The sequence below is a fragment of the Acinonyx jubatus genome, chromosome B3, assembly GCF_027475565.1.
Source record: "Acinonyx jubatus isolate Ajub_Pintada_27869175 chromosome B3, VMU_Ajub_asm_v1.0, whole genome shotgun sequence".
NCBI lineage: Eukaryota > Metazoa > Chordata > Mammalia > Carnivora > Felidae > Acinonyx > Acinonyx jubatus.
In genome coordinates, this window is record NC_069386.1 from 69,902,378 (window position 1) to 70,045,086 (window position 142,709).

Below are 142,709 nucleotides of genomic sequence, written 5' to 3' on the forward strand. Positions count from 1 at the left end.
GCAGAGAAAGAGGATCTCTTTTGCATTGCTGGTAGGAATGCAAACTAGTTCAGCCACTCTGGAAAATAGTATGGAGGTTCCTCAAAAAGTTAAAAGTAGAACTACCCTATGACCCACCAATTGCACTACTGGGTATTTATCTAAGGGATACAGGTGTGCTGTTTCAAAAGGGCACATTCATCCCAACGTTTATAGCAGTGCTGTCGACAATAGTCAATGTATGGAAAGAGCCCAAATGTCCATTGATGGATGAATGGATAAAGAAGATGTGGTATACATATACAGTGGAGTATTACTTGGCAATCAAAAAGAATGAAATCTTTCCAATTGCATCTATGTGGATGGAACTGGAGGGTATTACGCTAAGCGAAACTAGTCAGAGAAGGACAAATATCATATGACTTCACTCGTATGAGGACTTTAAGATACTAAACAGATGAACATAAGGAAAGGGAAGCAAAAATAATATACAAACAGGGAGGGGGACAAAACACAAGAGACTCTTAAATATGGAGAACAAACAGAGGGTTACTGGAGGGGTTGTGGGAGGGAGGATGGGCTAAATGGGTAAGGGGCATTAAGAATCTACTCCTGAAATCCTTATTGTGCTATATGCTAACTAACTTGGAAGTAAATTAAATAAATAAATTTTTAAAAAATAAAAATAAACAAAAAAAATTACGTCCCAAGTATGAATAGCCATTCTTATAGCAATTGAGAAGTGGGGAAAACAATATTATAAAGATATAAATAGGGGTGCCTGGATGGCTCAGTTGTTAAGCATCTGACTTTGGCTCAGGTCATGATCTCATGGTTTGTGAGTTCAAGTTCCACATGGGTTGAGCTCAAGCCCCAGCTCAGGTGAGCCCCACTTCTCTCCCTCTCTCTGCGTTTCTCTCTCTCTGCCCCTTGCTCACTTGCACCTTCTCTCTCAAAGACACACAAAAAAGATACAAATAAAAATTAATAAAATGGAAAAAATTTCAAAACATGAGGCTAAACAACATCAAGTTCTTTGAAAACTTACAGGAAACAAACTGCCAAAGGAAAAGACACAAGATACAAATAAAAAATATCAGTACAGAAAAGGAACAAAAATTCTGATACCACAAGTAATAAATAAGGACATATTATAAATAATTTAGTAAATTTGAAAACTTAAATAATATGGATAAATTACTTAAAAATATAAAATACCAAAATTGAATAAAAAGAATAAAAAGAATAAAAGAAGAATAATAATAAATAATAAATAAATAATAAATAATAAATAATAAATAATAATAATATATATAAATATAAAATACATAATATAAATATAAATATAATTTATATATTTTATATATATATATTTTATATATATTATATTTATATATATAATATATATATTATATAATATATAATATATATATTATATAATATATTATATATATTATATATATAATATATAAATATAATATATATATAAATATATATAATATTTTATATATTATTTTATATATATATTATATATAAATATAAATAATAAAAATAAAAATATAAATATAAAATAATAATAATATATATAAATATAAAATAGATAATAAAAATAAATAATAAATAATAATAAATAAATAAATAAATAAGTAATAATAAAAAGAACAAAAGAATAAAAACTTTAAAGAATTCAAATTCAGTAGTTAATCTTTAAAATATTTTTTTAATCACTAAAAAATGTCAGGTGCTAGAAGACATGAATAGACATTCTTCCAAAGAAGTGATACAAATGGCCAGCAGACATATGAAAAAATGTTCAACATCACTCATCATCAGGGAAATGCAAATCAAAAACTACAATGAGTTACCACCTCAAACCTGTCAGAATGGCTAAAATTAACAACATAGGAAACAACAGATGTTGGTGAGGATGCAGAGAAAGAGGAACCCTCTTACACTACTGGTGGCAATGCAAACTGGTGCAGCCACTCTGGAAACACTATGGAGGTTCCTCAACAAGTTAAAAATAAAACTATCCCTACAATCCCACAATTGCAGTACTAGGTATTGACCCAAAGGATACAAGAATACTGATTTGAAGGGGCACATGTACCCTGATGTTTATAGCAGCATTATCAACAATAGCCAAACTATGAAGACAGCCCAAATGTCTATCTACTGATGAATGGATAAAGATGTGGTGTATGTGTGCATATACATACATATGAATATATATGTGTATGTATATATATGTATGCATTTATATGTATGTTTATATGTATGTATTACTCGGCCATAAAAAATAATGCAATCTTGACATTTGCAACAACATGGATGGACCTAGACTATTATGCTAAGTGGAATAATGCAGTCAGAGAAAGGCAAATACCGTATGATTTCACTCATATGTGGAATTTAAGAAACAAAACAGATGAATATAGGGGAAGAAAGGGGAAAAATAAAAGAGGGAGGCAAACCATAAGAGACTCTTAACTATAGAGAACAAATTAAGGGAGGGAAGTTGGGTGGTGGATGAGCTAAATGGGTGATGGGAATTAAAGCGGGCACTTGAGATGAGCAACATATATAGCATGTCAGTGATGAATCACTAAATTCTCCTGAAACCAATATTACACTATACGTTAACCAGAATTTTTTAAAAATTTTTAATGTATATTTATGTCTGAGAGATGAGCAGGGGAGGGGCAGAAAGAAAGAGGGAGACACAGAATCTGAAGCAGGCTCCAGGCTCTGACCTGTCCACACAGAGCCCCACACAGGGCTCAAAATCACAAACGGCAAAATCATGACTTGAGCCGAAGTTGGACGCTCAACTGACTGAGTCGTGCAGGCACCCCCTATGTTAACTAAAATGTAAATAAACACTTGAAACAACAACAAAAGCCGGATGCTGATAACTTTATAAGCAAGTTTTACCAAGAAAAAGATAAACTGATATAAAAAGCTTCAGATAATAATGTAGAAGAATCACTCTTTACTCATTGTATGAGGCTAGCATAACTCATATCAAAACCAGACTAGATTAATAAACTGTTTATTATGTGATTTTTACATACACCTGCTCTTAGATTCCACACTTGTATTGAGTGTTTATCATGAAAAGGTGTTAAATTTTATTTAATGCTTCTTCTGTATTTATTGAGGTGGCAAATAATTTTTCTCCTTTCATCTCCTTTAATCCACCAACTTTAATCAACTTTAATGAGCTTTAATCAACCAGCTGAGCCACGGGGTGCCCCAAAATATTCCCTTCGAGTATCAGAATAAGACAAAGATGCTTGCAATCATCACTTGGAGTCAGCATTCTAGAGGTCCTAACTAGTGCAGAAAAGGTAAAAGGATTGGAAAGGAAGAGATAAAACAGTTAATATTTGTACACAGAAAACCCAACAGAAGCATGAGAGATTATTAGGATGTGAGACTCTAAAAAGGTCACAGCTACAAAAATATATAGAACAGCCAATTGTATTTCTTCTATTCCCAGACATAGCAAAAGTAATTTTTAAAATTACACTATTTACAATAGCATTGAAAACTATGAAGTGCCTAGGAATAAATTTAATAAAAGATATATATAAGACTTTTCTGGAAAAAGTATATAATTATATTGAAAGACACTGAAGAAGTCTTAAATAAATCAAGAAAATTATGGATGAGAAGATTCAAAGTATATAAAGATGTCTAGTCTTCTTAAATCGATCTATAAATGGAATGCAATCCCAATCAAAATCCTAGAGGAGTTTTTTGTGAAAATTTACAAGCTAATTCTAAAATGTAAATGGGCTGCTTGCTCAGAACATTAAGGAGCTTCTCTGATCAGATACTGACTTCTTATAAAGCTATAAGATGATGTAATATGGGCATAGAAATAAACAAGTAGATCAGAAAATATCAGAATAGAGACCTCAGAAACAAATAAAACAAAAAATATATATAATACACATATTACATATATATGTAATATCATGGATACACACACACACACACACACACACACACACACACACATACATACATACTTGGTTTAAGACAGGGCTTTAAAGATCAGTGGTTAAAAGATTCCTTAATAAAAGACGCTGGGCCAATTAATTATTCATTAAGAAAAAAAGTATATACCTACACCACAACATAAAGAAATGTCATGATGAAAGAAAAAGATGAAAGCATAAAACAAGAGAGGGGAAATATCTTTATGACTTCAGGACAGGAAAGGACTTCTTAAAACACAAACAGCACTGACCATAAAAGACTGCTAAATTCAGTAACACTGAAATTAAGATCTGTTAAACAAAAGATCCAGTACAGAGATTACAAAACAAAAGCAACCATTAGATGATGTTTGCAGCACATAAAATGACAAAAGATTAGTATGAAGATAAGTCCTACAAATAAATTTGAAACCCAGTAAAGAAGTGGTCAAAGACACAATAGTCCTTTCACTGTGAGAAATATTAGTAGCTCATAAATACACGAAAATATATTCAAACCCATTTGTAGTGAGAGAAACGCAAGTTAAGGCCACGAGGGATATCCTTCAAACCTCCCAAATCTGTGGTCCCTAAAAAATAAGACAAATACCAAATATAGAAGAGAGTAAGGAGCATTAGGAAGACTCATCCACTGACTGTAGAGACATAAATTGGAACGGCCACTTTGGAAATGTTTGGTATTTCTCAAAAAAGTTGAGCATGTGTATATTCTGAGACCCAGCAATTCTGCCCTCATGCTAATACTCTGAACAGTGCTTCTCACACATTAGTGTGCATCAGAATCCCAGAGAGGGTTTGTTAAACACAGATTACTGGACTCTTCCCTGAGTTTCTAATACATGGAATGGGGCTTAAGACTTTGCATTAAAAGAAGTTCCAGGTGGTCTTGATGCTGCTGGTCTGGGGACCACTCTTCTGAGAATCATTGCTATAAAAGAAACTCTTGGGGTGCCTGGGTGGCTGTCAGTTAAACCTCCGTCTGACTTTGGCTCAAGTCATGATCTCACAGTTCGTGAGTTGGTGCCCCATGTCAAGCTCTGTGCCGACAGCTCAGAGACTTCCCTCCCTGCCCCTCCCCCACTCGCACTCTGTCTCTAGTTCAAAATAAAATAAAAACATTAAAAAAATTTTTTTAAAAAGAAACTCTTGCACTTACTTATCAGGACACATGCAGGATATTAATAATGTACTTCCTTGATACAAACAAACCCAAACATCCTTTAACAGAGTAACTACATTATGGTGTAATCAGTGAGATTATATAACTGTGAAAACAAATGAGATCATAGAGAGAACACAAGGGTTTCTAAGATACAAATTCACGTTCTAGTTTTGAAGCCAGTGGACATTTTCAGATATTCTAATCACTCTTTAAACTGTACATACATGTTTTGCATATTCACTTGTCATGTATTTCATCATAGAATCTTTTCTGCTTCACTCTACCACCTACTGGCCATTTTTCTACTGCCTGGCCCTACACAAAGTATGTCAAACCATACTCAGGACTTGAGTAAAAGGAAAATAGTTACCTGGTCTCATCTGTCTACTGACTCTAATGCACACACATTGCACCAGCCCCACTTTCTCCCCAGTTGCCCTCAACCACTTCTCAAGATATTTTACACCCTTTCAAGTTCCTGACTGCTCTTCCATGACTATAGGTCTCAAAATCAACACCCAGAACTGAACACAAAGCTCCACATGTGGTCTGACACTGTATCAAGACCTCTTCTCCCTGGCTGCTACAGATTCATTGGTACCGCCAAAACAGTGTTTTTGCAACCGTATCATATTGATTACTCATACTAACTTTATCTACTAAAATTCTCAGCAATTTTGGAGCAGCTGGGTGGTTCAGTCCACTAGGTGTTCGGCTCTTGATTTTGGCTGAGGTCATAATCTCACAGTTCATGGGTTTGAGACCCATGTTGGGTTTCATGCTGACAGCACAAAACCTGCTTGGGATTCTCCCTCCGTCTCTCTCTCTCTGCCCCTCCCCGACTCCCCCTCAGCCCACCCCCACCACTACTCGTACATGCATAGACATGCGCTCTCTCAAAACAAAAATATACTTTAAAAAAATTCTCGGTAATTTTTCATACATAATGCTAAAGATACACCTGGAAAGTTGGCCTCTTCAGACCAAAAGAATGGACTTCAAACTTTTATCTTAGATTCAGCCCTTATAACATTCTTAGATAGATGCTGATTTTATTACCCATTCTCTGAGGATTCCTCTATGCTTTAGATTCTTCATAGAATGAATGAGCCACCAATGATATTCAAGTCACTAATAAAGTTCAAAAGGACCGGACAAGTACAAAGACCTGAGCCAGATCACCAGAAGTCTTCCAAATTTATCTGTATCCATTAATGTACTCTCTGGTTACAGCCATCAGTTGGCTATTAATCCTCCTTCACATTTTCCCATTTTTCCTCAAGGGTATTAAGAGAAACGATTACAAAATGTATCACTAGAATCTAAAGAAACTGAGTATCTGGCACTCTCTGGTCTTTCAGCCTAATAACACTATTAGAATAATATTGCTGCCATCTTGCACCACGAGGGCCACCCCCAAGGATGACAGAATGGGAAAATGGTTGGAAGCTGCTTCCCAGTGACTTTTTGTGGAGTTGCCATTCCTGCCTTGGGATACCTGTTGCCAGAAATCTTTTAATTGGAAGAGAAATAAACTATTTAGTGTAAAGAAAAAAAAGGTGGGGGGGGGGGGGATTACAATAATGGATTGAAGTGATCCTAAAACCAAAATCTAAGCTTGAAGAGAATGAAGCCAAACTATACAGTATTTTTTCTCCAAACAAATTTAATTCTGTTCCAGCCCCAAAGAAGGGGAAGGACCTAATGTTTAAAAATAAAATAAAAGTTGCAAAAAAAACAAGCCATTAAAAAATCAAGCCCCCTCCCTTAGCAATAAATACTGCAATGATATATACACGAGGCTCAGGAAGGAGGCAAGAACGAAAACCATGGGGACTCTGTCCCACGGCAAGATGCCAACACTTCTACCAATTCCATGCTCTTTGCCTAAAACACAGAAGAGCGATGAAAGAGGCAGGAGAGATTACACCAGGGAAGTGTGTGGCCACAGAGAACCTGAACATGTGAACAGGAGAGAAAGACGAGACACAAAGTGTCCTACAGGGAAGGGGAAGGGAAAGTCATCATCTACAACATCCCCCTTTCCTGGCTGAGTCACTGGGTGGAGCTGGCCCAGCTGCTGACGGTCTTGAGCTTATCCTCTCGCCTCCGCTCCTTCTTCAGCATGCAAGTCAAGGACGGTCATTCACACTGTGGCCGTGATGCCACTGTGGCAGCGGCCTGACTGCTGGAGCCCTGGGGCTTCCCGTTCACCACCAGCAGGAGGGGTGTCTCCACACGAATACTGCAAAAGGAATAGTCCTAGAAAAGACAGACAGACAGAGGTTCATTACAGATCCTAAGGTGGAAGCACAGGGAAACACATCTGTGACTTTCTCCCTCTTTCTATCCCCTCAGTGTATATGCTCCTTCCCTTCGTCTCACGTCAAATAAATAAAGCTGAGTTTATTTTTATATATCCCCTAACAAAGGGGATATAATTTTCCCCAAGTTTTCAATCTTCAGAAGGACAGTCTGGGGTAGGTAAGATGCCAGTAGTTTCACCACAAGAATGGGGCAAATCTCTGAAAAATGACAGGTGCCACTGCTGCCTAACTAGAGGGTGCCACCAGCCTTCACAGAATCTGTCCGTCCCAGTGTCTTTTGACAATGAAAACCAGACGCACACAGCCACCAGCGAGAAGCCTGAGAAACTCTTAGTCCCAGTGTTTGTAAGGCCCTAAATTAACTTGCCAAAGATAAATTCAAGTCAATTCTCCCTTCTTCCTCCCTATCAGGGGGAAGAAACAGAATGTGTTGTTTAGACATTCCAATAGTAACAGAAAAGACAGTCCACTTTACCAGTTCAAATGTACTTTAGACCATAAAACATGTTGTTAAAACATCTTCATCCAAAAACTATTGTCCCACTCGGAGTTGTGAAGGAGGCGCTTTTAAGTCAAAGTGAAGATGTGAATTAAACAGTTCTCATAAGTCAATTTTTTAAATATCCTAACAGGAATATGGGCAATGACAAAAAAATGCCAATTTATAAAAGGAATATAAACAGCCAATAAACTTGATAAAATATCCAACCTCACCAATAATCAAGAAACCAAAGCAAAACAATACCGATGCTGTATTTCTTCATGTAAAATCAGCATTTAATTTTTCAAAGGTTTCTGCCCAGACTTGAAAAGAAAACTACAAAGAAGCAATTACATCTGCCGTTGGTATTAACTAGTCCCACATTCCAAAAAATAACTTGACAATATGAATCAAAAGTCTTAGAATTCTGCATACCTTCTGGAACCAGAATTCTACCTTAGAAATTCACTTAAGTAAATAATCATGGATACAGGCAGATAGAAAATTTTTTTACTACAGTGCCTTTATAATTGGGAAAAATTAAAAATAATCTAGATCTGAGAGAAGTAAATTTTTTCTGTAGAGAGCCAAATAATAATTAATTTAGGCTTTGTGGGTCATATGGTCTCTGTCACAGAAGAAGTATTCAGCCCTGACCCCATAGTGCAAAAAGCAACCACAGACAAGAGTAAACAAATAAGTGTGGCTCTGTTCCCAAACAAATTAACTTTTTGGACACTGAAATTTGAATTCCCTATAATTTTCATGTATCACCAGTTATTATTCTTCTTTCAATTTTTTCATTTAAAAATATAGAAACTGGGGTGCCTGGGTGCGTCAGTTAGTTAAGCATCTGACTTTGGCTCAGGTCATGATCTTGCAGTTCGTGAGTTCAAGACCCACATCGGGCTCTGTGCTGACAGCTCAGAACCTGGAGCCTGCTTCAGATTCTGTCTCCCTCTCTCTCTGCCCCTGCCCTGCTTGTGCTCTGTCTCTCGCTCTCTCAAAAATAAACAAACATAAAAAAAAAAACAGATAAATAAAAATACAGAAACTATCCTTATATCACAGACTATACAAAACAGTCAGGGAGCCAGATTTGATCAATAGGCCAGTTTGCCAACCCCTGATCTAAATGGTGAAAAAGTGGTGAAACTGCTACTCTTAGAAGATTTCTGTGTTTATTACATGAGCCAGTAAAGGCAATAAACCTCTAAACCCAGCACCTAGCAGTCAGTTAAGGTGTTCAGGAAATGTTAACTGTCATCATCATCTTCATCACCACCTTTGTGTGTCAATTCAAAACAACGCTGTTAGAATATGTTAAACTGCAGGAAATGTTCACAAACATTGCATATAATATTCCACTCATTAAAAATATACATATGGATGTATATATATATGCATACATATATGTATATACTATAAATAATATATATAAATAAATATATAAATATATAATTGTAAATATATGTTTATAAATGTATATATGTATATATACATATTTATGAAAAAAGACTGTAGGTATATATAAGAAACTAATATCTGAGTGATAATATTTCAGTCCATTTTTAAAAAAATTTTTTATAGAAATAATTGACATCTAACATGTATAAGTTTAAGGTGTAAACATGTTTATTTAATACATTTATATATTGGAATATGATGACCACCATGGTGTTAGGTAACACCCATCATGTCATACAGTTACCACTGCTTTTTTGTTGTGGGAGCAATTAAGATTTGTTCTCTTAGCAACTTTGAAGTATACAATACCATACTGTTGTCTGTAATCACTGTGCTGTGCATTAGCTCTCCAAGATTTATTTACCTACTAGTTCCAAGTCTGTACCCTTAAACAACATCACCCCAATTTGCCCACCACAACCCCAGCCACTGGTAACCACTATTCTATTGTTTTTATGAGTTCAGCTTTTTTAGATTCCATATATAAGTGTTATCATACAGTATTTTTCTCTGTCCACTCCATTTTTTAAATTCTTGTTTACCAATAGGTTCCCTTTTTAGTAAAAAAAGTATATACATCATATATGGAAATATGTGTGTATATCACATACACACACACACACATATATATATATGCATTACGTTACGTATTTATTAAAAGAGATAAACTTGGTCCCACTTTCAGAGCCTATAAGCTGGGAAAAAATCCTGGCCATCACTCACTTTTCCTTTGTGCTGAATTCGGTGAAGCCGAAGACTGGGCTCAGGAATGGCTACGGAGTCCCCAATGAGCACTCCCCAACTCTGTACCATATTATACACCATCACTGCACAGCAAGGTCCATCTGAATCTACCAGGCCAAATGTACTGCCAGGTTAAGACAGGTTAAGGGAAGGGTGGGGAGGAAAGCAGGCAGGAAAGAAGAGCAAAAACAGTGGTTTTAGAATACCAGCAAAATTAACAAATGCTTTCTCAGTTAGTTACTTAGAAAACTTAAGACAGGTACCATCATCTACCATCTGAGTCCTCATTTGTCTTACATATGTAATATCTTTAAAGCATATGCACAGGACTCATCAGTCTGTCACTTGACCAAGAACTTGAAACATCTGCACACTGAGACCATTCAACAAATAATAATGAACCAGCTCACAATGCTGCAGCTGTGACATTATTCCTGGTCTATCAATTTAACCATCACAACCTTCCAACTCTCTAACCACCATCACTGTCAATTTAATTCAGTCCCACAAACCTTCCCTGAATGCCTCTTATGCGTCAAGCTTTGTGCTTAGCAATAAGACAATGATCCAGCTATGAGTGAGTTTACAGTCAAGCAGGAGTCAGACAGTTAAACCATCACTTACAGGACAAATGTGACAGGTGCCAGAATAGTTTTTCCCTTGTGATGAGTTCAGTGAGGCCAAAGATTGGACAGTGGGAACCCAGAGGAGAAATGTTCAAAACTAGAAGGCAGGGAAGATTTCCTTGAGGAGGAGACCCTCAAACTGAATTGTAAAGGATGACAAATTATCTGGGTTAAAAAAGGAAAACTACTCCTCAATAGAAATAAAGAACCTCTGAGGGAATGAGAACAGGGACTGACTGGGAGGGAACATGAGAAAACTTTCCGAGGTGCTGGTAATTACTGTTCTCTATCTTGACAGGTGTTTGGGTTACACAGCTATACATGTTAGTCAAAACTCAGCAAATGTACACTAAGATTTGTATACTTCATTCTACGTAAATTTTTACGTAAAAAGAAGAAAACTGTAAAAAAAAAAAAAAAAAAAAAAAACCACCAAACTCTAGTTAATGACTATACGCTGGAGTATTCAGAGGAAAGTATATAGATCTCTACAATTTACTCTGAAATGTACCAAAATAAGATGGATCAATGGATAAATAAGCAGATAGATAGACATGTGATACACCAAGTATAGTAACATAGTAGAAGAATACAGGTGGTTGGGTACACAGATACTCACTGTAAAATTCTTTCAATTTTGCTGTGTTTGAAAATTTTTATAATAAATGTTGGGGGGAAAATGTTATCTATATCAAGAAGCAGTAAAAGGATTACCCAGACAGACACAGGAACAGTGTGTAAAGGCACAGAGGCATAAAAATAGCTGTTCTGAAACCCACAAAATAATCCCATGATAGTAACAAAAGGCACAAGTGGGAAAGTGACAGACAAGGAGTAAATTATGAAGGGTTTTTGCATGCTAAACCAATCTAAGGAGCTCAAACTTCATCCTAAAAGTACCACAGCAGCAGTAAGGGATTTTAGATAAGAAATGGCGATGGTCGGTTTTGCATCTGGGAAATATTTCTCTGCACTGTGGAACACTAGAGGAAAACAAGGAGTCAGAAGATGTGTCTGGAGAAGCAATAAGGAGCTATATTAAGTCAGTAGAGATAGAAAGGTAGGGACCAAAAAACCCAAAACAAATGTATGGACGTGGTGAGCACCACAATGCAGGAGAATGGAGAATTCTAGAACAACTTCTAGAAGTCTTAAGAGACTGAGTAGAAGTGGTACCACCGATTGACAAGGAATGCAGGGAGGAGAAACAGTTTAGAGAGAAAGAGGAAGTGAGTAATTTTGAACCTACTGAGTTAGAGATTTCTGATTGGAGCCCAGAGGCAGTTGGATATAGGAATCCAAAACTTGGAAATGAGGCCTGGGCTGGAGATCCACCTGTGAGCATGGTGAAGGCAGCCAAAGCCTTGGGCTTATATGACATCACCAAAAGAGATGATCTATAATGAGATGGTGAAGAACTGGTACACATGCCATCACTTGACACACCTGAATTCATAGCCAACCTGCAATCAAGCCCAACATTCTCTTGGTGGATCCAATCAAAGCCTCAGAATCCTTCTACACAGTAACTTGGGCAGCTGCTGCCAAGTGATAAAAGTTAGCACCTACTTGCCATCCTGGTAAAGAGAGAAAAGAGAGTCCTCCTGGAACTTAACATTTAGAAGTTAAGAAAAAGAGAAACCAAGGAGTGACAAAATATTGTTCTCAAGGCCCCCTAAAGTCCACCTTTGTCTGAATTTCCTTCTCATTCCTCTTAGCTCTAGGGTCTGCTCTAGTTAACAAAACTTTTCTCAACCACCTTCTTGCTCTTCAACCCATATGTCTCTAGAAAACACCATGGAGAAAGCTCGGGCATATTATGGGAAATGTTTCGGTTTGGATGAAGCAGAAGGGATATGAAAGGGAATAAACAGTGAGAGATAAGACAGTGTTGTGGAAACACATAGTGGAAGCCAATGGACCAGACACTGGTGAGGCTAGAAAAAACAAATCCAGTAGAAAACAGAAAAAGGAAACCAGTCAACAAGGGATTAGGAAGTGAGTGAAGGACCAAGGACTGATGGCACAGACTAAACCCTAATTTTTCAAGGCTTAAAAATCTTCTAAGTAAGGGGTGCCTGGCTGGCTCAGTCAGTAGAGCATGCAACTCATGATCTTAGGGTTGTGAGTTTGAGCCCTGTGCTGTAGTGCAGAGAGAACTTAAAAAAATTAAACCTTTAAGAACATTTTTTTTCTAGGTGAATGTTCTTAACTCATATCCTCTACTAGACTGTAAGCACCTTCACTTGGATCCTTTACATTTCACTCCCCACCACACATATACCAGATGCTCAATAAATATTTGTTAAATAATATCTGAGACAATATCCCCATCAGGCCTTAAAGTCTAACTCAAAGCTAAACCTAAGTCCAAACAGGACTGAAAATTTTTCCTCCTTTAACTTCTATGATCAAGAAAACACAAAGAGGCAGGAGAATTTCAAGGTTTCCTTCTGTCTTCTAAAAACACAGCAGTTCAATTTCAGCTATGGATGTAGGAATCCACAGAGCACCAAGCTCAGAGAAAAAAATGGGTGATGACAAAATCTACAGAGAGACTGTTAGATATCACCTCAACACTCATGAGACAGTCAACAGAGGGAAGCAGAACTCACTAATCTGTGACCACAAACAATGTCCTCAAATGTCAAAGAAAGGCCAAGTGATACCAATTCAAAAGAATGAAAAAAAGGAAAGGGAAAACAAACTCACAAGGGGACTTTCTCCTCTGTGGTGAGGCTGAATACCACCTTTCCTAGGACCACAGCACCACTGTTCACACCGGGTTGTAGTGCACTCAGGGGCTTGAGCTCCAGGGTCAACTTCTGCCCGGAGGCTGACTGGTAGCGCCCATCACCACAAGGGCCTAGATGGGCCGGGCGCAAGCTTCCCAGCATGCTCTGCAACTTTTTGGTCTTCACCTTTCCCTGAAAAAAAAAAAAAAAAAAATCGAAAAGAATGAAATCTTGCCATTTGCAACAACATAGATGGAACTACAGTATATTACGCTAAGCAGAATTAGTCCATCAGAGAAAGACCACATGATTTCACTGATATATGGATTTTAAGAAACAAAACAGATGAACATAGGGGAAGGGAACCAAGAATAAGAAAAACAGAGAGGGAGACAAACCATAAGAGACTCTTAAATACAGAGAACAAACTGAAGGTTGATGGCGGGGAGGTGGGTGATGGGCTAAGTAGGTGATGGGCATCAAGGAGGGCACTTGTTAGGATGAGCACTGGTTGTTGTATGTAAGTGATGAAGCACTAAATCCTATTCCTAAAATCATTATTACACTATATGTTAACTAACTTGGGCTTAAATTAAAAACAAAAAAAAAAAAAGGATGGGGCACCTGGGTGGCTCAGTCAGTTAAACATCCACTTCGGCTCAGGTCAGGATCCCACAGGTTTGTGGGTTCAAGCCCCAAGTCAGCTGCGCTGACAGCTCAAAGCCTGGAACCTGCTTCGGATTCTGTGTCTCCCTCTCTCTCTGCCTCTCCCCTGTTCACACTCTGTCTCTGTCTCTCTCCCTCAAAAATAAACACTTAAAAAAATCTTTTTTTAGAAACTTAAAAAAATTTTTTTTTTAATTTACAAAACAGGAAAAATAGATAAGAAGCTGGAACCTAGTCTGCTCTCTTTGCAAACCTATTCCTACTCCCACCTACCCACTTCTACAGGTAGCGTCACTACTACTGAAGCCTAGTCTTTTCTTATTTTATTTGATCCACAGGGTCAGGAGGATAAAAGTACGATTTGGCCTTCTGACAACTTTACCTTGCTCTCAAGGAGACTGGTTAATCTATTCAGGAATTCCAGAAGTTGTTGCTCTCGTTGCCGGGGCTCTGGCCATGCAGGGTCCAGTGCTGCAGCCCGAGAGAAGCCCTCCAGGGCCTCCCCATAATTCTCTTCGTATTTATGTAACTGCACAAGAAGTAACCAAAAACCTCCCAATTATATGTATATTTAACACAAACTACACCGAGGGGAGTAATGGCACAATGCACTAGCAATCTACGGAAATAAACTGTTTCTGGGGCACCTGGGTGGCTCAGTTGATTAAGCATCCAAATTTGGCTCAGGTCATGATCTCACAGTTCATGGGTTTGAGCCCCACATCGGGCTCTCTGCTGTCAGTGCAGAGCCTGCTTTGGATCCTCTGTCTCCCTCTCTCACTCTCTGCCCCTCCCTGGCTCTCACTCTCTCAAAAATAAATGAAAGAACAAAAGAAAAGAAAAGAAAAGAAAAGAAAAGAAAAGAAAAGAAAAGAAAAGAAAAGAAAAGAAAAGAAAAGAAAAGCAAAGAAAAGAAAAGAAAAGAAAAGAAAGAAAAGAAAAGAAGGAAAGAAAAAGAAAGAAACTGTTTCCCTTCTGCCAGTTGTTCTCCTGCTCTACAATGAACAATCTGAATAAACAGCAATGCTTTACATCCTTTATCCTGGCTAAGGTGATCACGAACCCCAAAGATGTCATCCCTTCAAAGAAGCAAACTTCCAAATTCTAAAACAGCTAAGCTGCAGATGGTGGGTCATTCTATTTGTATACTTATAATGAACATTTCAGAAAAGTCTTCTAAACTGTCCTCCCATCCTCTATGTACCCCTCCCACCACCTCGGACCCTTCTCCTTTCCCACCAGACATTCCATCAGACACTGAAGTCAAACTGAGCCAGCTCTTCCTGGAAACAATTTGGCTCTCTTCTCAAAGTTTGTACTCAACCTTGTCCCTGTGAATATCCAGTTATCCTCCCAGGCTAAGACCCAGATGTCACTGTTTTGACTCAGGTGATCACTACCCCACTCGTCTTACCGTTGCCCTATTCAGATGAAGATCAGGATTGCTGCAAGCCATCCTGTCAACTTTCTCCTACAGTGAGAGAGAAATACAATCAGTGGATCCTATCTCACTCTTAAGGATGGTCAACATGCCCTAGACCTCTTCCTTGTCAAAATGTTACCTACACCCACCTTTTTATAGAGTAACTGCTTGAGTGGTATATTACTCAGTCCCTGACACCTCAATCATGTAATGGTTTTTATGTGTACATGAAATATTAAAATATGATTATAATTTATCCATGCAATAGTATACAGATAAAATAAATGTGTAACAGCATTCTGATAAAAAAATTTTTAATAGTGAGATAATGGTATAAATGAGGAAAGCCTAGAAAAGAAATTTCACTTATTTAAAGCATTTCCTCTGCCCACAAGCCCACCTCCAAATACTGGCAGAATCATGTTTCTACATTCAAGCCCCCTTAAAGCAGCCATTGAAAGTCAAATTCTGGGGGCGCCTGGGTAGCTCAGTCGATTGGGCGTCCAACTTCAGCTCAGGTCTTAATCTCACAATTCATGGGTTTGAGCCCCTGCACTGGGCTATCTGCTGTCACCAGAGAGCTGGTTTTGGATCTTCTGACCCCTTTCTTTGCCCCTCCCTGCTCACACACTCACTCACTCTCTCTCTCTTTCAAAAATAAACATTTTTTTAAAAATTATTAAGAAAAAAAAGAAAGTCAAATTCTGATTCTCTAATTTAAATAGATGGCCAGAAATTATGGAAAGAGCCCAAATGTCCAAATGATTAAGAAGATGTGGTGTATATATACATAATGGGATACTACTCAGTGATCAAAAAGAATGAAATCTTGCCATTTGCAATAATGTGGATAGAACTAGAGTGTATTATGCTAAGTGAAATAAGTCAAAGAAAGATCTCATATGATTTCACTCATGTGGAATTTAAGAAACAAAACAGATGAACATAGGGGAAGGGAACCAAAAACAAGATAAAAATAGAGAGGGAGGCAAACCATAAGAGACCTTTAAATACAGGGAACAAACTTAGGGTTGCTGTAAGGGAGGTGAGTATAGGGATGGGCTAAATGGGTGATGGGCATTAAGGAGGGCACTTGTTGGGATGAGCACTGGGTGTTATATGTAAGTGAAGAATCACTGGGCTCTATTCCTGAAACCAATACTACATTGTATGTTAATTAACTTGAATTTAAAGAAATTAAAAGAAAAAAATGATAAAAAAAAAAAAGAATGAATGAAGAAATGAATACATACATACATACATACGTTGATGGCCAGAAACCACATGCAAGTGCAGACAGATGTGCTGTGAAGAAACTGCTATGTTCCTGGCTATATTCGTTGTATTTTTCTAATTATGTTCATTGCCTAGCACATTACAAAAGTACAAACACATGAATTAAAATTGTTTAAATGGTTGGGTGTGCCTGGGTGGCTCAGTTGGTTAAGTGTGTGACTTCAGCTCAGGTCATGATCTTGCAGTTCGTGAGTTTAAGCCCCACATGGGCTCTGTGCTGACAGCTCAGAGCCTGGAGCCTGCTTCAGATTCTATGTCTCCCTCTCTCTCTGCCCCTCTCCCACTCGTACTCTGTCTCTCTATCTCTCTCAAAAATAAATAAATATTAAAAAAAATTTTTTTTTAGTTGTTTAAATGGTTGGCTCAAATATGTCTATGGTTGGGTAACAACATTAAGAGTTAAAAGCAACAATTTAGCAGAAGCCAAATATAAAATTTTTAACACTATACTATTATTATTTTTTAAAATGTAAACACTCACCAAAGTAAGAAATCAGACTAAAATATAATTCCTCTGCCTTAAAGCTCCCTGATTGAAAAAAGGCCAGTCCCTAAACTACAAACATGAATATAAGGTAGGTGCATTCTTTATTCTGCCACACAGAACAAAGTAAGTAGTGGTAAATTAAAAAGCAAAGGTCTATGTCAAGAGAAGCAAGAAAGCAAAAAAAAGAAAAGTGTATAGGAGGCCTAAATCAAAAGTGCTCAGAAGGCCAATGTGAAGCATCTAATAATAAGTGGCCAGGCTCTCACACCTGAAGGAAACCCCCATGTAAGTGGCTACTGATATAAAAACAGCCTGAAAGCCTATGCAAAGCAGGAGCTCCAGTGGATTAATCCCAAGGAAATGACTGCAGAATGGGGTATATGCTGTTTTCTATTGTAGCCTGTGGGAAATCCAGAGCCACAGTATCTCATGGTTAATCTAGGGAGAGCACTTAATTTATACTTAAGTATTAGTGCTTTCATTTTTCTTTAAAAATGTACACAAATATTAATAAGCCTTATTTTAAATTTTTTTAATGTTTGTTTATTTTTGAGAGAGAAAGAGTGCGAGTGGAGGAAGTGCAGAGAGAGGGAGACACAGAATCTGAAGCAGGCTCCAGGCTCTGAGCTGTCGTTAGGTACAGAGCCCAACACAGGGCTCAAACCCACAAGTGGGGAGATAATGACCTGAGTCAAAGTTGGATGTTTAACCAACTGGGCCCCCCAGGCGCCCCAATAAGCATTATTTTAATATACACTTTTTCCCCACTACAAAAGATGAACATGTTGGGATGGGCTCTGCGATTGGTTATACATGCCTACAGGAAACCTGGATAGTTCAAAGAGCTGTCTAGCAGTGAGGCACCCTTGCAGGCTGTTGCTAATACTCAAGTTATAAGAAGATATAGGGGTGCCTGGGTGGCTCAGTCAGTTGAGTGTCTGACTCTTGATTTTGGTTCAGGTCATGATCTTCTGGTTTGTGAGTTTGAGCCCCACACTGGGGGGCTCTGTGCTGATAGCATGGAGCTTTGCTTGGGATTCTCTCACTCTCCCTCTCTCTCTGCCCCTCCCCTGTTTGCTCTCTATCTCTCTCTCAAAATAAATAAAAACAAACTTAAAAAAAAAAAATTAAGAAGAAATAAGTCACCCCTGCATACACAGCTTTGCAAAACCACACACACTGAACGCCACTAATGACCGCCCATGCTGCTTGCTAAAGAGCCACATGGAAACTGTTCCTACCTCTATTCATCTGGCCGGGGTGACCATAAATACTTACTGCTTGGGCATAGGCACTGAGGGCTTGCTGGGAGATCTTAGGGTTCTGGCCAGTATTGAAGTAAAGAGAAAGATATGCATTCCCCAGAATATCTGAAAGAGAAACAAAGGGTTTCCGGCTCGTTGTGTAAGGGGCTTGGAAGTTACCACTCCATCCTGACAGACTGAAAAATCCTCAACTCTTCTTGGATCCAGAAGACAGGGAACGACACAGGGCAAACCATTGCCCCTAAAACTGGAGAGAGTCAGGCGAACACAGGGAGTGACCAGGGTAGACACTCACGAGCTGCAGGACCCGGTGCTGAGGTAGGCACACCTGAACTGTGACTGACAAAGTGCTGGAGGTTCAGCGTGGACAAGTCTGGGAGCAAGAAACTCCAGGGGTCCCTGTGGGGCAATAAACTTAGAGATTCCCTGGGCTTACACCAATGGGTTAACAAGGCGTAAAGAATTACAAAGCCATAGGATGTTCACACCCAAGTTTCGGTAAACAAGATTAGATAAATAAGTATAGAGAGGGCGGGACAAAGGGCCCAATACAGAACACAGGTATATGAAATAACCAAGATTAGATATTCAGGGCAGAAGCGGCCCCCAATTTAGTACTACAGCAGAAAGCTGCTTTCACAGGAGGGAAGGATCAAGTTAGATAAACAGGTAACTAGAGCTATATAGACTGCTGCCTGCCTGTGGGTGAAGCTGCCCAGAGCGGAGCTGATTAGCAAAAGAAAAAGGTGCCTTGTTAACCCTGAGGTTACTTGCTCTATCTGTCTCATCCCCTAGGCTACCTAAGATAAACAGAGGTGCTGCCTCCCGTCTGCTGTATACAACCTTCCATTCGGTGCCAGGATTTTGTTTTATATTAACCCAAACCCCTAACCCCGAATATCTTCAAGACCCCCTTTCCCTCACGTCCATGAGTTAATGTTCACACACAGACTGTCTCTTTGTGCACGTCCATCACCATGTTTGTAAGCCTTCTGATCCTAATAAAAACGGGGCAAAGACCCTTATACTGGGCTATTGTCTTTTCCCAGACATTAGCCATCTCTCACTTTTAATCCTGCGTCCCATTTTCTCGCCAGACAAAAAAGAATTTCAGACTTAAGAGTCTATGCCAGGTCCAGGTCATAAGGAGGCCCCCACAATACTGTGAGATTTACCTCCAGAAGCTTCAACCAGCCAGATTCCCCCAGCAAGTATCAGAGAAAAATCCCCTCATACTTCCAGCAAGGGGAAGGGGAGAAAGAACTGTTCTGAACTACGCCAGAGATCCCTGTTCTTAACAAGGTCTGCCCTCGGCAGAAACTATCTAACCAGAGCCTAACTGATCTGAGGAAGGAAAATATCCACCTGGCTCTATCCTTGTACCTGGGAGAGGCGAAACACCCACTTCCAGCCCACTCCAGCCATCCTGCCCCTCCTAAGCAGAGAAAAAACTGAGATACATAGTGATGAATCATCTCAGAGCCCAGGTTCAAGATATAACTTATTCTGGTCACCCTCAAGAGTCTATTTGAAAGGTCCCACATCTGACAAAATCCAGTGATAACACTATATTTAGTATACCCCAAATTCCACTGAGATAAAGAGGCAAACATAGACCCAAAGGAGAAACTTGAACAGACTGCACAAAAATCCTGCCTTGCTTATGTGCAAATAAGCGTCCTCTCTTGGATGAAACGATCCAAGAGTTCCTAGAATAGTGGCTCATCAAAATACCTTTCCGGCTTCTTCAAAACAAAGACACTTAGAACCAGACTCAACAGTTGGGCTCCAGATGATTGTGGAGTGTAGCCATACTGAGAACCACTGCTCTAGAAAATTGGAGACCTTTTTCTTTTGAGAGCACTCACACCAGGAACGGCCATCATGGACATCCATCTGCACGGCCAACTTAGCCTGTCGGACACTGTCCATTACATGACGAGAATGTTCATCTCCAGTGTCAGTCCGCAGCTGGCGAAGCACCATGGACAGGTTTTGAAGGGAGACTTTGTTCTTGCACTGCAAATGGAGAAGACATATACTCACCTTCCTGATTCTATTTCCCCTTTCTTATGCATCTTAATCTTCTAAATCTAATTTTTCATCTTAATTCTTACTGCGTCTATATCTTAGACCCCTATCTACAAGGATCAACTTGGTTGTTAATCTTTCTTCACCTCTCATCTATCCCTGAACCTGATCCCATCATCTTCTTCCTTTCTCAGTCCCCTGGCCCTATTTTCCTCATCCAGGTCTGCTCCGACTCTCCCTCCCCTCTGATTTCATTCTCCTAGTTCCAGTATAGTTCTATTCTGGTATTCATATCCTAGGGAAATTCATAGTACCAAAACAATCTCATCTTTCGCATCTGTGTTTTCCAAGAGTATAACAGATGGCTCACATGGGTGAGGGCTCCAGAGAAGCAGGTGTGGGCAGACGCAATATCCCCTTTTTTCCAGTACACCTCACCCAGCTGGTTCCAGGCTTCCACCAGCTTGGGCTCCAGCTTCACAGCCTTGGACAGAAGTTCCTCAGCCTTAGGGCTATAGTCAGGAGTCACATTCAGTGCCTTCCCAGTCAGCATCAGAACCTGGGCCTTGCCCTGGGCAGAACCTAGGTGGAAGGGGAAAAAAAGATAAAGGCAATTGGAAAAACTGAGGCAATCTTACAGATAAGACCAGGACACTTTCTCTCAAGAAATAACCTCAGGTCAGCTCTAGGAATGGAACAGTTGAAGAAAATCTGTATGAACAAACCACTTATTGAAAGCCTACCATATGCAGAGTACTGTGTTAGGTTATGGGGTAACAAAGAAAGCATTATCCCTACCCTGGAGGGGCTTATTGCCCCTCTGGTAGAGAGAGAGAACAAAGCATATTCGTGGAAAATTAAAACAACAATGAAAAGGGGCATATGGCATAGCCCAATGAATAAGCTTTAAAAAGTGAAAAGGAGAAAACTATGTAAACCAAGACAGAGAGGCAGAAACCCCTGTGGCATGTTCAAGGAAGAATTGATAGTCCAACCCAAAAGAAACAGAAAGTTCCTCTGTAAGTAAGTAGGCAGAGAGAAGAGTAGAAGAAAACCAACAGAAATGGTCAGACAATAGAGACTTGAAAACCATTTTAATTCATACCAAATTAAGGTGTTGAGACTTTAACCAGTCAGCAGCAGGAATCTTTGAATACACTTGAGCAAAGAGGCAAACAAAAGGATAAGACTAAATGCAGGAAGAAATATTTAGAAAGATAATGGCATGATCATTATATAAAAAATTTGGAAGTAAAAAAAATTAGAAGCAGAAAGGTCAATTAAGAAGAACAGTCTCAGAAAAAAATATGTTCTTTTATTTTATGGCATTCGCTATAATCAAACTTTGGAAAACATTGTCTAGAGGACCGGTAGGCTGCCATCCTACACAGTGGCCCTTAGAAGAAATATTCTGTTGGGGTGCCTGGGTGGCTCAGTCGGTTAGGCATCCGACTTCGGCTCAAGTCATGATCTCATAGTTCATGGGTTTGAGCCCCGCATTGGGCTCTGTGCTGACAGCTCAGAGCCTGGAGCCTGCTTCAGATTCTGTGTCTCCCCCTCTCTCTGCCCCTCACCTGCTTGCTCACCTGCTCTTTCTCTCAAAAAAAAAAATTTTTTTGAAAAAAGAATTTTTTTAAAAAAGAAGAAATATTCTGTTGTACCATCCTGCAACAGCCACAAACAATATAGCAGAGTTTAGAAAGAGAGAGCAAAACTCTGCAGCACGTTAGTTAGCCTCCCGCAGGGGGCTCCATGCTCTTTTGCAACTCGTACCCACTACTTCCTCCATCTGCTGCAGGGTCTTCTCCATCTCTTCCCGCACATCCTGTTGCTTCCTTCCAGCATCCTCCACACCATGTGTCTCGAAATAGCACTCTCGAAACGCATAGAGCTGATCCACCAGTTCCTAAGAAGTGTAAAAAGGGTACCATTAAGAGGAGAGAACATAATACTCTGGTTTCTCTTCAGATCGTGTAAATCTTTCACCTTTTACTCAAGATTTCTGTGGAAAAGAGGAGCGAACGGCAGACAAGGAAATTTGAGACTGGCTGGCCATACCAGTTGGGGCCTAGAATTACTGATTCTCTATCTCACTAGGAATGACACAAGAGGCAGGCGGACAGGTCTACCAAAATGCACAGGTCATGAAGAAAAGTAGCCACTGTCCCAGGACCACTCTGATGAAGTTCCGTGCCAGTCTGTGCACCATGATGACAGCTGTCTCTCTCCCAGCCCCAGCAGGGCTTCCAATATGGCTAAGCACTTCATATACCATAGTCAAGAGGAGGGAAACACTTTGCAACTTGAGATAAAACAAAAAGTTAATAAGATAATCCAATATGGGACTGCCCTCCAGAATATATAAAACTTTGAAATTTCCCCTGAAAACTGGACTTCCTGACAAAAATAACCTGCTCTCTGATTTTTCCTATGCTGGTATCTGAAAATATATGACCTTTGTGAATATGATAAACATGTGAGAGCCACTGTTTTCCACAACAAACAGACCGATTTAAGTTTGAGAACCTTGGTGTTTTTCCAGGATTTTGTTTCTTCAAATACTCCTATTTTTGTTTGTTTGTTTTGTTCTGTTTTGTTTTTGTCAAGTCACCTTCTGGCTCTCTTGTATTCTTCCCAAGTAAATGTTCCCTTTCCTATTTTAAATACCTCTGTCTCTGAGTCTTCCTGGGACACCAAAGCTTTTCCATTACCTGTTCTTTCCTGAAAATGAACAGCAGCAGAAATATATAACACAACTCACAACACATCTGTCACATCTTAACTACCTCCACAACTAAATCCATCTACCTATCTCCATCCCACTAGTAATATCCTGGACTAAATCAGCACCATTACTTGCCTGGACTATTGCAATAGTTTCTTACCTGGTCATCTTGTTTCTATTCTCTCCTATTCTCATTATAGTCGGAATGACCTTACAAATATATACATCATCTCACAAACTCTCAGTTTTCCACTGTAGAATAAAATCGAACTCCTAACCACAGCTGAGAAGACTGTACGATCTGACCTCACACTACTCACCCTGCTACAAACTTCACTTCTCACTCTCCCCTCTACAATACTCAAGCCACATTGGCTTTCATGGAGTTCTTCAGATTCAGCAAGCTCAGTCCCACGATGGGAGCCTTATACATGTTGTTCCCCCTGCCTGGACATTCTTCCACCATATCTCTGCATGACTCATTCTTCATCATCATTTAGATCTCAGTTCAATATCAACTTCTCAGAGAGGCTTTCCATGACTCCCCAAACTAAAGTAACCACTTCCACTTTTGCCCATTGTTAAATCACACTCTTATTTTTCTCCATTGTACTTATCAGTTGAAATTATGTGGCCTATACATTAGCGGTCTATGTCTGTCTCCACCACTAGAATGTAAGCTCCATGATGGGAGGGTCTTAATCTCCTCTCTCCCATGTTCAGAACTATACATAAGCACTACAACAGGATTTGGGACATGATAGGCCCTCATTAAAAATGTTGACTGAGGTGCGCCTGGGTGGCTCAGTTGGTTAAGTGTCTGATTTTGGCTCAGGTCATGATCTCATGGTTCATGAGTTCGAGCCCCATATTGGATTCTCTGCTGTCAGCACAGAGCGTGCTTCGAATCCTCTGTCCCCTTCTGTCTGCCCCTCTCCCACTTGTGCTCTCTCTCAAAAATAAACACTTTAAAAAAAAATGTTGACTTAATGGTTTAATGAATCATCCCTGTCTCTAACCAACAGGTTATGTGCTGTACTTAATTTAAAACCCCACCCAGAGCAAAGAGAATGGACAGTATCCTCTGTAGTAGCGATATTTTTCAAATTTTATTGTGTGAACTATTTTCAGGACACAGCCCACAGATTCTGGTTTTAGAAGTTTTCACAGAACTCAAATCACCTATTAACAAGCACTTTAGACGGCTGAAATGAAAATGGTCTATAAAACACACTTTGAAAAATATCCTTTTGTTACATTCCTTTTTCCCTTTTTAGGCAGAAATCAAAATGTACCACCATTCCCATAAATAGTAACATCACTATCTTTTTCCTCTCCTCTACTCCATTCCCCCCCATTCCATTCCTGCACCACTCCTGCCCACCTACCCCAAGGTACTCCCAGCATACATGCTTAGTCCATCTATGACAAATGAGCCCAGGAAAAGACAGTTTTCAGCAAAACTTACAATACAATTCCTTTTGTCCTGCAATCAGCATGGCTGCCAATTAGGAATTTTAATTAGAGAGGGTCTCATTGTCTCATTCTAGCTGTGAAAGCAAATATGCATGAAATTGTTTAGTTTTGTTTTGTTTTGCTGCAGTAAACACTTTTTTAATGTTTATTTATTCATTTTGAGAGACAGAGAGCACATGCAAGCAGGGGAGGGGCAGAGAGAGGGAGACAGAGAGAATCCCAAGCAGGATCTGTGCTGTCAGCCCAGAGCTCAACGCGGGGCTCGATCTCACCAACTGTGAGATCATGACCTGAGCCAAAATCAAGAGTCAGTCGCTAAACCAACTAAGCCACTCAGCTGCCCCACTGCAGTGAACATTTTTAATAACTTTTTGTCTTGTGGAAAAATCAATATATGTAAGGTGCTAAAATTCAAGTATGTACATGTAAAAAATACAAAGTAAGAAATTCCTCATAATCACTCCGAACAACCTCAGGGATAACTACTGTTTAGTATACCTCTTCAGACTTTTTTCTAGACGTATCCAAATACATATATACAACGTCTCTAATATGGAGCCAGTATTGATAATCTCTGATTTCAGCGAGTCACGACAGGGAATGAAAATAAATTAATCCAAGTCAACTGGAAGTAAAATAAAGCTCACACTCTGAAAAATGTTATTTTAATAGGCTCAAGAAACAAATAAATGTCACCAATGTTTAAACTTTTTTGCATTACAAGCCTTTAGTCAGGGTATAAGCCTGTCACAGGTATAATGTTTAAATTTCAGGCTGTCTTAGAACACAAAGAACTGAGTTTCTGAGTTTTAAGGAAAATATTGGGTCATGGAAATAAGGTAAAGAAGTAACCAGTTAGCTCATACCTACCAAGTACAAAAGACTAGCCCTCCTCACAACTGCAGTTAACTGTGAACTGGGTGGAGTATGGGCCCTCTGCATCAGACCCCAAACTGGAATAGCAAGTGTGCAAAAGAATCAAAACCGTGCAGTCCTGAGAGGAGTAACCAGGATACAAGGGGTGCAAGCTATTACTGTGCTTGTTGCCAATTTCAAAGCAGGTAAGTAGTAAAGAAATGGCCAGTTTCAAAGCAGAGAAGTAGTAAAGAAATGGCCTTTGTGGGAATGAAAACAATACATGATAATAGCTCCTGCAGATCTGCTACATACATGTGTATACTATCTGTTATGGGTGAATCGGCAAAACAAAACTCCGTAAGAACGTTGAAGAATAAATTTAGAAGCGCAAGAATAAACTTAGGAGCAACAAATCCTCTTCCAAACAGGAGTGAAGTTGAGTGCAGGCAGGTCAGCAGCAGAAGGTCCCAACACCCCGCTGCGCCCCTTCCGTAACAGGGGAGGCTCCCCTCTCCGCCAGCGGGCGAACCCTCAGGAGTTGTTATAGTAACCTCACTAACACATGCAGCGTCCTGCATGCGCCAAGTAATTCGCTGGTAATATATAGACTGGACTCCCCCCTTCTTCCCGAGTAACAAAAGCACATATAGATTTTAACCTATGACTCCCACCTGCAATTTCTGCAAGATCTGCTTGACTTCCTCGTCTTCATCAGCCATCATTTCCCAGCCAGTCTCGGCTTCTCCGCCCCCAACTTTGTAACCACAGAGACTCAGGCCCACCCCCATCGTGGAGCCAGAGCGACATCTAGGGCACTGGAGGCTTACCTGCACCTGAGTAGAGGAGCTGGTTGGTTTGGGTTTTACATGTATCCAAACATTATTTTTAATTTTGAAAAAAATGGACAAATTATACATTTGACAAATCACAATGGTAATTTACGATTTCAGGGAAAAACACAAAAATTCTCCAGTTTTCTTATGAGAATCACTATAAAGTTATAATGTAAACACATTTCTCAATGTGAAAAGGCATAAAATTTCCTTTATAGATAACGTGTCACTTATCTATCATGTAATATCAAATGCACGTGTAATGCCTTAAAGTAAATATGATTCTTTTGAGCAAAAGGAGCCAAATCAAAGACATCATTAAGGAAAAACATGCATACGAGACTGAATTCTATGGAGGACAGAGGCCATTATTTTACTTATTTTTAATTTTTTTATGTTTATTTATCTTTGAGAGAGAGGTGGGGGAGGGGCAGAGAGACAGACAGAATCTGAAGCAGGCTCCAGGCTCTGAGCTGTGAGCACAGGGCCCCATGCGGGGCTGGAACTCACAAACCCCAAGAGCATGCCCTGAGCCACCCAGGTGCCCCTATTTTACATGTTTTTAAACTCGATAGTTCTGACAGAGCTCTCAGACATAGTTTTTCAGTTAATGGGCAGCAAACTGACTTACTGGTTAAATTAGCAACCATGCAGCTGCCTGACAACAATTGGATAATTTAGGAGTAACTGGCTTCTGGACATTAATTTTAATTACTTTGAAAAGCCATAATTTAGTACCAAATGTTTAAACACCCACTATAATTGCTAAGCTGTGAAGTCAGCTTTATAACAGATCAGCTATACAAAAGTCATCAATTTTCTTCAAAAAAAAAAAAAAGCTAGTAGAAATCCCAAAGAATAAAGAAAAAATTACTAAAGGTCACATTTACTAATCTAGTACCGTAAGTCCAGTCTTAGGCCATCCCAAGTGGCTGCAAGGAGGAATGGCAGAGGTGATGATGTTGGAAAAGGGTACTTCGTTTATTTATTTATTTATTTGTTTATTTGTTTATTTATTTATTAGCTTTTAGGGCATGATCCCACCTCTCCTGAGTTTGAGCCCTGCACCTGGGTGGCTTAGTAGGTTAAGGGTCCGACTTCAGCTTAGGGCATGATCTCACCTCTCCTGAGTTCGAGCCCTGCACAGGGACTCTGTGCTGACATACTGTGTCTCCCTCTCTCTCTGCCCCTCTCCCACTAACGCTCTCTCTGCCTCAAAAGTAAATAAACGTTAAAAAAAATTTTAACGTTTATTTACTTTTGAGGCAGAGAGAGACAGAGCGTGAGTGGGGGAGGGGCAGAGACGGAGGGAGACACAGAATCCAAACCGAGCTCCAGGCTCCGAGCTGTCAACACAGAACCCAACGCAGGGCTCAAACCCACAGACCAAGAGATCAAGACCTGAGTCGAAGTCCGGTGCTTAACAGACTGAGCCACCCAGGTGCCCCAGAAAAGGGTACTTCTTAACCTGTGGGCCCTTTTGTGCTGTAAGGCAACACAGGATCTAGCAGAGAGGAAAATCGATGAGGCGGGAATTTAAAACAAAAGTTTTTGGTTCAGATGGTAAGGAGGCCCTCAAGAACAGCAGAAATCAGTATATCCAGGAGGCAGGGCTGGAGTCTACTTCGTGAACTAGAGGGTTTCTTCTTGGTATCCAAGTCCCTTTTAAATTTCTTCAAGTTTTTTAGCCAGGTTTGATATGTCATAATTCTGAGCCAGATACATTCCAAACACGTTGCCAAAAGTAAATCCAAGCAGGATCTGGAGCATGGGGTCTGCAAGGAGGGGGAGGAGGGTGCAAAGTGTGGCTAAGTAAGAGCTGGTTTTCAAGGAAGGGCACCACAGCAAACCAACTTAACCCAATACCTGTAGCTCAAGAGAGGCTCTATAAATCACTTTGAGTTCATAAACTTGTTTCTTTCCCAAATCCTGGAAACATACTAGTCTCAACTTAATTGCATGTATATTTTTGTTCTGTATCTTTTTATTTTGGGGGGGTAGGGGGGAGAGCACCAGCAGGGAAAGAGCAGAGAGTGGGGACAGAGGATCTGAAGCAGGCTCTGCGCTGACAGGCTGACAGCAGCAGATGACGTGGGGCTCCAACTCACAAACCACAAAACCATGACCTTAGCTGATGTATGCCATTCAACCAACTGAGCCACCCAGCAACCTCTGTTCCGTATCTTTGTACTTATACCAAGATTGTATTACCACCTCCCCCTGCCAAAAAAGGACAGGTTAAGACAGTGTATGCCTGTGTTGTAAGTTTAAAATTTTGAAGGAAATTGGTTGAATATTTTCCAAACACTCAGGATGGTATCATGAAAGCCATAACTAATACACTGACAGTATATTGACACACTCTTAATGCCAATATATTGACTACATCTAGAATATATAAGAAACAATGACACTGTCTCTGTAAAGGGAAATGGGGACCAAGAGTTGTCAGTGGGCAAACAAAATTCTTTTGCTGTGTACACTTTTGAATTTATTATGTACATGTACTACCTATTCAAAAACAATTGTTTTAAGTTTTTTTTTTTAATGTTTATTTTTGAGGGAGGGGAGGGGCAGCAAGAGAGGGAGAGAGAATCCCAACCTATCAGCGCAGAGCCCAACATGGAGCCCGAACTGACGAACCACGAGATTGTGACCTGAGCCAAAATCAAGGGTCAGATGCTTAATCGACTGAACCACCCAGGCACCCCAGAAATAAATGTAATTTTTAAATAAAATATTAGTTGCTTCTACATAGCCTATCTCGGAGAGAGACACAAGACACTGACAACAGTTGCTTTCAGAAAAGTGAGGTGACTGGGGGACAGGGGTGAAAGGGATTTCACTCTATGCCTTTTTTTGTACCCTTGTGCCATGTGAATATATTAAACTCTTCAATAAGAAACTTTTTAAAAGTGGCATATAATAGTCCTAATAAAGGCTCTCTTTACTTTTTAATTATAGCTTATTTGTATTTCAAACTGATCCTGTGGGGTCTGGGGGAGAAAAAAGAAAAAAGAAAGAAAAACTGATCCTGTGAACCTAACAAAAGAAGCAAAGGTCCAAGGCAGATATCATGAATATACATAAAATTATTTCCCCAAACCATTTTCCAGCAAAATTTAAAACTGCTTAAGGAAAATACTTTGTAACATAACCTATGAAATCTGTGTTAACAGCTATGAAATGGGGAGAGGGGTTTTAAAAGATTTTAACCTTTTTCTCACACACCATTTTAACTTTGGAATACAGGAAAAAAAAATTTTTTTAAGTGAAGTTATATTCTATACTACTAACGAAGAAAACATTACTTCCTTTCTATCCAATTATATAAAGCAAGGGTATTTACTTGCCTTTCTACAACTAAATATAAAACCTCTTCAAATGCTTTCAGTATGACTTTATTACCCAAATAACAATGGGATTTGACATTTAGGGTAATCCCATTGTATTTCCTCCCAAACCAATAAAAATAAATAATAAAATTCAAGAGGTGGAGAAGGGTTATAAGATAATTTAATTCAGTCCGTCATTTTACAGATGTAGAAGCAAATTCCCAGAAAGTTTAAATGCAAACTCACAACCAATAGGAAAAAAACATAATTGGAACCCAGATGTCCTGCCTCTGCAATCAGTATGCTTTCAAGTCACACCCCTAAAAGGATGTAAGGTAACTGAAAGTGTCATTTAAATTTCTTTCCTGGCTCCACATTTTTCAAAAATTTTTTTTAATGTTTATTTATTTTTGAGAGACAGAGCGTGAGCAGAGGAAGGACCGAGAGCGAGGAAGACACAGAATCCGAAAGAGGCTCCAGACTGAGCTGTCAGCACAAAGCCCCACGCGGGGCTCCAACCCATGAACCGTGAGATCGTGACCTGAGCCAAATGAAGTTGGATGTTTAACCAACTGAGCCACCCAGGGCACCCCTTAGCTCCACATTTTAATGTTTATTTATTTTGGGGACAGACGGAGACAGAGCGTGAGTAGGGGTGGGGCAGAGAGAGAGGGAGACACAGAATCTGAAGCAAGCTCCAGGTTCTGTGCTGTTAACACAGAGTCCGATGTGGGGCTCCAACCCACGAACCATGAGATCATGACCCAAGCAGAAGTCGGTCACTTAACCGACTGAGCCACCCAGGTGCCCCCACATTTTAAATAAGTAATCTGTGATAGTAGTCAGAAATGCTATTTAATAAAGGAAAACAAGGAATAAATCTTTAAAAGTATTTTAATTAATATAATCTCTTGAGATCAATAATATATTGTTTAAATTTTCTGCGTAAGTAGGCCCAAGGCAACTGCTGGCAAAAGGGTAAAGAAAAAGTAATTTCATTTTAAAATAAATGCCAAAAATCAACTTTACAAAATAACTTTATCAATATGAATCATTTTAAAAAAGAAATATAAGACTTATATACATGCATCAAATTGTACTCTCATTCACTGACATGAACACACCTCCACAAACTAACACAAGGGCAAATAAATAAATATATACAAATAGATATACATGGCCAAATAACGAGCTACAGATTCACCTGCCATTTCCAGAGACCAAAATCTTCTTATAAATACACTGGCAAATACAGCAAAATACCAATATAAAGGAACACATATATACATATATGCATAAATACCAGAACCCAAAGTGACATGTAGACATATACCACAGTGCTTATATACACATACATCATAAATAAGCATGTAGTCCAGAAAGAAAACAAATGGTGATCTACAAAACAGTCAAAAATATTATACCCTTTTCATTGCTGGTGAAAACTTAACAGTTCACAATAAAATTGAGTTTAATATAATGCTCATGTCTTAAATAATGGAAACAGAAAAAGAAACTAGACTCTAAAGCCATTCCTACAGACACTGAGTCTCTCATAAAAATATAACAGCACAATGATGGGGACTCCTACCCTAACTAGAATAAAGGTAATTTGCTAAATGAGACCACTGAAAGTGATAAGAGAAACATTCTGTAAAATGAGCTAAATTCTTTTCACTTTAAAGGCCCTGCTAGAGATTTGCTGCTGCTCTACTTCACGACCTGGGGAGGCAAAACTAAAAAAGCTGTTGCTGGGTTCAGGTGCTGTGGGAGAAGCCACAAAAAATGGTCTGAACTGAAAATCTCCATCTCCACCACCCCGATTTTGAACTGGTGTACTGTCGAAAGGAAACTTGGAGTTGTTCCCTAGGAAAAAAATAAGGGGAAAACTTAAGCATCATTTACTTACAGATCTTTAGGTACAAAAAGACAAAATTCATTTAATAAATATTTTAACAGAATCAATTCCTATGAGACAGTAAAATATAAACTTAATATTGGATAGAGAAAAGGGTTATGATGGCTCCTACTCCCTCTCCCAACTACAGTATATACTATACCTTCTGCTGTGATGCACTTTCCGGTAGCTATGAACTCATCACCAAAAGTAATTTTACAGTGAAATGTTTTTAGTATAGCCAGAATTTACAATTCATAATTTCATTCATTATCTATGTAATCTAATTCAAAGGAATATTGTTTGTGTGTGTGTGTGTGTGTGTGTGTGTGTGTGTGTGCGCGCGTGCACGCGTGTGTATAAAGCCTTTTGTCCCAGGTTCTTTAAGAATAATTTTATTTATTTACTTATTTTTATTTTATTTTTGAGAGAGAGAGAGTGCACCTAGCAGGGGGGGTACATACAGAGGGAGAGAGAGAATCTTCAGCATGCCCATCTGGTGAGGAGCCCAATGCAGGGCTCAGTCTCACAACCATGAGATCATGACCTGACCCAAAATCAAGAGTTGGACGCTTAACTGACTGAGCCACCAGGAGCCTCTAGAATAAAATTTTTTTTAAATACTGCCATAAGCAGGAAATATATATCAACTATGAAAAACTGGCACATACTCACAGTCCAAGATTAGAATAACATTAAAAAAAAAATCAGACAATAGATCTGATTAAATAAACATGTAACAACTTCCACTGAACCATTCTTTGGCTTCTACAAGTTTTAAATGGAGTATGTAACTAAAAGAGAATGCTGACTATAAACATGCTTCAAGCCAACAGCTGTAACAAGAGATAAAAGTAGAAAGGTTAAGGGGCACCTGGGTGGCTCAGTCAGTGAAGCGTCCAACTTCGGCTCAGGTCATGATCTCACGGCTCGTGAGTTCAAGCCCCACATCGGGCTCTGTGCTGACAGCTCAGAGCCTGGAGCCTGCTTCAGACTCTGTGTGTCCCTCTCTCTGACCCTCCCCTGCTTGCACTCTCTCACTCTCTCTCAAAAATAAATTAAAAAAAAAAAAGTTAAAAAAAAAAGGTTAAGTGTGCATAAAAAGTGAAACAGGAAAGAACTGATGAATATAAAGAAATCAACATAAATGTGGATTGTAACAAGGAAAAAATATCTATAATGTTAATATACAATAACACTGACTAAATTATAATTATGATTAACTGAAATTTAAGCAAAAACTTGTTTTTGCTTCAATTCTTATATCTGATATTCTTCACCTTATCACTTCCTGCCTTTTCTAGGACATCTCTTCCCCTACTAAATGTTTTTCCTCAGGCTGTAATTCAAAAAACATGTATTTAGGAAATTAAGCACATGAAACTTCACTTTTTTACATTCCAAAACTAATTTATACTAATAGCATAGCAAAAATCACTTGGATTCTATTATATCAAGAATAGTATAAAAGAGAACTCAGGAAGAGACAGGAGTTTCATTGTATCTGTCAAGGTACCTAACAAGCAGAAAAGAACTGGTAACTTCCTAGATTGTGCACTTCCAGAAAGCAGGAATCCTATCTGCATAATCCTTATATTCTCATTGCCTAGGATTATGTCTAGCAGACTAGTACATGAAATATGTTTGATAAATACTTGATGAATGAACAAAAGCAAACCAACAATAACTTAAGTACTGTGCAATCAGTATTGCCATGTGAAAGAAAATGAAACATGGACTTCTTGAGGATAGGAAATGGTTGAGTGTGGGCTCTGAAGATAGTTCTGTAACTTGACTAATTTACTTGAACTTTCTGTGCCTCAGTTTTCTCATCTGTAAAATAAGGGTAATAACTACTTCACAAAGTTTTAAAAATAAAATGAATATATGTAATATTATAACAGTATCTAGTCCTTAGTAAGGAATCAAAAACTGGCAACTAATATTACTGCAAGGAAACAGCTTTTCACTTAAAGTATCAATTTGCAAACTATTTTGAAGAGATTTACTGTTTACAATGAAGATGTAACTTAACCACAAGCAAATAAAAATAAATAAAAGCAAAGATGTACATGTTTAGACCTGGATAAGGAATCTGGAACCTATCACCACTCTAGGCCTTTGGAGTCTCCACTGACTTTCTAGAACTGTGCAGAACACAATGTGAAAGATTTAAAGAACAGTTATTGAATATTATATGTCCTTTCTTACCTAATGGAAAGCCAAGAACACCAGATTGTGCAATCATGGATGGTTCCAGCATACTTTCTTGGTTAGCAATAGTGATGTTTCGCAGCCTAAGGCTATCATACAGGCCTTGGAGCTTTTGATACTGACGATTTCGCTCCATAAGTTTCTCAGAGATGTCACTGAACTTTTTCTTATATTCTTCCAGCACTTTCTTCATGGAGGTGACTTCCCCCTTCATAGAGGTCAATTCTACATCCTTACTCTGTATCTGCTGAGTATATATCTTCTCCATCTGTTTCAGATGGCCCTCAGCCTTGCTGAAATTGTACTCTTGATAGAGACGCTCCTGATGTACCTGCCCCGAGAGAAAAGGAGATTTTTAAGGTAATAAGTACAAAGTTATATATCATAAAACTTTACACAAAAAGATTTACACCAGGACATTACTAATTTAACATTTAGAACCACATTAAGAAGCAAACTAGATGTACAATTGGATGGTTATTATAGAAAATAATACACCATGTCACTAAACGCATAAGAAAAAACTCTGGAGGAATATTCTCAAACTGCTACCATTATACCAACAAAAGTATCTAACCCTGAAAAGTGACATGTAGTCTTAGTATTTTTAAAAAATATGGATGTCATATTTCAAGTAATCCATAATATGGAGAACAGATAAGACAGTCTCCAATTATCCCTGTCTCCTTGTACTTAGATTCTCTCCTACAATGTGGGCAGAAGCTGTGACAAGAATACAGGTAAAATGAAAAGATGCTGCTTGACATTACATAAGACTATAAAGTCGGCCTTAGCACACTCTCTTGCTAGCTTTGTAAAAGCAAGTAGCCATGTTGCAAAGGCCAAGGCAAGTAATTGAGTACAGCCTTTGAGCAACAGCCAGCACACTACTGAGGTCATAATGAATCTAAACATAAGACTGTACACAACCTTCACAAAAATTAACTCAAAATGGATCACAGAACTAATGTAAACACAAAACTATAAGATTCCTATAAGATAACAGAGGAGAAAATCTAAATGATCTTGGGTTTAATGGTGACTTTTTAGATGCAACACAAAAAAGCACAATCTCTAAAAGAAAGAACTGATGAGCTAGATTTCATTAAAGTTGAAAATTTCTGCTCTGCAAAAGTCAATGTCAAGAGAATGAAAAGACAAGCCATAGACTGAGAGAAAATATCTGGGGGCACCTAGGTGGCTTGGTCATTTAAGCATCCAACTTTGGCTCAGGTCATGATCTCATGGTTTATAAGTTCGAGCTCCCTTCAGATCCTGTCTCCCTCTCTCTCTGCCCCCCACGCTTTCTCTCTCAAAAAAAAAAAAAAAAAAAAAAAGACATGATAAGTCTGTTATCCAAAACATACAAAGAACTCTTAGAACTCAACAATAAATAACCCAACTTAAAAAATCAGTCACAGGGGCGGGCACTTGGGTGGCTCAGTCAGTTGAGCAGCTGACTTAAGTTCATGTCATGATCTTGCAGTTTGTGAGTTCGAGCCCCGCATCAGGCTTTGTGCTGACAGCTGGGTGCCTGGAGCCTGTTTCTGATTCTTGTCTCCCTCTGCCCCTCCCCTGCTCACACTCTGTCTCTCTCTGTCTCAAAAATGCATAAACATTAAAAACTTAAAAAAAAAAAAAAATCAGTCACAAACCTTAATAGACATTTCACCAAAGAAAATAAACAGATGTGAAGTAAGCATATGAAAAGATACCCCGACAAAGCTGTAATCATCAAGACAGTATGGTACTGGCACAAGAACAGACACTCAGATCAATGGAACAGAACAGAGAACCCAGAAATGGACCTACAAACATATGGCCAACTCATCTTTGACAAAGCAGGAAAGAATATCCAATGGAATAAAGACAGTCTCGTCAGCAAGTGGTGCTGGGAAAACTGGACAGCGACATGCAGAAGAATGAACCTGGATGGACCACTTTCTTACACTATACACAAAAATAAACTCAAAATGGATGAAAGACCTCAATGTAAGACAGGAAGCCATCAAAATCCTTGAGGAGAAAGAAGACACAAACCTCTTTGATCTTGGCCGCAGCAACTTCTTACTCAACACGTCTCCAGAAGCAAGGGAAACAAAAGCAAAAATGAACTACTAGGACCTCATCAAAATAAAAAGCTTCTGCACAGTGAAGGAAACAATCAGCAAAACTAAATGGCAACCGACAGAATGGGAGAAGCTTTTTGCAAATGACATATCAGATAAAGGGTTAATATCCAAAATCTATAAAGAACTGATCAAACTCAACACTCAAAAATCAAATAATCCAGTGAAGAAATAGGCAAAAGACATGAATAGCCACTTCTCCAAGGAAGATATCCAGATGGCCAACCGACACATGAAAAAATGCTCAACATCACTCATCATCAGGGAAATACAAATCAAAACCACAATGAGATACCACCTGACACCTGTCAGAATGGCTAACATGAACAACTCAGGCAACAACAGATGTTGGCGAGGATGTGGAGAAAGAGGATCTCTTTTGCATTGTTGGTGGCAATGCAAGCTGGTGCAGCCACTCTGGAAAACAGTATGGAGGTGCCTCAAAAAACTAAAGATAGAAATACCTACGACCCAGCAATTGCACTACTAGGCATGTATCCAAGGGATACAGGTGTGCTCTTTCAAAGGGACACATGCACCCCCATGTTTATAGCAGCACTATCAACAATAGCCAAAGTATGGAAAGAGCCCAAATGTCCATCGATGGATGAATGAATAAAGAAGATGTGGTATACATGTATATACAATGGAGTATTACTCAGCAATCAAAAAGAATGAAATCTTACCATTTGCAACTACGTGAATGGAACTGGAGGGTATTATGCTAAGTGAAATTAGTCAGGCAGAGAAAGACAAATATATGACTTCACTCATATGAGGACGTTAAGACACAAAACAGATGAACAGAAGGAAAGGGAAACAAAAATAATATAAAAACAGGGAGGGGGACAAAGCAGAAGAGACTCGTAAATATGGAGAACAAACTGAGGGTTACTGGAGGGGTTGTGGGAGGGGGGATGGGCTAAATGGGTAACGGGCATTAAGGAATCTGCTCCTGAAATCATTGTTGCACTATATGCTAACTAATTTGGATGTAAATTTTAAAAAATAAAATTAAAAAAAAGAAAAGATATCCCATATCATGTCATCAGGTAAATGCAAATTAAAACGAGATACTACTACACACCTATTAGAATGGCCCAAATCCAGAACACTGATAACTAGCAAGGATGTGGAGCAAAAGGAACTCTCCTTCATTGATGGTAGGAATGCAAAGTTACAGCCATTTTGGAAGACAGATTTCTTGTAAGACAGATTCCTTATAAAACAGCAGTTTCTTATAAAACCAAACATACTCTTACTATACATTCCAGAAATCATGCTCTTTGGTATTTATCCAAAGGAACTGAAAACATGTCTTGCACACAAATGTTTATAGCAGCTTTATTCATTATTACCAACACTTGTAAGCAACCAAATTGTCCTTCAGAGGTGAGTGGATAAATAAACTGTGTAAAATCTAACAACAGAATAGTATTAACATTAAAAGGATATGAACTATCAAGACATGAAAAAACAGAGAAAATTTAAATGAGTATTACTAAGTTAAAGAAGCCAATGGAGCGCCTGGGTGGCTCAGTCGGTTAAGCGTCAGACTTCAGCTCAGGTCATGATCTCACGGTCTGTGAGTTCGAGCCCTGTGTCAGGCTCTGTGCCAACAGCTCAAAGCCCGGAGCCTGCTTCAGCTTCTGTGTCTCCCTCTCTGCCTCTCCCCACCTCACACTCTGCCTCTGTCGATCTATGAAAAATGAATAAACCTTAAAAAAATTAAAAAAAAAAAAAAAAGAAGCCAATGAAAAAGACTACAAACTGTAGGATTCCAACTGTGTGACAGTCTGAAAAAGGCAAAACTATGGAAATAGTAAAAAGATCAGTGGTTTCCAGGGGTTAGGGGAAAGGAGGGATAAAGTTGGTGCACAGATCTTTAGAGCAGTGAAACTACTCTGGATGATATTATCATGGTGCATATAAGTCATTATACATTTGTCCAAATTCACAGCATATATATAGCACAGAGAGAACCCTAATGTAAACTATGGACTTTGTATGATAGTGACATGTCAATGTAGGTCCATCATTAAAAACAAATGTACCATCGCGGTGGCAGATGTTGAGAATGGAGGACTACACATGTATCGAAGACAACAAATATATGGGAAATCTCTCCATCTTCCTCTTAATTGTGCTATAAACCTAAAACTGCTTTAAAAATAAAGTCCCTTCGGGGCATCTGGATGACTCAGTCAGGTAAGCGCCCGACTTCAGCTCAGGTCATGATCTCATGGTCTGTGAGTTCGAGCCCCACATCAGGCTCTGTGCTGACAGCTCAGAGCCTGGGGCCTGCTTCAGATTCTGTGTCTCCTTCTCTTTGCCCCTCCCCGACTCACACCTCTGTTCTCTTTCTCTCAAAAGCAAATAAACATTAAAAAATTTAAAAAATAAAATAAAGAATAAAATCATTTTAAAAAAGTAACAAAAAATATGGCCCTCAGTTTCACATTCCACTAGGAAGTGAATGCTGCCAGCATGAGCTTGGAAGCAGATCTTTCCTCAGTTGGCCATACTGTAGCCCCTGTCAACACCTTGATTATAGTTTTGAGAATCTGAGCAGAGTCTATGCCTGAACTCTTGACCTATACAAACTGAGATAATAAACATGTTGTTTTAAGCCACTAAATTTGTTGATTAAGCCATTAAGTTTGTTACACATACACAACTACTATATACAGACACAAATTTTAGCTTATCTTTGGATTCACTATCCTTTATATATTGACAAGAATGAAATATGAGCACTCACCTCTAAATTTTTTTTAATTTGCGCATTCAATATAGTGTGATGTAACTCCACCAAGTCTGGGTTACCAGTCCCTTCTATGTAGTCCCACAGCACTCTGTACTTTCCTTATAATGTACACATTACAAATACATTATAAATGTCTGGGGTTTTTTAATCTTTATCACCACTAAACTGTAGCCTTCTTGAAACTCATACATTTTGTTCATTACTGTATACTCAGTACCTAAGAAGGTGCATAAAATATAAATGTTTCCAGAAAATATTTGTTGAATAACTAAATAGGAAAAAAAAAATTTATTTCTGACTACCTTACTCATTCACTGCTTTCTACCATATTTGAAAAGATGAAAACAGTAACACATTCATGTTCAATCAGTACTATCCCCCAAATAGGAATCCACTTTAAGATATAGTGTCTATTCATTCAGTCAATAAATATTTACTGAGACTTAAGACCAGTAACTATGATGGTCACTCAGGACCCAGAGATAAAGTATCAAAACTTGACATAAAGAACTCTCCCAACTAGAAGACATGAACAAGTATGCAGATAATTATAACACCATATAAATAATACAATAAAGTACACATAAGATACAGGAGCATATAAGAGGGATGCCTTATCCAGAAAAATATAATGAAAGGATTAACTTGTTGACAAGCAAAATCTTTAAAAAGCATTATAAATGTATATGCAAGATATACAATATACTCAAGGACACGATTAAAGTTCTCCACAGGGAAGTCTTTCTAAGAAGGTACCAGAAATCATGAGTTAAGGATGTGAACTTGGTAATAAGGATGCTCATCACAGTGGTTTTAATAAACTAGAAAAAAATTATGAGACATTTCTATTATATTAAAAAAAAAGACTAATAAAAGATAAATAAAAAAAGAGATAATATCTTGCAATATCTGAGTTACGTACATATAAAGAATTTTTGTAGTACCTGGTGGCTCAGTCAGTTGGGCATCTGACTTCAGCTCAGGTCATGATCTCAGTTTGTGAGTTCAAGCCCCACGTTGGGCTCTGTGCTGACAGCCCAGAGACTGGAGCCTGCTTCAGATTCTATTTCTCCCTCTCTCTGCTCCTCCCCCACTCATGCTATGTCTCTCTTTCAAAAATGCATACACATTAAAAAAGAGAGAGAGAATTCTTACAAATCAATAGGGAAAAAACCTACAGCAAGTGAAATAAGCAAACTAAAACAGGCAATTCATAAAAATACATGCATACAGGAAAATGTTTTCAGCTAACCGTCATCTAAGAAGTGCATATTTAAACAAGATTTTACTCTACTCATTATCTAATTGGTGAGTAGAAATATGAACAATCAGGCACCCTCATACATTTAAGGGACACAAAAGGTCCTAACTGGAGGACAATTTTAAAATACTGCAATTTGGGGAGCACTTGGCTGGTTCAGTCGGTAAAGCATGCAACTCTTGATCTCAGGGTTGTGAGTTTAAGCCTCACGTTGAGCAGAGATTACTTAAAAATAAAATCTTTTATAAGTTAAATTAATTAACTGCAATTTTTAAAACTTTGAAATATGTATTCATCCACTTTCAGGAATTTAATATTAGCAAATAATTAAATACGTGAATTTGATAAGAATGCTCATCACATTTTTTTATAACTTGGAAGTAATTTATGATACGACTTAAAATTATGATTATAAAATAACTAATTTAAAAATACTAAAATATCTTAGTAATCATAATATATTGTCAGCTTTAACTGATATTATCCTACTTTGGGACAAAAAATATATATATGTAAAACATATTTATGCACAAAAAAAGTCCAGTAATACACAAAAATATCAACAATGATCTCCAAGTTATGGAATTATGGGTGATTTTTTTTATTTTCTTCCCTTTGGATTTCCAAAAGGAAACATATGACCTTTTTAAATTTTTTTAGTGTTTATTTATTTTTGGGAGAGAGACAGAGACAGAGTGTGAGCAGGGGTGGAGCAGAGACAACAAACCACAAAATCATGACCTGTGCCAAAGTTGGATGTTTAACCAACTGAGCCACTCAGGGACCCCTAAACATATTGCTTTTGAAAAAAAAAAAATTATTAAAAAGAAAGTTTTCTATATATTCACAAAAAATAAATACAAACACAGTGAAGGAAAAACATTAGAAGCTTCCACATGCCTCAAATCATACTGTCCAGAAAAACTAGCCTAAGCACTAACCTGATACGTCCAGAAGGCCAGTGCACGGGAGCTGATGTCCAACACAATCTCTGGTCGAAGTCCTGCCAATACCATGGCTTTATATTCCTCTGATGGACTGAGTTCTGTGCGGACAATGTCTAGCTTTCCAGAAAGGGTACTGTTGCAGGCAGGGCAGATAGCTGGTGAACGACTAAACTCACCACTGCCATGCTGATCACAGAAGATGTGAGAGCAGGCAGTGACCCACGCATAACCAGAGAGTTTGAGACGACACTTGCGATAATTACAAAGCAGCATGTCTTCACACAAAGACATAATAGAAAGTGAAGTCTCCAGATGCTGAAAAGAATCCTAATAAGCGGTAAATGAAAAGGCCAAATAAGTCAACTTTTAGTGAAAATGAAATAAATAGTAAATAAACAGACCATGTTTTCATTTAATTATGATAAAATAATGTATTGTTTTTGTAATTATAATCAATGTTACACTGATGTCACTCAATATTAACTGTGTTCTTTTGTGTAAACCGCTAGAAAGTCCATGAAAAAAAATTTTAAAGAAACAAATTAAAGACACTAGTGGTCCAAATCTTACTAAAGCCAAAAATAGTATGTAGATAGAAAATAAAGTTTAGGAACATTTTGCAAAGTACAAACAAATAAAAGTTAATTACGTCCTTCGCCATTCCTCAAAACCTAAATAAAAAAGCCAAATTTATTACCGTCCATAGTTTGCTAGCATATTTTAGTGTCACTTCTCACACTTGGCAGACTTAAGTCCAGGCACTGATTTCAACCATTCTTTAGTGCAAAGTGTCTTTTACGTTACATTTTTAGGTTTTTCATAATACATGGACTTCTCAGATTCTTTACCTGCATTGCCTTAACTAAAAAGCCGGTAGTAATCTGCTAGTATAAAATAATTTAATTCGTCCAAGCAAATGACTATTATGAAACCTGAACAACTGTATAAAAGCTGCTTTATCATCAAACAATTCCTTGCAAACAAATTGCAAGGATAGCATTCAATATTAACACAAATACTATTGAATGCTATCCTTGCAATTTTTTTTTAAATGTAAAACTAAATAAATACTTTTAGGTTACTTTTCAATATAGCGTCCACTCTCACTGGAGTTTTACTAACCGAGACTGGACAGCAATATTGTGGATATATCAAAATCATATACTGTAAGAAATAATTGTGACACATCAAGTATACACCAAGGAAAAATGTTCACATTTATCAACCGATAAATTCTGTCAAGAATGTTGCCTCAGTCACAGGGGTCGACGAGGACGCTCTGACACCTTTGTCCCCAAAGTACCCGCTGAGGTAGGCTCCAAAGGTAAATGGCACCTTGCAGCCGGAGTTATAAGGCTTATTTTACCTCCAGCAGGGTTAATAGGCATGGGGCGAGCAGAAAAGCTGGGACGTTTCGAACCCGAGCCTTCTCGGCAAAGTGAGGGCAGCGGCTAATTCCCAATTTTCCCTGACTGGGGGAATAAAGCCAATTTAGTGAGCTGTCCAAGTTACTGAGGGCCAAGTTTTTGAGAATTAGGACTCACAGAAACTTCACTCTGGAGTTGTTGGCCTGCTTCCTGCGGTCTACGGAGAAAATAATAATAATACAAATAAAATATCTAACCTGAGGCGCCCAGATAAAGCGCGGGAAAACACTGTTGCCGCCACAATTCCGCAACTACTGTAGGGAGGTCTCGCCCTGCGGCTCTTACTACATCTGAGAGCGCATGCGCGGGGTTGCCCCGGAGCCTGCCGGGTACCGGGCACAGGGCTTCGTACCGCTCGGGATCCTGGGACCGGTCAGGCTGTGGCACCCAGACTTGGTTGGGTACGTATTCCCGGCGCAGGCGCATATCAGGCGCTGTGAGGGTGCGAGTCTCACGTAGTGTGGTCTAGGTTTCCCGCTTGGGAGCCCAATGGATACAGCCATTGAGTTCCCTTCACTGCCCTCGACTGGCAGAAGAGTTAACATCCTAGCCCTCCTGGGTGTAACAGCTGAGGTCAGAGTCTCCCGAGGTAACAGCAGGCAAGGGGGCGAGAGGCAGTTGAGAAGCTAACAGAACCTCTGAGTACACAGGCGTGTTTGTCCTAGAAACACTTGGGGAGGACAGGCTGGGCAGCACATACTTCCTAAGTAGGAAAAAGTCCCGGAAATGTGACGCCTGTAATTGGATAGCTATCACCTCCACATTCTAGTTCTGCCATTTTACTTTTTATCCATCTTGGTACAGGGATCTTTATAGCTTTCACATATCTTCTAGATACATTTAAAAATGTATCTAGAAGGGAGAGGATCAGGGGTCACAGCTTTTTTGAGGTGATCTGCCTGTGTGCTCTCCTGGACCTACTTTTAATTGTTTAAATGTTTGTGCCTGTTTTACCCTAATGCTGTCACCTGCCAATTTCGTTTCTGTTCTGTGTAAACTGCGTGGTCTTCTGCTCAATCTATAGAAGCCTATTGGAATTCAATTAGAAACTCAGCTGAAGAGGGCTTGAGGGGTCCTCAGAATACAAGCCTTAATGCTGTCTTTTGCAGCCACCTCCACATAATGTGTAGTAACAGATACTATACTACACAATGGACACCAAAGCCCTGTAAACCCCTTTATGGGTTGTAAATCTCTAATACTAACCCTTTCTTCTTCAAACAAAACCTATCCTAATTACACAACTTTTGGCTAGTTTTCTGTCTACTTCCAACTTGTCCACAGTAATTAGAAAGGGTCCTCTTGGCCTTTGTATACATTTCCTAAAATGTCGTCTGAGAGTTTACAGTGGTAACTTTATTCTGGTGGTACAAACTGGATTCAAACAAAAGTGGGTGTTCATGTGTAAACCCCTAACATCTCTTTTGCACATCTGAGCAGTTTATGCATTTCCTGATTTTAACTATGCCAAATATACTACAAAACTGTGGAATCTAAAGTTAGAAAACAAAGCATTCAAATTCAGCCAGTACCTAACTTTGTGATCTAACTTACCTTTGTACTGCAACATGATCTCTTCCTGCTTCTTCATCAAGACCATTGATTCCCCAAACCTTAGGGTTTCAAAACTAAGTCAGTTTCAAAGTCAGTCTCAAATTTCCTCTAGAGTCCGTGTCACATTTCCAACCCATTTGGCTAAAAGCCTGTAGGAATAATATACATATTATGTGGGTGTGTATGTGTGTGTATGTATACTTTTTTTTGCCAACATTTTGCCGGATAGAATAAAAAGGGGCAGGGGGCTACAAAGACTTAGTATCCCAGTTATCTGGAACACGAGGAACTGAACTAACCTCCTTCTTAGTGGCATTGTGTCCTCTTGTTATGGCAAACCTTTCACTGCCTTCACTGGCTCTTTTCTGGAGTGCTCCTGGGGATGAGATTACTAAAATCAATCAAGGCTGAGATACAGAGACCCATCCACCAAAGAGAACTTTTTAAAATACTGGTTTTTGGGGTACCTGGATGGCTCAGTTAAGCATCAGACTTCAGCTCAGGTCATCATCTCCCGGTTTGTGAGTTTGAGCCCCAGATCAGGCTCTCTGCTGACCTCTCAGAGCGTGGCGCCTGCTTTGGATTCTGTGTCCCCCTCTCTTTCTGCCTCTCCCCCACTCATACTCTGTCTCTCTCTCAAAAATAAACATTAAATTTTTTTTAAATATTGGTTTTTATTATTAAATATCAAGCATACAAAAAATGTGACGAATGACCATCATGCAGCTTTAATAAACTGAAATCTTTCTCACACTTGATTTTCTTTTAAATGAAGTAACATATTATAAATATAACTGAAGCCTCCCCATTTTCTTCTACCTCTCCAGAGGTAAACAAGCCAGATTTTGGTATTTATCATTCTCATGCATGCTTTTATACTTTTAGTATATATGTATATATCAATCTTGTTTTGCATGTCCTTAAACTACTAAAATCTTATTTTGCGTGTCCTAAAACTACTTATCATAGTATGCATCGCTTTGCTATTTTATTAACTGTTTTTGACATGTAGTCATGTTAATACACATACCTTGCACGAATTCATTTTAACAGCCAAATTCTAAAAATTTACCACAATGTATCCATTCTTCTAATGGACATTTCTTCCAGGTTTTTAAAATTAAAAACAATACTTCAATAAACTTTCTATACATGTCTTCTTGAATACACATGCCAAGAATTCCTATAGAACATAATACCCAGAGACTGGATTTGTGTATAATCAACTTCAAATAAATTTCACTACCACCAGCAAAAACGAGAGCACACTGCTTCAGACTCAGCAACATATGCAAGTGTCATTTTTCTGGTTTTGTTTTCATTTTTGCCCTTATGATGGCAGTAAAATGGCATCTCAATGTTTTAACATGCCAATTCTTTGATTATTAGTGAGATTAAGCATCTTTTCAGGTGACTGACTACTCAGAGATCCTCATCTGTGAATTACTCATTCATATCCTTTGATCATTTCTATATTTCTATGGAGTCCTTTGTTGATTACATGGTATGTAAACCTAAGTTTTAATTTTACTGTATACAAATTTATCAATCTTTCCTTTTGGTGCTTAAGTCTATTCCAATTTCATCATATTCCTTGTTTTTCTATAGGTTTAAAGTTTTGCTTTTCACTTATAGATGTTTGATCCATTCTTCCTAATATAAGGATCTGGATAAACTCTGTAATTTGTGCTTACGCATCATTTATACCATTTAATTACAGATTATCTTCACGTTTCAAAAATGATTTTTTTATCATAAAGTTTGATATTGATCTTGGGTAGATATTAAGTGTCTATCAGCTATACTGAGTATTTATATACCACATTGCTCTAAAAATTTCAAAATAGTAATTTCTCCTGTTATTATTGAATCTTAGAATGTTAGCATGATCTAAACTAATTTGATACTTATATTCATTTTAATGGAAGAATCTTAATCTAAAAATTAGATTTCAAATTCTAACAGAAGTTATTATAGTGACATACCATTTCTATAATTCTAGTATGAGTATTAAATCTCATTTCAAATCACAGGGATAAGTACTAGACTTCCAATACCTGAATTTGTATGTTATATCCCTTGCAAGTAAAATATATCCTCAGGGATATAAATATACTATGTAGGGCAAAAAATTCTTTAAAGTATAATTTAGCTAAAACAATTACAAGTATTTCAACATTAACTATAAAGCAGAAATAATGACTTTTTAACCATACCTGAGTGCTCTGTAAAACTTAAATCAATGATAAATGTCCAATTAAGGCTATAAATAAAATGCTCATAATAAAAGATATCCTATTAAATATCAGTAAGCTTTTGTTGTGCCTGGGTGGCTCAGTCGGTTAAGACTTCAATCGACTTCAGCTCAGGTCATAATCTCATGGTTCATGAGTTCAGGCCCTGCACTGGACTCTACTGTCAGCACAGAGCCCACTTTGGACCTTCTGTCCCCCTCTCTCTGCCCCTTTGCTGCTGGTTCTCTCTCAGAAAAATAAGTAAACATACATACATACATAAATGTAAGCTTTTATATAATTATTCCTCAAACCCAGGTTGTTTTGGCAGCCATTCTTCATTGACCCTTAAAGGATCAAGCATCATAATCAAAGTAATCTCTACACCCAGCTTGGGTCTTGAACTCACAACACTAAGATCAAGAGCAGCATGCTCTACCAATAAGCCAGCCAGGCACCCCAAGTATTAAGACTTTTAGGTAGACTCACTGGTACCCAGATGTACCTATATATACAATGTACCTATATATACATTTTTCAGAGTCAAAATTTAAGTTCCAATTATTACATGTAAATAAATGTCTTGCCAAAATGCCATTAAAAAGGGTGCCATTTTCCAGGAACTTAAAAAAATATCTAATGGAGGTTTCACTTCACATATTTTTGAGTATCTATTCTAGGCCAGGCATTACAGATAAGGAAGTTTTCCTGCTTTCATGGAGTTTACAATCTAGCAAAGAAAGAATCTAAGAATGATGAAAGAAAATATTTTACTCTCCCTGCCTCTTACATTTTTGCAAGGTTTTTTTAACTAATTTTCTTGCATTCTTTTAAAAAAATTTTGTTAATGTGTATTTTTGAGAGAGAGACAGAGCATGAGTGGGGGAGGGGCAGAGACCGAAGCAGGTCTCAGGTTCTGAGCTGTTGGCACAGAGCCCAATGCAGGTCTCGAACTCACGGACCTCGAGCTCATGACCTGAGCTGAAATCGGATGCTTAACCAACTGAGCCACCAGACACCCTGCAAGTTGATTCTATAAACCCTTTCTGAGGAGAAAAGTCTGTTTCCATCTTTAATTTCCATCTACTTTCATGCTGTGAAGAAAAATACATTTTTTAAAAATGTTTATTTATTCTTTGAGAGAGAGAGAGCACAAGCAGGGGAGGAGCAGAGAAAGACACACAGAATCCAAAGCAGGCTCCAGCCTCTGAGCTATCAGCACAGAGCCCAATGCAGGGCTCATAAACCGTGAGATCATGACCTGAGGTGAAGTCGGACGCTTAACCGACTGAGCCACCCAGGCACCCCAAAAAATACATTTTTAATACTAACCTAAAATGTGTAAGCAACCACTCGGTAGAAAATTGATCAGTAGAAACTCATCAGTACAAAATGATTAAACAACTTAAAATGTAAACATGAATGACTTCAGAGTTATTGTTTCAGAAACTCTCAATTTACTAAACCACTTTCTTTCATAGCCCTAGGTCAGTGCTATTCAAATACTATTGCAGTCAAATGATTGTCAATAAACTTATACATCCTTATATTTTAATGTTAGTTTTGTTTTATTTTTTCAATCACAGGTACATTGTCTTAACCTAGAATCACCATCTGCTTTGTAATTGTTTGACTCCGCAAAAATCAGAAGACACTAACGGACGGCCAACCCATCCCCATGGTGCCCTGAGTGAAAACAAGTCAGCTTGGATATATGATGGACTAAAATCTCACTACCTAAGCTCTAAGCAGTGAGAGGAACAGCCATCAAAATTTATCTCCAACCATTTTAATAAATGTTTTAAGAATGTTTTAATGTTTAAGAATGTTTTAAGAAATGTTTTAAGAAACATTTATAAAAATAAAGATATTAAGTCATTCTTTTTTTTTCAAGTCAGTCTTAATAGGAATCAATCACTACATCTAAATTTTTGAAAAGTCAATTAAGAGCTAAATGAACCATCAAGTATCATCTGCTCCAGCTAAAAGACAAAATGAGGAATAGGATGATAAATAACTCAGTGCCAAAACAAGATCAATCAACTAAAGAAATGTTATTGGAACAGTCACATAGAGATACACACTAGTCCTGATTATCATACTTATTACCATAATTCTAGAACTTTAAATTAGGTTTTATGTGCTGGAGATAAAGATATCAGAAACCACCAGGTAGAATAGTTTAAGATAAATATGCACATGGACTTTGATGATAAAACAGCTAATATCTAGGGGCACCTGGGTGGCTCAGTCGGTTAAGTGCCCAGCTTCGGCTCAGGTCATGATCTCATGGTTCATGGGTTGGAGCCCCACATCGGGCTCTATGCTGACAACTCAGAGCCTAGAGCCTGCTTCAGATTATGTGTCTCCTTCCTTCTCTGCCCCTCCCCCACTTGCACTGTCTCTATCTGAATAAACATCAATAAAAAAAAAAAACAGGTAATATCTATTGATCACTATATGCTTAAGCAGTGTTCTAAGCCCACAAATTTATTATCTAATCTTCAAAGTGACGTACTATTCTTTTGAATCTGGCACTATTATTCTCATAAGATATTAAGACACTGAGATGTTAAGAAACTTGCCAAGGTTACATAGCTGTTAAGTGACAAAGGATTGGTTTGAACTCAGTCTCACTCCAGAATCTATGCATAATATACTATGCTACCTCAACATCTTTGACCTTTTAAAAAATTAAATCTGTAGCAACTTAGCAGCTGGCCATGAAGCCACAAAGTTGAATTTCAAAGATTCATATGTATGTCAAAGTTTCTCAGCTTCAACATAAGCCTTACCACAAAAGAAAGATGTTGTCATCATCTGTTGTATATCCAGGACTTACAACACCCAAGAATTCCAAGCTGGGAAAGAAGTCAGACTCAGATCTAGTTTTGGTCTCCTGAAACGTCATTGCTGCAAAAAGACATAGCCAAAGCTGAAAGCTATTTCAAGTACTAATGTTACTTTGGATTATTTGCATTTCCTGTATTTCTCCCTCAGATGTACCCCATTCTCTGCTGAAGCATGCAGGCACAGATAAAAAGAATAGAAGCCTGTTCTGTGTAGGTTCAATTAATACAATACATGAATATAATAAAGTCAGAAAACACAGGGTAACAGGATCACCCTTAGAATCCAATTCTAGAAACAATAATCCCTAGTATTGAGTATATCCTTTCATAAAATTTCTGAAGTAAACATAAGTATATGAAAATATTTAAGCATAAAAGGGATTAGGCACACTGCTCTATAACTTGTTTTTAACTCAATGTATCTTGAATATCCTTCCATTTCAAAAAAGGTAAACCTGTATCAGAACTTTTAAGTGACTACATAGTGTTGCATTTTATGATCCTGACAAAATTGACTGAACCAACTCTGAAATCCTCTTAATCTTATATATAAATTAATAAAATAGTGATTAGTTAAAAACCGCCAAGTAAAGTGGGTGATAGAATTATACCAGTTATCAGTGCTTTTTCTGTAGTGTTTGAATGTTTACACTGAGGAAGATTCTTGACCCTGGTTCTATCTATCTCAAGAAGATATCACAAAAGGTCAAAGCACACAACAAAGTGTTGTAGTATCAGATCTGTAATTCAAAGATTTAAGATTTACCTGGGACTGGGGGGGCTAGATCCCAGTAAGAATTCCAAGAAGCAGAATTCAACTCCAGGTGTTTGCCCTAGCTTTAGTCTGCTCAGAGCATGTGTTTAATCAGGGTGATCAGCTGAAACACGGACTTAACATGCATTTCATCATGGCAAACTGTAGGTGACTGATGAAGGGCAAACCACCACAGGCTCCCCGTCTCTAAACTAGGAGGACACTCTTAAGGTTAGAACTAAGGCTTTTTCAAATTACCAAATTCCAGCCACTAAGGACACTGAGCCCCAAAACTTACTAGATGATTAGAAATCCAAATCAAGTAAAAAGACTTTTCTTTTACACTTACCTCTGGTATCAAATCCATCAGCTTCTATCTAGAAATTAGTTGAACCACACGATCTACCAACTACCTGCATATCATCTTTCCAAATGCATCATCTCTGAAAAATAAAGAGTAAATAATAAAGGTTATGATTACAGGACTTGAATGCATACCAGCCTACTCCCAAGCCACATCTCTATAGCCTCAAGGAAAATTAACCTCAAGGAAAACCATTCTTTGTATCAATCTCCAACCAGTAATATAAATTGACCCATCTATTTGGAGAATGAATGGCATGAAATGCCCAAATGCCCAAACTCAGTATCACATTAGGACAGGACTTCTTACACAAGCTCAGATTCTTGTATAAATTTAAAAGTTTGGGTAAAACTGTACAATAAGTTTAACCAAACTCCAAAAGTTACATGTCCAGAGTCTCACAATAAGAGAACAGTATGGAAAAGGAAGGAGCCATGTGCTGGCTGCAACCAGAGCTTTGCAGTTATGGGAACAAATTCAGTGAGATGGGGCATAAATGACATGGGTTACTGCCAACCTTTCCAAGTCCACAGGGTGTTCAACTACAGAAAATACTTGTAACCAGTCATTAGATTCACAAAATCCTTTAAAAAAAAAAAAAAAGAAAGAAAAAATAAGGAAAGGAAAAAAGGGCGCCTGAGTGGCTCAGTTAGTTAAGTATCTGACTTTGGTTCAGGTCATGATCTCACGGTTTGTGAGTTCAAGTCCCGTGTCAGGCTCTGTGCTGACGGCTCAGAGCCTAGAGCCTGCTTCAGATTCTGTGTCTCCCTCTTTCTCTGCCCTTCCCCTGCTCATGCTCTGTCTGTCTGTCTGTCTCTCTCTCAAAAATGAACAAATTTTTTTTAATAAAAAGAAGGAAAGAGCAAGGAACTCATAAAATAAATAAGGTAATCTTGGGCCCATGGCTTAGTCAGTAGAACATGGAACTTGATCTCAAGGTTTGAGTTCAAGCCCCACATTGGGCATGGAGCATACTTAAAAAAAGAGAGAGAGAGAGAGAAGGTAATCCAAAATAGTTAACTTTTTTTTCATCAAAGCATGTTTCAATTTCATGAGACAATGCTGATTGTATTTAACGTTTACTTTTGGTAAAAATTTATCACAACAAACTAAAGAAAACTTTCCTGACATAGCAAAATTGAATTAGTATCATTTAGAACCCAAGGCAGCCACAAGATGGCAATATAAGAAAGCATAATTTCCTCTTCCAAGGCTTCAGTGTAATCTAACTTTCAGGTGAAAGCCTAGACACAAAGCTCATCACTGCAGGCAATCTTCAGACTATTCCCTATTATTAACTAGAAAGTTTCTTGTATTATATTTAATGATAATCTAAAACTTACTAAAACTATTATATTTTTATCATGTTCCTTTTCATACAACAATGTGAAGATTTTAAAATCCATAACCTCAGATACAATCTAGTTAGAAATACAAGACTGATGCAGATTAATGTCCATGGGAAGTACCAAAAAGTGGTATAGCAAGGATTGTTAAAAATAAGAATCATTGGTCAGGGTGCCTGGGTGGCTCAGTCGATTGAACGTCTGGCTTCAGCTTAGGTCATGATCTTGCGGTCTGTGAGTTTGAGCCCTGCGTCGGGCTCTGTGCTGATAGCGCAGAGCCTGGAGTCTACTTTGGATTCTGTGTCTCCCTCTCTCTCTGCCCCTCCCCCACTCATGCTCTGTCTCTCTCTGGGTCAAAAATAAACATTTAAAAAAGTTAAAAAAAAAATAAGAATCATTGGTCATAGTAGTCTTCATGAAGAAAAAAGTTATGTATCTTGAATGAGCCTTAAAATAATACCATATTGTATATTTGGAAGTTGCTAAGAGAGATCTTAAAAGTTCTCATCATAGGGTGCCTGGGTGCCTCAGTTAATTAAGTGTCCAACTCTTGATTTGAGCTCAGGTCATGATCACAGTTTGTTGAGTTCGAGCCTAGCATTGGGCTCTGCATTGACAGCACAGAGCCTTGCTTGTGAGTCTCCATCTCTCTGCCCCTCCCCCACTCACACTCTCTCTGCCTCTCTCAAAATAGATAAACTTAAAAAAAACTTAAGTCAAGGGGCGCCTGGGTGGCTTAGTTGGTTAAGCACCTGACTTCAGCTCAGGTCATGATACCAAGGTTGGTGAGCTCAAGCCCCACATCAGGGCTCTGTGCTGACAGACAGCTCAGAGCCTGGAGCCTGCTTCAGATTCTGTGTCTCCCTCTCTCTCTCTGACCCTCCCCACGCTCATGTTCTGTCTCTCTCTCTCTCTCTCTCTCTCTGTCTCCCCAAAATAAAATAACATTAAAAAAAATTAAATAATTCTCATCACAAGAAAAAAATTGCACTACCCAACAGGTAACACCACATACAGCTGTTAAATTTTAAATTAAATTCCTCAGTCACATTTTAATTGCTCAATAACCACGTGTGGCTAATGGTTACCATGCAGAATACAAATATAGAACACTTCCATCACAGAAAATTCTGTTGGATAGCAGTGCCTTAAAGGATGGGTATGACTAAAATAAGCTGACAGAAAGGGAAGTAGTATCTAACATTCTTAAAAATTCCAATTATCTGGGGTCACCTGGGTGGCTCAGTAGGTTAAGTATCCAACTCTTGATTTCAGCTCAGGTCTTGATCTGATGGTTCCTGGGTTCAAGACCCATGTGAGGTTCCACACTGATAGTGCGAAGCATGCTTGGCATTCTCACTCTCTACCTACCTATCCCCTTCCCCTCTTGTGCATACACGGGTACACTCTCTCTCTCTCAAAATAAATTTTTTTAATGTTTATTCATTTATTTTAAGAGAGAGAGAGTGAGAGAGCACGAGTGGGGGAGGGGCGGATCGTGAAAGGAGAGAGAAAATCCCAAGCAAGCTCCCCAATGTCAGCACAGACCCCAACAATGGGCTCGATCCCAAGAACCATGAGCGCATGACCTGAGCCAAAATCAAGAGCCAGATGCTTAACCCAGGCACCCCACAAAATAAATAAGCTTAAAACAAATTACTATTTCGTCAGAAACTTTAAAAATCATTTTACTCAAACTTTATTATCCCATATTTATTGTTAAATTTGAGGCTTAGAGAAATTAAATTAACTAGCTATTAAGAGCTATTAAGACCTAAGATTTAGGGACACCTGGGTGGCCGTCAGTTAAGCCTCCAGACATTTGATTTCAGCTCCAGCCATGATCTCAAGAGTTCTGAGATCGAGCCCCACATCAGGCTCTGCAAGATGATGTGGAGCCTGCTTGCGATTCTCTCTCTGACCCTCCCCCCCTAAAATAAGTACATAAACATTTTTTTTTAAAGAGGATTTAAATTCAGTTCTGTCCACTTCACCATGCTTCTTCCTACAAGAAATAGGAAGCAGAGTTACAGAAGATGGTTGGTTTTAGCATGTAATGAGAATGACATACTGGCTCAGTAGGTCAGAAAGAAACTGAGGTGGTTTAAGTACCTGAGAGATATAATCAAAGTGTTATTTTACTCCCATCTGACAGTTGAATAACACTTTAATTATTTAAGGCTGTTTTCAGATGAGCAGCATATTAGATTAACTAAGGGAACATAAGTAATAAGACATGAAGTGCAAGGTTTCTACAGTTCTACCAATGGCATTCTACCAATGAAGGCCATTTCATAATTACTAAGCATTTAGGGAACTCAAGTAAATATTTTATAAATACCCCATAAACTACCAATGACCCACTCATTTTGTCCCCTGTGAGAAGTAAAAGCTTCTAAGTTCTGGTATTCATGACCAAAACATACATTTTATGTATGGGAACAGACGCTTCATGAAAACCTGATATAAACTACAAACTGATAACACCAAATCTGATGCTTCTAAGATGACAATTGCCTATTCAGTTCCATGCCAATTACTCAATGCCCACTGTGTGCCTAGGATTATGGGAATCAACAGTAATTTAAAGAACCTATCTTTCTGAGATAGAAAAGACACATAGACATGGGACACAGAGAACACTTTAAGGCATTATCTTAGTCAAAGTTCAAGTACTTGCTTTATGGTCCCATCAGCCTTTAACCATTCCTACCGAGAATGTCCAAATCCAAGCCCACTTGATTGATGTTACAGATGCTTTCACAGTGCCACTTCTGGGCTGGCACATAGGCTTTCGAAGACCCAGGCCTGCATTCCTCCATGGATTCCATCTTCAAACTGAAGCAAAAGGAAAACAAAATTCTGCATAGGAATTAAATGCTACACTGTCACTTGGCATAGTTCTCTTTTAGAGATAGCTCTATAAGGCACTACTATCAGAAAAGATTCCAAGTTTGTTTCTCACTCACTGTCAGCTATTTTAGCCCAAAATACCAATGGTTTTAACCTCAGTACAAGCAGAATCCACTCAGAGCATATATAAAAGTGAGGAGCTCAGAAACACAGACAGGCCATGCAGCTCATACCAAAAGACAACTATTTCACCAGGGTCACAAATGAAATACTACCTGAGGGCTTTGGATCACAACATCAGGAAAGAATAATTTGAAATCAGAATACAAGAGCCAGTAAAAGTCTACTCTGTTAACTTGATATTTTATCTATTTCATAATACTTTACCTATCTCAGAATTTACAAAGCCCTTTCTATATATTGCCTCATTTTGCAAATATAGGTCATCTCCATCTTATAGGTCCGTAAGCATGGTTTGGAGACTAATGGCTGGCACCTTAGTGGTTAACATAATGGATTTTGAAGTCAGACAAAACTGGAGCTTGACTCCCCCACCTATTTGCAACTTTTCTAAGCCTTGGTTTCCCTTTGTGTAAAATGAGGACAAATACCACCCACCTCTTAGGACTGTTGTGAAGATTAAATGAGGTAAAATAAACATAAAATACTTTGCACAGTAGCTGACATGCAACTAAATTGTTTAACATGTTGTTTCTATTAAGTGTCCAAGCTCAACCAGCTAATGAGTAGGAATGGGGATATTCTGCCCAAAAATTTCACTTTCACAATATCTTGAAGCCCAGAAAGTCACTCCCTAATGGGAGTGACACATCCCTAATAAGTCCACTTTCAAATCCAAGATACTCCTAACTGGAAAACTAGAGGTTTCACAAGACATGATCTTACCCTTTTATGACTTAAAAAATAAAAATAAAAAAGCTTTGGTGGAATTCCCAGAAGCTTTTGTTTTGCATATTTTCATCCCAAAAAAACATTTCTGTTTTCCCTAACTTAATGCTAAAATATGAGTTTACTCACTCAACACTGTTACTTCAGGAAGATATCCAGCATGCATTCTGCTAAGTAGACACTGGAAACATGCTCCTTCTGCCCATGTGGTTTCTCTGGTTCATGTTGCCATTCCTTCTCAACATTAAATGTGTTCACAGCAAAACAAACCATCCCTTAAACTGAAGTGGGCAAAGATCCATTCACATAAAAGCCATCAGCGTGGTTTTGCTTTTGATAAAAAATCCTTTATTGCTCAATCAGGACATTTATGGTGTTGGTTGGTTTCCAGTTATCATCATGTACAAAATAAATATAAGTAACAGGAAGCAGTGCATGTTTAGAGTCCTTATAAACTATATCAAACCCAACTGAACTGTGGCATGTGACAACTGACTTATATACAAGGTTATTCATTTTGGGGTAAACAACAAGACTGTAAACTACCTAAATATTCACCAATAAAGCTTAAATTATGGTATGCACATACATTAGATTACTGTGTAACCATCATAAAGAATATGGATGTTCTTTATTCATTTGGAAATCTCAAGTGGGAAAAGTAAGATACATGGTAGAGTATGTAAGAGGGGAGGGTAAAATACATATATTTGCCTATACTTACATAAAATATCTCAGAAAGTATACATAAGAAACTGTTAATGCTGTTACTGGGTAGAGAAATTAGGCGACGTAGGAGACTTCATGATACACGCTTTGATCCCTTTTTAATTTAACCATGTAACTATTACTTTCCAAAAAAATAACATTAATTTAACAATAAAGCATAAGAATTATAAGGATTTTGAGAAGTCTACAACATTCTATTACTACATTCCTTCCACTAGTTTATTTCTTTCACATCTTCTGCCTGGAAGAATAATGAACACATACATTGTATTCAAACTAATGTATATCAAGGAGGAAAAAAAAATGGGAATCCATTTACACTCAAAGTCACCAGGCAAGACTTTTTATAAGAAAAAATATATCCAAAATAAATTTACTGCTTACTTCTAGAAGGTATATAACATTTATTATAATGCCTGGCCTTCGTATATTTTGATTTTCAACAGCGGGGCCTCATAGTGGTCCACTGAGTTACCCAAGGTCACTGGAGGAGTAAACTGTAGTGCTAGAATTTGATTTGGGCTTGTCCCGAGCTAAGGCTCCTGATTTTTTCTTTAGTAGTTCTTAGGCTTTTTAGGGCACCCTCACTACAGTGGCGACATTAAAATTGGGAGCTCCTCTGAGGGCTCACTAAAATCATCTAACTTCAGAGTTTGCTGCCTAGGCTCACTAAGAAAGCTATAATGAATGCTCTGAGCAAAGACCAGGGAAAAAACAACGTTCGCTACAGCTCCCACAAACCCAGGGAGGGCCTGGGCTCTACAGACACGAGAGAAAATGTAGTAGTCTGAACCTCTTCCCAAGGTCTACCCTCTGGCCAGGGAGATCTAAGTCAAAACAGCATCAGAATAATAACAATACCTGCCCCTCCAAGCAAAAGGAATCCAGGTATTTTCCAGGAACACGGGGACTCTGTACATGAAGCAGAGTCCGTTGTTTCTGGGTCACCAGGTCTCGGGGAAGGAAGGCAGACCCAGTGCTGCAGAGGCCCACGTGGAAATAAGCCAGGCAGAGCATTTCACTGCCTTCTCCCAATCTCCACACAGCCGAAATTAATCGCCTTGTGACTCACACACACTCTAATGTTTGCTTGAAAAAAAAGGCCTGCCATCAGGATACAGGGCTCAAATGGAAAAGAAATTCAGAATAATCAGGGAGCAAAATTAAGTGCATACTCACCAGCCCACCACCAAATCGGAGAGACTAAGTGGAGAGACAGGAAGTGGCTTTGAGAAGTGGCCTCAGAGTCTGATTGGCTAATGAGTTAAAAGCAGAGTCCCTCCTCCTTTACCTTAAAAGGTACCGAAATGATACAACCCCCCCCCCCTTCACCTACTTGTGTCTTTATAGAACAGTGATGCTACTTGCACTATTTTTAGAATGACCTTTTTAAACCAAGTTTCCTTTTGAGTTCAAGTACTTAACACAAGCAAACATAGGCTAATTCAAGCTATTTATACACATGCTTGTTTAGATGGCCCTACTGTAAACAATTTTGTTCCTTTAGGATAATTTCCTAACCTTTGGACTTCAATAGGGTTAATTTATGCAAAGTAACAGGTTTCATTATAAACAGTCTAGATCCATTCAAATTAGAACTTACGTTCAGGGTAATATTCCAGTTAACAAGCCGAGTGACTAAAAGATGGGTGTGGTTAAGCATTTAGGCTTTGAAAATGTAGTTGTATAAACCAACCTTATTAAACTCACCCTTATCTTGGTAGCTCTTTCTTCACCAGTTTCTACTACTAGTTCAAAGCCCTTTGTCTTTTGTCAATTCTTCACAAATTTGTCTCTTTGTCTAAAAGTTTAAAAGTTTCCTACTCTGGTCACTTCTTCATTCCGTGAAGGTTCCCACGTACGTACATGTGAAAATTCAATAAAACTTGTATGTTTTCCTCTTGTTAATTTTTGTCAGTTCAATTTTCAGATCCTGCCAGGGACTCTAAGAAGGTTAAGGAAAACTTTTTCCTCCTTTAGAGTAGCAAATGAAAATCTCTATTTCAAGGTGCGGAACAGGGATATTCTGAGACATTTCACATAAATTGTGATAGTTTCCAAGACATTTTCTAGCTGCACAATCTGGAATAAATTTCTTAAACTCTCTGAGACTCAATTTTCTCCTCTGTACCATGGGGAAAGTAATACCTCCCACCCTAACATATATACAAATATATGAAAGGGTCTAACAAAATGACTGGTCATAGTACATGGTCAATTCATGTTCTCCTTCCTTCCTTGCTCATCCTTCATTCTTATATAGATAGGAAATGAAAAAGTAAATAACTGCTTGCATGACTTTACTTATAAACTTCTATTTGTTTACACATCATACAATTCTTTCAAGATATAAGAAATCAATGGAAATTAGTTTTTGCTCCTAAATTCTGTGATTACAGACCTACACTCACTCATAATTTCCTGCTTCTTAAAGTAACAAGATTACATTGCAGATTTTCTTCTTCTCCAGTGAGTGATATTAGCGGATCATTTTGGAACCCCAGAAAGATGAGTATAAGGCTCTCTGAAATCACTGTGAAAAAAAAACTACTTTAGTAAAGAACTTTAGAATACCAAGATGACATATAAAGGCAGAGATGCACGGACCCTACGTATTTCAAGGGTGGATAGGAAAGGCTGCCCAGTCTCTAAAGTGAATTCAGGAGAAGAGAATGCTCCTCCCTGAAGCCCTAAGTATTTTTAGAGAATTCTGGGGAAGAGAGAGGCTTGTTGTTCTTAGTAAGGCACTGGGAAACAACAATCTCCCCATCCTCCACACACACTCTAAATTTGTGGAAGATTTCATGTCAGTTACATATCTATAGTTACCAAATGATATAAAGATTATACAGTATCACAGATTTAGCCCATTATCCCAATTCCTGCTGTACCATTATAAACAAAAACAAAAGCAAAAGAAAGCAAACAAGTTTCCCCCCAAATCACCCTTTTTCAGAAACCTCCTTTCTCAGCTCCCTCTGTAGTCACCTCTGTGGCAGCTACTCTGTTCATCTCTTTTGCTCCACTTAATATTTCTCTTCATCTCTTCCCCACTTCCATTCTTCCATAGGATATATTTTACAAGAAGTCCTTGACCATGAGACACTCCCAGGTCCCTTTGCTGTAATCACAATCCTTCACCAGGCTTTTCAGCTGGTTCCTTCCTTCTTCTCTGGACCTATAATTCCTTCCCCTTCCCACTTTATCCCATCAGTAGCCCTGCTGATACGTCTCCTCTTTCTTCAGCATTGGTCAGGCTCTGCGGGTCTTCTGAAACCTTGCTACTATTTCATTTCCCAAAAGTTGAACAAATTTATGATGCCACAGCAATATGAATATTGCTGGCATGTCCATGGAAAGCATACAAAAAATATCTTAACGATTACAAGTCCGAGCAGTAAACTCACACTTACATTGTGCAAATACGACTGTTAAAATTTTTTATCCTTCTTTTTCCACTTTCTTTTCCTCCTTCTCTCTCTTCCTCTTCACTTTTCTTCTGCTCCTGCTATTTCTCCCTATATATTTTATAGATTCTGGGATTTCAGAAATTTTTTTTAGATACTACTTCTATACCTTCTCAGAACCCAAATAAAGAAAATAAAATCATACTTATTTCTAGATTGTTTCAGCCATTTGAGGTTTGCACGATCTTATGTATGAACTAAAAGATTCTTATCTGGACATGGGAACTAGTTACCCAGTCCAGTGGGATGCCAACCTAAACTAGTCATTAGGAAGAGTCCTTTTCTATTTTAAAGAAGTATCTGTTTAATCTTGGGTATCACAAATCCATTTTTCACGCACTTTACTTTTTGAAATATGTAGACTTCCCCCGAAATTATGTATCTTTTATGTCTAGCTTGATTAATCAAATTTTTCCTGTCATTATGACATGATAAAAAATGTAAATACATCTTAGGAATATCACATTATAATCAGTAATACTACCTAAAATATTCACTTACCAGGATATGAAGTCTTGATTTGCACTTGGCTCTTCTCTTTAATTACAGTTGTCTTGACTAATTCATCCTTTTTTTCCATCATTTTTTCCTTAATGTATCTTCAATGTAATATGACAATTTTAAGTGCACAGAAAACTAGAGAAAAGAATATGATGGACATCTCTACATAGATTACCTATATTTAACAATTGTCTGTATTGTACAATATTTGCTTCATTTGATTATTTTGGTTGAAGTATTTCAAAGCAAATTCCAGATATCATGACATTTCACCCCTAATTCATTTTTTAAAGGAACTTTTTAAAAATCATAGCTACAATACCATTACCACATCTATATAAATAATCCCCTAAAATCATCTAATATTCAGTTCATATCTGCATACCCTCTTGCTCCCAAAAGGATTTTTATTGTTGGCTTGTTTAAACCAGCATCCAAATACCAAACACTGCCTTTGGTTGTTATGCCTGAAAAGTCTCTTTTAATTTAGAACAGTGCCAATCTTATTCTTTTTTTCTTATAACAATAACTTGAAGAGAACAGGCCGATTGTCCTGTGGAATACTAATACTAATACTTTGCATTTTTATGCCATGTGAGCCTGAAAAATTTTTCCATGTCCTTGCTTTTCATATTTGCAGTTTATTCATTTCTTTTGTTCAGTTATCCACAGAAAATTTTGTTTCTCTTATGACTATTGGATAGCTCTTTATGTGTTAAGTACATTGAATTCAAATTTTAAACAGTGTAGCTTTCCATTGGGCATTTTCTAAAATTCTTTCATCCTCTTTTTTAAGAATCAATAGGCAAATGTATTATTTTCCTCTGTTTTCTTGTTTTGTTTAAGACCTAAGAAAATTCTCATTCACCACACATTTGTTAAATAGTTTCTTCTAGTTATCAGTGACATGTTTTAATACTGTTTTGGTTATGTTTACTTTGTGTCTGACTATAAAAAGTTATATCTTCAGGGCATCTGGGTAGCTTATTCGGTTGGGCTTCCGACTTCGGCTCAGGTCATGATCTCATGGTTCTTGGGTTCAAGCCCCGCATTGGGCTCTGTGCTGACAGCTTGGAGCCTGGAGCCTGTTTGGGATTCTGTGTCTCTTTCTCTCTCTGTCCTTCCCCTATTCGTGCTCTGTTTCTCTCTGTCTCTTAAAAATAAATAAACATTAAAAAAAATTTTTTTAAGTTATATCTTCAAAATATATCTCAGTAATTCTCACCAACTACCATAAAAAATAACAACTAAGAGAAGAAAAACTAAAACTAAAAATAATTTTTTAAAAATGTGGGGGGTATGGTAATTACTACCAAGAAACTTGACAAATACAATAGTCTAGTAGATAAAAATAAACTTTGGAATTACATAGATCTGACCTGCCTCTTATGAACTGGGTGTTACGGGCTGAATTGTGATCCTGCCTCCCAAATGCATAAGTTTTAAACCCTCCCACGAGCTCAGAATGTGACTGTATTTGGAGATAGGACCTTTAAAGAAGTAATTAAGGTAAAACAGGTCATATGAGTGGGCCTTCATCCAGTATCACCAGCGTCCTTTTAAGAAGATGAGATTAGCACATAGACACAGAGGGAGGATAGTGATTGGGAAGACAGGGAAGAAGACAGCCATCTACAATCCAAGGAGAAAAGCCTTAGAAGAAACCTACACTGTAGACACCATTATCTTGGATTTCTAGCTTTCAGAATTCAGAAAATAAATGTCTGTTGTTTGAGCCACCCAGTGTGTGAGCTAGCTATGGCAGCCCTAGCAAACAAATAGACTGTGTGAGCTTGAAAAAATTACTTAAAATGTTCTAAAGCTCAAATTCTTTAGCCATAAAATAGGGACAAAAACAATACCTACCCTGTAGGGTTGTTGTAAGAATTAATGTATGTAAAGCTCATACCATAGTAAGCACCAAATAAATTCTAGCTTTTATTATTTTGAAGGTTAAATGAGATTATGCACGTTAAAGCACTTTACTCAGTGTCTAGTACACAAAGAAAGCTCTGCTGAGTATTAGCTAGTTTTAATACATTTTCCATTTTTAGTACATTTTCCTATCTCCAAACTAATGCCTTTTAGACCAGTCTAGCTTATTTGTGCTATAATTAAGTTAGATGCAACAGATTTTGACCTACCAACGAAAGAAATTAACCAAACCAATCCCATCCAACAAGCATTTGTTGAGCATCTACATTTTGTTAGATTTATTCCCAAATACTTAATACACTTTGATGTTATATTAAATACTATCATTTCTTAAAAATTCTGTTTCTATTTGTTTGAAGCTCTGTTATAAAAATGCAATTTATTCTTACAGGTTATTTTCTATCAGCCTTGTTAAACTTTCCTATTGAGTTAAAAATTTTATCCTGTAGTTTCTTCTGGATTGTTTATATTCACAATCAAACCACATGCAAACAATGAGAATTTTGTTTTCTTTTTTCTAAATTTTATGTGTTTTGATGAACAAAATTCTTTAATTTTAATATAATTAAATGCATTAATATTTTCTCTTATACTCAGTGACTTTTGTCTTAAGAAACCCCTTCCTTACCTCAAGATCTAAAAGATATTTGTGTGTATTTTCTGCCTAAGAGTTTTCAAGTTTTATTTTTGAATATTAGTCCTTAACCCATCTGTCGTTCATACACACACACACACACACACACACACACACACGCAGTAGGACAAAATATAGTTTCTAGCCTAGCTTGCTGTGGAAACTAGCTGCCTCTCCGGCTGATCTCATACCACGCTTCCTTTTGCACTCATTGTTTCAGCCATTTTTCTCCCCTGTTCACTTTGTGATTCTCCAATACAGCTCAACTCCTGTCATGGCCTCAGTGATGAGTTCCGCAGTTTACTCTCCCATTAGAACTTCCTTCCATTGTAGCTGTACTTTTGCTTCTGCTTGTGTGATTACTTGATTAATATCTGCCCGCAGCTACACTGTGAACTCCATGAAGACATGAGTTCTATCTTGGCCAAAATATTCTCTATCTTGACCAAACTATTGTAACCCCCAAACCCAGTAAGGTCCCCGATAAATATTTGTTGAAGTAATGAATATATATATATCTCTGTATCTATACATACAATGAAAATCATCAACACCAGGGTTGCCGGGTGTTATCGGTAAGAATGAAGACCCTCACATTCAGAGGGTCTGGGATAGGGGGCGGGGATCTGAAGTCTGTTTGTTATGCTTGTTAGGTGCACTGCCCTCACCCTCTGTGGGGCGGTGGCACCCAAATATCTGAGAACTCCTAATGTCATCACCAAGTACCTTTGTAAAAGCCAAATGACCAGGTTTCTCTGGTCTTCAAAGTCTCCCTAGATCATTAGCATTCCCATAGCTCCCCTGACCCTTGTATCCCCCTTTCTTCCCCTAGCCAAACTCAAGTTTCTGAAGCTTTCACTACTCAAACTTCCACTATTACAGCTTTCTATTCTAGGATTTCCACTATTAGCTAGGATTTGTAATTGTAACTTTCTCCTTGTCCCGCTTTATTTTTTTTCAAAAGGAGGACGGGGGAGAGTAGTCTGAATTGGGTTATGAGGCCCCCCCGTTGGGGGGTACCTCACCTCAGCCATTGAACTCACTTCGCTGGCCGTGAGTCTTTTCCAAGCTCCGGCTAAGGAGGCATCCGCCAGGCCCCTCCTCGAGGGCGGGGTCCATGGCATCTCCTGCCCAGTCTGCCCTCGCGCGGAGCCCCGTTCTCTGGGAACTCACCTCCCCGAAACTCAGGGAGGACCCTGTTAGGGCCGCTTTTGGCCCTAGTCTCAGACCTTCCCAGGGGACATGGGGTAGAGTGACTTAAGGCACTCAGCGCGTAGCCCCACCGATGAGCTTCCCTCCGCCCTATGGGAAAGGGTGGCCCCGCCGAGCATTTATAAGACTCCCATACCTAAAGACATTTCTCAGTTATGGTGATTTCCCACAACACACAGCAACATGCAAATACCGAGGGGTGTACCGCCCCTGTCCTTTGTAGACGTCTTCTCTCCAGGACGCACGCGCGCTGTATTCCCGCCTTGTGACTCTAGGCGGGCGATTCCTGGGAGAGGGTTGATGACGTCCAAGTTCTGGCTTCATGGCGGCCCGGCGGCGGGGGACTCGCAGCGGTAGGGCACAAGGTTCGGAGCACATTGGAGGGGGCTAATGCTGGAGGGGCGGGGAGTCTGAAGGGAACGGTGCCCTCTGCCCTAGCCCCTCCCCTTCCGTCGCCCTTTGACCCGCCCTTAGCTATCAAGCTAGTTTAGGTGTAAAACTTTTAAAATTTCGGTTCTCAGACCTTTTTGGATTACAGAATTATGAGAAGGGCTTGCTTGTAGACATCTAATAACTAACAGTGCCAGCACTATTTTAAACACCTAATGTCCAATTAAAAAAAATTAATTGTAAGGTGCATCATTATGTATCACTAAGAAAGGAAAAATGCTTCCAACTAAAACGTGATTCATTGCTTATATGTCATCCACTGTAGGATGCATACCAGTTTCAGAGATAGTAAAATTCAGGTTTTAGGACTAATGAGCCATCATACTCTCTGTGTACTATGTTTTTAAGTGCATAAGTCCATCCTACAAATTATATACTATTTTTGTCATCCTCTGGATTTTACAGTGGGGGCAACAGAGATGAAATAACTTCTACAGGGTTTCACAGCCAGAAGAGACAGGGCTAGGCTCTAAGCTAGAGACAAACTCCAGAGCACTCTACTAACCACAATCTCATACCACCTTAGTTTGAGGATAGATGTTGGGAACGTTTGAGGGCATGAGTAAATAGAGATAAGCAGGCTATGAGACTCTTGCCTTAGGCTATGAGCTCACAAGAGCCCGTGGGGCTCCATTTTAATTTAATTTAATTTAATTTAATTTAATTTAAATTAAGTTTAGTTTAGTTTAGTTTATTATTTGGCTAGAATAGCAGTTTAGGAAGTGATTTCTCAGACTATTATCAAGAACAGTGGTATGCAATTATTATTTCTTTGTAAATTTACAAAACCATCTTGAGCCATTTCTTTAAAAAGATGATGTTTTTTCAAAGTAGGATCCTGTTCAGTGGGTACTCATTCTTTCTTTTGGTTCTTTGCCCATTCTTTGTGCCCATAGCTTCTGTAGCATTAAACAAAGCTGGAAGAGTTAATAATAGCAACGTAGCTACAGAAGACTGGCCTCCTGCAAAGAAAACTCGAAGATGTGAAAGGCAGGGGGTAAAGAAGGAGCCTGTGACTGAAAGAAAGGCCAATAATGACAGGACAGAAGATAAGCAAGGTCAGCTTCAAGTGGTAGGCCAGGGAGGCTAGCAAGAATGTCTATGGGAGGCTGCGGGTGAGGGATGTCTTGTTCTTTCAACTCTTCTTCCTTCTCGAAGATATAATTAATATTCTATCCTTTGGGTGTAGTACTCATCTACTTTCTCGGAATCTTCAGTTTCATGTAGTTTAAACAGCTTGAGAACTGGGCAGATCAGGATTGCTTGGGAAGGGCAAAGTTAATTATGACATGATAACTATTTTTGATCCTCATATAAGTAGCTGTAGTCCGTATCTGTCTTTCCTCAGAGTCTGTGAAGACTTTGCTGTTAAAGGGAAAAGCTCCTGTGGACCCGGAGTGCACAGCCAAGGTGGGGAAGGTGAGAGACTCCTCTGCCCATCGGTTTCTCAGAAAGCAGTTGTTCATTTGTTACTTGGATTCTTGTCCAGAACACTGCTAGGACTCATTTTAAGAGTCCTTTCCCAAATACTGCTTGTGATTAATTTTCTCCAAGGCTAAGAGATGGAAGTGGTGGAGTTTGGGGATAATAATCGGTATTTCTAACTTCTGGGGTTGTCATCAGCTTCCCACACCTCATTCTCTTTCTCAATTAGAAAATTATACCATTATGAAGGAAGAACCATCTCTGTTCTAATGAGAAACTGCCCTGGTATGGCGTGAGTTACTGATAAATGTGAAAAGGATGTGAAGAATACAGAAAAAAGGCTTCCTCTGGAGCAGGTTTTAACTGTCAGAATCATTTGTTTTTCTGTAATTACAAAAAAAGCAACGTGTTTTCATTATAGGAATAACAGGTTATGGGGAGGAGAACATACTTTGGCATTTCTTTCCTTGGAAGATGGCTGTTGGCAGTGCTGGAGAATGACACCTTGAGGCAGAAGAAAATTTAGTGTCACTTAGGATCCCATTAGGGCTGAGAATATACTGATGTCAATTTTTTCCTTCTCTCTCTAGGCCCATGTGTACTGTGAAGGGAAGGATGTCTATGATGTCATGCTAAATCAGGTAAAGGGAGGAGCCATTCTATTTATGGCAATTTCTTCTTGATAATTACTGATGACAGTGTCCCAATGCCCAGATCTTTAATTCTGAAGTCCCTTATATTAGCCTTTTCCTTACAGCAATAACTGGTACCGCCGGTGACCAAGGAAGAGTCATCGGTTTATTGGCTTCCATTTGTAAACCTCTCTCTTATGTTCATATTTCTCTCATCATAGACTAATCTTCAGTTCAACAACAACAAGTACTATTTGATTCAGCTCTTAGAAGATGATGCCCAGAGGCACTTCAGTGTTTGGATGAGATGGGGCCGGGGTAATGACTTTTATTATGGATCTTCTGATTGGTCATTCAGAAAGCCTAAAGCGGCTTAGTGAGTAACCAAAAGATCCCCTGGGTTTCAGTTGGTAGAATGGAGGCTCTGTAACCTGGGAGGGGCTTGCAAATGGAATAGCAAGCATCCTCATTGGAAAAACCTAGGGCAGACTGTTGAGGCTGGGAGTGTCCTGCAGTTGGTCTGCTAATGCTGCTCAGGGACTGTGGCAGTTAGCAGGTAACTAGTATCAACAGGATCAGCTTCCTGGATCCATTCACCTTTCCTTCTCCCCTTCCTGCCCATTTGTCACATGCTAAGCAGGGAGACCTTAGAGAGCTGGCTTGTTTCGAGAGAGAACTCTTCTTGGATTGGCAGGAAACCATCTTATGTGTGGCATTTACTTTGCAGTGGGGAAAATGGGGCAGCACAGCTTGGTGGCTTGTTCAGGGGACCTCAACAAAGCCAAGGAAATCTTTCAGAAGAAGTGAGTACCAAAAAAATACTATTCTTCTTGGATGTGTCTTCTTTAAGAATTTTATAGGAAGTGTGATTTGGCCTCACTGTTAATGTATTTCCACTGTGACATTCTGTGACTGAAACACCAAACTGCCTCCTTAAGTTAGTGATTATATCACCTAATGTTGAAATTGACTAAAAATAGAAGAATCTAATATAATTAGCACATGACCAACAATTTAGGAAACTTGGGAAACCCAAGTGGGTAGGATGAGAATATTGCAGCTAGAGTTTTAAAAATTCTTTCACTATGATGTGGATGCAGAGCTTTCTGGAGTCTCTGAGAATCTTTCAGAGACAGGGAGCAGATAGGGATCTTTTGTCTAAAATCTCAATGGCTTATGTGGTATTTTGGTGCCTTTAAGAAGCTCAAGGACCCTTTTTTCCCATTTTTTTTGTTCCCTTTGTCTCCAGAGCTTTTCTTTCTATTCAGGATCCTAATTTAGAGTCCAGATGTGTGGGAAGTTGGGTATAAAAGGGTTCTAAGAAGTTTGGGGGTTGGGGGAGACACAGTTTGGAGATGTTCTAAGGAAACAATTATAAGCCCATTCCTAGTAGACCCTTATTTGTAAGATATTCTCACCATCATGGATTCTACAGATTCCTTGACAAAACAAAAAACAATTGGGAGGATCGTAAGAAGTTTAAGAAGGTGCCTGGAAAATATGATATGCTAGAAATGGACTATGCCACCAATGCACAGGTAAACTGACTACACATTTGGGGAGAAAACTGCTTCCTCTTAACCAAGGTGAAGTCTAACAGAATGGCTTAGATCAGGTCCTAGACTAGAACAGACCAGGGTGTCTTGAGTCTTGCTGTTCACCACCTAACTGAAGATAACAGTTACCTCAGGGATAACTTTCACGGATCTTTGGAATCTTAAAGGGACTATAGAATGAAGATAGAAAATGCTGTCTAGTCTCTACTGTCTAGTATGGTTCTTATAAAATCTCAGGTCCTGAAGTTTAATGTATGGATCCAGAGAGGAGTAGTACATAGTCACAGTGATGAAACTGCATTTAAAGTTGTCTTCACTTTTGGTTATATACTACCAGTATATACCATACCAATAAAGAAAATAATAATAATTTTGACAAATGGAGTTGCAACCAGGATGCTGAAAACTGTTACATACAGTATCTGAAAAATGTAAAAGTCTTAGTCATTTTAAGATGAGAAGATCTGAGACATAATAGCTGTCTTTACATACTTACCAGCATATTAGGAGAGCCTTTTAGACTTATTCTGAGTGTTTAACTATGGGAGGCAGATGTAGGAGTCACACTGAGTACTCTAACTAGGTTAATAATGGAATGAACCTGTGGTTTGGCAGAGGCTGATTGATGTTCACCTGCCAGGAATATTGTAGAGCCATCCCTTGCAGGGACCTCAAAATAGATACTTTCATATTTTTCTTTTCTTTTTTTTTTGGCTGTAGAATGAAGAGAAAACAAAAAAGGAATCTCTTAAATCCCCCTTGAAACCAGAATCGCAGCTAGATCTCCGTGTACAGGAGCTGATAGAGTTGATCTGTAATGTCCAGGCCATGGAAGAGATGATGGTAGAAATGAAATATGATACCAAGAAAGCCCCTCTCGGTAGGACTTCAGATGCTATCCTACATTCCCTCTCTATATTTCCTAGTTCCTTTCATGGAATATTTAGTCACCTTCATGATTTAAAGCTTGCTGATAGTATGAATGAAGAACAGGAGATCTGGGGTAAGAGGTAGTATGAGGGGAGAGAAGCTGTTTTGAAAGTTGAGTGGTGAGAGTCTTTGTTGGGTAGGCATGTGAATACAGTTTACAGGGTAAGACTCCACGTGTGGGATCTGATGATCTTTGGCTGGGCCTACAGGGAAGCTGACAGCGGCACAAATCAAGGCAGGCTACCAGTCTCTTAAGAAGATTGAGGATTGTATTCGGGCTGGCCAGCATGGACGAGCTCTCCTGGAAGCATGCAATGAATTCTACACAAGGATCCCACATGACTTTGGGTAAAGCCTGTGCTGTTACTTCTCTTTGGTCTTCTACCTAACCGTATCCCCTATATCACTCAGCAGCAACTATAATTTTTTTAATCTTTCATTTCTAATGAAATGATCATCTTGGATAAACACGGAGCCAAAATAATTTAGAGATAGCCTATTTAGTTGGCTTACAAGTTTGGAATGCAAACTCCTGACCTGATTACAACCATATTTTCTGACCAAATGGAAGTTACCCAAGAGAATATGGGTTTAGCTATCTAACCAACAAGTAAAATACCTTCAGACATATAACTCCCTAATTCAAATGATTGTAGGTATAATACATTTTATCTTTGTTGATTCTATATTCTGGTGTCGATTCTGTTTTTATTCCTTTCATTGCTTTTTAGAGCTCTGTGACCTAAAAATAACCCTAAGTGGTCAACAGGTCTACTTATGCTCCTAGACAGGACTATATCCAAATTATTCTTTATGGATATTGATATAAAGATTCAGCTATTATTTAAAAAAATACAGGAAATAACAAGTGTTGGAGAAGATGTGGAGAAAAGGGAATTCTCATACACTGTTGGTAGAAATTAGCACAGCCACTATGGAAAACAGTATGGAGATTCCTCAAAATACTAAGAACAGAACTACTATATGGACCAGCTATTCCACCTCTGGATATTTATCTGAAGAGTATGAAAACATCAATTTGAAAAGATATGTGCATCCCTGTGTTCATTGCAGCATTATTTACAATAGCCAAGATATGGAAACAACCTAAGTATCTATTGACAGATAATGGATAACAATGTGGTATATTTATACAATGGAATACTACTCAGCCATAAAAAACAATGAAATCTTGCCATTTGCCACAACATGAATGGATGGATCTTGAGACTGTTATGCTAAGCAAAATAAGTCAACAGAGAAAGACAAATACCATATGATTTCACTTATGTGGAATCTAAAAAAAACAAAACAAAAACTAATTCACAGATACAGAGAACCAGACAGAGGAAGGTGGTTGGGGGTGGGCGAAATGGGTGAAGGAGGTCAACAGTATGGTGAGGGATGGTAACTGGACTTGGGATCACTTTGTAGTGTATACAGATATCAAGGTTATGTACATAACGTCTCTTCATATATTTATATATTTGGAACCTCTCTTTATATATATATATATATAGATTCTCCCTCATGTGGAAAACCCCAGTTTTTTATACTTATTTTCTAAAGGACCTATCTTTAGTCTGTTACTTTCAGTCACGTGCCTTCGGTCACACATCAGAGAACTGATTATGAATTATATCTCTGTTCTTAGACTCCGTACCCCTCCATTAATCCGGACAGAAAAAGAGCTGTCAGACAAAGTACAACTACTAGAGGTGAGACATGTGTGGATTGGGAAGCATTAATTCTGTTCCCAAGTTCCTACACATTGATCCTGCATCTCATCTTGCCAGGCTTTGGGAGACATTGAAATTGCCATTAAGCTTGTGAAGATGGAGCTGCAAAGCCCAGAACACCCATTGGACCAGCACTATAGGAAACTACATTGTGCCTTGCACCCTCTAGACCATGAAAGTTATGAGTTCAAAGTAAGAAAAATGGTCATGTATTTTCCTGCCTTTAAGACCCATCCCCCTAACCCCACTGTTCTCTGAGTGCTTCTGGTTAAGAGCAAACTTTTACATAGAGCAGAGTTTCTGTGTACCAGGAACTGGGGAAAGTACAGCTCTCTCACTGCCTTGTGAGACCATTAGGGAGCAGGAAGTCTGCCAGTTTTTACCAGAAGCCCCAAGGTTCTTCAGCTCAGTCTGGTCTCTTGTACAGTCCGTATCAGCCATTTCTTTCATTTTTTTTCACAGGTGATTTCCCAGTACCTACAGTCTACTCATGCTCCCACACACAGGGACTATACCATGACCTTGCTGGATGTTTTTGAAGTAGAGAAGGAGGGTGAAAAAGAAGCCTTCAGAGAGGACCTTCATAACAGGTCTGAGTTTAGCTTTGGGTTTGGGAAAACATTCCCTTGCCTGAAGTGTGGTTATGGGACTTCTGGAAAATGGCAGAAAATGGCTTTTTTGTGTTTATGGCCTATCCCTGCTGGAGAGCAATAGAGGGCAATAATAATAATGGCTTTTCCCTAGGATGCTGTTGTGGCATGGTTCCAGACTTACTAACTGGGTGGGAATCCTGAGCCATGGGCTTCGAATTGCCCCACCTGAGGCTCCCATCACAGGTTACATGGTGAGTAGAAATTGAATCCTGGAAGGAAGCCCAGGGTAAAGGATAACAATAATTTTCGCAGTCCTTTTTTTTTCTCTTGTATTTCTCGATTAGGATTCTTCCCAAGAATTAAAACAGCTCACTAAAAACCCTAACATTTCTTACCTTTTCCCTCTTCCTTTAAATTCCTAAAGATATCCCATCTACCCGCTCAGAAAGCAGACTCACCAATACATCTGCCTTCTCTGGAACAGAACTGCAAGGAGAAACGGAGAGGGGTCTATATAGTGTTTAAGATAATGGAAACATAGGGTCACTGGCATAGGCCTCCTTTCTAACACAGTGGGTTAAGCAGCTGACCTTCATGGCTGTTGACATGTTTCAGTTTGGGAAAGGAATCTACTTTGCCGACATGTCTTCTAAGAGTGCCAATTACTGCTTTGCTTCTCGTGTGAAGGATACTGGACTGCTGCTTTTATCAGAGGTGAGATGAACATATTTATGATCTCTAGTTTGTTATGAGTTCCTATGTTTCCAAAGAGAACAGTTTGACTCCGGAACCAGGAGGTATACCTGGGAGAACCTGAGAGGGGACCAAGGGCAATTTTCATTCTGTTCCTCTGCAGGAGTAGGGGAAGAAAGTACTGATGGGATTTTCTGTTTGGCCTTAGAGCCATCCACTTCTCAGTAGGATGTGGGTGTTAAAAGATCTTTTGCTTTGCAGGTAGCTCTAGGTCAGTGTAATGAGCTACTAGAGGCCAATCCTGAGGCAGAAAGATTACTTCAGGGCAAACATAGCACCAAGGGACTGGGCAAGATGGCTCCCAGTCCTGCCTCCTTCATCACTCTGTAAGTATTCAGTCTAGAGGGCCAGAAGACTCCTTTTGGTCAGATAAGACTCTCTACTTTCTGTGTTCCAACTTTTGACACTGACGCCGATGTTGACACACTTTCTTCCACTTGGCAGGAATGGGAGTACAGTACCCTTAGGACCAGCAAGTGACACAGGAATTCTGAATCCAGAGGGTTATACCCTCAACTACAATGAATTCATTGTCTATAGCCCCAACCAGGTCCGCATGCGATACCTTCTAAAGATACGGTTTAATTTCCTGCAGCTGTGGTGAATGTCAATAGTAAATAACCCGGATAAGATGTGATCTTCAAACAAGAAAATGTGTAGTGTTGTACTTTTGACTTTTCTGATATTTTATGTAATAAAAATAGCACAAATCTACCATTGGCTTCTTTGGGCTCAACTTCTCCAAACACCTATTTCTTCTCACATTCGTACTTCTTCATTTTCAGGACAGAAAGTACCCATTGCTCTATGTATCCCACAGCTAGCTACAAATTACTCAGGATCCTGTTTCTTCAGAGAAGAATAGCTTCTGTGCATTGACGATGCTAATGGAGAGTGATGTTTTTCCCCCACTTAATTCAATTTTTATGCAAACTGAAGTTTGTTGGGTATTCTTACAAGAAGGGTAGAGACAACAGAGGCCGAATTGTTCCCTTGTTCCCATCCAAATCTTCTAACGTGACTTTTTCCCCCATTTACCAACTGCAGACCAGGTCTCCCACCACTTATCTTAGGATTCAGCAGATGTCCAAAAATCTGGAAGCACTTAGAGGACTTGTCACTAAGCCTAAATACATCTCAGGGAGGAAAGGAGAGAATAGAATGAATTTTGACATACCCTGTTCCATTTAAGAAGTACCAAAGTCCAGGTCAGATCCAAAGACTTCCTGATTATTTGTAAACACATGCAACACAGACACACACAAACACAGACAAAACCATACTTCATTAGATAAAAGTGAAGGTTATTTAAATGAAAACAGTAGCCTGTAACTTTTTAGAGATCAGATTACCAATCAAAACTTAAAATGTACATACCCTTTGACCTAAAAACCAGATATGCATGTTTGTACAGATGATGTCAGTGTAGCATTGTTATATGTAAAAAAAGATCCCTAGTTAAATATATTCACTCATTGAAATACTGTGCTGCTATTAAAACTAGACTACACACTTCTCCAAAAAAGTAAAAGAGAGTATTTCCCAACTCATTCTATGAGGTAACATGAAACCAAAACCAGATAAAGATATCACCAGGGAAGAAAACTATAGATCAACTTCCCTTAAGAATATAGATGCACAATAAAATGCTACCAAGACTAAACCAGTAACAAAAAGGACGATACACCATGATGAAGTGAGATTTATCAAAGGAATGCAAGATTGGTTCAACATATGCAAATCTATCAGGGTAGGACAAAAGTCACATGACGATCTCATGAGATACAGAAAAGGCATTTGGCAAAATCCAACACCCTTTCATGATAAACATTCAGCAAAGACTGGAAAGGAATTTAAAAAAAAATTTTTTTTAATGTTTATTTTTGAGAGAGAGGGAGAGACAGACCACGAGTGGGGGAGGGGCAGAGAGAGAGGGAGACACAGAATCTGAAGCAGGCTCCAGGCTGATCTGACAGCACAGAGCCCAACGTGCGGCTCGAATTCATGAACTGCAAGATCATGACCTGAGCCAGTTGGACACTTAACCAACTAAGCCACCCAGGCGCCCCCTCAAAAACATTTTTTTTTAAGTGATCAAAATTAACATCACCAGTAAGAAGTCATGTTGATAACATGTGCTTCAGATATGATATAACAAGAAGGACATATATCTTTTATTCTTCCCTTAAATCCACAATCTTAGTTCACTCATGAAAAAACATGAGACAAAGCCAAACTGAAAGACATTCTACAAAACACTGAACCAGTATTCTTCAAAAGTGTCAAGGTTATAGAAAGACTGAAAAACTCACAATTGGTGGAGACTAAGGAGACAGGATGAGTAAATGCAATGTATTCTGGACTATAGAAAATGGGAATCTAAATGTGGCTATGTAAGGTGTTAGTGTTAGAGGAAGCTTGGTGAAAAGTATATAGGAATACTCTTCTGGAAATCTTAAATGATTTAAAAAAAAAAAAAAGGATTAAGAGCCATTTTACTGGAAAAACACCAATGCCAAAAGGTTCTTTAGGGGTATAACTGTGTATCTGGTTCCTGGTTCTCCCTCCCAGTACGAGATAGGATGATACCACTCTCCCTTTTGACAGTGGGTAGGGCTATGTGACTTGCTTTGCTCATATTTACAAAATACGAGTGGAAGTGATGTGTTTTATTTCTAGACTGAAGACTTAGAGCCCACAGATTTTGTTTGGTTGGTTTTTGCCACATTTCCTTTTTCCTGCCTTTGCAGTCACTGAAAATGTTAAGCGTGAGCAAAGTAGAGCAGAATCGCTCATGAATCCTTGCTGTGGCATGAGTAAGAAATAAATCTTTGTTATTTTAAGCTGTTGATATTCTGGAGTTGTTACCATAGCATAACCTCACTATCCTAACTGACAGAAAACACATCCATTTTCCTGGATGGAAAGATAAGGTATTTGAAAGAATATCAGTTCCACATATATAAGTTTTTTGAAAACTGAAGAATTTAGCCCAGATTTCATCTGACCAATTAAATAAATACCAGTAATGAAGACATTTTTGAGGAAGAGTAACAAGGTAATACTTGCACTATTGGGTCAGTAAAAGAACAGTCAAGCTAGACTTAGTGAACACTTAGCACATCAAATGTTTCACCCACCGCGACTCATCTAATTCTTACAATATCCCCAAGAAGTAGGTCCCATTATTGTTCCTATTTAATAGACAGGGAAAGGGAGGCATGGAGATTTGAACTCAGGCAGGCTTTTTCCAAGTTCATGCTTTTAGCCACTTGGTTACAGGGTTTCTCTTAAATAGTGTTTCTCAAACTTTTCTGTGATGAAGGACCAATTGTTTGTTTCTTTGTTTTAATTTCTGGTCTGTCATGGAACAATACTTTCATAAAATTTAATAAAAATGAGGAACTAGGAAAATGAAGTCAAAAGCATACAAACTACAAGCTTCAGTTTTTATTATTAAATTTGTCAGATATATAAGATTACTGTTCAAATTTCTATAACAATTTCTAAATGCTTACTCTCAATTTCTGTACCTGCGGTGAACCACTAATAATTTGTAGACTGGCGGGGCACCTGGGTGGCTCAGTCAGTTAAGCGCCGGACTTCAGCTCAGGTCATGATCTCATGGTTTGTGAGTTTGAGCCCTGTGTTGGGCTGAGCCTGGAGCCTGCTTCGGATTCTGTCTCTCTCTGCCCCTCCCCCACTCATTCTCTGTCTGTCTCTCTCAAATATAAAAAATAAAACAAAAACTAATAATAATAATTTGTGGACTGGCACTAGTTTACAAACTAAACTTTAAGGAGCTCTGCTCTCGATTTGAAAACAGATTGTGAATAGATAGGTAGAAACGTATAAAAATTTGGTATATGAAAAATATGTTTTTGTGGATGGGTAGGAGAAGACTGCTCTGATGTCCTATGATCCCACAATCCAATGGCTATAATTGTAGAACTCATCCAGATACTAGGAGACACTGAATTTCTTCTTAATGATAAGAACTCAGAAGATGTTTAAACTAAAACCTGAACTCCCTTGGGCACATACTTACTTTTACCTAGAGTCTCTTCTTATTGTCACTCATAGCAATTATACTCTGACCTTGCCATACGTCTACAAGATAAAAAAGATAGAAAAACCCCTTCAAGGAGGCCTGGCCAACAAGGCTGAGTCTATTGAGCAAGGGTCAAGTTAGCCTTTTAATTTTCTTTATCTCCATTCCTCTAGCCTTCGGTGGGGTGCTTTTGTAGAATTTTTATGCATGGAAGACAGACATCTAGGGCTTCCTCCTGTCCTTGGCCCATGCTTTCAGAGGAGGAAAAGGCCAAAGATTGAAATCAGCAACTTTTAGGATGATGCCATGCCATGGATCTCTAGCGTTTCTAGGTAGTATTATAAATCATAAATTTCAAAAAACCTTCATTTGGACTTCGAGTCACAAGGTGTATGGAGGAGGTGGTCTTGAAAGTATTTTTAGAGTCCTTGCATGAGGCACATGAGAAAAGATAGAAGCATGACCTATGATTAAGACATCAGCTGATGGCATTTCTTATGTCTTTATCCTCTGGCTGAGGGAGACCATGAGGCATTGGTAGAGGTAAGGAAAAAGTCCCTCAGGTGATTTCTGCATGTAAAACCTAGAATCAAGGTGAAATGAGAACAAAACTCAGTACCCCTCAACTCCCCAAATCCACAAAACTCATTTCTAGGTCAGAGTGCAGTGGTATTTCTTTAAGAGAACCTTACCAACCAGGACAAAATCTTGGCTTCTCATATACAAGCCCTTGAATTCTTGGGACATAGATCTTTAACCTTTCCCTAACCCTTAGAAAGGGCCTCAGGGAACTTCCTCTCCCATAAGATAGAATTACAGGAAAATAAGGTTCTAGAGCTTAGAAGGATCACAGTCCCCGATGAGTCCATTGGTATAATTATTCTACCTTTTCATTTGTTTTAATCTGTGTGAACTTCAATTTGAGAGATACACTTTTGTGATTTCTTCCAAGAATGCAAATTACTATATTGACAAATGTATACAAGTCAAATGGCTGCTGCTGCTCTGTCAGAGGGTGTGAAAACCAGAAGTCTCGTAGTTTCAGTGCCCTGGCTTTTCATCTCTTAGCTGGGTAGGTAGTTCTGCATAGAAGACACCGTTTCTATGAGTGGAGCCTAATGTTCTCTCTAAATGCCCTAACTGGGCACTTTCAACTCACTCTTCCTTCTCTTATGCTTTCTTCTTTTAGTTTTTTTTAATGTTTTATTTATTTATTTATTTATTTATTTATTTATTTATTTAGGGAGAGAGAGAGAATCCCAAGTACACCCCGCATTATCAGTGCAGAACCTGACACAGGGCTCGATCTCATGAACCATGAGATCATGACCTCAGCTGAAATCAAGAGTCAGATGCTTACCCAACTGAGCCACTCAGGCACCCCTCTTATTCTTTGCTGACTGAGAGGTCTTCAGCTCTCTGTTCAAACTAAGTGCTGGCCAACATCACTCATCCCTCCTACTGGCAGGAATGGTATCTTAGGATCCTGGGGTCAGCAAATGATAGAAGATTTCTAAAGCCTCGTTTCAAAGAATGTCTACTATAGATTTGGTTCTTTTTCTTGCAGTTCTAATAAGAATTAATGTTAAATCAGAAAAAAAAAAAAAATTAGACCTCCCATATTCTTGGTCCACATCCACTTCAGAGCATAGGCAAGACTGCACTTGAGGTTTTCTGACACTTTATTTTTAAAATTTAATCAAGAAAGTAGCCACTGGTATCTTCAGGCTTTGCATCTCTAGCACAGTGGTGGTCTCTGCCTTTATTCCCAGGACAGAAAGTACACATTGCCCTGTGTGTCTCCCACTGCGAGCTCCAGGGTGGAGTTAGGGCCCAGCCAAGGTTCCAGGCAGCTCACAGCCCCTTCGCATTGGAACAGGCCCAGCTACAACGGGGAACAGAAAAGGGGGAGATAAGGGCTACAAGCCTAGGGTCTCCTTACTAACTTGTTTATCTCTCACATTAATGCCTTAAAAAAAATTTTTTTTAATGTTTATTTTTGAGAGAGAGAGAGAGACAGAGTACAAGCAGGGTAGGGGCAGAGAGAGAGGAAGACACAGAATCCAAAGCAGGCTCCAGGCTCTGAGCTGTCAACACAGAGCCTGACGTGGGGCTCAAACTCACAAACAGTGAGATCATGACCTGAGCTGAAGTCAGATGCCTAACTGACTGAGCCACTCAGGTGCCCCTCACATTAATGCCTTTAATCTGGAAACAGGTCAGTTGCACATCATAGCAAAGACAGAAGAAACCAGATTTTTGATCTTTTGCACACTCTTTGCCTAAGTTTGCTCTCTTGTGACATCCTTTAGCCCTTCTTACACATATATGCACTTACCAGTTGCATACTGGGTCTCTCCCACAGCTTAACATCTCTGTCCTTTGAGGTTGTCACCAGCAGCCCCGGCAGCACATGGAGAGCCGTGACAGAGCCCGAGTGAATCTTGGAGGGAAAGGAGAAGCGGTATGGTGAGCTGTTAGGAAGCATCAGTCTGTCAGACATAGAGCCTCCTTCCCTCTATCTGTGATCCTTCCCTCAAACTCACCTTTCTACGCTGCTGCGTCTTTAGCTGTGGGGGCGGTGACCAGCTATCTATGCTGTCATTCATAGATGGCTCTGTCCCTGGAGTTGGAGTTTCAGGCATTTCTGCTTCTTTCTGCCAGATGTCACCTGTGTCCCATTCTCCTTCCTGGGTGCATTTGGCGAGTTTCAATAGCATCCCATCAGAACTGGCACACAAATATGACGACTCTGCCATTTCAAGGGCAGAGGTTAGAGCTAGGTTTCCAGCCTTGAAGGACCTACCATCCCCCACAAGGCATCTCCAGACTCCTTCAGTCCACTCATCACACTCACCAGATTCAGGTTTGGCCTGAGTTACTAACACTAGGGTCCCATTTGGATTCTCCAAGGTCAGATCAAAGTTCAGGCTCTGTTCAAACTCTCCTGATTCCTTTTGCCTCTGTGAAAGGATGGCTCATTTTGTTTAGCCTACTTGCACTTGACCCTATCCAGCCAAAGCAACTCTTTTCAGCTCTGGGCTGTTCAGAACTTTTCTTAACTGTAATTTAGATACAGTAAAGCATATGAATCTTACATGTATGTCTCAATGAACTTTTACACATGTACACATCCATGTAATCACTGCTCAGATCAAACTGCGGAACATTTCCATCACCCTGGAAACTTGCCTTCACGTCCCTTCCCTGTCAATGCCAGAGCACCCCCACCCCCTGTGCTAACAACATTCTGAGTTATCACTGTAAATTTCTTCTGCTTGTTCTTTAACTTCATTTGAATGAAATCATGGAGCATGTACCCTTCTGTGTCTGCCCTCTTTCGCCCCATGTACTGTCTATAAGATATGTCTGTTTTGTTCCAGATATTAGTACTTGCGGTGGCAAGGCAAGAGAGACATGAAAAAAATGCAATTAAGAAAACTCCTATGTTGATGGTTTCCCATGATCTTTTTAAAACTAGAATCCTTTTTTGTATCAAAAAAACCTCATAGGAAAGCCGAAACCCACTATAGAATGCTCCAGTTGAAGGAAGAGAAGGGAATTTAGAACCAATGCCTTTCCCTTCCTCTTATCCTCAAACATGGTCCCAAGGTTTTAAAAATATTGGTCCTGGGGGGCACCTGTTGAGCATCTGACTTTGGCTCAGGTCAGAATCTCGCAGTTCATGAGTTCAAGCCCCACATCGGACCCTGTCAGCCTGTCAGGGCAGAGCCTGCTTCAGATCCTCTATCCCTCCTCTCTCTGCCCCTCCCTCACTTGCGCCCTCCCCAAAATAAATAAATATTAAAATATATAATATATGTATATATATATTGGCCCTGGACAAATGCTCATTTTAATACATACTCAAATAGGACTTACAATGAAATAAAGAACTCCAGAGTTCCCTAGCTGTAGGACAAACACACCATAGTCTTGATGGGTAGACAACATAATAGGATATTCTGTAAAGCCGCTCCTGGTTTATAAGAAAGAAAGAAGGCAAACCCATGAACATCTCTCTATAAGATCCCAGTATTTTGTTCTAAGTTAGACCAAATTTCAGGGTAACGACTAACCCACTTTTCCTCTTTCTGTAGCCTGAGAGGAAACAGCATTTTGGATCCTACCAGATTACAGAGGGAGCATCCCCTGGCTTCATGTGCAGCAACTCCAAATCTGCTTTGGCCAAGATGAGGGTGTGACCGTCTGGGGCCAGGGCCACACCTGTCAGGAACCCTAAGTCCTCCAGCAGAACTCGGTTCAGGTGAAGACTGGAGCGCAAAAAAGGTACATGAGACAGAAAGTTCCTATTTTAGTCCCCCTCTCTCAGGCTCCTCTGCTCCCCATGAATTCCTTAGGAGTGAAGTACAAACACAATGCATTACCTTCACTATGAATTCTCTCCCTCTTTCTGTTTTCCTTCTGTCAGTATTCATTATCACCATCTCCTTACCTGCCCAAACTAAGAATCTCTTACATGCCTGTCTTTTCCTTCCATCCTGATTGATAAGCACTGCGGATTCTACTTGTAACAGATGCCTAAACCTCTCTCCCCGCTTTGCATCCTACTGCCCAGCTCAGGGCCCACATTATTTCTTCCCTGGACTAGAACAACTAATGTAAAGGTGATCTCCCTGCCCTTCACATCTTTCTACTACTATCCATCCTCCATACTGCCACTAGAATCCTCTTCCTCAATTTCAGACCATTATTCTGTTCAAAATTCTTAGCACTGTGCTCTCCACAACCTGGCCCCAGTTTATCTTTTCAATCCAAATTCCCCGACACCCCCACCCCCACTCTCACCAAGAACCCAACACTTGGCTGTGCCCAGAATATACCATGCACTCTCATGCCTCCTTGCTTTCTGTTAATGCTACTTGCTCTTCCTGAAACATCATTCCCTTCCCTTATGGGTCTAGAAAACTCCTGCTCATCCTTTAAGCCCAACATCAAACAGCAACTCTTTTGTACACCATAAATTTCTCAAATTCTGCACCCCCAGGAATTATGTATCTCTCTCTTCATTATAGCACTAACCACTCTGCATGTTGCTGGTGGTTTACTTAAGTGCACATTCTTCCACTGTGCTTCCTTAATTAAAAGGTAATTTCAGGGGTGCCTGGGTGACTCAGTCAGTTAAGTGTCTAACTCTTGATTTCGGCTCAGGTCATGATCTCACGGTTCATGACTTCAAGCCCTGCATTTGGCTCTGCCTGACAGTGTGGAGCCTGCTTGGGATTCTGTCTCCCTCTCTCTTTGCCCCTCCCCTGCTCTCTCTCTCTCTCTCTCAAAATAAATAAAAATAAACAACAACAAAAAAAAAGGATTTTCAATCTGGTTCATACTGCCTGGTTCAGAGCTTAGCATAAAGTAGGCACTTGGTAATTATTATTTAAATTGACATGATGAGGAACCAAAAACAATTTCCCAGGGTCTTTTCCCCACTTACTAACATCCTGTTAGTTCCTAGTTCAGAAGTAGAGGTGGAGTGATTTGCTCAAAATCCTGGGTGTGAGGAGACCACCGTGGTATCACATTAACCCAGCTGCCCCCTTTCACCTGAAATTTGTCTGTGTCGAACCCTTCTGCAATTCCACTTGCCACTCGCTGACCTTTTCATTAGCACTGAGAACAATCAAGGTGTGTGCTGAGTACCAGATCAGAGCACTGATGCTGCCTGGAGCCTTAAGAACACAACAGGTCCATTTCAGTATTCCTGAGGAGCCAGGACTAACCTTCCTTCCACTCCCAGACATCCCCTCTTACCCCAGCACATGCCACTACATGCACAGCCAGGGCAGAACTCACATACACAAGGAACCAAGGTTGCCCCAACACACCTGTGCTGTGGCCACAGCCTTAGCTCCATGCCACAAGGTTAGTTCCCCAGTCTGATTCCCAGACACTGCCATAGAACCATCTGGGGCCCAGGCCACAGCAGCGATGGCTGTAGGACTCCTGGGCATATACCTGTCATCTGGAGAAGGAAGGAAGTGATGCATTAGAAGCTGAACCACTATTGAGATGAAAGAGGAGATATCAGGCCACCCTGACCTTCATGGTCCCACGAACACACCCCTCTTTCATATGTTGCCTCGCTCCATGACTCACTCACCTGCTTCCTTAGGTACCTGCCAGAGCCGAATGGAACCATCCTCTGAGGTAGTCAACAGGAGGCCTGAGGTCTCTAAAACAGCAGCTGCACTGATTGGACCACTGTGTCCCAGGAGGGTGTGTGTTTGAAACACCTAGGAGGGGGGTGCCTGGGTGGCTCAGTCAGTTAAGCGTCAGACTTCAGCTCAGGTCATGATCTTACAGTTCGTGGGTTCGAGCCTTGCACAGGCTCTGTGCTGACAGCTCAGAGCCTGGAGCCTGTTTTGGATTCTGTGTCTCCCTCTCTCTGCCCCTCCCCAACTCTCTCTCTCTCTCAAAAATAAATAAACATTAAAAAAAAAAAAATGAAACACCTAGGAGGAAAGGATGGAGGTGGGCCCAGCGGTGGGGGGAGGGGGAGGCACAGGAATGTCAACACAACAAAAGGCTGTTCCACTATACCCCCTCCACTCCGCCCACCCCAGTCCTTTCAGGGAACTCACCAAGAGTGGATGCCACAACCGTGTGGCCCCATCCAGTCCAACAGTCACCACTAGAAGCTCTGACCCAGGCTGCCCAGCTGATAAGGCACAGAGACTAAGTCAAAAGAAGGGAAGAAGCATGGGCGAAAGGGAGGGAAGGGGGCTGACAATCCCTTACCTGGCTGGGGCTCCAAGGCAGCTGCACAGTGGCTGATCGGTCCTGAGTGAGCAGGGATGCTAGTCAGCTCCACGCCCTGATGGTCCCACACTTTCAAGGTCCCATCTCGGCCCACAGACACCACATGTTCTTCCTGCCCCAGAGCACAGGATCAGTACAGAGTCCTATTGAGCAGGATATGGGGATTGTGACTCCTACCAGGAGGTGAGGGCAGACCACTAAAGGCTTAGGCATTGTCAAAGAGTGAGGAAAACGCAGGGACAGAGTCTGGGTGGCTCAGGACTGCAATCCTGCATGAGGTCCAGATACTAAGCTGCCCTCTTCCTCCCATCACACCAACCCTCAGCCTCAATACCCTAGATCGGTTCTAATCCAGGCCCGAGTATCTCATTCTTTATACTTCTTTTACCTTTGAGATTAGATACCCAAGGCACCCAGTGTCCCAAAGCCTACTTAGCTTTCCTAGAGCCCCCACTGAGCTCTCCACTGCCTTCTCACCACGGCTACCACGGCGCTCACGGCACTCTGATGACCTAGGAACTGGCCAAGCTGCTGTTTCAGTTCTGGGTCCCACAGCCCCACAGAGCCATCACTGGAGCAAGAGACCTGCAGAGTCAGAGGTTGGAGGAATGGGATTATCAGCATGCTTCCAGCATTTTTGTGTGTTTATAATATTGGGGAGGAGCAGTAAGGCTTGTGATTAAGAACATGGGATGTCCTGGATTCTAGCTCTGCCATACTTTACTTTGTGACCTGGGACAAGTTCATGTCTCTAAGCCTCAGAATTCTTATCTACTCAATAAGGATAATAACAGTGTATCTATCTCATATGGCTGCTGTGGGGCTAATGCACCTGCCTGGACTTAGGACTTAGCACACTGCCTAGCACATACTAAGCACTGAATAAATAGAGGCTATTGTCCTTGTTATTAATATAATGTCAGTCAACAAACCCAGACAAAGGTGAAAAGTCTGCAATGCCAAGAAAAGATCCAACTGCCTAAAAGGCAAGGATAGGGCAGATATAACAAGTTTATTCAACTGATACTCCTTTCTCATCTCTTCTTGAGAATAATATAGGGACTCTGCATTGGAACACTAGGTTTTACCAACCTTGAGTGCATAATTTGAGTTGGTTTTTTTTGTTTTTTTTGTTTTTTGCCTTAGGACTAAAGAAATCATAGCAGTAGCCTTTAACTGCAGGGACAGGGCATACTAAATCCTTAGAGAGACAGTGTGTGTTCTTGTTAACAGCATGGGCTTTCTTTTCTTCTTCTTTTTTTTTAATGTTTATTTATTTTGATAGAGACAGAGAGCATGAGCAGGGGAGGGGCAGAGAGGGAGACAGAGAGAATCCCAACCAGGCTCTGCACTGTCAGCACAGAGCCCCACGTGGGACTCAAACTCACGAACCATGAGATCATGACCTGAGCTGAAATCAAGTCAGATGCTTAACTGACAGAGCCACCCAGGTACCCCAAGTACATGGGCTTTCTTATGTTTACTGGTTCAGTTCATAACTTACCTGACCTTAGAAATGTTCTTTAATCTATCTGAGCTCTATATCCTTGTCTGTGAAAGAGATAATAGTAGTATCTGTATCTGCCTTACAAGGAGTTGTAAAGAGTAAAAGAGGCAAGACATTCAAAGAGCTTAGTTCAATGCCTGGCACATACTAAGTGCTCAATAAATGTCAGCTATTACTATTATTATAAATGGGTGTTAGAAATAGGATGAGATGGACAATGTTGTCCTCCCCCAGGAACCCTGCTGAGCTCTGCCCCACCCCCACCTCTTCCCTTACCAATAGGTTGTCTTTGGTCCAGGCACAGCCGGTGACCCAGTCACGGTGACAAGCAGAGAAGGAGTAAATCAGAACAGGGGCTTTGGGCATCCGCACATCCCAGCAGAAGAGACTCTGGATAGGTCCCAAGAGAGGGGGCAGTCAGGACCACAGGAGGGAGGTAGGAATACCAGGGCCATTTGGGGCAAGAAATTTTAAAGGGAAAGGGGATATCAAGGAAGGGATGGTGGGCAGATGTGGCAAAGGAGATATGGCAAAACAAAATGCCTTAGGGAGCAATGGGAAATGGGCTGTTGAGGAATCCAGGGACCAGAGGGGCTGTGGGGCCCAAGGTGGGAGGACCCCTATGGCTCACCCGGTCCCTGCCCCCAGTGGCCAGCCTGCCTCCATCAGTGTTGAAGCTACAGCAGTTTACAGGCCCCTCGTGTCCCCGGAGCTCAGGGCCACAGGGAAAGTCTTCTGCCTTTTGGGGCAGTGTCAGCAACTGCTTTGGCCAGAGCCGCACTGTGAAATCTTCTGCATTGGAAATAGGGAGAAGGGAAGATCCTCTGAAAGAGGAAGTGTGACAGGACCCCAAAGACAAAGGCAATCATGCGGGGCGAGGGCGATGTCCCACGGCACAGCTCCAGGGAGAAAAGCAGTGAGTCATAGGCTGTGGAAAGCCTGAACAGGGGGTTAGTCATCATATGAGTTCACAGGACAGGAATATCAGGCACTCCCAGCTCTCGCTCTTCAGCTGTCTAACTCCCTGCTACACCTCCAGACCCTCCTCTTCTCAAGTGCCCACTATTACTTGGACCAAGCTTCCTACCTAGAGAGGACTAAGGCCTCTCTCCTCATTTTCACCTCAACATCTCTCCTCATAAGGGAATGTCATTCCTATACAAAGCAAAGTGTCCCACTGGGCAGAAACTCAAAGAATTATAGGGATTACAAAGAGGTCCCAGAATCAGGGCTAGGAAATACGAAGAAATAGTCTAGACTGCTTATGTAAGATAAATGCATTTAAAACCACTTTCAAAGTTGTAAAAAAAAAAAAAAAAAAAAAAAAAAAGTGTGTGTATTTTCTTGTATGCATACACATATAAATTGAGGGAAACTATTAGCATCTTTAAAAGAAAGCTGCCCACTGCCCAACCAGCAGTACCTGAGGCAGAAGCTAAGAGTTCGTTGGAGGTGGCCAGTCCCAACACGGGTTTCTGGTATCTGGACAAGAGCCAGAGGGACTGAAGGGAACTTTCCGTGAGATGCCAGCCTTGCAGGGACCCATCTTCTGCACCACTCACCAACACCTTAGGGCTGAGCCAGGCCAGTGCCGACACTGCCACATCTAGTGTTTGACACTGAGCCCCCTGGGAACCTAGAGAATGACCAGAAAACATAGAGTAAGACATTCCAAAAGGGAATTCAGGGTGGGGAGGTTCTTTCCAAAGGCCCAAACACCCCATCCTCTCTCTCTTCAGTACCTGAAGCAATTTTATAGATCCTAATGCCATCTGCTCGGTACCCAACAGCCACTCGATCGCCATCTGGGTTGAGAGCCACAGAGAGGGCAGAAGAGAGGGGAAGGGAACCAAGACATCCCTGGGGCCGACCCAGAGATCCGGACCACACCTGAACCTGAGGGCCAAGAACAGGACTTAAAGATACACCACTTCCACCCCCAGAGTGACAGCCACCCCCATGAAAGTCCTCCTTCCAAAGAGTCTTCTCTGGAGAGCTGCTCGTGCACACACCTGCACCCCTCTCCCTGTAGCTTGCACCAGCTAAGCTCCTCCCCTGTCTCCCTGACAAAGGCTCCACCCTTACCCAAATATTCCCTGCCTTTCGTACCCCCTCCTCAGAACCCACCACCAGCCCTCTGCAACCTGACCTTGCCATCCTCTCCGGCTGTCAGTAACTGGCACCCAGCACGCAGGAAAAGGGCAGCGGCCACTGTGCCATGGTGGGCAGGGAAGGCAGCCAGCCGTGCCTCCTCATGCCAGGACCACAGCTCCATCATCCCGTCCAGCCGACCCACAGCCACAACCCGCCCAGGCACATTGAAAGTCAAGGTACGGATGGAGGCTCCTGGGGCTCCCAGTTCCTACATGAGGGGGTAGAAATGGAAATGTCGGGACCTGCTCTCAACACAAGCCCAAAGTGAAACAGAATGTGGATGTCCGTCACTCCACATCTTCTGCTCCCACCCTCTTGAGCTTCCTCCCCCAGGGCTACACAGGACCATCTCACCTTGATAGCTTTCAGCCCGTCCACATGGAAGAAGCTGAAACTGCCAGCCCAGCTGCCTATGGCTATCACCTGCCCTTCTGGGTGGAAAGTAACGCAGTTCAGGGGCCTGGGACATGTATGTTCGAAGGCCAGCTGCCAGCGGACTGTGTCCCACAGCTGAAGGAGAGAGAAGGAGAGGAATCTAGATGCTGAGTACAGATGCCTGAGCATCACAGTCCCAGAAGCCACCTTATCCAGTCCCCTGCCCTCAGCAGGGAAGGCTTCCCCCAGCTAAGCAGTCAGCAGCTCTGCCTCACAAAGAAAACAACTTCACGGGGCTGACTTGGCAGTTAAGGCCACTTTGACTACCACAGCCCCTTGATCATTACCTTCAGACATCCTCCCAGGCACACAGTGGCCAGCAGTCGGTGGTCTGGGCTGAGGCAGCAGCCAGTGATTTGGTACTGGTGAGCCTTGGTCTGGAGCACCCTATCCCAGGGAGACAAAGTCAGGCTCCTGGGGCCCCTGGCCTCCCTCCTCTTTCTTCTCCCCTGGGGGCTCCCAACAAGCAGGGAAGGCCCTCACTCCCAGACATGAGGGAGGGACCCCTTACCGACAACCTTGCTTCAGGTCCCAGAGCTCCAAAAGCCCATCAAAGGCAGTGAGAAAGAGGGCACTGTCCGAGAGGAATGAGCAAGAGGATACCCCATCACAGCCACTCACCAAAGACTTCTCCTCCTGTGAGAACAAGCAGGAAAGCATGCTCAGGACATTCCCTTGACCCCCCAATGTCCAGCACTCCGAGCCCCAATCAAAAAGGAGGCCAAGGCAAGAAGGGCTGGAGAAAGTGTGGCCCTCTGTCCCCACACCAGGAATGCTTGTTAAAAGTAAAAAGCGTTGGGCCCAACTCCAGATGTCGGCCAAGCTCAGGTTCAAGTGGGGCCACAAAGTCTCCCCTACTCCAAACCCCATAAGTATCCCCAAGTCACAGAATATTTTGATGGGTCTGAGGAGGGAATGGTGTTACACACATGCATGCTATGGGGGTGGGGGGGGTGATATGGTTGGGAAGCAGAGAGAGGCTGTGGCTGTGGCTGTGGGACCCACCTCTGCAACCTAATTTGCTGTTACTATCCCTTAAGCACCCTCTACTCATTCCAGCAATTCCCAGGAAACATTCTCCCCTATGCCTTTCACTCAGCTGGAATGCCTGCCCTTGTCTGTCCCTGTTCTCTGGTAAGTACCCAACTCATTCAGCTCTTGTCCATGTCACATGGCTATGTTTTGATTCCTTTTCCCCTTGTATGTCATATCTTTCAACAAAACTGACCACTTGGTGGGCAAAGACAATGTCCTACCCCTGTTTTCCTTGTGATGTTTAGTACAGTACAGCCTCAGTACAACCTTGAATGGAAGGTGTGACGCAAATATTTGGAAAGCATGATTGATTTTGTGACCAAGCTTTTGATCTGATGTGAGGAAATAAAAGTTGCTGAATCAAACAGGGTGAAAACAGGTGGGGTTGGCTTGCCTAGTCTGTGAGGCTTTTTCTGGAGGCAAACTCTGCCCGCCTTGAGCATCATACCTCCCAGGTTTTCAGGTCCAACAGGTAAACCATCCCACTGGCTGTGCCCACAGCAGCTCTTTGCCCCCTGGGGCACAAGGCCACTGCAGTGGGGGATGAGGAAACTGTCAGAGACAGGCTGGAGCTAGAGAGAGTAGCAAGAAAGGGAGGAAACGAGGAATCAGGGAAGGAAGCCAATGGAAACTCATGTTTGCATTTCTGTCCCTGAATCCCCCTCTCCACAGTGACTTTGGTCTGTCCTTTTTTCTCCAGTTTCAGAAAGGACTGTAGCTTGCTCTCTGGTGGGCTTACCAGCATCTGGGGCCAAGGGCCTTACCTCTGCCGGCCCCCCACGGTGTGGGGTTTATTCAACCATCGTAGCATGTGCTGGAGGTGCCAACGCCGCTGGGAAAGCTGGGGTGCCTGGTGGCAAAGAGGCGAGTCCAGAGGCTGGTTGGCTGCCTGCTGGGGCAGAAGCAGGGGGTACTGGTTGAGGATTGGAGCCTGCTGCCTCAGGAATGTGTGAAACACAGCAGTGTCAGTCTCAGGAAGACCTGGTTCCTCTTCGGGGACTGAGGAAGCTGTGGAAAAGCAGCACTGTGTCACTGGGGGGGCTAGCCTAGACCCCCATTAACCCCATTAGCCAAGTATGTCAGGCAGTGTCTAAAATGTCGTCTCACAAAACATAAGAGACTCTTAAATATAGAGAACAAACAGAGGGTTGCTGGAGGGGTTGTGGGAGTGGGGATGGGCTAAATGGGTAAGGGGCACTGAGGAATCTACTCCTAAAATCACTGTGGCACCATGTGCTAACTAACTTGGATGTAAATTATAAAAAATAAATAAATTTTAGAAAGTAAAAAAGAGAAAAATAAAATAAAATGTGGTCTCAAAGTCTTCTGACCCCACATCAGGAACACCCATTAGACGTACAAAGCCATAGGCCCCACTCCAGACCTAGGGAAATGGAATCTGGGGACCTGGAGATCTGCAGTTTGAACAACAATCCTAGGTAATTTTATACCTATTAAATAATGTTTGGAAACCTCTGGTCTAAGAGATCTGGGCAGAAGATCCCCTGAAAATTACTTGCTTACCCCTTTGGCATTTTTAACCTAGAAGAGAAATTTAACTGTTCTTTGCATTATACCTCCCCCGGAGCAGACCCCCCATGAACACACCCAGGAGGCCCAGATCTCAGAGAAGCCACCTCTCACCATAGAGGGCATGGGCCTCCAAGAGCCGAGAGACCAGACCCAGTTCCAGATGTGCAGCCACCACGTGGAGATTGGTGAGGAATTTTGCAAGAAGGTCACGGTTCCCGCTCTGGAGCTGGGAAGGTCAGTGGATTCATTAGGATATGAAGAGGCAGGTGAGGAGGAATAGTCTAGTTTTAGACCTTGTCTGTGCAGCCAGGACATCAACCTAGGAGCTGGGACAAAGGACCTCAAGGAAGAGGGCAGGAAAACTGAAAGGAGAAAGGTAGAGGGGCATCATGGTAGTGGTGATGGTGCGGTCAAGAGGGAGTGGGGTCTCAGAACAGTCAAAGCAGCTGCTTGGGAGAAGGTGTCTATGGGATCTTGAAACTAACCAGGTGGTGAGGCAAGTCTCCCAGAGCCTCAGGAAGGCAACTTCGGAAGATGCCCGAGGCATCGGGGTCACATGTCTTCCAGAGCTGAGCTGCAGGTGTGGATCACAGAACAGACGTTGAGATGGGCTCAGCCCTAAAGCATCTCCAAAGATCGTATTCCATAGGCTACCGCAAAAGCCATTCTCTCACTGTGGCAGGTGAGGGGCCAGCTGATGGGGAGCACCAGTAGGTGGCCTCCGGGTATAGGCCCCACACTCAGTGCCCCGGGGTCACTTTGGGCTCCAATCACCTGCAATGAGGGTGTGTGCTGTCTTCTCCAGCCCTGGTCTCTTCCCGTATCGACATCTGGCTGCTGTCCTCAGGGGCCCAGCAGGGAGGCAGAGCCGGGCACCGGTGCGCTCCAGGGGGCCCTCCCCTAGCAAACTGTCCTCATGTGAGGGAAACAGAGCAGGAGATGAGGGGAGGGGGCCTGTCAGTGAGTACCTGGCACAGCTGTGGACTCCCGTTCCCAACCCATATAGTGGTAACTTGAGTGGCAACCTATTCAGGGCCTGTGTGTCAGGGCCTATACTGAGGGCAGGGTGGAATGAAGAAAGGACCACATGGGGTTCTGGCTCAAAGATGTGAAGGCACAGGAGGTTGGTGGGAGCTCAGCTGGGGGCAGCTGTACCTGCGCAGACTCTGGACGAGGTAGGCGAATGGGCCCATGGGGAAGGGGTCCCCGCTGTTACCAGCAGCCACTGCTTCGTCCCAGCTCTTGGTTCCCCTGGGAAGTATCCGCCATGCACTCAGCACTCCGTACAGCTGGTCCACAGTGAGACCTGCAAACCCCAGCTCTCTGAAGCCCTCACCAAACCACACAGTATACCCATCCCATGACACCTGGCTCCTCCTCACACTGCTCACGGAGACCCCAACTGAACCAAGGTCATCCAACCCCTGAACTCTCGGTCTCCCAGCCCACCCCAACCACTGACCACTGCGTGTGGCCTCAAGGGTGGCCAAAGCTTGAGGAAGGACATCAGGGCCATGCTCTTGCTCCAGGGTGCCCAGGATGTGCTGCAGCAGCAGGGGGACAGTGGCCGGCAGGGTCCGGAGTCTGTTAGACACCTGGGAGAGGACGGAGACCGGGCTTCAGCTAGTGAGGGGAGGAGAAGAGGTGGCTTTCGTTGTGGGGAGGGGAGTGGGCAGCTGGAGAAGTCGTGGGAAAGGATGAGAAAAGGAAGAGAAACAGTGGGAGAGAAGTGAGGGTAGGGGTGAGCCGAGATGGGGAACGGTGATTACAAGATGGCACAGGACAGGGTACAAAAAGTAGAGGGATGGGGGTGGAAGAAGCTGAATGAAGAATGGGAAGTGGATTAGGACTTAGAAAATAAGTGGTGAGGGTTTACATCCTCAACCAACCTGCTCATAGAATGTATAGAGCCTCAGGTGATCCGTGACCAAGCGCAGGTAGAGTGGCAGGGATGATCCCCGCTTCACCAGCAGCAGCCGCATCTGACAAGATGAAGGGGACTCAGTGTCGGGAGCAGAGAGCCTGCCGCAGCCAGTCCTCAACCCCGCTGAGCTCCACCCCAAGCACCCAGCCCACTGCAGGGCAGTTCCTACTCTGAGAGTCCCCAGCAGTGACCTGATGGCATCACCTCACAGCCATCCCTTTGCTACACTGCTCTGCCAGCCAGCCCTACTTTCTGGAAAGCCCCCGTGGTTCAGCCCACCCCACCCAAGAATCACAGCCTTACTCCTCCCCTCACTGGGATGGACCCTGGGAGGCTATTCTCTAGGGGAAAAAGGCTGGCTGGTGGTATAAGGAATCCCAGTTATCTCATTAACAGCATCCCCTGGCACAGAGTTCCTGCAGAAACAAAGCAGTAGGGCCGCACGGGGCAGCTGGCAGCCTCAGCACCCTGGGGCCTCACACACTCCAGCCCTGGCCCACATCCAACCTGGTTGTTAAAAGGTGACTCCTCCAGCCGCTTCCCATACAGGGCCAGCTCCTCTCTCACCAGCCGGGCCCGGGCAGATAGTTCCAGAGGCCCCAGGGCCACCACATGGGCACCTTGGCTCTGCTCCAGGGTCTCCCCCAGGCCGGCGTCAGTAGACACACTCAGTACCAAGTGCACCCGCTGTGATATTTGGGCATAAAGAGAAGAAGGTAGAAGGAAAAAGAAGAGGAGAAGGCTGGAGAGCCCCCTGTCCCCACTACTGCATCCCACCCCCACCTCCTTCTCACACTCACCGGGGGAAGTGTCTTTGGGATCCAGTCTGAGACCAGCTGCCCATGCTGACCCACCAACCTGTCAGCCCCATCGATGATCAACACCAGGGTTTGGCCACTTTTCAGGGACTGAGCACACTTGGGCAGCAGTTCCTGCTGGAGCTCCCATACCAGGCCCCTGTAAGGACCAGGATCAGTGAGAGAGGGAGATACAGGGTGGCATCATGTGGAATCAACAAGGCTGGACTAATGGGGGATACACACCGGTAGGTGGTGGCGAGGGCACCTGGCTTTTGCAGTTGGCTATGCAGATAGGCACAGAGGCGTCTGAGCAGGGTGAGGGCAAGACCCTGGTCAGGGCGGGCCCCTGAAAAGTGGAAGAAGACTAAGGGGGCCACCTTGGCCACATCAGGAGCCTGCAGTGCTGACACAAGGGATGCCTGCATGGACAGCAAAGAGAAAACATGGTCACATTGTTACATGCACAACTCCCTGTGCCCTGCTTCCTTAGCCCACATGGCCCTCACTTCCTCCTGCCTGGGGCTCTGAGACTATGTACCAGGAAGGCCGTCTTGCCCTGTCCTGACTGCCCGGTCACCAGGCTCAGCCTCCCTCGGTGCAGCATTAGCTGCTTCACTGTGTCCTGAAGAAGGTGCAGTCGGGCAGGACTTGATGGATTCTGCAGCTGCTGGAAGGTGGCCTGGACCAAGTCATCATCTGGGATGGACACTGGTTGTTCCAGCTGGGCCCCAGGCTGAGGACACATGGGACAGTGACTGATAATGTTTCCATGCCCCTCAGGAACCCCAGACCTGAAAACTCACAGAGCCCCCACCAAATTACTTCCCATCCAGGACTACCCAGACCACCCTACCTTCTCTCCACTACCCTGGCCATGGGCGCCCCTGCTAACCTGTAGGTAAAGCTTCTGGATCATATTCCACACATCCTGCAGGACCAACTTTCCAAACTCCTCCAGCCCCCCAGCATAGGGCCGGCCGGCTGCCACACCCCCCCATTCACAGGGGTATCTACAGGTGAACCATGCACAAGCAGAGTCAGAGTGGGCCTGGCCCCCCTCCATATATTCCTCCATGCAGGGGCTCTCTACCCACCCCACCCCCACCCCAGCTCACCTACGACAGGTAATCCCTTGCTGTCTGCTCAGGTAGCTCTTCAGTTCTGAGATTCGATGTGCGGCCTCTTCAGACTCAGAAGTAAAGTCAGATTTCCATGCATCTGGGACAGAGCTGACCACCAAAGATACCCCAAAAGTGAGGCTACACTCAAACCCCAGCCTCTCTTCAGCCCCAACCATCAGACCTGGCTGTGGTTCCCTAAAACTCCGCAAGCAGAGATCACCTGGCTTCAGTGGCAAGGCTTATTTGGTGCTGCAAGGCAAGCTTTCTGAGCCTTGTACTCTCTTCTAGCTCCCCCTTCTGTACTCTGAATGCTATGGAGAGAGAAGATCTGGCCCCTGAGTCTGCGAGGTCCAGAGGCAACAGCAGGTACCTGAGGAAGCCAGAATCCCGGAAGTAGATGAGAGCTTGTGCAGAGGGCTGCTGGCGAAGGCCCCGATTCAGGAACTGCATCACCTCCATCTCTGTCACAGAGCGACCTGGAGGGTACTGCTGGGCCTGCAGGGAGACGGCAGAGAACAGGCTGTTTCAGTCCCAGGTCACACTGACCCCTCCCTTGAGACCTGCCAAGACCCTAGGGTTCCTGCATCTCAGCAATATTCCTCCCTCCCTCCAGACACAAGCCAACAAAACACAGCTAGTAGCTAACATGTACTGAATGCCTGTCACATGTTGAGCATTTTTAAAAATAGATTTCTAATCCTCATAGTAACTCTACAGTATAGACTCCACTGTTCCTCTTTAATACATGGGGAAGTTGAGGCTAGGTTAGGATAAGCTGTTTCCCACAAAGTCACACAATCTATAAATGATAGAAGGGAGATCAGAACCCAGATCCATCTGACAGCAAACCCTAAACAGACCTACCCTCTTACCTCTCACATCCCTTGGCCAACTGGGAGGTACTTCTCAAAGGAATTCCCTCATCTATGACTTGGCCACTTGCAGAACCTTCTGCCTGGGTTTCACCTTCAAGTCTCAGATCTAGTCCCAAGGTTCCTGACACACTGTGGCTTCTCTCCACACTTGCCCCAACCTTTGTTTCCTCCCCAGACCCCACTCCAACCCCCAACCTGCCTTACCCAGCGGAAGTGAGGATGGTCAGGGAGGTTGTAGTTGGGGGGAACGTAGCCATAGCGGGAGCCCAGAATCCCCACAAACAGCTGCGAGTTCTCCACCTCCCCAAGGCACACTTCCAGTTGTCTGCAGACATGGTTATGGAGGCATCGGATCAGAGAATATAGGTATAAATAGGAAGATAGGGCCCTGGCTCAAAACTGAGCCAAGTAAAGGCAGACTGCTCTTGTTAGCATCCAAATAGCAGCCCCTGCCCTAGGCCCTCAACCTCCCTTGTAGCCTCAACCCTACCCACCTCAGTTCTACCACTCAAGCCCCTCATCTCTGTCCCAGCTCTTCTCTGTGGCCCCCTCACCTGTTCCTCCGGGTCTCCTCCTCAGTGACGCCCCAGCGCAGGTCAATGGCATGAAGGCTGATGTGGTGAGGGGCCGCTCGGGCCTGCAATGCTGGCAGCACAGACCTCAGCAGCAGGTCCCGCTCCCCGTGCATGTCCCGGAAAGTGGAGGAAATGAAAAGCCTGATGCTGTGCCATCTGGGGGTAAGCAGAGGCTTGGGCTCACTCTAGCAATCAGCCCCACAACCCAATTCCACAGATGCGGCTGAGCACATCCTTCAGCACAAGCCAGTACAAGTAAGGTATGACAGATGCCAGGGGGAGGTCCAGCAGGCCTCCAGAGAATAACCTGCTTATAGCCTCTCCTGCAGAGCCCTGGAACTTAAACCCTACTTGCCATTTCTCACATATCCCTCTTTGTCAGCTAATTATTATGCACTTACTATTTGCCCATGCTGTGAGGTAAGCACCATCATTATTTCCATTTTACTAATAAAAAACTAAAGTTTTTAAGAAATTAAAAACAACTAGCCCAAGATTCAAGCTACTACTTGGCAAAGCTGTGATGAGAAAGCCAGAGCCTATTCTCCTAAGCTCTCTGCCTGAGCCCTGGCTGTATGTCCACGGTGCATGCTGCTCGCTGCCTGCTGCCCGCCTCACATCTGACCCCCTGCCCAGGTAGAGAAAGTAGTATGCTCACTATCTGACAACTTCCTCCGTCAGGGAAATCCCTACCTGGGAAAGAGATGAGTTCTACTTAGTGAGTAGAACAAACAGCATCTCCACAGCCAGAACTGCAGCCACCAGAATTTCTGCAGGTTTTGACCACAGTGTCTCCCGATTCACAAAGGCATAGAAACATAGACTAACCCATGCTGGGAAATCAGAGCCAAGGGGCTTAGAGTGACCTCTTCCAGTGGCCGGAGAGACAGGTCCCCAGTCTTTCCTGGGGGTGGTGGAATCTTGAATATTTTGTCCATTTGGCCCACGTGCTCTAGAAGACAGGAGACTCCACGCTCTGCAATGAACCTGACATAAATATAACAAAATAAGTAAGAGTGAATACCAGAGTCAGAATCAGGCAGGTCTTCCAAGGGGGCAGGGGACAAAGATATAGAGAGGTAGGTCACCCAGTTAACTGGAGCCCCTTAAGAAGACAACCACAAGCAGTGAATGTAGACTTAAAATAAACAGGGGTGCAGAACTACAGGGATGAAGGAACAGAGAAGACACCCAGCTCTAGCATGGTCATCATGGGCTTTCTGTTGGGCCAGGGGTAGTTAGGCTGGCAAAGGTTAAGATTAAAGATTAAAGACTAAGGCCATCCCATTCAGAGCTTGATCAGCTTTGTATCAGCTGTGAAAGCCCTCTGGAGGAGGAATGGGCCTGAGGCTTCCTACTAGCAGCTGGGGGGTGATGGAGGCATACAAAGGAAAAGGTAGGAGAGAGAAAACAAGTAAATGAGAAGGCTAAGCATGGAGACAGAGTTAAAAGATTTCTGTAAATTTGGCATCTATAAATAAATTTAGCATGAGATTTACTCTGGATCAAGAATGGAACAGAGGCGGCAAAGAATAGAAATGATGTGACCAACTCTTGCGTTGTTCCCTTAAAAGAGAACAGTGCAACCTCCCCTGTCCCCTTCTCCTCTTTCCTACTAGGTGTAATGCAAAAATGATGACTGGGGCTGGAGCCCAGTCTTGAACCGTGAGATGAAAGCAGAGTATTTGAGGATGGTGGAACAATAAGATAGAAGGTGTCTGGGTCCCTGTAACATTCTGCTGCTGCTACATCTGGACAGCGGCAAAAGAGGAATAAACTTCTATCTTGCTTAAAAACAGAAGTAAGTGGAGTAGAAGCCACAGGCAATCTCGGAAAGATGTGCTAACAAAGCCCCCAACCCTTTGTGCGTCCATTGTGTACTCACTTCAGGATCCCGTCATTACAGCCTGAGAGTGTCACGTCATTGGGATTTGAATCTGATAATCTGGCAAAGGAAGAAGCAACCATCAGAAACAGTGCCAGGAACACAGAGTCCCTGCGCTCTAGGATGGATACCCCACCTCTGCATGTTTAATTAGGGTCATGTGCTAGGTTGGGGCTGGGATGGACCCCTACAAAGGGGTATGGAGCTAGGCTAAAGACTTCAGAGAAGGTTCTAGTATTTGAAGTGAAATCAAGGTAGGAGGCAGAGATGGAAGGCACCTGGTGAGTGGGAATGCCCCACGCTTCAGTGGGGGCAGAAAGGAAATATGGAAACCTATCTTTTGGCACTGGACAAGGAGTTTGAGCGTCCTTACATGTCACATATCCTACTTAGGGGAACACAAACAAAGAGGCACTTGGAATTCACATGCTGCCAGAAACGCTGTTTGGCCTCATTTATCAGTTTCTCATACATATCATTGCCGAAGAGGATGACCCTGTCCACCTGTAAGATGAAAAGGGAAGAGCTGAGAACAGGGAGCACAGGGACAGAAGAGATGCTAATAAGCTTAGGACATCAAGAGAAGAGATCTCTGGGGCTGAGGGGATTAGGAGAACTCTGAAGGGAATGGAAATTGCCTCTCATGAGAGCCCTTAGGATGGGGGAGCCACTACACCCTGACATGGAGGGGCGAGAAAGTGGGGGAGGGGCAGTGGTGTGCTGTAGCTGGCTCACTCAGGCTCACAAGAGCTGTTACATTTTTAGGAATTTTGTGATCCAGTTGTTAAATACTGCCACTGCTAAACATTGAAGAGTTTAAACTTGTAATTAAGTAAATTATATTAGAAACAAAGGTAATAAATACTTGAAACTCATCATTTCCTAGTAATTTTACTACATTTTACCATTATCTAGATCTTATTTACATACTCGATCTACGTTGTATAAATACCATATAATGGTGTGCTACTGAGCATCTCTTCTCACCTCTGTTCACTGATATCATGCTGGCAGCTTGAAATCAGCTGTGATTGTAGTAATTTACACCTTAGAAATTAGCAAATGCTATTAACCAAGATTCATTTTTTTCCAGAGCACTGGTTGTTAAACAATTACCAGCACACCACACGGCAGAGGGCTGCAGCCAGCAGGAAGTGGGTGTGGGTACTGCCCCTCATTTGAAAGATGACCTTTGAGAAATTACACACATCAGTTGTGGAGGGAAGGGTGAGGGCGGGGAGGGTTTCTCAAAAACTGGGGACTACTCACAGGGACCCTTTGGGCAGCCAGAGACAACAGGTACTTCCCAAAAGTGTGCAGGGACCATTCATCCTGTCCATCTGGCTCCTGAAGGAAAGAGTCTCATGTTCCTTATTTGCATGGGAGACAATTGGTAAGCAACAAACACCAAATACTGCTTGGGAATCTTTAGCACTGTATATATCCAAGCCTTTCCTGATTTTCCAGCCTGTGTCCAGGGCTGTGACCATTCATGCATTTTTGCATGGTGGGGGCAAGGTGTCTGACCTGGACTTGAGCCTGGAGTATGCCGGCCGTCTTCAGGATACCTTCTTCTGCCTTAACTGTGATAGTCTTCACAGTGCCTCCTCCGCACAGTAAGAGATCCACCTGCTCCGCCCGTGCAATTACCATCCCAATCAGCAGCAGCACATAGTTTAGGTGGGGCTGATTGGACAAACATCAGGGTGAAATAAGGATCTCCTATTTTTTTAAGTAGGCTCCATGCGCAACATGGGGCTTGAACTCACCACCCTGAGATCGAAAGTCACATGCTCTACTGACTGAGCTGGCCAAGCGCCCTGGCTCCCCTATTTTGAAACCCACCCTTGCCCATCCAGCCCTGAAGGCCAAACACCTCCATTAGTTGGGGGAAAAGGACAAAATCTCCAGTTAGGAAGGGACAGCTTCAGCAGCTTTCAGGAAGAGCTGGCCAGGGTGGAGAAGAGCCAGCAGTCCTGCCCAAATTCAACACTGGGACATAGGATGTAAAAATGAAACATACTTCGGTGACAGAAATTTAGAGAATTAAGCACCAGCCAAATGTGAAATATAAGTATTGTAATCCATGAACAGGCTAGAGACCACATTCTAGGAACTGTCCTTAGGAACCAAGGTCTGATACCAAGAAGCAAATGTTTGCCATTTATTTCAGTTCTGAGTGCTTCCTTGGGAGAACCACGTCTGGGAACAGGATAGTTCTCGGGATCCCCAGCATCCTACCAACCCCCCACCTTTTAATTTTTTTTACCCCTTCTGGGTTGCGCTTGGGACAGAACTGGTCTGCACCACCATCTGTCAGATAGACCAAGATGGTGCGGCCCGGCAGCGGGGGCACGTTGTGTTTCACGGAGAGGTTCACAGCTGTCTCTAGGGCCTGACGATACCGAACCAGCATCTCACCATCATATTTCCACTGTCTGCAGGCAGAAAAGACACAGAAGGGCTCAGGGGCTTCTCTATTTGCCATTTCGAGACAGACGGGAAGATGAGAACTTGCCACCCCAGAATGAAGTGTTCACACCACTTCAGCAGCCTGCCTCCATTGCCAGTAGAGAAGACTGGGACAGATGTTCCCTTGCCGCCATCCTATAGGACTCTTCTAACCCAGTCTCATGGCTGGAGAGGAGAAGTCATCTCCTGATCCACTCTCTGAAATCGTTTGCCACACTTCCCATATCAATCCATACTTACTTCATAAGGCAAGATCTAACTTACTTTTAAATTGTATTTTAAAGAATATTAACTCCTTATTCCAAAAACTGGAAATTATTTTTTTAATTATTTTTTTTTCTTAACATTTATTTATCATTGAGAGACAAAGCATGAGCATGGGAGGGGCAGAGAGAGGAGGAGACACAGAATCCGAAGCAGGCTCCAGGCTCTGAGCTGTCAGCACAGAGCCCGACGTGGGGCTCAAACCCACAAACTGAGAGATCATGACACTCAACCAACTGAGCCAACCAGGCGCCCCCGAAAACTGGCAATTAAAGGGCACAAAAAAAAGAACATTTGTCCCACGTTTCTAGTAGAATCTTTACTTCAGGGTAACTAAACAGCTTTAGTTGATAAGGCAAGTTCTTTTTAGAATTCCAGCTAATGAATACGGGAATGGAGAAAACTCCCGTTCTAGAACTGTTAATGAAACAATTGGTTCAGGAAGAGATCACCAATGGATGAACTATCAACTTCCAGTGAAGAGATCAGGCTATAACCATTTAAACATATGGGTCAATCTTAGTTAACATCACACTGAGTAGGACCACAGATCTTTGGCACCTCATGATCCTTTATCCTATGAGGAGGTTAAAAAAAAAAAAAAAGTCTGCTGGTCTCACTCATAGCATACAAAGGATCTCCTATGAAATATTCTTGCAAGGAAAAAAAAAAAAGTGAAATCTGAATCTGTACAAGCCTTTGGAGTTAATGCCCTCAGTACATGAAACAGAAACAAGTTAGAAGACACCATGAGGAAGTTGACAAATCCAGAATGTGGGACATTCTGCAGAGCCCTTGAACCCAGTGTCTACAGCAAGTCAATGGTATGAAGACAAAGAAAAGATTAAAAGAGATATGAGAGACTTAATAATCAAATATAATGTGTATGCCTTATTTGGATTCTGATTTGAATAAAATTGTAAAATCATACTTTTGAGATAATTGCGAAATTTGAATATGGACTAGATAATAAATGATAATACCAAGGAATTATTTTCAGTTCTATTAGGTATATTAATGACATTTTAGTTACATAAGACAATATCTGTTTTAATTTCTTTTTCTTAAGTACTTACTTAAGAATAAACAAATTTTGAGAAATTCTGAGAGAGAGCTAGCATGAGCAGGGAGGGGCAGAGGGGGAGAGGAGAGAATCCCAAGCAGGCCCTGCACTCTCAGCACAGAGCCCAACTTGCGGCTCAAACTCACAAACTATGAGATCATGACCTGAGTCAAAATCAAGAAGCGTACACTCAATCAACTGAGCCACCCAGGAGCCCCAAAAATTCCTGCTTTAAAAGACACACATGAGCGGCGCCTGGGTGGCTCAGTCGCTTAAATGTCTGACTTTGGCTCAGGTCATGATCTCACAATTTTGTGGGTTTGAGCTCCACATCAGGCTCTGTGCTGACGGCTCACAGCCTGGTGCCTGCTTCAGATTCTGTCTCCCTCTCTCTCTGTCCCTCCCCTACTTGTGTTCTCTCTTTCTTTCTCTCAAATATAAACAAACGAAAAAAAATTTTTAAAGAGACACACATGAAATATGAAAGGATGAAATAAAATGTATCATATTATTCAGCATTTGTTCTTAAGAACATCTTCTCCCAAAAAAGAAGGGACCAAAAGAACTATAGTAAAATCTAGATAATCACTGAATATGGCTAATAGTTTTATGAGAGTCCATTATACTATTCTCATTATTTGTGTTTAAAATTTTTTCATAATAATGTTTTTAATCTAGAAAAGTCAATAGTCTCTACCAGTATTATCCAACAGAATTAAATTACAATTAATGGAATGAAATGAAATAAAAATTACACATGTAATTAAAAATTTTTAGTAGCCACATTAAAAAAGTAAAAATAGGAGAAATTAACTTAATATGACATTTGATTTAACATAATATGTTAAAATATTTTCACCTTAACACATAATTAACACAAAAGTTACGAAAGAGATATTTTACGTCCTTTTTCACACTGTCCTCAAAATCCAGCACATCTCAGGCCCAATTAGCCACATGTGGCTAGTGGCCACTATATTGGCCAGCAAAGGCACGTTGTTTGGACTGGATGCCAAGCTTGATTCTTTTTTCTTTTTTTTAAACGTTTATTTATTTTTGAGACAGAGAAAGACAGAGCATGAACGGGGGAGGGTCAGAGAGAGAGGGAGACACAGAATCTGAATCAGGCTCCAGGCTCTGAGCTGTCAGCACAGAGCCCGATGCGGGGCTCGAACTCACGGACCACGAGATCATGACCTGAGCCGAAGTCAGATGCTTAACCAACTGAGCCACCCAGGCATCTCACAAGCTTGATTCTCAAATGGCCCTGTGTTCAGCCACTGATTCACTGATTCAGGAGATAATCAGGCCACTGAGTGGCCAGGAACCTCCTAGTAGGTTAGATGAGCCCTGAGTTTGTCTTGAATGAAAATGAATGAAGATACTACTGAAGCATCTAAAGCAGAGTGCTGGGACTTCATCAAACTTACAGAACAGGGTTTATGTCTGAGTTTGAGCCTGCTTGATGTTAACTATCTTTATGTATATGTAAAGACTATATATCTATATATATAAAAATGAGAAAGTAAATGAGTCAGAAAATAAAGACAGAGAAAGAGAGAGAAACAAAAAGAACAAACAGATATCTTGGAGAAGAAAAAGAAACTGAACCAGAGCAGAAGCAGAGGACACTAGCATACACTAAGAGAAGGGAAATGTTACGCAGATTCACAGAACCCACAGAAACCAATAAAACAATCACATAATAAATAGGAGGCCCAGGGGTGCCTGGGTGGCTCAGTCAGTTGAGCATCCATCTTTGGCTCAGGTCATGATCACACAGTACCTGAGTTCAAGCCCCACATCAGGCTCTCTGCTGTCAGCATAGAGCCTGCTTGGGTTCCTCTCTTTCTCCCTCTTTCTCTGCCCCTCCCCCAACTCAAAAATAAAAAATAAACATTAAATATAAAATAAAATAAAATAAATTGGAGGCCCAGGGGCGCCTGGGTGGCTCAGTCGGTTAAGAATCCGACTTCAGCTCATGTCATGATCTCACAGTCTGTGAGTTCAAGTCCCGCGTCGGGCTCTGTGCTGACAGCTCAGAGCCTGGAGCCTGCTTCAGATTCTGTGTCTCCCTCTCTCTCTGCCCCTCCCCTGCTCATGCTCTGTCTCTCTCTGTCTCAAAAATAACTAAAAACATTTACAAAAATTTAAAAAATAAAATAAAATAAAATAAATTGGAGGCCCACAGTTTTGTTTTTTTTCATGATCTCACCACAGGACAATGTTAAAGACAAGGTTTGCTATGCAAGAGACAATTGGAACCAGGCAAGTCTGAGCCACTGGGACAAGTATGTCTTACAGAATAAAATTTGGGGTTGTCAGATGACTCCGAAGCCCTGTAAGGGTGCCTCTTGTTGCCCACCCTTTGCTCCCAGATAGCACATGCACATATGCACATTTGTGTATGTGCGCGCGCGCACACACACACACACACACACACACACACACACACACCTGGCCTTTTGTATTTTCAGCTTTTCCCGCTTAAGCTGCTCATATATCACAGGTATCATCATTGTTGTCCGAAGTTCCCGACGACTTGGGTTGCGAGGATACCTCCGATAGGTCCAATTCTTGTTCTTTCTCGCATTTCTAATCATTATCGAATGTACCAGTTTTGTGTTGGAAGGAAGTGGCAATGCTGTGTGAAGACAGGTAAGCATCTGAGTCAAGCAGCTTCTAGTCCCCCCTCTTGCCCTCCCACCAATACCGGTCCTGAGCCTGGACCCTTGGACTGGCAAGTGTCTGACCTCTGCCCACCCTACACTCTGAGACTAGAAGGCAAGAGGCTGACACATACGAAGGCTCCTGTTTCACCTACTCTCAGACATGAGAAACAAACAGGATTCAGAAGAAGACAGATAATAAATACCTTTATTTCTGAGCTGAGTCTCAAGGTTATTGATGGAATCATGGGCATTAAGGAATCTGAATGGAAACTGCCGACTGTGGATCACCGATTTCTGGAAAGCAAAGGAGGGGTCACCACACTGGGCTCTGTGCTGACAGCTCAGAGCCTGGAGCCTGCTTCAGATTGTGTGCCCTCCCCCCGCCCTGCCCCCGCTCACACTCTGTCTCGCTCTGTCTCTAAAAATAAATAAATGTGGAAAAAAAACAAAACAAACAAACAAAAAAACAAAGGAGGGGTCATGAGCAAAGTATCAGGGAGTATGGGGTGGGGAGGTAATCAGGGGCCTTAGGAGCCAGGATTCTGAGATAACTACTCTATTAGACTTGTGGGCAAGTGAGGAAGTATAAAATGGATATTACAGAAGAGATACACAGAAAGCTGGAGAAGAATAAAGAAAAAAGAAAGTTGTCAAGTGAGAAAATGAGAAGAGGTAAAGGAAAATGGAGAAGTAACAGAAGGAGCCTTGTTTCTTTTCTATCAGACGCCCTCTGAAGTCAGTTACATCACAAAAGTGCTTCTTCTTGGTAAATCAGTGATCCCAGAAAATAAAAAGGAAAAGTTTTTATACTTGAATCTCTGGGGGTTGTCTCCCTAGATCTGTCTCCCCATGTACCTGTATATAGCTCATGTGGAATTAGCTTGGTGGCCATGACCTTCCCCAGCCACAAGGAAGATGTGGCAGCATCTCCACACCCACTAGTCCTCCTGAGCCTCACACATACCTCATGCTGGAGTTTCTGGAGCACAAGCTCATGGTGGCGGGCACTGATTCCAACCCGCAGCAGGTTGCACAGATTCCGAAGCATGGCCATGAAGGGTAGCTTCCCATTCTCTGTGGAGGGTCAGCACAGGGTGAGGAAAGCAAACAAAGGACGAGTAAGAGAGCTCACAGACCAGAGCAAGAAGTCATGTAGAAAATTCAGGATGGAGAGAGTGAGGTACTATAACATGTGATCTATCCTACTCAAAATGTTTTAGAGGTCTGGAAAGATAAAAACAGTATTGGCCTGAAGTGTGGAGCAAGATTTATACAATACTGTTTATGGAATGTCTGTTTGAATAAACAACGTCTATTATTACTTTGTCTGCTGGCTCCAGCCCTGAGATTGGACTTAACTGGCAAATCATATTCTTTAATCTAGAGTAATGATTTCCAAGGGCGCCTGGGTGACTCAGTCGGTTGAGCATCCATCTTCAGCTCAGGTCATGATCTCACAGTTTGTGAGTTCAACTCCAAGTGGGGCTCTGTGCTGACAGCTCAGATCCTGGAGCCTGTTTCAGACTCTGTGTCTCCCTCTCTCTCCCTGCCCCTCCCCTACTCGCACACGCATGCACGCGCTCTCTCAAAAATAAACAAACATTAAAAAAATAAATTTGTTAATGATTTCTAAACAGTATAGATGGTGAAATGTGAAATTTCCTAGTGTAAGTTTGTTTATTAATAAATACATATGTACTGCAATCAGTAGTTAATATTTCTAGGCACAATATACACCTAAGGTAAGGTTCACCTTCAATTATAGTGAATGTAAATTCATATTTCAAATAATCTTCCTGCTTATTTCTAAGTTCTCTGGCAAACTTCTTATGAAATATGACTAAATAGTCATTGTTTTCATTTAAATGCAGGTGAAAAAGATTTGCACTGAAGCAGAATTTCGCCCCATCCCTTTCTTATCATCCGTTTGTTTTGTAATACTAGTATCATCTTCAAGTCATAGTTTCTTAATAATAATCTTTTTAAGGCTTATGTATATTCTATTTTATTTTAGTTTTGATGTTTATTTTTGAGAGAGATAGAGTGCAAGTAGGGGAGGGATGGAGAAAGAGGGGGACAGAGGAACCGAAGCCAGCTCTGCAGTGACAGCAGTGAGCCCTCATATGGGGCCTGAATTCACATGAGATCATGACCTGAGCCAAAGTCAGATACTCAACTGACTGAGCCACCCACATGCCCCAAAGCTTATGTCAATTTTAGATGGTTAGTTTGGTTAAGGCTGAATAATAATTCTAAATCCACTTACAATTCAAGGATAAATACTGATAAGTCATTATGCAGAAACCAAAAAAGAGTGAGGGGATTTCATGGATGCACATTGTGAAACCCCTACTCTTCCTCAATAAACTTGAACTCTCATATGGGACATGTACCATAGAACACATGGACTGAGTGATGATAGGGGTTTGATCCATATGGTAAATAGTGGGAAAATTCTTTCTTTCAGATAAGGGTAAACATAAGGAGGAGGTGTGATAGTTCTCCTGGGTACCCCCAGAGGGGTATTCAGACCACTTTAGAGACATGACCTGTCAGCCCCTGCTCCCACCCCAGGCTCTTCCAGCAGCTTTCATCAAGAGAGTGGTGGTGCCTTTTTTTAAGGTGAAGTAAGTCTCCTTTGAATTATAGGGAGAAGCTTTCAGCCTTCTCGAAGTCCTGGGGTTCTCAAGTTCATAATTCTGGTTCACAAACTGTATAGAACAATTAGGTTGATATATACCATGTAAACTATGTGTGACAACTGGTAAACTATTACATCCTTCATCAACTCATAAAGTGTTCTCAACTATTGCTGTGTATGAAAGGCTTTCTAGATCACTTAGATAAGAAATTAAGTCAAATATCATATTTACGATACTAGAAAATAAATTGAACATTTATCCTTTACACTGAGAAATTTACCGATTGCATTCCAAAAAACTGTTAGTGAGTTATTAACGAGCCCTGTGTTCTCCAAAGAGGGGTCTGTCTATGTAATTACATTTAATCTTATATTTTATTCTTATTCTTATAATTATTTACATTTTTTGTATTTTATTTATTTATACTTTCAGATCTGTATTTACATAATTATATTTTATGTATTTCCTAAAGTACATAATTTATTCGAACATATATCAGACTGTTTTAATTATATATACATATATTCTGGTATATTCCAAAACTTTTTGTGTAATATAAGATCAAAAAACTCTGGAGAGAGAAAGAATGAAATATGGCCCTGTGTAGCAACATGGATGGAACTGGAGAGTGTGATGCTAAGTGAAATAAGCCATACAGAGAAAGACAGATACCATACGGTTTCACTCTTATGTGGATCCTGAGAAACTTAACAGAAACCCATGGGGGAGGGGAAGGAAAAAAAAAAAAAAGAGGTTAGAGTGGGAGAGAGCCAAAGCATAAGAAACTCTTAAAAACTGAGAACAAACTGAGGGTTGATGGGGGGTGGGAGGGAGGGGAGGGTGGGGGATGGGTATTGAGGAGGGCGCCTTTTGGGATGAGCACTGGGTGTTGTATGGAAACCAATTTGACAATAAATTTCATATATTGAAAAAAAAAATAAATTTTGGTCAAACAGAAAAAAAAAAAAAAACTCTGGAGACCACCAGATTAGACTATGGGCATTAGTCTCAGCCTAGATAAATGACAGTTTTAATTTTCAGGGGCAGAGGGAGGAAGTGGAGATGACACATACCAGAATCATCTACACATCCTGGATGCCATCCTTCAGGACAGACTTCATCCTATTCCACTCAAAGTATCAAATGTTGGGGAAGAGGCTATCAGGCATGTGTGTATGCATGTGTGTATTCAATTCCCATGTGATTCTGATGGCTACACCACCACAGTGAGAGCAGGGACAGATAAACAGCTAAGCAATTTGGGCTGCCGTGAGTATAATCTGTACTTGGCAGTTCACTGAGAAACAGGTAAAAACAAATGGGGCTTCTGTAGCTCCAAAATATGAAGTCTCCAAAACTCAAGCAGTCAAAAGATCTACAGCAAGATATTTTTCAACAGATAGAAGCTGACTTGAAAATTTCAAAGATGAAAGAGGAAGTAAAAAAAGACAAAATCGCATAGAAAGAGCCTTCTATAGTTAAAAATAGGCTAAAAGAGACAAACAGAAGACTGAAAGTAACTTGGGCCTCACAATTTAAAATGTTTTTTTATCAGTATGGGCAAATGACCTAAATAGTCCATGTCCTAAATATGGGTTTCTGTGGAGATTCCAATATGCCGTGTGCCAGTCCTATCTTGTTTGGACAGCTTACCCAGTATGATGCAAGTGAAATCAGAGAGAAGGTACCACTTTTGTCATGTGTCAGTAGAGGCTGGTGCATCACCTAGCCACATCTGGAAGAATGATCTTCCTTATGATGCCAATGCTACTAAAAGCAGGTACCCCTGGTCCACTTTGGTGCGGTCAGTGGCAAACCTCATAAATCCGATCACTTTCAGTGATGAAACCACCAGGCAAGAGAATAACTGTACCATGCCATGGAAATTAAGTCAGGGTCCAAAATGTAGAGGTATGCATGGGAAAGAGAGGAAGGGCATATAGGGTCAAAGTTACTCTACCAATGAGTTCCTCCCAGACAGAAGCTTTGTTTCCCCTCAAGCTCAGCTCCCGCTCCCAGGTCTCCGGCCGAGGGAGCTTCATCCGCTTCCCAGCTCTGCTAGAATCCCATGGCCCAGGGAGGCGACTTCGAGAAAACTTTTGTAGGGTGGATGGGTATCTGCAACAGAGGAAGAAAAGTTTATCATTTCCAGGCCAGCTGAAAATAACTCAGAAACGAAAATGTCAGTCAGTCAAAGTCACATTTACAGGCCATATCTGCCTAAACTAATGTTGCCGGGGTCAAAACTACAGGCGCTGGGACCATGGATGTTGAAAAAGCCATGGCGTTACCCAGGTGGAAGGTATGCTTAGGGTGTGTCTTCTCACCTGTAGCCCAGCAGAGCTTGGACATGCTGAGCAGGCTCCTGGATATGCAGTCGCCGTACTAACTTCTTCAGGGTGAATCTCGGCTGAATTTTCTTTGGCACTGCATTGTAGGTCTCCTCAAACTGTGGAAATATCCCTCAAGTCACACAGGGGTCATTTAATCTATGACCATAGTCACTTGCTTCAGAAATCAGAACCTCAGACCTCCTATAGCTATGAGGTCATTTCTTTCCCCAAAGTAGATCTAGGTAAAGAGTAGGAATGGGGGCAAAAATCTCCAGCAACAAGAGTTTCTGCAGAGAACACATGATAGTAGCTCTTTGGGGTCACTGTGTTTCATTTATACAAGATTGAGCTATCAGTAGTTACCGTGAAATAATTGGCTTGTGAAAAACAAGATTGGGATAAAATGAACAGAGAACATCTTATTCTTAGGAGGGAAAGGAAAAAAGCAGCTCTTATTTAAATCACTGAGACTTGGAGGAGGAGGTAAATGGAGGTATCAGCACAATGCAAGCTGTGAGGAATGAATAAACTGAAAGAAGTGGCTTCCAGAATCATCTATGGTAGAAAAGCCAAGTTTGGGATGTATTAGGATAAAGAGAAAAAATCAGTTGACCAACTGAAAATGTATTCTCTTATAACACTATCATACATTTTCCTAACAATCAATTTTAATGATGATTGGTGACAGCCAACATTTATTCAGTGCCACGTACTGTTAGTATGTATGTATGTATGTATGTATGTATATATTTAGAGAGGGAGAAACTGCAAGCTGGGGAGAAGGGCATAGGGAAAAAGAATCCCAAGCAGGCTCCACACTCAGCACAAAGCATGATGCGGGACTCGATCTCAAGACCCTGGGATCACAATCTGAGCAGAAATCAAGAGTTGGATGCTCAACCGACGGAGCCACCCAGGTATCCCAGAAATACTTCAAATTCAGTAACTGATTTAATCTTCACAAAACTCCAATGAAGCACCCAATGAGGTGCTATTACTATCCCCATTTTATATCTGAGAAAACTGAGGGAATAGAGGGTAAGTCATTTGGCTAACGTCACATAGCCCACAAGTGGTGGTGGTGGTGGGATTGAAACCCAGGACTAAGTCCTGATTCTGTGATCTTAACCACTAAGTGCAGTGCCTTATTTGTCATTAACGCAAAAAGGTTTTGTTTGGTTTGTTTTTCAAACATCTCATGAAAGGTAGCTGTTTCACACATTTTAAAGTCACTTATCCCACTGGACATGCCACCTGTCAGTAAATACCAAGGGGGGCAAACTGAAAAATAAAAGGAGCCTTTCCCTGTGCTCTCAAAATCTGACCCTATTATCATGACTGAGAAGTGACCAGGTAGGAAATTGATATGTGCCTACCACACCATTAGTATTTCTAAACCAAATGGAATTCCATTTCAAAATATTACTTGAGAAAAAGTTGAACATGCACATATAGAACCCCGGAACAAGGCACTCACCTTCTTCTGTTCATCTTTAAGAGGATTAAGGTACCTTGGCAAATGTTGTGTCTCAGAAAATGGGCGCCCCGTCTTCTGCAGGGACAGAAAAGCAATTTCATTTTATTATTTATTATTTATTTTTTTAATGTTTATTTGAGAGAGAGACAGAGAGACAGAGAGAACGCGTGCGTGCACAAGTTGGAGAGGGGCAAAGAGAGAAGGACAGAGAAAATCCCAAGCAGGCTCCATGCTTAGTGCAGATCCTGACACGGGGCTCAATCTCACTACTGTGCGCAATCATGACCTAAGCCGATATCAAGAGTCAGATGCTTAACTGACTGAGCCACCCAGGGGCCCCAATTTTTATTTATTTTTTTAATTTGAGAGAAAGAGAGTGAGTGGGGGAGGGAGGAAGAGGGAGAGAGAGAATCTTAAGTAGGCTCCACACTCAGTGTGGAGCCCAATGTGGGGCCTGATCCCATGACCCTACGATCATGACTTGAGCCAAAACCAAGTCAGATGCTCAACTGACTGAACCACCAGGTGCCCCAGAAGAAGCAATTTCAAAAAGGGAAATGGAGCTTGTCCCTAGAGAGGTTCATTCCAATAGTTCCAAAAACCCCTCTACCAAAAAGAAAGCCACTCAGGAAAGAGGTAAGCCCTGCCCTCTCTGCCCCTGAGCTCTGCTTGGCTCCTCTGCCTTTCTCTGACTCCTTTTATTTCTGGTGGTAGGAACATCCCAGATGCTCAGTGTGGGACCTCCCAGAGTCAGCATGTTCCTTCGACCCCCCCACCCCCGCCACCTTCCAGAAAAAAGGGGCCTGGGCTGTGAATGACCAGGTTGACCAGGGACTGACTGGAGGAAGGGGGCGCCGGTGGGGGCGTCTCTTGGCCCGGTGCTTCCAAGGGTTGTACTTAGCCAGCTGGTACTGATCAAACTGGGCAAATTTGTCAGTCATAGCTGCACGCAGGCAGGCAGGCAGGGGCACCAGCTTGTCCTCCTCTCCTTTAGCCAGGTCCTATCAGAGAGGGAGGAGAGGCCATCAGAAGTGAGACACAAACTAACCCTCTAAAACAGGGCAAGACCACTTCATGGGGTTAAGTGAGAGCACATAATACGAACGTGGTTCCGAGCCCCAGCTCTAAAGTGACAACTTCTATGATACTAGGCCAGTCATAAACACGAAGTCCAGAATGAGACCAATTTTTCTCAAACTGCGGTCCAGCCCTTCTCAATCATCTTCCCCCTGTTGGGCAACCCAACCCAGTCCAGGGAGAAGCTGTCCTGCCTGGGCTGTAGGGTTGAAGACAGCTAAGGGAAGGTAAAACTGGCTGAGAATTTTCTACAGGGATGCAATGAGCAAAGGAGAAGGAACCAGTAAGAGCCAAAGCTCAGGAAACTGAGTGCCATACCTGGTAGAACTCAGCTACCTGGATCCAATCAGAAGGCAGCTGGACAATGGCACAGAAATATCGTCGCAGGTGAGGGCGGCAGACGGGCAAGAAGGCAGCAATGGCTAACATTTTGTTGGCCACATCCCGGATGTTCAGCTGCTGCCTAGTGTACAGACATGCCTAGGGCACAGGGTGGGGAAGGCAGGCATCTTGGCCTCTTGTCCCACAACGTCATGCCCAAAACTAACTTGTGACCCTAATCTGCCTTCATAAAACCTTTCCTGAGCCCTTTACATGGTCTATAAAATAGAAAGGCCAAGCCTCTGGGCTTGGCATTCTACATCTCCATAATCTAGACCTTACCCACCTTTGCAGCATGGCTTCTTTGGAGTCTACTGATCACCTCCCAAGTCAACCAGGCACTTAGAAGGCTTCCCACCATCAAGTTCTATGGAAATTTTACCCAGGGTTGAAACTGCTGATTAAACCTGATGTCTTCCAAAGCCTCATAGAAAAACACTTTTTCCCCCTCTCCTCTGCTTCTGAAGCATTCACTACCTATTACTCCATTTGCATTTATATAATACTTGGTAGTGTTCGGCTTCCCTAACAATATCATAAGCTCCTTAAGAGCCAGATTCAAGTTTAATTACATCTGTTAGAATGACTCTCAAGGCACAGCACTGTGTACTTAGCCTGTGTACTTACTACACAAATGAACCCTAGTATACTCTTTCCCAATCTCATCCTCCCCTGCTCCTCAGAGAACCCCAGGGACTAGCCCGCAGACTCACCCAAAGATCATCTTCCCTTCCCAAGTGAACTTCCTCCTTTCCACCCCTGGTACCAAGCTGGCCACCGACCCATCACACACCACGGCCACAGTTCCCACCTCCCCGCTTCCCGCTTCCATCTTCTCCCTCACAGCACAGTACCTTGAGGATGAACTCAGGCTCCAAGGGGGCAAGTTCACTACAGATTTCGAAGAGGGACACCGAGGTAGGGTCATGTGCATCTTTTATGTTTACATTTGATGCCAGCGTGGAGCACAGCAAGCTCATGAGAACCATCTGAGAATCAGGAAAGAGAGGGGAGAAAGGAAAAAAGAGGGAATGAGGACCAACTCAAGCACCCACACAGGCTAACTTAGGAAATCTAGAACAGAGAAACAACTCCACATTCAGGAAGATGTTTGTCCAACTGAGAGGTTTGAAAAGGGGATTAGGGAGTGAGAAATAAGAGCTGGGCAATGCCCCCTCTCTTTCCCCTTCCATCTGTGGAGGGGATCTGGCTCGGCCTTTGGTCACCACCCCTCCCATGCCACCCCACACCTTCCCCTCCACCATCATCAACTTCTCCCCAGCTCTGGAACTGTTACCTTCTTTTCCTTAATGGCCTGGTCAGTGGGCTCAGAACAAGATCCAGAGTCCCCAGCAGTGAGCTTCAGGACCGGCTCCTCCACCTTCTCCTCCTCTCCCAAGCTTAGATTATAAAAAGGCATTTGAACCTCTGCCTGTTCCTTCTCTTCTGGCATTTTCTCTTCTGAAGAGGAACAATGATCCTGGGGATAGTGGCACTTGTTAATCACAGCATGCACCCACAGTCCCTCAAAGACTGATCTGAAGGCAGCTCCCAAGGACAGCAAGAGTCTACATCTATCTTCTATCATCTAAACCCCTCCCCCTCTCCCTTTACTCCCCAGCACAGATCTGTCTTGGCTGAGGTAGTGACCCCTCACTGTTACACACACCATCTTTCCTGACTCAAGCTTCTGATGCTTTGGGATCTCCCCCTGCTTTCTTCTCCTTGTTGATGCCACAGCTTAGGAGCCTGGGGCCCTTCACAACACACCTCCTAGGATACTATTAAGGTATTTTGCATTCAGAAGAAAAAGGGCCAAGTCCCAGATCAATCCCCCAGCAACCTTGAGCTGCTTGACCTCGGAGCCTCAGCTTTTTCATTCCCTACCACCACCTACCTGATGACGCCATTAGATTAAATGGGATAATATATGTACGGCTCTTTGCAAATTGCAAAGCCTCAAATAAATGTAAGATGGCAACAGTAATCCTGAAAATGACCCTATGAAGTAGATTTTCATTGACCGTATTTTTTAAATAAATTAAGTAATTAATTTTTTGGAGAGAGTGCGTGCAAATGGGGAGGAAGGACAGAGGGAGAGAGTGAGAGAATCCCAAGCAGGCTCCATGCTCAGTGTGGATCTTCAGGTGGGGCTCTATCCCACGACCCCGATCTCACAACCCAAGCCAAAATCAAGTGTTGGACGCTCAACTGACTGAGCCACCCAGGAACCCCTCATTGAACGCATTTTAAAGAGGAAGAAATTAAAGCTTCAAAAAGTTAAATCTTGGCCAAGGTTGTATGGCTTGTAATTGGCAGAGATAGTATAGCCTTTGCCTCAGTCTGAATCCCAAGTCCAAACAGAAGGAATATGTGTTTACCTACCGATTCTGCCCTGTATGTTAAATGTGCTTGTACAGACATGTACAAGTGGATGTACCTTTACACATATACATACAGGAAAGTGGACCCCGGTATAGCAGATGTGTCTCATGCCTGATGTAAAATCTCAAAAGCACTTAATTGACTGTTCCTACAATATCACTACCTCTCCTCCTGAGCAGAGGCTTTCTCAGGACTGAGCCTGTTTTGGCTCTGTTGTCTAGAATATCTGAACCAGATACGCAATAAAACTAATGATGCTGAATAACACAGCCCAAGGGTAAAGGTAACCTCAGGAAGAGGCTCTGAGGGCAGAAGGTACACAGGCACACAGCAGCACAGAGGGAAACTGGCATCAAAATCTAGGGACTACAGCATCCAACAGACATGGGTGGATTCAACATGAGTGCCTAGAGCTATTACCAAAGCTGTTTCAGGAGATCTCTCTGTGGCAGAGATGGATTTAAAGGCCCCGGGACAGGTCAGATGGCCTAGCCCCTCAGAGAGGCACTGGGCCCTCCAGGTTGGAGGCTCAGAGAGCAGGCAGTTGCTGATGTTCAGGCTACGATCAGCTTTCACCAAATCAGCTCTCTGGAGACAGTGGAGCAAGGGGCTGGCATACACAGTACTTTTTAGAATGGGGAGTGTGGCCAGGCACTGATTCTCCAAGGAGAGGACGTCTGGGTGGGCAGACACATGCCCATGTGGTTTCTCCATGGTCTTCAGGTCAGGAAGTGTGGCCAGGCACCGGTTTTCTAAGGAGAGGATGTCTGGGTGGGCAGACACATGCCCACATGGTTTCTCCATGGTCTTCAGGTCAGGAAGTGTGGCCAGGCACCGGTTTTCTAAGGAGAGGATGTCTGGGTGGGCAGACACATGCCCACATGGTTTCTCCATGGTCTTCAGGTCAGGAAGTGTGGCCAGGCACCGGTTTTCTAAGGAGAGGATGTCTGGGTGGGCAGACACATGCCCATGTGGTTTCTCCATGGTCTTCAGGTCAGGAAGTGTGGCCAGGCACCGGTTTTCTAAGGAGAGGATGTCTGGGTGGGCAGACACATGCCCATGTGGTTTCTCCATGGGCTGCAGGTCAGGGAGTGTGGCCGGGCACCGGTTCTCCAAGGACAGAATGTCCAGGTGGGTAGACACATGTCGATGGAGTTTCTCCATAGCTGGAGCCCAACCAGTATATGCCTAGAAGGAAAGAAAGACAGGTGATGAGCTCCTAGCTGCACTGGAGTGCATCTGCACCGGGAGTATGTCTTTTCAATAGTCCTCCTGGTAATGCCAGTGATGTGCAGGCAGAGAACAACCAAGGACTGGGTTCATTCTAAGGATGCATTCAGAGAATATTATACAGAGAGAATACAAGGAGTACTCTGAGTGAGAAGAGTAGGGAAAAGGTAAGGCAGTAGCTTAAGAGCAGGGAAGTTTAAAAAAAAAAAATGTCTGGAGATGAAAAGGATGTGTCTTCTCATGAAAGAGCCCCTTATAGCTTGAGTGTGATCCCAGCTAAATATAGGGATCACACTCATAATCTGGACTCTAGATTCTTAGCTCTAGAGGAACAAATGTTTTGATCAAGATGTCTATATATTCACCAACCTCAACTTCCTTGCCTCCTACTCACTGTTCAACCAACTAAATGGGATCCTGTGGTCCCATTCCTCCAAAGCTATGCTATTGGTTAACCAATGGAATCCTTGTTACTACAAGAACAGACACATCTTGGCCCTTATCTTACTTCATCTCTCAAGCAGAATATGACCCTGTTGATTACTCTGTCATTAAAACTCTCCTTTCCTCTGGCTGCCTTGGTGCTACTGTCCTGGTTGTCTTCTTACATCTCTGATCTCCTCCTTATGAAGATCCTTTCTCTGCCATCCCCTGAATGGTGAAGCTCCTTAGAATTCTATTCTAATCCTTCTATATATTTTCCGAGGGTAGTCTCACCTACTCTGGCTCCATATAACATTTTCATGCTGGCAACTCATAAATTCATTCCTTGATCTAGATCTCATCTGAGTTTCATATCCATTTATCCATTTGCCTGCTGGACATCTCCATTTGGATGACTCAAAGGTACCCAAAACTCCAGACCCCAAGTGTATCACCTTTCTCCCACTCATCCCCATATCCAATCCCTCTCCTTTCCCCCCCTCTGCTTACAGGGGTATGGAGTGAAATAGACTTGAGTTTGAATCCTGATGGAACCCTGAATCTACTTGGGCTAGTTACTTAAACTCTCCGTGCCTCAGTCTCCTCATCTACAAAAACTGAGCTAAATGCCTACCTCACAGAGTTATTATGGCAATAAATAAAAAATATTAAGCATTTAGAGCAGTGTCTGGTAATTAGTAAGTGTTCAATAAATGGAAGCTTTTATTATTTGTTATTATCATCATCCAGTAAGCTACTAAATCCTATTGATTCTACTCCCTCAGTGTCTGTCAAATCTATCTAATTCTCTCCATTCTACCCACCACCACCTTTGCTGAAATCCTCCTAGCTACATGGCACACAATATGTAGATCTGTCTAAAGAAGCTCCTCAGTACATACCCCAGCCACTATTTACTACATCACCTTGTTTATTTTACCATGAATAAAAAGTGCTTTTGTTTGCTTACATGTCTACTTGTACACTGTTTCTCCTTACTAAAATAAAACTCCCTGAGGGTCAAGGAGCTCCTCTTTCTTGTTCACATCTGCATAGCCAGCATCGTACACATAACCTGGCTTCTGATGCTCTCCCAGCCTCATCTCTTACTGCTACTCACATCTAAGCTGCAACCATACAAACTCTTTTAAGCTTATGAATTGCCCAGGTATCTCTTGACCTTGGATCTTTACACAGGCAGACGCCTAAAACACTCTTCCTTGTGCCAAGACCACTCCCTTCCCCAGCCCCTACTTTACCAGTCCCAATTCTACTTTCCTGTCACTCTGCAGGCCTCAATCTAATAGTTCTTCTAAGGAACCTTTGCTGACAGCCAGCGCCGTCTGATGTCGATAGCTCTATGTTCTCACAACAGCAAACTTTCTCTATCATAGACACATCCTTATATTGTAATTGCCTGTTTGTCTTCCCTACTAGACTATAAGTTCCTGAGGACAGAGACCCCTTCAGCCTTGTTCACCATTGTTTCTACAATGCCTACTCAGTGGGATTCAGAGGCTTTTGAGAATCTAGTGAAAGCTATGTAGATTTTTCACAGAAAAACATGAGTATATTCTATTTTGCACTTAACTGTCAGGGAGACCATTCATGGATCTCCTAGAATCCCCATTAACAGCAATTTTAAAACCTCTGCCTGAGAAAATGCTTGAATTTATACCATTACGCGTGTATTTACTTACTTATTTGGACAAGTGCTTATCTCCTATTTACATTTAAGTACTTTAGGAATAAGTATGCTGTTAAGTCTATCACTTAGATCTTAATATACAAGAGCTTAGGGACAGGAATGCAGAATACTTCCAAGACTTGAAGGGATTGTCAAACCAGAACTAGAAAAGACAGTGATATCTCACCAGATACCAGTGTGAGCAAATCACATCAAGAATGTCGGCCTCTGTGCCCTGTACACTTCCGTCATGTCTTTGCATTATATAAGCCCCTAGGAAAGGAGTGGGGGAATCTCGGAACTGACTCAAGATTCAAAACAAACAAACAAAAAACTTACAATAAAAAGTAAGTTAAAAGAAAAATAGAGTTAAATATTTTTTGCACCCTGGAGTTTGTGACGGGAATTCAGCTGGACTACCATTGAAAAGTAAAATCCCATCTCTAGCTCCGTTCTCCAGAGATCACCACGGCTAACAGTTTGCACGGTTTCAGACACTTTTCTATGCATATACAAATACATGTTTCTCCACCCCACCCCACCCCGCCCCTTTTCTTCTTCCTGTCCACAAACAGGAGCATTTTCCACACTTAGTGTGTCTTGGAGACCTTGCCATGTTAACACATGAATACCCACTTTTAAGTTGGCTGCCAGTCTCTCCTGTTCCAGCACACCTCCTTATTAGAGGCAGTGCTCGCACCACCTACGGTTCACTAGCGGCAGCTACTCTCCCTTCCGAGGAGCACTCGGGGCGGAGGAGTGAAGACTCATCTCACCTGGTCTCTTCCCCCGGCCTTCCATCCCCTGCCCCTCCCTCCTCCTCACGGTCCCAGCCGGCTCTCCCACTTCCCTTTCACACCCACAACCCCTCCCCGAGTTCCGGGAGGGCGAGGCGGGCAGACTCCCCGCCCCCCCCCGTCGGCGCAGGCCCTCTGCGCTCCCGGGCGCTTCCTAAGTGGCGGCGCTGGGCCCTTCCCGCCGGCTTCCGGCGGCCGAGCCCAGCCCCGGGTCCCAGGGCCCGGGCCGGCTTCTACCTGCGCCTGGACCGCCCCCGGAGCCAGTGGGGCCGGAGACCCTGCCGGTCGGACGCGGGGCCTCTCGGTTCTCGGCGGCCGGAAGCGGGAGCTGGGCTCTTGGCTCCACTGTTGGGAGGAGTGGAAGCCGGAGGAGGAGCTGGCGGGGAGCGGGGAGGGAAAGCGTCCGGGCGGGGTGTGGCCGCCCTGGCGCAGGCCTGCGAGACCAGCGCCGCTGGGAAGTGAGGTGCCCGTAGGGGATCTGAACACGTGAAGGACCCTGCAGCCTCCTCTGGGACCCGCGTTTACCAACCCCACCCCCACCCCCATTTCCTGGTTCTTTTTCTCCTGACCAAATCCCAGTTTTGCTAAATTTCCTCTCCTTTCTCCTGTTATATCTTCAAACTCTGTTTCCTGGGAAGGATTTTGGCATGTTCTCTGCCTATCTGGACTCCTTTTCTCTTGGTATCAAAGAGAGTTGGACTCTTAATTCATCGTAAAGTTACTTGGTGAAAATGGAAATAAAAGGTGAGGGAAAGTCTAAAGGCAATGAATGACCTGTAACCAGATGTAGATATGGAATAATTAAGGCGGAGTGAACTGAGAGCGTGCCAATGTCCATCTGAGAGAGATCCGTGGATTACAAAGAATCTATTTGGAACCATCCTGAAAGGCTAAGCAGAACTCTTCCCAGAAGGTGGGGCCAGGGGGAGGAAAGAGACAGTGACCTCTAGGATGCTAATTCTAGGGCCATTTCATAAAGAGCAGAGCCAAACAGATAATAACAGAAGAAATATGTTTACATTGGGTAAGACAGATTATCTGTCTTCTGGAAGATATCCCCTTCTTTAGGGAGGTACCCTTCATTCTCAGATAAACACCTGAGCTTCAGCTCAGATTTGGGTGCCCCCAAATCCTATCTTCTCAATTTATTGAGCCAGATTCGTTTCTTTCCTTAGATGCTTCCCTTACTACCTACCCTAGCAGTCCCAACACTCCCTTCTTATAACAAATGTTTTTATGCCCCCTTTATAACTCTGAACTACAATTTATAAATAATGTATTATACCTACATAAACAATTTAAAAATTTATAAAATGTCTAAAGAGATATAAAAGGGTAAAAGGAAGATGATTTTTTATATAACACTATGTGTTTATGTATGTAAATGTTTGGGAGGGCCCTGCTTGGCTCAGTCCGTTGAGCATCTGACTCTTGATTTTGGCTCAGGTCATGATCTCGTGGTTCATGAGACAGAGCCCTGTGGCAGGCTCTGCACTGTCAGCAAGGAGCCTACTTGGGATTCTCTCTCCCTCTTTCTCTGTCCCACTCCTGCTCATGTGCACACATTCTCTCTCTCTCTCTCTCTTTTTCTCTCTCAATAAATAAATAAACTTAAAAAATATGTTTGGGCACAATATTCAAGAAGACACAATATAGTCCTCAGATGCATGCAGCTCTATATAGAATCACCTTGAATGTAACAGCCACAACTCTAGCATGATATGGGGATGTTATGATGGTGATTCAAATCCCATGAATAGAGGTGCTGATGTGGCATGATTTTCCAAAATGACAAATGATCTCTGGTAAATTTTTGAACAAAACAAGGCGTGATCATCCCATGATATTTATAGCAGTGGCACTCCCGGAAAGTTCAGGATATATTAAACCAAATATGAAATGCCTGTGTTTATATTTAAAATAAATTCAGGTCCTAATTTCAATGGCTTTGCAACTACACAAATGACCGGCAAGTCACTCAAAGTTGTCAGTGACGCAGGCATGTTCCTCATTATGTGGGAGGGCCCTGCACAGTTGCTGAATGTCTACCAATCTTGGCTAGATGTTAATCCTACTCATTAAATGTCTATGGATAACTCTAATGATTATGAGAGCAAAAAAAGTTTCCATGAATTCCTGAACCCACCCCCTAGGCACGTTACTGCCCATTGGAGGTCTGCCTATAGGGGAAGGGGAGGAGTTTGGTGAAAGAACACAGATCTAGGGAACCCCCGAGAAAGAGGCTCTGCAAGGAGACAGGAGTGGTGGCGTATCTAGAAGATGGAAGGAAGAAGAGTCTACCCAAGACTTCCTTCTGAAAGCCTAAATCTACAAGACCTCTTCCCCTTGGAATAAGGGAGGTACTGTAGGTAATTGTCCCAACCTCAAGGTGTCCTCCTCTGTAGCTCTCTGTAGGAAATGTCTGCCTGCCCTACCGGTGAAAGAACAGCACATTCAAGCCCTTCCAGCTTAGTCCAATGAGCACTGAAGCCTCAGATCTGAGGACACTAGGGATGCAGGAAGAATAGCAACTGGGGACTACCACTTCCTAATTTACTACAAAGATCTAGAGTTTACTTTCTGATTAGTTGCAGCAGCAAAGGAATTCAAGGCCAGCAAAGCCTAAACACTGGAACCACTGGAGATCTTTTAAAAATTCCCAATCCCAGGCCACACCCTAGGCTAATTAAATCACAGTCTCCAGAGTAGGACCCGGGCATCAGTAGTTTTTGAAGCTCCCTCAATGATACTAATGTGCAGACAAGTTTGGGAACCTCTGCCCCAGGGTCTTGCTAATTTAACAGTGGGGCTGTGGGCCACCAGCAGCAGCAGCACCTTGTTAGAAATGCCAACTCTTGGCCTACATCCCTGATCTGTGAATCACAAACTATAATTTAACAAGTTTCCCAGATTATTCCCACTCACATTGAACTTTGAGAAGCACTAATCTTAACAAGAGGAGTGCACCCTTAACAGCATTTCCAAATGCTGGGGACCAAGCCTAGCGACTGGTGTTTTAATAGGTTCTTTGGGCAATTTTGATATATGCTGAAGTTTAATAACCCCTGATTAAAACTAGGATTGTTGCTTACCATCCTCCATTACCCACCCCCCACCTTGAAAATTTCTGATTCAGTGGATCTGGGATAGGACCCCAGAATTTGTATTTCTAACAAGTATTGCTCAGGTAATATTGATTCTGATCTCTGATCCCAGGACCACATTTTGGAAACCACTGGTCTAGAGTGATTCCCCAAAGAGATAGTCACTACCTACCCCAGTGAAGCTTAATAAGGAATGCCCTTTGCCACATCTGAATTTCATATATATATATTTCATATATATTGGGCCCAATTTGATTCCATCTCAGTTAGAGAGCCACTGACTGATCCCTAAAGGATATTTCAGCTGGACATCGAGGGAGCCAGATAAACTCTCTCTGCGTTGCAACAGAGAAAATCTCTCAACTGGCAAAAAGTTTACAAAGTCCAAGTTTAGCTTTTCTTTCAGATGGACAATGCTAAAGGCATCTTGCCAATATTTGTTCTTTTGAGTTCTGCTTTTCTAAATTAGCCACCCTCTTGAGGAGAAGCAACCTTTCTTCAGATTACTATCATTGATTAAAGCAGGGAGTGTTGCCAAACAAATAACTATACCAGAGCTGAGGAGGCATTGTGTTCTCCACTGTGTTAACTCTCATAGACTGATCTTATTTGCCTCATTTCCTAGTTCTTAGAGGATACCACTCCATTTTTCCTTTATAGCCAGCTTACACCACTAATTGCTCATCAGTGGCACTGAGCTACATGTCTAAGTGATGAGTGTGGTGTCCAGGCTGATTCCTTTCTGGGGTAAAGGAGCACTATCCTCTCAGCCCTCAGAGGTCCCTTTATTTTTTTTAATGTTTATTTATTTTTGGGAGAGAGAGAGAGAGAGATGGGGGGTGGGGAGGGGCAGAGAGAGAGGAGGACAGAGGATCTGAAGCAGGCTCTGTGCTGACAGCAGTGAGTGGGGCTCAGATTCACAAACCATGGGATCACAACCTGAGCAGAAGTCTGACACTCAACTGACTGAGCCACCCAGGCACTCCTAGAAGCCCCTCTATTTAGGGCCTTACCACCTATGAATATTGCTCATCTCTTCTCATCAGTTTTATTGCACATTTCTTGTCCTCCCTCGTTTTGATTCAACAAACACCTGTTCACTAATATAACATAATAAAGTGTCAACTACACTTCAATTAAAAATATTGTTTAACCTGTTAAGCATCTATCAAGTGCAAATGATAGCTTGTAAATTGTATAAAACATGAGTTCTTCTCAAGGCTTCATGGTCTCATGAAGGAGATAGATACATGCAGAAGTCACAAAAATACCAGGCAGATTATGAGAAATGCTATATTCCACTAAGAAACAAACTATAGGGTTATGTGGGGAAGGGACTTTGAGCAATTACCTGGAGGGATAGGACTTTGAACTGGGAAGGGCAGGCCTCCGATAAGAATGTAAAGGCCAGCCTGGGTAGCTCAGTCTGTTAAGTGCACAACTCTTGCTTTGGTTCAGGTCATGATCCACCGAGCCCCTGGTGGAGCCCCAGTCACACTCAGTGTGGAGCCTACTTGGGATTGTATCTCTCCCTCTCTTTCTCTGCCCCTCCCCCACATGCGTGCATGTGCACTTTTTCTCTCTCTCTCTCTCTCTCTCTCAAAATAAATAAACAAACCTTTAAAAAAAAGACTGTAAAGGCCACTGGTTTCAGTGGATTTTTCCTCATTTTAAATAATTGCCTTTAGATTTACAGCTGGTGTTTCTGTTCAGTCTAACCACTGCCAACTTTAAAATATCGCACAAGTTGTGATGTATGTGATATACTACTACAGTAGTACTTGGCATCCCAAAGGAGCCCTTCTGGGCCATCTGAAAGCCACAGAAGCCAATCAGTAGTTTACAAGAACTTCAGGGCCTTCTTCCTTCTGACTCCTCTGACTCAAAACAACCTTGCGACTGGTCTCCAGCCTGTTGACATTTGCCAACACCTCTCTTCATCCTCCTTCAATGAGCATTTCCCACTGTGAGCCCTCCTTCCCTGCCTAGTCTCCTTTACCAGGTATGGCAGATTAAAGTAGACCACATATTTTTTGCTTCTCCTGCCACTGAGAAATGGAGTCTGATTTTTCTCTTCTTGATTCTGGGCTGACCTGGTGACTTGCTTGACCGAGATACATGGCAGAAGTGTCAGTCTGTGACTTCCGAGGCCAGGTCAAAGGAACTTCACACCTTCTACCCAGGACTCTTGGAATACTACCTCTGGGGGCTGCCACATAAGTTCAACCACCCTTAGACTGCCACATGGAAGAGCCACATACAGGTGCTTCAGTTAACAATCTCGGCTGAACCTAGTTTTCCAGACCTCATCACCAAACATGTGAACCAAGCTAGCTTGGGCACTCCAGACTAGTCCACTTGCAGCGAATACAACCAAGTAACTTCTATCAATGAAAATAGGACAGAAGAATCATCTAGCTAAACCCTGTCCAAATTTAAGTGAAACCAATGACACATAAAGTCATGAGAAATATAGTACAATAGTTTTTGTTTTAAGTCACTAAAAGTTTTGGGTAGTTTGTTATGTATCATTACATCATTGGAACACTAGACCTGCAACATTTAAGGCTAGTTTACATCAGATTACATTGTAGTGAACTCACTGTCCTAAAATCTTGTGGTTTTTTTTTTTTTAAGTTTATTCACTTTGAAAGAGACAGAGAGCACAGGCAGGGGATGGGCAGAACGAGAGGGAGAGAGAGAGAATCCCAAGCAGGCACCTCAAGATCAGTGTGCAGAGCCCAACGTGGGGCTCGAACTCACAAAACCATGAGATCATGACCTGTGCCGAAATCAAGAGTCGGATGCTCAACTCACTGACCCGCCCAGGAGTCCCTCCTTAAATCTTCTAAATCACTTAATTCCCCATACATTGGTTTGTGCAATAGTTCCTTGTAATAGAATTGCTTATCATGGAGGTAGGTTAGCTAAAGTAGATGCCAATCCATGTGGCAAGCAGATCTGCCTGGACAAGGAGCCTCATGTTTACAGAATAGGTTACACTCCCTCATCATTCATTCAACAAATATTTATTCATTGATATCAAATTAATCAACATTCAAACCAACCTCTGGGATGTATGCAGTGAAGTCATGTTTTTCTAATAGCTGTACGGCCCACAGTTAGAGTCAACAAGTACAAGGAGACACTGGATCTTTCAGATCCAGCACTCCTTCCTACCCTTGATCCAGTCTTTGTAGTGAGGGAAGTGGCCCTGTTTCTCAGCTTACAGAGAGGTATTGGGAAGAGGTCTTGACAGAAGACAATGAATAGATTTAATATATTGTTCCCATATATTCTTCTGCCTTTTGCATAAAAATTTAGTATCAATTTCCATACCCTCTTGGGATACTGGTTTTTAAAGAGTATCAGCACTAAGTGATCCCTGTTGTCTAAAACCTAACAAACAGGTAACTTTGCCACCTGCTCCTTGCATATTAGCAAAACACGTGTTTAAACAGACTATGTAAGTAGTCAGAGGCCATTTGGGATAGCCACATTCTAGGTATGTACCACAAAAAAAAAAAACTTACCAAAATTCACTTCAGAAGTTACCAGGGCCAGGTACTCTAGCACTTAGCATCATATCCCTTAGCACTACCTCTTGTAAGGACCTGGAAAGAGGAGTCCATGCTGTGGATTAGTGATCCTGGAGGCTGTAAACCAGGCTTGGACAATCTTACCTCTTGCTTGCTAGCCACATTTTAACAGTTGGAGAAAAACAGCTCTTAACACTTTCCTAACTCTCACTTGACAGTCCAAAGGGTTCAAATGACTTGCCCAGGTTGAAATAGCTGGTCAGAGAAGGAGCTAGGACTAGAACACCAGTCCCTTGATTCACAGTCCAGCCCTTGGCCACAGTAGCACCTGCTTCCTTTGACATGTCTTTAGCATTATTGTTTACAGAAGACCACTGCTAAAATGAACCATTGCCCTGAAGGCCTTTTACATGAACACATTAAAAGAGTATATCAGGGGACAACTGGGTAGCTCAGTCAGGTAAACATCCGACTCTTGATTTCAGCTCAGGTCATGATGTCATGATCGTACCATCAAGCCCCATGTGGGGCTCTGCATTGAGCAGAGCCTGCTTAGGATTTTCTCTCTCACTCTCTCTCTGCCCCTCCCCTGCTCACTCTCACACTCTCCCTCTCTCTTCCAAAATAAATAAATAAATAAGTGTTTTTTTGTGTTTTTTTTTTTAAAGACTATGTCAGCAGTCCATAAGTCTTGGAAAATGGGATCTGCCTGAGAAGTACAGACTCATATCAAGAAAGTAATCATATTGGGGGTGCCTGGGCGCTCAGTCTGTTAAGCGTCTGACTTCGGCTCAGGTCATGATCTCAAGATTCATGAGTTCGAGCCCCAAGCCAGGCTCTGTGCTACAGCTCACAGCCTGGAGCCTGCTTCAGATTCTGTGTCTCCCTCTCTCTCTGACCCTCTCCTGCTCATGTTCTGTTTCTCTCTCTCTCTCTCGCTCTCTCTCAAAAATAAATAAACACTAAAATTTTTATTAAAAATATTTTTTTAAAGTAATCATATTAAAAATATGATCAGGACACCTGATCTCATATAGGACTTGAATGCTGTTACTGGGTGGGCAGGGCATTTCAAAGTAAACTTTGTATGTTAAAATAGTGGACTTGGGGGCATCTTTTAATGGCTTATAGGAACAATAAAACAAAACATGGGAATTAGGATGGTCCCAGGAGGACTGGAATACTTGGCCACCATGTTAGAGTAATCTAAGATGGGTGGAAATGATATAAAATTGTATACATTTGCACTCTGGAGTCCAACAGATCTGTTTTTAAATTCTGCTTTGCTATTGATGGGCTGTGTGACCTAGGCCACAGAAAAAAATAAGGTAAATAATCTCATAAACCCTGAATGGCATAAGAGACTGGCCCTTGAGTCTGCATAAGAGCAGATGATGCTGATAAGGTAACAGGGCCAGTCAGGGTCCTCTATTTGAAAATTTCACCCAGTATATTGTACTCATAACAATCCCTGACTCAACACATCTTAATAAATTAAACAAACTATTGGAAGAAGAGCCCCTTGCTCTAGCTGAGCTTTGAAATTCATAGCTAGTATGTGTTATAGTAGTTGGATGTCAGATTCCTCAAGATTACATCTCTAAGCTTCCAATACCATGTATACCCTTTAATTTCTCCCATTTATAGAGTCCAACGATGAGTTTCATGAATAAATCCTGCCCCTCCGTGGAGATGGATCTACATCGGAGAGATGGCACAATAAAGAAAGCAGGCTCGCAATCCTTCTACTTGAGTTTAAATACACGCTCTACACTTACAAACTGTGTAACCTTGGGTAAAAAGATTCACTGCTCTAAGCTTTAGTTGCCTTATCTGTAAAATGGGGGATAATAACAGCATCTACTTTTGATGGGTTGCATTGACATTTAAATGAGATCATGTATATAAAGCATTTAGCACACCACCTGGTACAGAGCGAGCATTTAAACAATGTTAGCTATAATCTCCAACAAGTGGTTTTTACTTTGTTATGAGAGAGTTGGCTTTCATCAATGACAGTTTGCTTGAAAAGTATGTACTGGGGATCAAATTGCCTATCTGATGATTAGTCAAGCTGGTATATAGTTAGAAGAACCTTAACCCCCAAAATGCTTTTGCCTTAGCTAGAGTCCCGATGAACCCACATCCTTATCTTGGGAGCAATGTTAGACCAGAGTAGCTGGGGATAAACTTTGTAACCCTTTGTGTGGCACTCATGGTCTCAGAGGCCTATCTTGTTTGACATCATCTAGCTCACTGATCTAAAAGGATGTGGCCTGGGAATGCAAGCTGGTACAGCCACTCTGGAAAACAGTATGGAGGTTCCCCAAAAAACTAAAAATAGAACTACCTTACAACCCAGCAATTGCACTACTAGGCATGTATCCAAGGGATACAGGTGTGCTGTTTCGAAGGGACACATGCACCCCCATGTTCATAGCAGCACTGTCAACAATAGCCAAAGTATGGAAAGAGCCCAAATGTCCATCAATGGATGAATGAATAAAGAAGATGTGGTATATATACATATATATATATATATATATATATATATATATATATATATATATAATGGAGTATTACTCGGCAATCAAAAAGAATGAAATCTTGCCATTTGCAACTACGTGGATGGAACTGGAGGGTATTATGTTAAGTGAAATTAGTCAGCCAGAGAAAGACAAATATCATGACTTCACTCATATGAGGACTTTAAGAGACAAAACAGATGAATGTAAGGGAAGAGAAACAAAAATAATATAAAAACCCAGAGAGGGACAAAACAGAAGAGACTCATAAATACGGAGAACAAACTGAGGGCTACTGGAGGGGTTGTGGGAGGGGGGATGGGCTAAATGGGTAAGGGGCACTAAAGAATCTCTTCCTGAAATCATTGTTGCACTATATGCTAACTAATTTGGATGTAAATTAAAAAAAATAAAATGTAAAAAAAATAAAAATGCAACAGATTTTTGTGTATTGAAAAAACAAAATAAAATAAAAAAATAAAAGGATGTGGCCTTGGAACTATCAAGGCACACTTAAGGACTACCAGAGCATACTTTTCTAAATGTGCCTAGAGTTCCTTAAGACTGTCCCAGGCCCTGGGGCTCACAACTATAACAGCACTCTGATGTTTATAGTACAGCTAGTCTTCCTGTTTTATGGATTAAGATACTGGCATTCAAAGTGATTAAGGGATTTACAATTACCAAAACAGTAATTGATTTGGGGCTCGAACCCAAGTTACTGATTCTAATTCAATATGCTTTCAAGCTGTACCTTTTTTCCATCATTCTAATCACAAATACAGATGATTATATCTTGAATCATCAACTATAACAATAATACCACGAACATCTATCTCTGAGGAAAAAAAGACTATAATCTCATGGCTAATGACATATACTATATCCCTGCATGTATGTATTTTTTTGTATTGCTAGGACCTGTGATAAATTCACACTTTTCCACTTATAGCCCCTTGATCCCAAGGGTTAGCCAGGATTTGGAATATAAATAGCCTGTGGCCCTGAAAGAGTGTTAGGACTTTCCTGACTATAGACCGAAACCATGATGCTTGTTCAAGCCAGCCACTTGATTCTTAGGTAAAGATATGTCACCTGGAAACTGCTCTCACAAAAGACTTTCCTCTTCATTATCCAGACTGTGCCACATTCCTTGGCTCTTTGCACTTTACAAATAAGGGTTTGAATTACATGATTTCTAACATCTCTTCATTCCATGATTCTATTAAATAATCTTTCTGTGCAATATTTCACTCTTCTGGTTAGACACTGTTGCTTCTGCAGTCCAGACCATCTGGGTACATAAGGATACATGGTTTTGTAGCTAGTAGGATCTTTCACCCTCCCCCCGCCTTTTTTTTTTCATTGTTAACCCTTTGCTGCCTTCAACTTTCCAGGTGTCCAAAGCATCATACATGTTGTGTATTTGACAGAGAAAATATTGGGACAAGAAACCAGTTACGTTTCTATTTCAGCAGTTCAAAATCACATATGAGTCAGGTGAAGAAGAAAGATAAGGGGAAAACAAGCCTAAATGACTTCAAAGCTTTGTGTCTAGGAAAAAGGGAAAATGAGAGTGTCAACGAAGCCTGATGAGTCTGAAGTCATGATAGTGGTACATCCAAGTAGAGGTGAGGAATGCTGAAAAAAACAATAGTCTAGAACCCAGGTGAGTTATTACAACTTTAGATGGAGGTGAGCTGTCTGAAGAGGAACATAAAACAAGGTAAGAGAAGAACATGGGCAATCTATAATGAGGCACAGGAGACAAAGGACTCAGGTAGTCCAATGCATTTACTGGTACATTGGCCCACATGCTCAATCCTATTCAGTTCCTGAGTCACTCTTGAAAAGATGTGAGCAATAGTAGAAATCCCTCCCTCACTCACAAAGGAGGTTGAAAGAACAGCGTAGAGGGAACTAGTAGGGGGAATATCTAAAACACCTTGCCTCTGGGGCGCCTGGGTGGCTCAGTTGGTTGAGCGTCAGATTTTGGATCAGGTTGGTTGTGATCTTGCAGTTTGTAGGTTCGAACCCCGCGTTGGGCTCTGTGCTGAGAAGCTCAGAGCCTGGAGCCTGCTTCAGATTCTGCATCTCTCTCTCTGTCCCTTCCCCACTCGTGCTGTCTCTCAAAAATAAAGAAACGTTAAAAAAATTAATAAAAAAAAAAAAACAAAACACCTTGCCTATCATCTGATGTACCAAAGGTAAGAATCCTGGGCCTCTATACACTCACCAAACTGTAGCCTAATCCCTGGATTGCCGTGATTGCCCACTCTGTGTGAATGTTTTCCAGCCTAATTCCTGTTTCTCCTTCCTCTTCTGTTCTGGGGTTGCAATACTACCTTGAATCTCAGACCACTTGGCTAGGGCCCCAACCTGTTACTTGCCCTATATCAGTCCTCTCTCACTGAAGAGTGGACTGTTGACTGGTGTCCTGCTACAAATCAGAGGTCTCCTTCTGTCTTCTCACTCTATCCCTACTTTAAAAACTAAATAATGAGGGGCACCTGAGTGGCTCAGTCGGTTGAGCATCTGGCTTTAGCTCAGGTCATGATCTCACATCCATGGGTTTGAGCCCTGCATCGGGCTCTGTGCTGACAGCTCAGAGTCTGGAGGCTGCTTTGGTTCTGCATCTCTCTCTCTCTCTCTCTGTTCCTCCTCTGCTCATGCTCTGTCTCTGTCTCTCAAAAATTTTTTTAAAAAGTTAAAAAATAAACCCTAAAAACTAAATAAGGAGAGCTAGAGACTTCTATAACTAATTACCCCCATCTGTATACTTTTGGACCCTCAAGCTGTCACCTCCACCTGGGATGGAGCCATTCCTTTGGACAATATTATTTGGTTTTTTTGATACCTGTTTGGATTGGTGAAATAAGAGAAGGCCCAGGAGAGTGTGCTCTCTGGAGCCAGTGGAGGAGAAATTTTTTAGGGTAAGAGTCAGTTTTCAAGCCAGTTGATACCTGCAGAAAGATGAAGGAGAATGAGGATGGCCTTAGATTATTTGGTGAGAAGTAGGTCATGGTGACGACGAGGCAGGGTAGTTTCAGTACTGTGGTGGAGATAGGAACCAAATTACAGGGGATTTTAAAGAACTTTTTATATTAGAGAAACTCAGACAAGAATCATTCAACAATGATGAAACCTTTATTTAAGGCTGTTTTTGCCTCCAAACCACAAAGAACATGTTCATAGAAGTTAATCTTAAAGACTGCATATTCATAGTGTCTCAGTACCTTCAATTTCCTTCTTTCCTGGTTCTTCAATTTTTCTTCCCTTTTCTCAGATACATCCTATATATCCCTCCTCATTTTCATCTATGCTCCGAAACAGAGATATAGGGGAAAAAAGAACTCAATAATGAAATCTCAAAAAAATAAAGCATGTGAACACCTCTAGGCCAGGATGAAGAAACGTAGAAAGGAGTCTCCTTTATCTCACCCTTAGGAATATGAGAATCTTAACAAACAATGGTAATAGAAAATTGACCTATACAAAGAACTGGCCCTTCTTTGCCCTGAGCTGCTCAGGGGTCAGAAATGGAAATACCAGGCAGGAAAGACTTAGAGGAGTTGTGGAGGGAGGGAATATACAATTAAGCGAAAGCTATTGTCTTCAGAAAAGCTCCAGAGTAAAAGATGGGCTGGTTACAGCAGCAGAATTCTCTAAAGAATCCTCTGGAATACTGACTTCCCCTTTGCTATAGAGACACAGGGCACGACATGACTTCTTTTCTCTGACTGGAGTGCCTTCCTCCTGCTCTGACTGGTGAGTTTCCAAGTAGTCTTCAAAATCCAACCCCAACTATACCCATTTGATGATGCCTTCCTTAACAGGAGCCTTCCCTGGGCAGAGTTCACTCCTCCAGTGTCTGGGCTGTCATATCTCTAAGTGCCTGGTGTGAGAGCAACGAGGTAAGTGTCCATACCCCTAAGTCCACTACAAAACCTGCATTAGTTTACAAGTCTACCCGCTGGTCAGGACCTCTCTGATCTTTGTATCCTTAGAGCCTCATTTAGCGCTGGCACCTAGTAGGTGATTGATCACTGTGTGGGAGAAGGCAGAAAAGAAAGAAGGGGGGAAAGAAAAGGAAGGAAGAGCAGGGTGGAAGAAGGAAGAGAGGAAGCGTCTGATTTAACTTCGCCTGGCCAAAAAAAAAAAAAAAAAAGGGGGGGGGGAAATGGATTTTTAAAACTCTAGAGAAAAGGGAAAGAAAGGGGGAAAACCACTTTTCTGAGTCTTCTCTGCCTCTCACTTTTCTCTCTGCCACTTCCTCTCACAACTTAGCAGCTCACACCATAGCTGTCCTATTGTCATTCCTGATCCTTGACTACACCCCAAAGGGAAGGAAAGAAGCCAGTCAGGCTTCTGGCTTCTTCCACCCCACCCCTCCAACCTCATGCCATCCCTTCCCCACTTCAGGTGCCTGGCTCCTTCACCTCCGCCCTCCTCATCTTCCCCACACACAGCACTCGCGCCTCATCAGCGGGCACCCTGTGCAGCGCCAGGTCCAGGCAAGGACTTCCGCCTCAGAATGAAAACCCAGAGGCTCTTAGGGGCTGCAGGCTGAGGCAATGCTGGACTGAGCCTGCAAGTTACCTGAGAAAGAATATAGTTCATGGTTGGCCTTTCCACATTTTTCATCTTGATCCATGGGTCAGAATCATCATTTTTCTGACTCTCCTCTCTTGGCCCCTACACATTGGCTACTGGAGCGTCTTGACTGTCTTCCCAGCCAAATGCACTTTCCCCAGCAAGAATGGTGTCAGGGTCCCTAAACCTTGTGGAGTTGTTCCTGGGCCTCCTCTCCTTCCCTTCTCCAACAGCGTTTTCCAGGAATTCTGGAGCCACCTTTTCCTCAATGAAGACCATATATACAAAAGCGGTTTGTGAGTTGTAAAACACTGTGCTGGAATAAGATGCTATCATGAATCAAGCCTTCTCTTTCTCCCCCCATAATCTCTGTCCTTCTCTCATGACGTTTCTCATCCCTTCCTCCCTCCATGCACCGCCGCTCCCCACTCACCCAGCAGGTTTGGTTTGGTGCCGTGTGGGAACCAAAGCTATGTGCTGCACAGTGGGCAGGGTCAGGATGCAGGCAGGCATCTCAGCCCGAGGCCTTGGCAGAGTTCCCAGGCAGAGCCATCGGCCCAGGCCGGGAGAATAAGCATGGATAAGGTGGGAGAGGGCGTAAGTACGATGGCTGTAGCCCCCCAGCACCAGAAGCTCTCCCTGCAGCGCAGCCCCTGCGGCCCCCACATGGGGGGAGGGCAAGGGTGCCAGGTGAGTCCAGCTATCAGTCCTTGGTTCATAGGCCTCGAAGCTCAGCAGGTCCCCAGTCTCTCCTAGCCCACCCGCGACATACAACCGTCCACCCAGAGCGGCCATGACGTGGCCAGCCCGAGGTACCCCCATAGCGCTCAGAAGCACCCCTGGCTTCTCAAGTTTGGGGTCATAGTGCAGCAATGAGGCCAGGTATTGGCCAGCCCCGCTGCAGCCACCGCTCACGTACAATCGGCCCTCCAGAACCGCAGCTGCGTGGGCAAAGCGTGGTGCTGGAAGAGCAGGTGCCGGCCTAAGGGAGAACAGGGCCACACGATCAGGCAAAAATCCTCTTCAACTCTCCTCCTCCGAGTCCTCTAGGCTTTCCCTGATGTCTAGAAACAGCCCCTTCCCTGCTCACCTCCAGACATTCAGCTCGGGGTGATAGGTCTCCACAGAGTTGAGGGCGACGCCACCGTTTCGGCCGCCCAGGGCATAAAGTAGTCCGTCCAGCGCCACCAGGGGAAAAAAGCTCCGAGCCTGGCACAAAGGCGCCATCTCCTCCCAGTCCTCTTGACTGGGGCCCCACCTGGACACAGTGGGACCAAAGAAGAGTGACCCCGGGCCCCCGTGGCTGGCTGGGCCAACAATTCCCCCTCAGCTGCCCACCTCGGGGCCTGCTATTCCGTGGGGCCCCTACCTGAGAGTCGAAGCCAGGGTGTTGGAGTGGCTGTAGAAATCCTGTCCCCCACACACGTAGAGCTCACTTCCTGCGAGGCTCGCAGCCCCGTGCCGGAAGCGCCCCGGGGCAGGCAGGGCAGGCAGCCGCCCCCACTCCACGGTTCGCACCAGTCCCGTGCCGCAGCAGAAGGCGCGCGCCCACCACACTCCTCGCGACGGCTGTCTTATGGCCATGTCTGCTCTGAGCCCGTCCCCACCAATCACTACCAGTGCCTGGTCAGGCTCCCTGCGCCGCTCTTGACCTGGAACGGCAGCCTCTACCAGGAGCTGATGCAGCAAGTCCGCGGTCAGGGGTGGAGGCAGCCCCGCGGCCCGCACCCTCCGCAGCTCTCTGGTGGACATGCGGCCGAAGCGAACACATCGAAGCAGGGCCTTCGCCTCTGACTCCTGGGTCTCAGGGTTGGCAGCTAACCAACGCCACGCAGCCATGAAGGCCTCGAACTCCTCTTGCACGTGTAGTTCGTCGCTATCCAGGAGCTCAGCCAGGCAGGCAGCCGGTAGAGAAGGGAAAGTGGGGCACAAAGCCACAGCAGGCAGGTGGGTGAGGAGGTAGTGACGGGCTTTGCTCCAGAGCCTCTCTAAGCCCGGGGCTTCCGCTATGGGGAACAGGGCCAGGCAACGTGCGGGGCTGAGGCCCCGAGCCAAGGCTCTCTGGCACAGAGCAAGGCAGGAAGAGCTCTGGTACTGGAGAGCAGCCTGGGCAGCTCTCAGCAGTCCTGGCCACCTTGCCCGCACAACCCCGGAGTAGGCGAAGGAGACGAGGAGTCGCAGGTCCTGGGCAGAGATAGTGTGCAGAGACACCTCTGTGCCCTGGGATTCCCTCATCCCGCTCAGGAGCATGGCACCAAAGAACTCGCTGCCACAGGCCAGGGCTGCTCGGTGCACTGCAAGGAGAAGCAGAGGGGAATCCAGAGTGTTGCTGATTGCCAGGCACCCTGCTGACTTCACGTCCCGACTTTGGGCCAACCGCCCAAGGCCACAGGCTAAACCATGGTGTGCATCAGAATACCGTGCGGTGCTTGTTAAACTGCGGGTTTCAGGGACCCACCCCCAGAGATTCTGATTCAGTAGGTCTGGATGGAGACCCTAGGAATTTGTATTTCAACATTTTCAAGCACCCTGCATGATTTTCATGTTAGTGGCCTGAAGACACTGTGATAAACATTGCTTTAGTTTTTTGATCCAGGTCAATTAGAAAAAGAGTCTTGATTGATCAAGTTGAGTAGATGCTATAGACAGCTTTTGCTAAAAGGGGGCACAAAATAAACTGCAAAGACCAATGGTGCAAATTACATAGGTCTCTATCATGCACACACAAAAAAGTTCTTTACAATTGTAAGAGCCACTGACATCGGCCAGGATTTTACTTAGAAAATGGTACCACACGGGGTGTTTGGGTGGCTCAGTCAGTTAAGCGCCCCACTTTGGCTCAGGTCATGATCTCACAGTTCATGGGTTCGAGCCCTGCATCAGGCTCTGTGCTGACAGCTCAGAGCTTGAAGTCTGCTTCAGATTCTGGGTCTCCCTCTCTCTCTGGCTCTCCCCTACTCATGCTCTGTCTCTGTCTCTCAAAAATAAATAAATGTTAAAAATTTTGCTTAAAAAAAAAATGGTACCACACTTACGAATCTCTGTGACCTAACCTAATCTAACTGCCATCTCCTGCTTAAGATTTCCCATGTGCAGCTTTTCTCTGCACACCCCATCTTCATCTCAGTACATTTCAGGTAATTGTGACATTTTAAGCTGGAAACCTTCAAAATCATCCAGTTCGATTGCTCCTTTTAACAGAAGGAAACTGAAAGAGAGGAAGTGATTTATTTTCTATTCCATGTAATGGCTGCCCGAGCAGATCTTCACCCCCCAACGCCACTAATGTCAGGCTGCAGTGAGCGTACTTGTGTATCGGTACCCTTCTTACCTGCATGGCCCTCACGCCACTGAAACTATTCTGTTACCGGATGCTATTAAATATAAATGTAAATAAATGCTTTCTAATGTAATGCAATTTGAGATACTTGGCATCAGGTAGGAGTATTCTGACTAAACTGTTGAACCTCAATCTAATTGAACCCTTAGATCTAAATTCAAATTTATAGGCAATTGAGAAGCTAAAGGAACAAGCTAAACAAAACCATAATGGAAAACACACACAAATCTAGAAAATGGAGCATTCTATAAGATAACTAATCTTATTTCTTCAGTAAGTCAAGTCATAAAAAAGGAGAGGACTGTACAAGAGTAAAGGAAGCTTAAAAGACATGTATCTGAGTACAGCATAGTCCTTGATTGATTCCTGGGTTGGATAAGCCAGCTCTACAAGACATTTTTTGGACAAGTGGGAAAATTTCAACTTGGACGAGGTGATACTAAGGAATTATTGTTAATTTTGTTAGACATGAGTAAGGTATTGTGGTTATATGTCCTCTTTTAAAGAGACATGTACCCAAGTATTTGTAAGGGAAATGTCACAGATTTACTTTAAACTTCAGTGATAAGTAAAATAAAGAGATGAGACAAATATAATAAAATGTTAATTGTTAAGTCTGAGATATGGGTGTTTGAGTGTTCATGTTAATATTTTCTTGGGGTGCCTGGGTGGCTCAGTCAGTGAAGCATCCGACTCTTGATTTCAGCTCAGGTCATGATCTCACAGTTTGTGGGTTTGACCCTTGCGTTGCAGAGTCTGCTTGGGATTTTCTCTCTCTCTCCCTCTCTCTCTCTCTCTCTGCTACTCCTCTGCTTGTGTTCTCTCTCGCTCTCTCAAAATAAATAAACTTAAAAAATATTTTCTTAATTTGCTATGTGTTTGAAATGCTTCATAATAAAAAAGGGAGAAAATGCTGCCAGAAGTCCTCTTAGGCAGGTACCAGGGCCAAACACCCAGTGAAGCTATGAACAAAGGACATGTGATGTTAATGTGGCTTTCCATTGTCTTTTTAAAAAACATCTTAAATGTTTATTTATTTTTGAGAGAGAGAGAGAGAGAGAGGAGGGGAGGGGCAGAGAAAGAGGGAGACAGAGTATCTGAAGCAGGTTTTGTGTTGAGAGCAGAAAGGCCAATGTAGGGCTTGAACTGACAAACCATGAGATCATGACCTGAGCTGAAGTCAGATGCTTAACCCCCTGAGTCATCCAGGTGCTCCTCCATTGTCGTTTTAAGCAGCAGGTAGTGCCTACATGCTTCCCAAATAGTAACTATCAGTGACAGTTTTCAGATACATATTGCCTGAGAAAACCTGCATTCCTTGAAGCAGGTAAGCCATTTCATTTTCCATGTAATCAACCAACCTATAGCTCAGAGTCACTGTGAAAGGGTCACAACTACTTACATTCTCCCTCCTCCTCATCATTATTCCCTAGAATTTTAAGTGACAGGTTTCCACCACTACGTTGGAATGTTTCTTAGGAAAATGAAAGCAAGGATAGAAGTATGTTTAAATTTGAAACCCTAGTGAGAATTTTATAACTATGAAATTTTATTTTATCTATTTTTTAAATAATTTATTATTGTTTATTTTTGAGACGGACAGAGTGTGAGCAGGGGAGGGGCAGAGAGAGAGGGAGACATAGAATCCGAAGCAGGCTCCAGGCTTGGAGCTGTCAGCACAGAGCTTGATGTGGGGCTCGAACTCACCACGAGATCATGACTTGAGCCAAAGTCAGATGCTTAACCGAGTGAGCCACCCAAGTGCCCCATAACTATGAAATTTTAATCCCCCCTCCATCTACTACTATCAGAAATAATAACAAACACTTTAGAGACCTGCTATGGATTGAATGTTTATGTCTTCCTCCCTCCTTCCTGTGTTGAAGTCCTACTCCCCAGTGTGGTGATATTTGCAGGTGGAGCCTTTGGGAGGTAATTAGGTATGAGAGTAGAACCCTCCTGAATGGAATTACTGCCCTATTTAAGAGATATGACTGAGATAATCTCTCCCTCCACCAAGTGAAGAGGATACAGTGAGAAGGTGGCCCTCTGCAAGCCAGGAAGAGAGTCCTAATCATAACCTGACCATACCAGAACCCTGATCTTGGACTTCCAGGCTTCAGAACTGTAAGAAATAAATTTCATCACTGGGTTCTACTCCTGAAACCAATACTACACTGTATGTTAACTAACTTGAATTTAAATAAATACATTTTTCTAAAAAAGAAATAAATTTCTGTTGTCAAGCCACCCAGTCTCTGGTATTTTTGTTAATGCAGTTCAAGTTAAGACAGGATGCTTTTTCATCTGGGGGTCCCAGAAACACTGTGGGTTCCAGTCATTCTAATGAGCAATAGCTATGTGACTTTGGACATGTCTTGAAGTCTGATTTCTTTGTCAATAAAGTATAAAAGCTGAACTAGATACTCTCTAAAGCAATATCTTTTAATTTAACATTTTTGTGTGCCTGCATTCCAACTCCATTTGTCAGATCCTGTGTCTTTGGTTTGGTTGCACAGGAGGCAATGCATGGCCTAGTGAAAACAGACTGGGCTAGTGAATACTGGGCTTATATCCTGGTTCTCACCAGTTAACATTTCTGAGTTTAATGTTCTTTCCTTACACCTAGGGATAGTGGCATCCACCTCACTAGTTTTCAGCGAGAATGAAAAGACATGGCATGTGTAAAAATTCCTGGACCCCAGTACCTCACTCAGTACTGATAGAATCTGAATAACACTCAACTTATTCAACCCTCCTTAGCTTTCCTAGTGATGAGCCTAGTTAACTTCAAAGTGCCAGGTCCTGGTAGCTTTAAGATTATGGCAAAACAAAACCAGACCTTGCTCGTTAGCTGTAGAACCCGTATCTACCATGGAGTCAAGGACACTTAGGTGAGAGGACACACTGTGAGTTATTCCACCATATTCATCTGGCTTTCCTGTGTCCTAAATAGAAGATGCCAAGAAGGGCTTTTGGTTAATTCCTGTTTAAGTCAATCACTTTCTACTTGTTCCCCTGGCTCAGACTGTACTCATGACACCAGCCAACTGGCTGGAAATTCTTTGGTACTGGCCACAGGGAAAGCCACAGGTTGAAGGGTCAGCTTAAGTCTGCCTGGTGCTCCTGGGTAAACAACTCAACTGCTCATGCCTTGCTCTCAGTGGGTCAGGAAAGGCACCAAAGGCCAACCCCAAGGAAATTCTGCCTGCAGCTGGGATCAAAACCACAATGGAAGGGATCAAACCACCTGCAGCTTGCACACACATAAATGAACCTGCAGTAATGTAATGCCAAAAGGCCCTCACCCCGCAGCCTGCAGCCGCCTGCCTCCAGCTCCAGGTCACACCCGATGCCCTCTTGGTATAGGAGCTCGATGCTCCGCAGGTTCTCCCTCAGCTCCTCTGCCTGGCTGCGCTGCTTTTCATCTTCCCTGGCGCTTCCAGCCCCTTTGCATCTCCACTGGGCCACGGCCTTCACCCGGGGCGCTCCCAGGGCCTCTGCCACGACCAGCACATCTCCCAGCCGTGCAGGGCCCAGCAACCCCTCATAGGCAAATGTCAGTACGGCCTCCCAGGCCCCGGCGGCCACGTCCAGGCTGAGGGGGGGTCGTGGACCTCTGCCACCCAGCAGCCTGTCACGGAAGAGGCTGCTAATTGCAGCCAAGATTACCCGATGCACCCCGTATACTCGCCCCTCAACTGACACCTCTTCGTCCAACAACAACCTCTGCTCCCGCAGCCGCTGTGCCTCCGCGAAAAACTGGCTGGGATGTTCCTCGCTGCGCAGCTCCTCGGGCTCTGCCGCGTCTTGTTCATCTTGGTCGGCTTCCTCCTCTTCTTCCTCAAGGGACAAGACTGGAGAGGGAAGGCTCCCTGGGGCCATGGGCCTGGGGACAGGCTCTTCCAAAGGAAAGGGGGGCAAACTGGGATCCTCATCTGGGGAAGGTGGCCAGGAGGGGGTTCTCGGGTCGGGCAAAGGTAGGTCAAGGCGGTCCTTCTGGGCGGGAGCAGAGACGCTCCCAGGGTCCGAAGGACGATGTGAGGAGTCCGAGACGCTCATCGTCCAGGTTCGCTGTTTTGCTACAGGTGAACAGAGGGAAGGGTGGGGGCTTCAGAGCTGGACCCACAGAGGCCGGAGGAACCCCTATCTCCAGCCCGGCGACATGGCAGTCCCTCTCCCTACTTCAAAGCCCACTCCCCACCCCCTTCCCAAGGCTCGAGCAGCTAGGCTATACTGCCCAACACTGGGGTTCACGAAGAGCACCGAAGCGTGCCAGAAGCATGTGTACCGATCCAGTACCCGGGACCGTATGCCACCCGGCCTGCCCCCGTCCCACCCGGATAGTCACCCTCCCTAGACACCAGCGTTCCTCCTGGCTCTCCCTTGAACCTTCTCCGCTTCGCTTTGGACCCTGTGACAGAGGAAACTTGCCCCTCAATCGGGTCAGCGGCCCCACCCGACTAATTATAGCCGGCGCTGACCGGCTAGGGGGCTGGGCTCCGGGAGCCCAGACTCTGACACCCAATCCCCCGGGCTCCGTCCCGAGATGACCTCCTCCCCCCTTCCACCTGTAGGTCACGTCCTTGTGCTGAGCGAGGCAAATTCAGAAGCCAGGGAGGATGTGGGGATCGGGTGGAGTGCGCCAGGCCGGAAAGGCTGCGTTCACAAGACGGGTCTGGGGGAGCGGCGGGGAGGGAGAAGAGAGTCTGGACTGCGCGGACCCTCCGGAACGTAGGGCCAGAAGAGGGAAGGGTGTGTTTGGAGTCAGTTCTAGGCTTTGACTGTTGGTTTTTCTGTGCACGATAAAGTTGCCGACCCTGGAGCGAACAATACCTACATGAAATGCACACATAACGCAGTTGAGTCCACCGAGGGCGAGCGGGAAGGGGAAGGGATCAGGGCTACGTACCGTAGGTAAACCACCCCCGGCTCGGAATTTCCTCCCTGTCCCCAGGTGGGGTCGGTGGTGAGCTAGAAAGGCCCAACCCTGTGTGTTCAGGAATTCTGGAGGAGTCTAACCCTCACCTAGATCTCTGGGATGAGGACGGATCAGTGGAAAGTGGGGTGGCCAAGGCTGCGGGGACCAAAATCCTGGACTGGATGGGCCGGGGCGGGGGTGGGGGGGGGGCGAGTAAGCACTCTCACTTAGGTAGGACACCAACAGCCACTCCCTCTGCCCAGGATAACACCTCTTTCCTATCCTGAGACACACCCCGCCCCAAATCCGGGCATTTTTCGCTGCATTTCTAGGTATCCTCGTGGGGGAAGAAAGGGAATGGGACAGCGATGCCACTTCCCTCCCCTCTCCTGGTAAGGTGGGACAGGCCCAGGGGGCTGCTGGGGGTGGATTCTCTGGCCTATAAAAAGATTGGTCCAGTCTGGATGGATTGGCCCGACAAGCTGACTTAACCGGGGAGCAAACGATTATTCCTTAGGACTCTGTGAGAGGGTGGTGTTCACGTGAGGGAGGGGTGAGACTTGACCGGCTCCTCTTTCCTCTCCCCTCAGGTGGCACGCACTTCCTTATTTCGCGCAGCCTGAGTCCAAAGCTTGGCGTTTCCATCAGGATCATCTTCACTTTCGCCAATGCCTTAGTCATGGCTGTGCACACGGTGGGCTTCACAGAAGTCCTTTCAAACCTGCTCAGGACAATGCCCATCCCCTCCCTTGATATGCCCTTTTCCCAAGTTGGCTCACCACCAGCCTGCACTTTTTGTGACTCCAGCCTGGGCAAGTCATTTTACTGAGGGCTGATGCGGGGGCGGGAGGGAGGGGAGTGTGGGTGATGGGTATTGAAGAGGGCATCTTTTGGGATGAGCACTGGGTATTGTATGGAAACCAATTTGACAATAAATTTCATATATTAAAAAAAAAATGAATCAGATGGGGGAGACTGGGTGGTTCAGTCGGTTGAGTGTCCCACTTCGGCTCAGGTCATGAGCTCACACTCCTGAGTTTCCGCCCAGTATTGGCTCTGTGCTGATAGCTCAGAGCCTGGAGCCTGCTTCAGATTCTGTGTCTCCCTCTCTCTCTGCCCTCCCCTTGCTCAAGCTCTCTGTAAAATGAATAAATGTTAATAGTTTTTTTTTTTTTTAAATCAGATGGAAGCATCAAATCAGTCAATAAAGTCTCTCTGACCCACTACCTCTATGTTCTGCCCTTCCAGGAGCATGGGTGCAGCTGCCTAAGGTGGATCCAGAAAATGAGTTGTTTGGTGGGCATGGTGACCATGACCGTCCCTCTGTGCCTGGCAATGGCTAGTGTGGAATGGATGTCTAAGGCAGGGGGCAGGGAGTCAAGGTAGGGGTAAGAACTTTGGGGATGGGGGAGAGAGCTGGACATATCTGGAAGAGGCCAGTGTGGGGAGATGTGGAAGTGTGTGTGTGTGTGTGTGTGTGTGTGTGTGTGCGCGCGCGCACGCGCGCGCATGTGCGTGCACACACGCTCCTGCTGGCAGAGCAGATTCTCAGGGACCCAACCTGAAACTGGACAAATTTGCTCTTTAAGGGAAAAACAAGGACGTATTCTAGGGATCTGTTGGGACAAGCACTAGACAAGACTACCAGATGAGAAATGCCATTTCCTGCTCCCAGATAGTTACAATCTTGAGAGCCATCCCTCTGGCAAGGGAAGGGACACTTTGTAGTTTGTGGCAAGAAGGAAAAGGACACCCATTTACCCTTTTAGCTAGACTCTGTTATGGGAAGAGGCTCATGGGAAAGGGAACTGGAGGATGGGAAAGGAGAGTGAGGAGGAGGAGGAGTTATTCCTCCCCTTACATTTATACTTCTCCTCCCCCTCTCCCCCATAGTATTCCCAGCCCAAATGATCTTAATGGTCTTCCTGATCCTCTCTTTTATCAACTATCTGCCACAAACCCCCCATTCCTCCCCAGAAACCCCAGCCTACAAGCCACTTGTTTCTTTAGGTGAACTCAATGGGAAGCTGGCTGAGAAATGTATTAAGGGGAAGGCATGCCTCTGAATGTCACCTCCCCTTGGAGCAGGGTACGTCATTAGCCCAAGCCTCCTCAGAAAAGACATACATTCTGTATGACATTTGCAAGTTGACCATCACACTCAGAAACCTATAAGTCCCTGGGCTGGCCAGTTTACAATCTTGCCTTATTTGTCCCACCCTAACCTAAGTCATTGACACTAAACTGGGTAAAGGGGTAATGATCTTGGCTGAATGAAGGCAAGCTAGGAGGTGCCCCTCAAAAACTTAATTTTTCTCTGTTCTTTTACATAAATAGTATTTTCTTTGAAAATATGGTCCCATGGCGGTGAGGTCCAGAGGGTAGTTGCTTTGGCATGTTTTCCATCTTCTCCTCAGCCACTGGGTTCCTCAGAGACCAGGATCTCTGGAGACCTCAAGGTGAGAACCATGTTCAGGCACGGAGCACACTTGTTATCTCCCCGCCTTGTCTTGCCACTAATGGTTCAACTTCTGTTTCTGGGACCCTGCTACAGCTATCCTTGCCTTCCTGTGGACATACTTTCCTACCTGTGCATTTCTGCCACAATTGGCAAGGCCCTCTACTCCAGCCTTCTGTGCAGAATGACCTAGAGCCCTGGTTTCTGCCTGAGGGCCTAGGGCATAGGTAATGAAATGGCAAGAGGCTTCACTAATCACATCAAGAGTAGATTACACATAGGTAATCTCACATCTCACCTTCCTTCACCATTTCTCCCCATCCCTCATTTCACTGACAAATTGTATGATGTTCTTTGGTTATCAAATTTGGTATTTCCACCCCCCCTCCCCCAACTTACACACAAACTTCCATTCCCCTCTTTGGCACTGGTGGTACCTAGATAGTCCTACTGCTTTGGGATGGGGTTCTCTCCCCACGAAGAATGTGTGTTCCCAATCTCATTTCCAGGCTCCTGTATGACTGGAGATGCTCCAGGAAATAGGACTGGCATGGGTGTGCGGTTTGGGAGCTGCCTGGGGCCAGAGTGTCAATATGGCTAGGATTTCTGCAGTTGTCAAGGGCAAGGGTCTTGCCTGTATGGGCTCCCTAATCACTACTAGGTG

The 142,709-nt window shown here is 42.5% G+C and overlaps 5 protein-coding genes, 2 non-coding genes and 1 pseudogene across 23 annotated transcripts; 1 reads left to right on the plus strand and 7 right to left on the minus strand.

Annotated features, from left to right (window-relative positions):
- Nucleotides 1-6,039: 6,039 nt before the first annotated feature.
- TTC5 (tetratricopeptide repeat domain 5) lies at nt 6,040-26,563 on the minus strand. Its single transcript, XM_015068195.3, has 10 exons — nt 26,427-26,563; nt 22,470-22,602; nt 21,067-21,278; nt 20,534-20,684; nt 18,679-18,770; nt 15,609-15,665; nt 14,577-14,723; nt 13,506-13,720; nt 10,147-10,291; nt 6,040-7,410 (listed from the first exon to the last, which is right to left on the minus strand). Exons 1-10 carry the CDS (start codon nt 26,541-26,543, stop codon nt 7,291-7,293), a joined length of 1,389 nt encoding a protein of 462 aa, XP_014923681.2. The 5' UTR covers nt 26,544-26,563; the 3' UTR covers nt 6,040-7,290.
- A 1,421-nt stretch (nt 26,564-27,984) lies between these two features.
- LOC106971352 (short transmembrane mitochondrial protein 1-like) lies at nt 27,985-28,441 on the minus strand (annotated as a pseudogene).
- A 2,461-nt stretch (nt 28,442-30,902) lies between these two features.
- On the minus strand, nt 30,903-57,409 carry CCNB1IP1 (cyclin B1 interacting protein 1). 5 transcript variants are annotated; one of them, XM_015068196.3, is made up of 9 exons: nt 57,340-57,409; nt 54,383-54,507; nt 50,309-50,402; nt 49,149-49,266; nt 44,419-44,495; nt 44,120-44,268; nt 41,133-41,465; nt 34,032-34,365; nt 30,903-31,789 (listed from the first exon to the last, which is right to left on the minus strand). In XM_015068196.3, exons 7-9 carry the CDS (start codon nt 41,427-41,429, stop codon nt 31,587-31,589), a joined length of 834 nt encoding a protein of 277 aa, XP_014923682.1. In that variant the 5' UTR covers nt 41,430-41,465; nt 44,120-44,268; nt 44,419-44,495; nt 49,149-49,266; nt 50,309-50,402; nt 54,383-54,507; nt 57,340-57,409; the 3' UTR covers nt 30,903-31,586. The 5 variants fall into 5 exon arrangements, with proteins under 5 accessions (XP_014923682.1, XP_053080203.1, XP_053080202.1 ...); XM_053224228.1 differs by lacking the exon at nt 57,340-57,409 and adding an exon at nt 57,022-57,325; XM_053224227.1 differs by lacking the exon at nt 57,340-57,409 and adding an exon at nt 55,561-57,325.
- Nucleotides 47,977-48,123, minus strand: LOC113601694 (small nucleolar RNA SNORA79). The gene has a single exon (XR_003422978.1). It is a non-coding gene; the product is annotated as a small nucleolar RNA SNORA79 (small nucleolar RNA).
- On the minus strand, nt 50,047-50,123 carry LOC113601698 (small nucleolar RNA SNORD126). The gene has a single exon (XR_003422981.1). It is a non-coding gene; the product is annotated as a small nucleolar RNA SNORD126 (small nucleolar RNA).
- A 6,706-nt stretch (nt 57,410-64,115) lies between the features above and the next one.
- On the plus strand, nt 64,116-72,701 carry PARP2 (poly(ADP-ribose) polymerase 2). 3 transcript variants are annotated; one of them, XM_015068200.3, is made up of 16 exons: nt 64,116-64,262; nt 65,256-65,417; nt 65,708-65,778; nt 66,375-66,425; nt 66,638-66,734; nt 67,144-67,219; nt 67,852-67,954; nt 68,693-68,852; nt 69,112-69,250; nt 70,557-70,620; nt 70,699-70,833; nt 71,104-71,231; nt 71,386-71,485; nt 71,850-71,948; nt 72,189-72,313; nt 72,432-72,701. In XM_015068200.3, exons 1-16 carry the CDS (start codon nt 64,232-64,234, stop codon nt 72,589-72,591), a joined length of 1,701 nt encoding a protein of 566 aa, XP_014923686.1. In that variant the 5' UTR covers nt 64,116-64,231; the 3' UTR covers nt 72,592-72,701. The 3 variants fall into 3 exon arrangements, with proteins under 3 accessions (XP_014923686.1, XP_014923685.1, XP_026921133.1); XM_015068199.3 differs by having other exon boundaries at nt 64,121-64,274; XM_027065332.2 differs by having other exon boundaries at nt 64,121-64,274; nt 65,708-65,769.
- Nucleotides 72,702-72,716: 15 nt separating this feature from the next.
- TEP1 (telomerase associated protein 1) lies at nt 72,717-117,960 on the minus strand. 9 transcript variants are annotated; one of them, XM_027065322.2, is made up of 55 exons: nt 117,803-117,960; nt 113,849-114,616; nt 112,341-112,523; nt 111,898-112,032; nt 110,981-111,142; nt 110,425-110,586; nt 109,586-109,660; nt 108,103-108,224; nt 107,736-107,893; nt 104,098-104,207; nt 103,337-103,427; nt 102,919-103,105; nt 98,932-99,100; nt 98,190-98,348; nt 97,932-98,009; nt 97,036-97,166; nt 96,663-96,722; nt 95,606-95,764; nt 94,757-94,933; nt 94,407-94,527; nt 93,698-93,822; nt 93,322-93,435; nt 93,099-93,216; nt 92,745-92,939; nt 92,450-92,625; nt 92,207-92,363; nt 91,914-92,093; nt 91,372-91,464; nt 90,945-91,077; nt 90,638-90,788; nt 90,257-90,390; nt 89,968-90,056; nt 89,594-89,708; nt 88,714-88,957; nt 88,398-88,521; nt 87,426-87,550; nt 87,202-87,301; nt 86,834-86,989; nt 86,475-86,687; nt 86,068-86,221; nt 85,749-85,961; nt 84,957-85,117; nt 84,602-84,715; nt 83,296-83,403; nt 82,798-82,930; nt 82,641-82,717; nt 82,160-82,292; nt 81,885-82,021; nt 81,604-81,728; nt 80,169-80,312; nt 79,921-80,017; nt 78,896-79,001; nt 78,585-78,790; nt 78,377-78,481; nt 72,717-73,123 (listed from the first exon to the last, which is right to left on the minus strand). In XM_027065322.2, exons 2-55 carry the CDS (start codon nt 114,590-114,592, stop codon nt 73,064-73,066), a joined length of 7,998 nt encoding a protein of 2,665 aa, XP_026921123.2. In that variant the 5' UTR covers nt 114,593-114,616; nt 117,803-117,960; the 3' UTR covers nt 72,717-73,063. The 9 variants fall into 9 exon arrangements, 6 of the variants coding, with proteins under 6 accessions (XP_026921123.2, XP_026921124.2, XP_026921120.2 ...); XM_027065323.2 differs by lacking the exon at nt 72,717-73,123 and adding an exon at nt 75,402-76,621; XM_027065319.2 differs by lacking the exon at nt 72,717-73,123 and adding an exon at nt 77,703-77,923.
- Nucleotides 117,961-129,861: 11,901 nt separating this feature from the next.
- Nucleotides 129,862-139,211, minus strand: KLHL33 (kelch like family member 33). Of its 3 annotated transcripts, none has more exons than XM_015068203.3 (5): nt 139,031-139,211; nt 137,975-138,748; nt 132,696-133,620; nt 132,417-132,584; nt 129,862-132,308 (listed from the first exon to the last, which is right to left on the minus strand). In XM_015068203.3, exons 2-5 carry the CDS (start codon nt 138,726-138,728, stop codon nt 131,756-131,758), a joined length of 2,400 nt encoding a protein of 799 aa, XP_014923689.2. In that variant the 5' UTR covers nt 138,729-138,748; nt 139,031-139,211; the 3' UTR covers nt 129,862-131,755. The 3 variants fall into 3 exon arrangements, with proteins under 3 accessions (XP_014923689.2, XP_014923688.2, XP_014923690.2); XM_015068202.3 differs by having other exon boundaries at nt 139,018-139,210; XM_015068204.3 differs by having other exon boundaries at nt 139,059-139,135.
- Between the last annotated feature and the right edge of the window lie 3,498 nt (nt 139,212-142,709).

Coding starts and splice junctions, on each gene's coding strand:
- KLHL33 (XM_015068203.3), bottom strand. CDS start 138,728: ATGAGCGTCTCGGACTCCTCACATCGTCCTTCGGACCCTGGGAGCGTC. Junction 133,621..137,974: donor AGGCGGCTGCAGGCTGCGGG/GTGAGGGCCTTT, acceptor TTCTCCTTGCAG/TGCACCGAGCAGCCCTGGCC. Junction 132,585..132,695: donor ACCCTGGCTTCGACTCTCAG/GTAGGGGCCCCA, acceptor CACTGTGTCCAG/GTGGGGCCCCAGTCAAGAGG.
- TTC5 (XM_015068195.3), bottom strand. CDS start 26,543: ATGGGGGTGGGCCTGAGTCTCTGTGGTTACAAAGTTGGGGGCGGAGAA. Junction 10,292..13,505: donor ACAGAGGAGAAAGTCCCCTT/GTGAGTTTGTTT, acceptor TTAACCTGGCAG/TACATTTGGCCTGGTAGATT. Junction 7,411..10,146: donor GAATTCAGCACAAAGGAAAA/GTGAGTGATGGC, acceptor TGTCTTTTCTAG/GACTATTCCTTTTGCAGTAT.
- CCNB1IP1 (XM_015068196.3), bottom strand. CDS start 41,429: ATGTCTTTGTGTGAAGACATGCTGCTTTGTAATTATCGCAAGTGTCGT. Junction 34,366..41,132: donor TGGCCTTCTGGACGTATCAG/GTTAGTGCTTAG, acceptor CTCTCGGGGCAG/GTACATCAGGAGCGTCTCTA. Junction 31,790..34,031: donor TGTTCTTGGCTTTCCATTAG/GTAAGAAAGGAC, acceptor TTTTTTTCCTAG/GGAACAACTCCAAGTTTCCT.
- PARP2 (XM_015068199.3), top strand. CDS start 64,232: ATGGCGGCCCGGCGGCGGGGGACTCGCAGCGGTAGGGCACAAG. Junction 71,232..71,385: donor AGAGAGGACCTTCATAACAG/GTCTGAGTTTAG, acceptor GCTTTTCCCTAG/GATGCTGTTGTGGCATGGTT. Junction 71,949..72,188: donor GACTGCTGCTTTTATCAGAG/GTGAGATGAACA, acceptor TTTGCTTTGCAG/GTAGCTCTAGGTCAGTGTAA.
- TEP1 (XM_027065319.2), bottom strand. CDS start 114,592: ATGGAGAAACTCCATCGACATGTGTCTACCCACCTGGACATTCTGTCC. Junction 94,528..94,756: donor GAGGAGACCCGGAGGAACAG/GTGAGGGGGCCA, acceptor CCATGTCTGCAG/ACAACTGGAAGTGTGCCTTG. Junction 92,364..92,449: donor GCCCTCGCCACCACCTACCG/GTGTGTATCCCC, acceptor TGGTCCTTACAG/GGGCCTGGTATGGGAGCTCC.